This window comes from Tiliqua scincoides, chromosome 2 (genome assembly GCF_035046505.1).
Source record: "Tiliqua scincoides isolate rTilSci1 chromosome 2, rTilSci1.hap2, whole genome shotgun sequence".
NCBI classification, from domain to species: domain Eukaryota; kingdom Metazoa; phylum Chordata; class Lepidosauria; order Squamata; family Scincidae; genus Tiliqua; species Tiliqua scincoides.
Window position 1 is genome coordinate 81,872,827 of NC_089822.1, and position 144,179 is coordinate 82,017,005.

The 144,179-nt window shown below is 45.1% G+C and overlaps 2 protein-coding genes and 1 pseudogene across 2 annotated transcripts; 1 reads left to right on the top strand and 2 right to left on the bottom strand.

Moving 5' to 3' along the window:
• Positions 1-53,415: 53,415 nt before the first annotated feature.
• Positions 53,416-53,533, bottom strand: LOC136643176 (5S ribosomal RNA; annotated as a pseudogene).
• A 544-nt stretch (positions 53,534-54,077) lies between these two features.
• MTAP (methylthioadenosine phosphorylase) lies at positions 54,078-93,941 on the top strand. Its single transcript, XM_066614418.1, has 8 exons — positions 54,078-54,132; positions 65,491-65,577; positions 71,631-71,689; positions 72,755-72,922; positions 75,629-75,731; positions 82,306-82,545; positions 91,793-91,915; positions 93,722-93,941. The coding sequence occupies exons 1-8, from the start codon at positions 54,100-54,102 to the stop codon at positions 93,758-93,760; spliced, it is 852 nt and encodes a 283-aa protein (XP_066470515.1). The 5' UTR covers positions 54,078-54,099; the 3' UTR covers positions 93,761-93,941.
• Positions 93,942-111,219: 17,278 nt separating this feature from the next.
• Positions 111,220-117,486, bottom strand: LOC136638552 (cyclin-dependent kinase 4 inhibitor B-like). Its single transcript, XM_066612595.1, has 2 exons — positions 117,334-117,486; positions 111,220-111,534 (listed from the first exon to the last, which is right to left on the bottom strand). Exons 1-2 carry the CDS (start codon positions 117,484-117,486, stop codon positions 111,220-111,222), a joined length of 468 nt encoding a protein of 155 aa, XP_066468692.1.
• Positions 117,487-144,179: the final 26,693 nt, after the last annotated feature.

Here is a 144,179-nt window from a genome sequence, read left to right on the forward strand (position 1 = left end):
CTTCAAGGTATGATGCATTTTGCAATAGCCATAAAATGCACTGCATCGCCAGAATGCACATTCTGACAATACAGCAGCAGGATAGAATTGGGCTATGGGATATAGTGGTTTGTGTGCTGGAACTGGACTGGGGAGATTTGAGTTCAAGTTCCACTTAACATGAGTCTGCTCATGTTAAGTGGGGTTTGAACTCAAACTTTCTTTGGCTGCACTCAGAAACTAGGCTGAAAGAGCCACGGAGAAATAATTCCAATTGGGACTAAAGAGGGGAAATCCCAGCCATGCAATTAAAATGAATGAGTCAGAGATCATAAACTTAAAAGTAAATAGATGATTACAAAATGCAGATATGTTTTTTTATTAGACAGAAACACAGAAACACATTCAACAAGGCATATTACAGAGACATTTCACCCTTACCTGAGATATCAAAATGATACAAAATGGTTCAGTGGGGTAGCTGGGGAATTTGGTGTTAGTGTATACATTAGAATGAACTACATGAAAACAACCATAATTCACCCCCAACACTATCTAAATCAGAGGAGTCAATCACATTTCATAAAACCGGCCAAATAGCATTCATGGTGCCTGCTGAGGGCCGAAAGTAACATCATTAAGCAGGAAGTGACATCATTAAACAGAAATAAGCACTTTGTTCTCACTTAGGAACTCACTAGGTGAAAATGACAGAAAATATGCAAATCTTGATTATATTGTCAAGAGATGGGAGATCCCAAGTATCACACGGGCCGCCCTTTCAGCAGTGCTGCTTCTACCAAACCATCACTCCGCAACTCAGAGGTGCTCTGTATACTGATACCTTGGCAGAAGCAGAGATGCTGAAAGTCAGCTTGCATGTTACTTGGGATCTCCCAGTGCCTTGGCAGCTTCTCAGCAGAAGCAGCATTGCTGAAATTGTGGCCTGCATGACAATTGGGCTCTCCCAGTGACAATCTTTCAGTGGTGCCATTTCTGCCAATGTGTCACTTTGTAGCTCAGCAGCTGAGATGGTGGTTCTAGGAGATCTCAGTTATCACACGGGCTGGTTAAAGAGCTTCCACAGGCCTTATCCAGACTGGGTACCTTTTGTTTGACACCCCCAGTCTAAATCAATCTCCTAAAAAACTGAACTGTCAGTTTTTAACTTTCTATGGTGTCTTTTGCCTATAGGGAAGATTTACTCCCCCTCCCCCAGAAATGGGATTGATGTGGATATTGCAGAGCCCAGCTCACCTACTACTACAATTATAGGGCAGGATCCCCAACTGCCAGGTCTGCTCAGCAGGAGGGTCAAGGGCAGAAATGTGCTTTGCTTTTAGTTCTCAAAGGGGCCCCTCTGGGTCCTCATCCTGGCCCTTCAGAGGGTTGTAGGCTGGTTCCAGCAACTTCTCCCTTCTGCCTCTGCCTCTGGCACTGCCTCTGGAAGTGGAGGTTCTATAACCAGCGGTGGTCATTCATTCATTCATTCATTCATTCATTCATCAGATTTTCATCAGGCTTATTCAAGGCAGTTTATGCTGGCAGTTTATACTTACAATATTGTTCTACTCATTTAGAACCCTTCATTCTCCAGATGTTATTCTTCTCAGTGTGATCATCTCTCTGGTTGCACAGCTCATGCCTTCAGACCTTTCCACAGATAGCTACAAATCAAGCCAGCAGGATCAAGTTGTTGTCATTCTTGCCAACTGACTTCTTTTCCATTCCTTCTGCCCTCTCACTTCGGCTTGTCAGCATTGTCCTCCTCTCTCACAGAGGGTTATCACAACTCGCCAGCAACATCTAGTCTCCCATCCATGCATGATTGAGCTGATCCCTTTCAGCTTTCTTTGGGCAGAAAGCAATTCAATCATCTGGACTGCACCTCTTGCCCACATTCCTTTTTGCGCCAGTCAGCTTCCATTTTGTGCCTGTTAGATTAACAACGCTAAGTGCACTGCTCCCATTAGCTTGACTATTGGTCATTCACACTGGGACAAAGTGCACTGTAGTAAACCAGCACTAAGCTAAACTGCATTATACAAGGCATTATTATACGTATTATGAAAAGCAACAATACTGTCACCTATCTTCAGCCTTCCTGTACAATACCTATGAACATCCCCTAACATTTAGTTAGTGCTTTATAGTATATGTCTGTGAATGCCTACTTAGAAGCAAGCCCCACTGAGTTTAATTGGACTTTCTTAGAAAGGCACTTCTGGTTTTTGACCCCTGGAGGTTATTCTGAGGCCTGTAAAGGGGTCAGGAAGTCCAGGAATTGAATTGAAGGGGTCCAGGAATGGATTTACAGGGGATCCAGGAATGGAATCCCCACAGATAAAGAGGCTGTATAACTTTCCCACTGTGCGGAGCGTCAGCTGTGGCTGATTGATTTGTAACAGGTTGCTGTCTATTAGGGATGTAGGTTTACACCAAACCAGATGGCTTTGTTGGGGCTTTAGGATTCTAAAAGGGCTTTAGAATTTTACACTGGTGAATTGCTGGATATGTCAAGAAAGAAATACCTCAAGTATAAAGACATTGTGAGTATAAGCAATCAAAAAGGAACACCTCTGCTATATAGGATCAAGTAAATGTCACTTCAAAAATTCAAATGTCTGCCTGTTAGAACATACCTTTTCTTTCCATGAGTCACAAATCTCACGTCCTTTCTGTGGGCAGGTCCAGATGAAGTGGAACCAGAGATGCCAGTTAAGGAATTCAAGCAGTCCACTCCTCAGAAGTCTCCCATCAAGATCTGCAAATGTCTAAAGTTCACCAACTGCCAGGTGTGCCAGGTAGTAGGGAGAAACATGTCTATCAAAGAGCAGAAATCAAATATTTGGCAATTATCAATCACTTCATCACTATTTTACGTTTTACTAAGACAATAAACAAAGAACCTTGCAAAATTAACAGCCTAATCCACCATAACTCCCTGAGCAGCAATGCAGCAGTGCCAATGTGGCATCTGCTGTTTTGGTATATTGAGACCTAGAGAATAGTGGAGCATCTGCTGTACATGCAGATGTCCTCACATTTGATCCCTGGCGTTGCCATGTATGGCTTAGAAAGATCCCTGCCTGAAATCCTGAATGAAAATCCATTGCCAGTCAGTGGAGGCAATACAGACCTACGTAGATACACCAATGACCAGACTCAGTAGAAGAAAATTTTGTCAGAAAGGGGGCCCAGAATCCAAAGGGAGCCAAAAAAGGGGGGGCCTGAGAGCCAAATTCATATTTGAAGGAAGAAGGGGCCCCAGAGAAACTTTGTACCCCCAACAAAATTCCTCTCAGTGGCTCTGCCTGTTCCTCTCAGTGACAAAATGCCTGTTCGTCATAGTTCCCATCACCAAATTTCTCTTTGAGAAGCCAGAGAGGTATGGTCCTGTGCTACAGCTTATAATCTAGCCCAGTGGTTCCTAAACTGAGTGATGGCTCCCTGGAGAGCAACAGAAACCAGCCAGGGGAGCCGTGAAATCCTCACACACAGTCCCACCACCCTATACAATGTATAGGATTGTACCCCTAATAGAGATCTGTGGCCAATGGCCCAATAGGTCAAGGAAGCCACCAGTCAAAAATGTTTGGGAACCACTGATCTAGTCTATAGTCACTGTGGCAGAGGTTTATATACTGGAGTGCTGTGATTGGCTGCCAAATGTAGTCTGTATCCTATGCCCTGTTGCAGAAAAGTTGATGGTGCAAGAGATGAGATTTGCTGGTGTTTTCCCATTCCCCATTGTCTCCAGTGAGTTTATTCCTTCCTATGCCATCTTGGTTGTTGGCGCAGAGTTTTTCTAGTGTTGGTGATGTGTCTGTCCTCTAGGGAGGAGTTAGGATATGGCATATGCTGACTCCGACTCCTCCTTTCAGCGTCCCCCTATGTCATGCCCCAACCTCCTCCCAGTTTTGACCTCTTCTCCGGCAGAGTCAGTTTGGTGTATTTTTTGGAGTCCACTGGAGTCTATGGTGCATCTGTCGGCGAGCAGACTTCAGTGCCAGCAGGGCTGTTGTAGCCCCGCAACAAGTTGCAATCCTATACACAGATAGACAGCTCACAATCATATTAATGTCAAGTATTGTTTCTTTTCTTTTTTTACCAATTTTTGAAAAAAACAAATGTTACTGAGTTGCATTTATTTACACTGCTTCTTTTTTTTTTTTCTTTAATGAAATTCCACGGGGGGGGGCGGCAGGCAAGAATTTACACCTAGCTTTTCAGGCTCCTAATTATCTTTGCAAATGAGATGTGAGGTTGAATTATAGGCTCAGCTGTAGACTTCCTTATTCAGATAGGGATTTTTTTTTTTTCCAGAGTAAGAAGTAGTTCCTGGGATCTTCTAACACTGTCTTATGAGCTGGAGAGTTAAGCATTTCTTTTCGTTCTCACAATTAATCTGCTCTTTAGATGGCTCCAGGATTTATTTGTTGTTGTTGTTGTTTTAATTGACGGTAAGACAACTTTATTTGATTGTTAATCTCTTATGATATTTGGAATTTCATTTTCTCTGCTCTTTGAACCGAGAATCCAGTTATTCTTTGCATAGCAATTAATCCTCTGCCTTTCATAGCGAGTCACAGATATTTTGTTAAACTGGAAAGTGTAGGTTCTTGTGCAGCATGATCATAAAGGTCTCTTGCACTAGTTGTTTTTCTTTGTAGGAGGGAAGGAATCAATATACCTGTAACTTTTACCTATTGCTTAACAAAGTAAATTCACTTAAGTTTTTACTCACTTCTTTTACTTCACTTCTTTTCACTTCTTTTCGTTCACTTCTAAAATTCACTTCTTTTAGTTGACACTGTCCTACCATTATGAAGCATAAGTAAGGATAAAATACAGATAGATTTACCTAATCTGAATTTTTCACAAACTGTAGTTCCTCTAAAAGCATAAGTCCTATGCTTGTCTATTCAGAAGTAAGCTTTGTCTTCATTGGGGCTTTCTCACAGGAAAGTGTGCATAGGATTGCAGCCTATAGCTACAATTTAGCTACTTAATTGAGAGAGAGCACGTTGCATTGAAATCAATGAATTGGTAGTCATGATTAGCAACATATATTTTTTAGGGCATGTAGGTATCACTAATTTTAGTTGGATCAGGGCTAGGAAATATTTAACTAGGGATCTGAATGCTTTTGCATTTTGTTCCTGAATGTTTAAGGATCTAGATGTAACAGGGGTAGCCATGTTCCTTTAATCACATGCCTGACCCTATATAAAATGGCATAGGGTGGGTTGGGGGTCTGATTTAAACACTGAAAGGAGCACATGGTGAAAGGAGTGGAAAACTCCCTGTTTTCTGCCTTATGGTTTAGAGTCCAAACTTTTCTCCAAGTCCACCTCAGATAACAGAAGACAATAGGTTAGGAAAAACATGCTGGGGTAATGAACTGTGGGAATATTAACACAGAGAAAGGGAAAAGTTTAGTTCCATTCTCCTTTTGATGTTGACTCAGACACATCCATCCAACATGGCTCAGACGTGTGATTAAACAAGTCTGGCAGTCACTATTTAAAAGTAAATAGCTACAAAACCACTTCCTTTAGTTACTATAAAATGATGTAGTTAAAATATTTTATTTTTTTGTTTCAATAAAAAATTCAAAATGTAAGTGAACAGCATTGCTGAGAGCCAGGGTGTTGTAGCGGTTTGGGAGTGGGACTTAGACCTGAAAGATCCAGGTTCAAGTCCTGCTTGAAGCTTCCTGGGCAACCTTGGGCCAGTCACTATCTCTCAGCCACACCTACCTCACAGGACTGTTGTCAGAACAAAAGGACAGGAGAAACTACATACATCATCCTGACCAACTCGGCGGAAGAGTAGTATAAAAATGTGAAAATGAATAAATTTTAATTTGATCCTAAACTTATGTTAGACAAAGCACTGTAGCTGAAACCATATCCCTGTTAAGAGCAACAGTTTCAGTTTTTGGGAAAAAATTATGAACAAAACAGAGTCCCTGTTTTTGTCTAAGGGAGAGATATTGGAGGTACCTTTTTAAAAAATATTATTCTTCAATAAACAAGTATGTGCACTGGAGTTTTTCTCCCCTCTCCAAGTTCTCTGGAAATTAAAACATGAGGGCAGGGAAGGATACTTTTGGACCAAGTGATCATGTGTGTAAATCTGACCACAGCATGGGAGCCTTTCCCCCTAATTCGTATTGTCCCTGTTTTATGGTTGATGTCTCAGGTTCGCTGTTTCTGTTTTATCCCTTTTTTCACCTTTTGAGGATTGCCTTTTAAAAATGTTGTTACAGTAAATTGCCGTCCTTCATGCTGAACCCCATCATGGATTTCTAGAAGCTAAGGCTGCAATCCTATACACACATACCTGGGAGTCCGTCCCATTGAACTCAATGGAGTTTCTTCTGAGTAGACATGCATAGGATTGTGCTGGAAATCACATGGATCCAACCTAATGCATTTTTGCCCAGCCCACAGGTGTACACATTAGATCCCTGTTGCGTATATGCAGTGTTGGGCAGAAATGGCTTAGCAGCCTGTCACATGCCAGCCATGATGTTAGTGAGATACCTATTCAGAACTATTCAGAAAAAAATGCTTATGTTTTTCTATGACAGCTTGAACCAAAACAGACAAAACAAAGCCACCTTACAGCACAATCCTATTTAATAAAATGTTCCGAGTAGACATGTATAGGATTGCAATGTTGATTTCTAACCCAGTTCAGAACAGTAAATGATTAGAATTAAAGTATTGAAAAGTAAAGTGGTGTGGCATACAGCAGCAGGCAGAGAAGAACTTCCAGCAATGAATAATAGATGGAGAAAGGTGAGGGCTCAGGCAGTGACCTATGAGATATGAATAGAAGTCTTGCAGGCACACGTAGCCGTATTTGAATCTGTGAAATTGTGCTGCTCTGCTATCACTCAGGCATCTCAGTACAGACTAGTGATTAAAATATGTTTAATGGATACTTCAGGAAACAAAACTCTCCGCAACACACTGTTTTTAATCACTTTTCCATCTTTTGCCTTTTAAAATCTGGGAGGGGATGAAATGGAACTGAGCATCATATTGTTGGGGAAAAGGTGTTCTCTTTTAATGTATGAACATTTTGTTTTGTGGTGAGTTAACAGCAGGCTTTGGCTCTGGTTGATCAGCGATATTGTAACCTACCTGGAAAGGGACAGCCCTTTGCAGGCCATGTGACTGTTGTTGTTTGGGCAAGCTTTGATCATTGTCTGGCGTCCTCAAATTTAAATTACAGGTAGGATAGCTTGTGGTGGCAACAGCAGCTGTACTGTCACAGGGAAAAAAGGGGTATTCAAATGGAGGCAGGTTTCTAAAAAAATTAAAGTTTGTTAGGATGTGATGAATGAGTTCCTCTTGATTCTTAGTCCCTATCTATCTCTCCTAAGGAAAGCCTCAACGGAAGGTTCAGTAGGAAAAAAATTATTCCCTGGGACACTTTGAGATCACAATTGTTGCACAAAGACCACATGAACATTGGCTCATCCTCTAAAGTTGCCATCTGAGGCCCCTTTGTGTGTGTCTCCTGAGGTACATTTGGTCTGGACACATAAAAGGGATATATCTGTTGTGGCCCTCACCCTGCAGAATTCCCTGCCTGAGGATGTTGTGTGCACCCCACTTTGCAAGGTCCTGTCATGATTTGAAGATTTGTATTCTTGTGGTGTCTTTTTAATAGATCTTCTGCATAGGAGCAGATTTTTAGGGTTGTCTTAATATTATTTAATGCTACTGTTTGTGCTTGCAGAAGTTTGGTGTTTATGGACTGATTGCCATTCATTTGTGTTTCATGGTATTGCAATTTGCAAAGCCACCATAGGTGCCTCCAGTGTGGAGATATGGAAAGGTGAGATATATATTGCATTATTATTTTACTACTAATAATAATAAATAATTATGGGCAGGAGGTCTGGTCAGGAGGGTAGAGCCTCTGTTAACCTGAAGATAACATCCAAAGGTCGCCAGTTCGAGGCCACCAGCAGCTCTGTGAATGGCAAGACCTTGAAGCAGCTGACAAGCTGAGCTGAGTTATTCCACCTGCTCTTCGGTGTGAGCAAAGAAGCTTCTTGGCTGCCCTTCAAGTGGGAGATGAAGGAGCTACTTGTCAGCCAGCATGGGAGGCAACTGGGGGCCAGAAGTGAGACCAGAATGTGAAAGATTCATCTGAAATGTTGTGCAGTTATTGAAAGACAGAACCTTTCTGTTATTGTAAAAATCCCCTCGGGGGTTTAGAGACAGCCTAATCTCAGAAAGTCTGTATATAAATACCTGTATTATTATTATTATTATTATTATTATTATTATTATTATTATTATTATTATTATTAGGCTGCACAGCTGCAAGCCCCATTGAACTCAGTAGAACATATTTCCAAGTAAATATGCATGAGATTGGGCACACAGTGTACACCTGAAGATTGAGGCTTATGAAAATAAGATCAGGCACTAAGAAATAGAGGCTTTTGAAATTATGAGTAGGGGAGTAGCATTCATTTTGGAATGAATGAAAAAATGAACCAAACTGCACCCATTTTGTTAGCTGTTAATTCATAATAGAGCAACTGGGGGATAAAAGCCTCCAAATGGATTACACATGTATTTGTTTTTATCTCACAAAAGATTCATTTTTGAGTTCTAGGCTACAGTCACAAAGTCTAGATCCTATCCTGCTGTTTCGCCCTAACTCTGAAGAGCTTTCTCAAGGGAATAAAATAAAACTAAAAAGTAGATAGCTGACACCTAAACTCACTTGGAGCAGAATATCATGCTCTACTGCCTAAAAAATACAGTAAATATTCCTGCCTGAAACTCAAGAAAGTCTAAGCAAAGACAAATGCAATCTGCTACCAGCATAGCTTATCGCCATTCGTTTCCATAGTTCTAGATGTCAGCTAACTGCTTTTTACTTTTATTCCCTTGAAAAAGCACTACAGAGTTAAGGCGAAATGTCAGGATAGGATCTAGACTTCATGATTGTAACCTAGAATTTGAAAATGAATCTTTCTTTAGGTGGCAACTCTGACTACAGAAGCCTTAGTGATTACACATCTTTGTTTTTGTAACCAATTCATAATCCATTTGGGATTTTTTTTGGAGGGCTTACCTTTCTATGCAGCTTCTCCTATGTCCCTGTCTCTTAGCACTTTCATTTCTAGCAGTGCTCCAAAATATTGTCAAGGGCAGCAGAAACAAAAAATTAAAATGTAAAGGAGGAAAAAAGAACAAAAATAAATAAGGAAAACAAACTTGGAGAGAATGTGTTATGAAATAAACATGAGTACAACAACCAATAACTAAACAGTAAAGTTTTTAATAATGAAACCAAATGGGATGAGAAAATGGGGGGAAAAATTATTCACCCCTAATTTTTTTTTTTGTTTAAATAGGATGTTACTTTCTACTGACTCAGACTATTGATTCAGATGAGTCAATATTGTCTAATCCGCTGATTCCCAAACTGATGGGTCATGACCCACTGACCAGAGAAGCACTCAGGTCTGGTGTCTTAAGAGTTGGGGGCAGGGGGATTGCAACAGCATGATCCCCAGGATCGTGCTGCTGCTAAGAAAAGAGGGGGGGGGGGTTTCTGGCTTACCTGAAGCCAGCAATGGGCTCTGGGGTATAGGGAGCCCTGCGGACACTTCCATAGGGCTCCCCAAGCCTGGAAAAATCACAACTGGTAGTCGCTTATTGCTGCAATCCCCCCACCCCTGCAAAGACTTAGGTGGTTCCCTCCTCCTTTGGAAACCACTGATCTAACCTGTTTGGCAGTAGGCCTTCTGGGTTCCAGCCATGGGCCTTTCCCAAGGTCTTTCTCCTTGGAGATGCCCGGGCTTACTTGAATCTTTCTGCATACAAAGCATATACTATATGCTGAGTTACAGCTCCTTCCATCAGTGAAGATGAATGAAGTTGAGAGAAATTTCTCCTTTCATAATACTGGAGACTGAGAAGGTCAACAACTGACGCTGAATGAAAGCTCAATCCAATGCTGGGCCAGTGCCAGCAGCCCGCATGCTGCCCCAGCAATGGCTGTTGCAAACATGCTCTCACAAACATGCCGTAAGGCATGTTGGTTGCAGCAGCTGGGTGACAAGCAGTGCCAGTAGAGAAGCCCGCTCCAGTTGACGCTGGGCCTCTGTGCCGACAGCAAGGAGCGCTGGGCAATAAATATCCCGCTGAGTGGCAGGAAGGTGTTTTGGGGTGGGAGAAGGATGGGAGGGTACAAAACCGGATAGGGGGAGGGTGGGACAGAGGGTGGTTTAGGCCCGGGAGGGGGGCTGGGGGTAGAAGCCAAATCTATCACCGCTGCTAAACCTTGGAGCCCAACATGGGTCTCTTTGGGTCCGTGCCAGCTAAATAGTTGACCCTGCTCTGAGTAGAGCCATCAGGGCTTCCCTGGAAGCCCTGTGTAGAGCCCTGGCAGGGTAAGGGAACCAATGTTCCCTTACCCCAAGGAGACCTCTGGCTGCTTCTCTGGCCCCGCAGGATACAGCAGCAGCCATTTCGACATTACTGTACAACACTGTGTCAGCAGAGCATAGGATAGGGCCCTCGGTGTGCAAGAGAAACAGGAATTATTGTAACCTCCTGGCTGCCCACCTTGGGAGCTTTCATAAGTGGCCACTGTTAAAAATGAAATGCTGAACTAAATAGACTTTGATCTGACGCTTCCAGGTAATAAAGATCTCAGACTTTGATCTGAGAAAGTCCTGCAATTTGCTGTGGTTCCCTTTCTTTGTGGCTCTTTGTGGTAAGCAACAGAAAATATATAGAACATTCACCCTAAAGTTCCACCTTTTAATTCAAAAATAAACTTAATTCCAAGTAATTGCAAAGGTTTGTAAAACACACCTTAACTCATGTTGCCTAAAATGTCGAATCCCTTTCATACTATTGTGTTATCAATCAGGAAATGTCGGTTTTGTCAGTTCTGCAGGTGCTGGCTTCCCTGTGGTTTGGCACTCACTTGTCTAAGCTGCTTTATAGCCGTTATCCCCATGCATAACGCAAAAGGGACTGCTGAATCTAGGTAGAATTGATATTTATACCCCATGTCACATTTTCCTTAATATTTTGAAATCTAGTCCAGAATGTAACTAAAATGATGTTACTAAATTCCCTAAGCTCAGCGTGTCTGTGTGATGGTGGCTCAGACTGTGAAAAGAGAAGGGAAATCCTGACTTCAAATCTCACTTGAGCCCCCAGTTTGTTAGGTGGACCTTAGGTAAGGCACTGTCTCTCAGTGTCGGTTGCCCAATCCTCTCCCCCACCCCCAATCCATCCCCCATTGGTGCAGCCATGCCAAAAACAGGCACACTATATCCAGCAGGGGGAAGGGTGGATTGGGATTCTTCAGAGGCAAAAGGGGATTTGGGTGTAAGGGGATTTAAATACTGAGTACTATTAAAGCTGGAAGAGAAAGATGACAAATATAAGATATGGCTCTTGCACAGCTCCTGGGCTTTTCCTGACAGCCTACTCATTCAGATCATCTCACATTAAAAAGAAGCATATCTGATCCATTGCTTAACTTACATATGGCGCAATTCTAATGATGCCCCCCGCACCAGTTCAGGAGCGTCGCAAACATGCTGTAAAGCACATTTATGTCAACTTGTGAGCCAACTGTCCTGGCACAACAGTGTGTGCCAGCCTTCCGGCGCCAGGTTTCATCCCTGTGCCAGCTGAGGAAGGTGAGTTTGTGCCAGGTAATGCAGGGAGTGGGAGAGGGTGGCAGGAGGGCATTCGGGGGGGGGAGGATCGGGTCTGGGATTGGCTGTGGCATCCTAACGTGGGGCAGGCTGGGGCTTGACATAGCTTAAGGGGAAAAATATCCCCTTACCCCAAGGCGATCTCCAGCTACCTCTCAACCTGCATAGGCAAAGCAGCCTGGCTGTACTGGCACATGTTAGGATAGGGCTGTTAGAATTATCCAGAGTATTTATAATGAAAATGTGGTAGAATTCAGATCTCTGAGTTCCAAATCCAGCATTATGTTAGATTACACTGGTACCTCCACAGACCCTATCTCTTCCTTGGGCATGTTCACATCTTTTCAAGTTATTTCCTCGACAACCGTAGAATACAATATTGTGTTAGTGAAAACTGGTCAAAGTGATAGGTACACTGCAGTAGTCAAGACAAAATAGTAGTCTTGACAAAAGTCAAGACAAATAAATAAATAAATAAATATGCCCAGATTGTGATATATATATTAACACACACACACATGACACTTCAATCACTGCGCATAGTACTGTATTTATTCTTGACTTTGGAAATAGATCTGAGAAGGTCACTAGCATATGTTAGCAATAGGGATTTAGATGTGTGATCTGATGATAAACTGTATTGTTTTAGGCCACCATGCAAAAAAAAAAAACTGCTCTCTGGGCTGTATGGAAATTCATCTTTTTGTAACATTTCCAATAACCTTTGGTGAGGCATCACCACACCTCCATAGAAGAAGATTTATTTACTACCATACAATGAGCACTTTGTTCATCAAACAAGTACACCTAGTTGGCATCTGTGTCAAATGCTAGCAACTCTAACTGCAGCCCCGTTCAAATCAATGCGGGCGTTCTGAAATTGACCTCAATTGGTTGTAGACTGTGCATTTGTGCTAGCAAATGTCTGGCTTCCTACTGAAGTTCATTCATTCCTTTATTTTGTACATTGCCTTTCATCAAAGGCTTTCTAGAAAGAAAGCAATAAAAATGTCATAATTCAACAATTAGCAGCGAGTTAAAATAATGAAACATTTAAAATAATCACAATACAATGCAGCAGAACAAAAAAAAAGCAACAAAGTAGGGAGGCAGCAAGAGTAAAATGTATCATCCATTCAAATCTCACAAGAATAAAATTGTCTGCACCTGGTGTCATAGTGAGTAAAGCAGGAAACAGACATGAATCTCTGGGAAGAGTTTTCTGCAACTGGGGTGTTAACACCAAAAATCTCTGGTTGTCACTCAACAAACACCTGGAATGGTGGCACCTGGAGCAAGGGCTTCTGATGCAAATCTTCAAGACCAGAAAGAGAGGTGATTGCTTTCCATTTGCATCAGGCCTACCTACACAGTATGTCAAGCATTAGGCCTAAAGCAACCCACTGTACTTCAAGGCTTGCTAGATTCTTTTGATCCCTTTGTTTTTGCAGTCTCAGGCAGGTAGCAGCTGCAGGAGGTTTTAGGGTCAAATCCACTGGCACACATGAAGATTTTCTTCTGGGGGGAAGCTGTAGCTGAGGGTGCCCTGCTCAACTCTGAACCATGGGGAAAGGGGAGAGTTAAGCACCCCGCCCCCACTTTACACTCCCAATCTTGATGAAAGTGCCCCCCCCAGCTGCTATTAGAACTATAAAAAGTAATCATGGTAGTGTTAATTATGTGCTTCTTGTAATAACTTGTAGTGTGACCCTTACTGAGCCAGTGTGTGTAAGCAAAAAGCTGCATTTCCTTTGGCTAGTCACAAGTTATGCAGCCTGATCAACACAACAGTGTCACCATTTTACCTGCTTTGTTTCCTGCCCAGGTTGTTTCAAAGAAAGACGAGGGTGAATGGTCATTTCCTGATCCCTTTAAAAATCAAGAGTCATAATGCTTGTTTTTGAGATGGCCACAACTGGAAAGGAAAAGTGGAAAAGTCCTATGCAAAGGACTTTTTAAAATCCTTTTCATTTATTTTAAGATTTGATAGCCACACTTTTCCCTCCCAAGTGGGAGGTGCTCAAGAAAGCTAATGATAAAAAGCAGAAACAACGTGAAACTCACATAAGGTGAAAAACACACTTCAACAGATGTTGACTGTGAAACACCCATATGCTGAATACAATACTCACTGGCATTTTTGCAAGGCCTCACGAAACCAGTTATTTTGAAGATAGGTGGGTTAAAAATAATACTGTTCATCATTATCATCATCCTAGATTTACAATTTCAAACAAGCAATAGTCTTTCTCCTGAACAGTTATTCACCTCTTTTGCCTTCCAGGTGATGAATTCTCTGCATCCTGATGGAACTTTGGCTTTGGAAACTGCAAAAATACTAATTCTTTTAGAAAACAATTTCAGCGTCAGCTAATCTTTCCCAGTCAACACAATCTCCTGGGACATTCTCTTGCAGAAGCTCCTCTGCAATGAATGGAAGCTACACAAAAGCACAATTAATTGAACCCCATTCATTTCAAGAGGATAGTGTGCAGAAGCCCTTCCCAGAGTACTGTGCCCATTGAAAAATCTAGGCACGTAGACTTGGTGTGGAAGGGGATCAGTCAGCAGAGGCTACCCCAGTGCCAAATATGAAAAAAAAGCCAAATATAAAATGTTTGTGTTAACAGAGTTTATCATTTTATTACCCTGTAATTATGTTACATCTCTCGCTGTTTTTTTTCTTTTCATGCCAGTCTCTTCAATATTGCTGCCTGAACTTGTAAGAAACACAGAGTGGTTGAAGGGATCTCTTTTGTTGTACCAGCTGGTGGTTTAAAAAATTATGAACTTTCTGAATCCTACAGAAAGATTCAGAGCAAAAAAATTTGTTTCTTGTGATCAGTTGCCCAGTTGAACCCTTTACATATTTTTAAATCCCTTTGACTTCAGCTGGAGGTGTTGAATGCAATCTCTCATTTTTCCCATTCAAATCAAAGGGATTTTTAAAATGTCCTATAATGCAATCCTATGCATGTCTACTCAAAAGTAAGCTCCACTGAGTTTAAAGGGATGGGCAGCCCAATCCTGAGCTGCTCGGAGCTGCTCCCTGGTGGGCTCCCGCTGAATGCAGAGCCTCCCGCGCTACCGTGGGAGGCTCCTCGGGAGAAGGGGACATTCATCCCCTTCCCCCGGGTAAGGGAAGCAGCCCCGCAATGGGGCTACTCACTTTAGCAGTGACAGTTTGGTCGCCGCTAAAGTGAAGGCGCTCGTGTAGGGCGCGCAGGCCTCCATGAGCGCCTAGGATCCTGTGGAGCTTGGCTCCGCAGATCTGCCTCCCCCCCGCCCCCGGAATGCCCCCAACCACGCCTCCCCCTCCCCAGAATGCCTCCCCCACACCCCCGACCACATCCCCATTCCCCGTTCTGCAGCCTGGTGGTTGCAGGCACTGCCAAGCCGCAGAATGCGGGCACCCGCCGAGTGGTGGCTCACCGCCAGCCGGAGCTGAGCCAGCTCTGGCGGGAGCCCGGTGGTAAGCCCCGCAAACATGCCTTACGGCACATTTGCGACTGTGTCACACAGTGCGGACCACAGGATTGGGCTCTTATAGCACAAGCCTATGCGTTTTTACTCAGCAGAAATATTCAGTGAATCCAGTGGAATTTACTTCCAGGAAAGTGTATATAGGATTTCAGCCTTCATCTTTAGTTCCATTTGGGCTTCACTTCCTTGTAAGGTGGAGAACAACTAGGCAGGACCTTAGAATGGTATTACAAATGCCATTGTAATGTCCAAAGCATAATAACTATTATCAATTGTTCAATTTTGCTTTTCACATTTTATTGTTATGCTGGGTTTTTTGTTGTATTTTGTGAGCTGCTTTGGACATTTTTTTTAATACTGAAAAGGCAGATACAACTATCTATAATAAATAAAGAGGGGAGAGATTCTAGTTCAGTGGTTGAACACTCACTTTGCACATAGTGGGTCCCCTGTTTGAATGCTGGAATACAGGTAGGACTGAGAAAACCTCCCCATCTGAAACCCTGGAGAACTGCTGCCAATAAGGATAGAGAATACTAAACTAGAGGCACAGTCCTAACCCACTTTCCAGCACCGACATAAGGGTAATACAACTTCGAGGTAAGGGAACAAACATTGCCATACCTTGAGGAAGCCTCTAAGACTGCCCCCCAACTGCAGGGTGCAGCACATGTTCCATTAGCACAGCTATGACAATGCTGGAAAGTGGGTTAGGATTGCGCCTTAGGTGGACCAATGGGATGACTCAGTTTTAGGCAGATTCCTATGTTTCTAAATAAATAAAACACTAGACTTCTGGATTTAGGATCCCGTCTCTTGAGGTCTGAATTCAGTTAGTGCCAATTGCTCTTCAGGCAGGGGGTTCATAGTTCAATGGTAATGTCTATGCTTTGGAGCTCCAGCTAATGAAGCTGGTAGTACCAGTCAATGGTCTGGCTCAGACAGCTCCATATGAGATTGAACTTTACACAAATGCCCCATCTCTCTTATTTAATGCAGGTGTAACGGGATGGTATCTTGCAACTGGCTTTCTTTTTCCAATTCAGTTCCCATCCAAATGCAAAAGTCAACTCAGTAGGAAGGTCATTTTCAATGTCTATGCTTGGAGGAATGTCCCTAGTGCTGTTTTTGCCTTTCCCATATAAAAGCACAGGTGGTAGCACTTGTGAAAGAAACATTGGAAGGACGTGGGAATGTGAGCTGTTTCTGCTCTGAATTAATTTGCCACAATAGCCAGTTACACTTTGCACTCCAGAGTAGATTTCTTTCATTTCTTTGTTATGTTTGCAAATACATTCCAAAGGCTTTTTTCATGGAAGTTTTTGAGCAAAAATGGAAGTTTTGCTATGGATTGGGTCTCCAGTCTGTTTTATCGCCTGACACACATGCTTGAAGTGAGAGCAAAGTCCCTCAAGGACGATAACTGTATCATGCTGCCTAAGCTATTAGACAAGGGATCGCTGCCAGTTTCCTGTCTGGGCTTATTCAACGTGTGAGTCACTTGGAATGTTTTTTGCCTGTAGTCAAATGTATGACTTAGATCGCTGGAATTTTCAGCCCACCTCATTTTGTGCCCTGTCAATGATCAACCTGGCACTTCGTGGCTTCTTCATGTAGCATTAGGTCCCCGTGGGTGCCTTGCCCATATCGGGGCAAAAATTAATATTGTTTGTAAACTTCACAGAAGAATGCAGTAGCACCAGTTGTACTTTTTTACTACTCATCCTGTTTTAATTTTGGTTCTCTCTGGTTCTTGTTACCCTTTCTTCTTCTTTCTGCTGTTTTACCCAGTTTTGCAACTTAATTATAAACCCTTCCAAGGAGGGATCGGACTTTTCTGCTCGTGCTATTCATGTTGTACATTGATGATTACCATTGTCAGAGGTGCCATGCCATGTTGCGGGGGGGGGGGGTTGGAACAAAGGTCTCCACTACCCCCTCATGTTACTCCAGATGGGCATTATCACTGCCATCAGTTCTGAGGGTTCAGGGATCAACCTGACAGGTGGGCCCTCTGATGCATGTAGACGTTCTGGCAGTACCTGATCTGGTCAATCCCTGATATCACTCAGTCATCAGTATCCCCCTTTCTTCCACCACTTGGAAGTGTCTCCAACAGTCTCCCATTCAGTTACTGATCAGACTCAAGCTTGCTCAGCTTCAGCAAGCTTCTACTGTACCATGTACCTTCAGACCATGCTTTGAAATTATGACTCTGAGAAGCTTAGAAAGGGCGCAACCCAAACCCCTTATGTCAGTACTTTCCAGCACTGACATAAGGGCAATGCAGCTCTGAGGTAAGGGAACATACATTCCTTTACTTTGAGGAGGCCTCCGTGAGTGACACCCAACTGCAGGATGCAGCACACATCCCATTGGCACCGCTATGCCAGTGCTGGAAAGTACTGGCATAAGGGGTTAGGATTGCACCCAAAGACAGTGAAGCTGAGTTGGTGCATAGCCAGTCAGGGCCAAACTACATGTTACATTAATTGCATTCTTAAGAGGCATGTTTAAGACTGGCCGTTTTTCTTTTTTAAAACAAAGTAGAAGTATTATCTGATGCAGATAATAGATGCCTTGGGGAAAAATAGCTTTGGGTGATTTTTGGTCAGAAATACCACAGGGGAAAAGAGTTAAACCCCCCACCCTTCATGCTATGATCCCAACCTGGATCAGCCCCCCTCCTGATCCAGTAGCTGCTCTTTGCTAAAAAAAAAGAGATGCTGCCAATCTTTAAAAGCACCTCACACACAGGCACACACACACATATACACGCACACAAAAACATTATTGGCCCCTCTCCTTCAGCTTGAAATTCTCATTGTTTTCAGTCAAACGTCCCTCCTTCAGCCTACTTAGGATTTTGCAGTAGTCTGAATTCAGCTTAAACAGTACCTTAAATCTTGGTAATCAGTGCCTGAATTAATAATTGACCTCTTCAGAGTCAAGGTACAAGCCTGGATGCCACATCAAGACAGAAAAGCAAGGAAATGGAAGATAAGCCAGGAAACAGTTGTGATTATTATCACACAGGGAGCAGCACCAGTTTATACACAGCCAGGATCAGCCCTGCCACCAAGCAGGTTGCTTCAGGGGAGATACTGGGCTCCGCTTCTCAGGGACTGCAGCCACCGCCCACTCAATACCACCCCCATCATGGAAGGCAAAATGGCACCTCCATGAAGGGAGGATCAGAGAGATATTTGAAAGAAGGAAGGAATTTGGGGATGTGTTTTAACAGAAATATAGAGAGTTGGGAAGGGTGTCCCTTGAAGCTTTTCTTCAGGCAGCAAATTGTCATGGGCTGGTGCTGTACATGGTTCCACTGGCTGGAGAAGTAATGGCAATGGTTTATCATTTTAAGCTTTAAGCTTTATTTTCAGACTGTTCTACAATTGTCTATCTGACTATGTTGTTAGCTGCCTTCAAACCCACAGCGATAGGAGGGGCATAAATGCATTAAATAAGTAAGTCACCTTAAGTAAAGAAAGCTGTAGTGGCTGTTTTATTGTTTATTTCTTCGTGAGTTGCATTTATACTCCTGCGGGTGCTGGATGTTCGTCTGATAGCTTGTTTAATGTCCAGGATGATTGGCTGATGTTTCATCAGTGGGAAATAATGACGAGACAAGTTCTCCTAATATCTTGATGCGTTTGGTGTACAAACCCCTCGAAAAATAAGGGGAAGAGACAGGAAAACCATTTGGAACAGCTTGCAGGCTGACTTTGACCAGAGAAAAAGAGGCAGAGAGAACTATAAGTTGCTTGTAGCATCTTTGGGATGCATCAGCTCTGTTTGGGGCTTGATGCAAGATCACAGGATTTGCTGACTACTGCCAGGGGTGTCTGCTTGCTCCCAATATGCTCTGATGGTATATTTATAAATGAAGCAAATATTGCAAAATGCTATGATTCCCTAGTGGTCTCTCATCCAAGAGAAAATGAATCCTGTAACGCTGTCCTGAAGCCTGTCACCACTGGGGGTGGTCGGAAGTGCACAAAATATTTTTGCCCTTTCTCCAAGGAGCGTGCAGTGTCGCATTTGGGGTTCTGATAGGCACCAGCCAGCCAGGCCCAGGCTTACTTCACTTCAATGGCAGAGTTACATCAGTCTGGGTTAAAGCCCTGTTTAACATTTTAAATTGTTTTTCCTGAATGGTTGCTGGAGGCGATTCATAAACGAAAAAGTGTCAGACAGTTGCATGCAAAGGGAAAGTAATCATAATGACAAAACCGAGGCAAGTTGTATAATAGAAGCTCAGTCAACCTGTCAAAGGTCTGCTGTGGTTCTTTCGGAAAGTCTCCCTCAGCAGAATGTGGAGCCTGCTTAGATACTAAGAATTTACACTTCCAGTTTTACTTATTGCAACCAACTAAGGGTGCAGTCCTAACCCCTTATGTCTAAAGAGCTTTCCAGCACTGACATAAGGGCAATGCAGCTCCATGGTACGGGAACAAACATTCCCTTACTGTGAGGAGGCCTCCATGAGTGACACCCAACTGCAGGATGCAGCACACGTCCCATTGGCACCGCTATGCCAGTGCTGGAAAGCACTGACATGAGGGGTTAGGATTGCGCCCTTACTTGTTATTTGTCTCCCTGGCCTTTTCCTAAGCTCTTTAGACTCAGTTGTGGCTTCAAATTTCTCCCCATGCACTCTAAAAACAAATAACTCTTCAAATTACTATTATGTACCATACATATCTACACCACAGGCTTCACTTAGTTTATTATTCATTCCTCTATCTTGGGAATTCAGGGATTTGTGGTTATGTGGCAGGGGGGGGTGTGTGTCTAGGAATCTCAAATGGAAAATTTTCATCTAACTACAAGTTCCAGGATTCTTTAGGAGAAACAAAGACAACTAAACTAGTATAAAACCAATACAAGTCCATAGTATACATATCATCTAAGGAGCATTGGCTTTTCTAACTGAAATGTAATATTTGTCACTACTCTCTTGCTGTTTCTCTGTTGCTCGCTGTGATTCTACTTTCAAGTTCCTTTTTTTTTGATAAAGGTTTTCCTGCTTGATGATGTCACTTCTGGCTATGACTTCACTTCCGGTTGGGTCCTAAAAGATTATCATTCTTAAAAGTGTGGCTAAGAAGTTTGAGAACCACTGATTTAGGGATTAGCTCTCCTTATTTAATCAGTAGTCAAAATGACTCTGTCTTCAGAAATATGTTCTAAATAATACTTTACCATTAAGTAATACTTAGATAAAACCAACTTTTTCTGATGTTCAACTTGAAATCAATGGAACTAACTACTATCTTAATATGGAAGCAGCATTTGATGGAATTAATCATTTCTATTTGTAGGTAAATCTTTTCATTTTATTTGCTATGTAAACAACTGAGTGAAGTTGAGTTGAAAGCAATATGTAAGGAATCTGTTCCCAGACACACACACCCCTTTGTAGATACAGAATACTGCAGATAACAAAATTTGCGGTTTTTGGAACCCACCTGAGTTCCAAACGTGACTGGAGCCTTGCTCTGGTAGGCCATGAGTTATTCTGAGCCTTGGAGAGGTTGCACACCACCATGCACAGCCTCTCTAAGGTTCAGAATGAAACCCACAGTGTTTTTTCAATTGCTTCTGGTTTAACTGGAAGTTGTTCCAAAAAAAAACTCTTTGCGTGGCTTTCTAAGCCTTGGGGAGACCGCACCCCACTGCGTGCAGCCTCTCCAAGGCTCAGAAAGCCTCCCAGTTGCAACTGGAACAAGGTTCCAGTTGCAACTGGGAGGTCTGTAGGGGTTGATCCAGGGGTTCAGTGTCTGCAGTGAGGCAAATTCACAGATTCTGAATCCTCAGATAAAGAGGCTCCACCTGTATTAATAATAATAACAAATTTTTCTCATTTCATTTCTTTTCTGTCTGATTCCTGTTGCGGCATTACAACAGAAAATATTGTAACAATGGACATTGTTTTGCTTTAAAGTAGTGTGAAGAGAACTTTGACGTACTGGGAACTGAATTCAGGTTGGCTTGCTTTTTGATTCTGAGCTTTGGGTTTTTACCTGTAAACTGTTTTATAGTAATAAAAATACTGTGAAGTGCTCAGAGCCCTTCTTATTATCTTGGTGTTATCCTTACAATAACCCTGTAAGGTAGGCAAAGGCTATGATCATGTTGCAGCTATGGGAGGGGGCTACGTCTTGCCCTATGCCAAGTGACCTTATTGCAGAGATGTCATGCATCAGACTGCCATTAAAGTTCCCTGATAAGGTGCTGAATGCAGCCTGAAACATGTTGAACCTCTCCGTATCATTTCTACCAACAACACGGCTTATGCTGTTGGTTCCCAGTCTTCTGCTTAGCATTACTGGAGTATGACCTTGTTTCTCCGTGTTTATATCATGTGTACCGTCTAGTGTGGAGTTATGGAAGAATTCAGCTTCGGTGAAATATTTCTACTCTTAATAATTAACCAAAATGGTATAATTATTTGTGGGGGGAAAATCACCCAGGCACTGTTCAATTTTTTTTTTAAAAAAAATGTATATTGAAAATCAAGTTATAAATGGATCTTTAACATATTCGTATTTGACACTAGGTGAAAGAAAGTTGGATTTTAGTAATTTCAGTTTGGTGTACTTAAGAAATTTTTCCCCCTTTCAGTGGATGTTTTAGCTTGTCAAAATTTGCATACATGGGTGTTTCTTGTTATGTCTTTGGGGCCAAACCTAGGTGGGATGATGGAAGACAGACCCATATCATTAAATGCGGATCTGAATCATGTAAGGTGGGAGCACAGTACGTGATTCAGAATTCAAAAGAGGTATGCAAATAGGGAGTGTCCCTAATGCCGTTGTTTCCTCCATGGCGCCTTTCTTCCTGTCAGGCTCACTTCTGCTTTCAGGACCCAGTTGGGAATAAGATTAGAGGGGAGGGAGGGACAAAAATCATAGATGATGGGAGGGTCAAGTATACCCTCACCCAAATTGTATTTTAAATTGCACCCCTTCCCCATAACAGCAGTTCCACATTTCAAGACACAGCCTACCACCATTGCTTGTAGTTTAGCCATGCGTGTAAGTTGCACAAAGTTCAATCGTATTTGTTACCATTCACTCTATTTACTTAAAAGACCAGGGATTAGCACCTTGATCCTAACCACAGTTATCTGAAAGCAAGAGTAGTTGATTTTAATAAAACTAGAATCAAAGCTTAGGAATTGTGCATATGTGATCCTCTTTTAATTTCAGGAATAAATCTAGAATTACATTTGCCGCTTATCATCAGGAAAATACTTGGAAATAATAAATACCACGAGATACTAACTAAGAAATCACCTACCAAGTATGAAATATTGACATCAGATATCTTTAAATGTTAAATATGAACATGAATGATTTAGGGTGCAAGCCTAAACATACTTACCTGGGAGTAAGCCCCATTGAACTCAGTAGAACTTACTTCTAAGTAGACATGCATAGGCTTGTACTATTAGTAGATGTGTTTGAAAACTGTTATTTACTTTACTCCAGAGTAAGCCTATCTTACTCATCAGAAACAAACACCTCTAGCTATTAGTAAATGAGTGTCTTTTTAAAAAAATGTATATCCTGTTTTTCCCGTAAGACCATGCAAAGGAACTTACAACAAAAAAGTACTATAAAAAAGTGTTTGTTTTTTTAAAAAACCTAAACAAGAGTCGGAAAACAAAAACCAATAGGCCAGCAGAAGGACTTTGTTCCAAATAACACAGGCCAACACACATTTTGCTTCCTTAAACATTACACCAATTCCTGGGTATATCTGGGGTGCTGATGCCAAAAATCGGCATAGCCTCTTTAGTGAATGGTTCAAGCAGCTTCCTCATGAGGAAGCCTACACCATGGCTTACACCATGGCCTACACCGTGCCCTACACCAGTTATGCCGGATCCCAACCCCCGTTCCCGGGGAGAATGGAGCGGCTTCATGCCGCTCCACTCTCCTCAGACTTGTGCCTCCTCCAGAGGTGGTGTAAGTCTGAGGAGACCCATTGGGGCCAGCAGTCCTTACACAGGGGTAAGGGGAAAAGTTTCCCCTTGCCTCTGGCTAAGCCACTTATGGCATGTGGTGGATACAGTGCAAGCCTTCTGGCTTGCCTGTTCCAGCGCAGGATAGGATTGCACCCTAAATAACTGATTATTCTTTCTTAATCAAAGATGATGTCCATCTTCCTGTCTACAGTAATTGTTTATTTACTAGAACACGTACTTTCATGACAACAAATAAAAACTTAAAAGCTTAAAAATACCAAATGTTAGTCCTGGAGTCCTCAATTTTGAAAATAACTTTGGACAGAATGAGCCACTTTTTCTTGTTTGCTGAAGACTCAAAGTTCAAAGATGTGCTCTAGAACCTCCCATTTTCATTATGAATCACACTCTTTGTGATCAAGGCCATGTAAATTGGAGGACATCTTCAAGTTCCATCCTGCTTTCTGTAGCTCAGCTTTTATGTGTCTTGGCAGAAGCTGGTAGCCCACAAATCTGCTAAGGACACCCTAGGCCCGCAAGGCAGCCTACTCACCACCATTTGGCAGGGGGGCCGAGGCTAATGACTATCAACATGGGGACAGTGACTAATCCATGCAAGGAAACCAAAGGATCCACCCGAAAGAGATCATATCCATAATGGAAATTCAGCATCCAGTTTTGTAACTTATGGCCTTGAACTTGGAGATGGGTCATGGCAGAATATTATGAGTTCCCAGAGACTTTACCTGAGTGTATTTTCTAAATTTATCAATCATATATCATTCATGTCCTTGAGATAACATATATGCAGAAACATGAATGCAAATTCTTTTTTAAAAGATAGGTGTTTGTTTAAAATATTGTATGAATACTAGGAAGCCACAAGAACAAGAGCAACAAAAGAGCCTTTCTAGTGTGGTATTTAGCTTATTGATTTAGGACTCATGAGACTCAGGCTATTATTTAATATATTATGTATTTAATTTTACCTTGACTTTCCCCTGAACAAAGGGGTGCCCAAGGTAGCTTTCAATATGAAAACAATCAATACAATAAAACAGCCAACCACAAACATACAATAAAATATAGCCCATATCAGCCATGCAATAAAGCTGATTAAAAGATGAAGAGACGTAGTGTAAAAACCTAACCGCAGAAGCAAAATCAGATCAAACGACAGTCCAGGTCCAGACCATCAGGAAGTTCACTGGGTGACCTTGGGCAGAATCACTATTTCTGAGTTGAAATTATGTCACCAGCTTGTCATCATGGGGACAGGAGAGAACCGTGTTTGCTCCCCTGACTTTTTTGGAGGAAGGGTGGGTTAGAAATGTAAATACAAGTTGTCCCTCGTTATTCACTGGGGTTCCATTCCAGAACCCCTAATGGTTAAAAAAATCTGTGGATAAAAAAACAGTGGAAAAATAGATTTAAAGACCCACTTCAGGTTTCTTGCCCCTCCATTGCTCCTAATGGAATAAGGTCTTGCCTCAATAGCCACAGGGGTTTGATTCTGGGACTCCCTGCTGATACCATAAAATGTGTTAAATAAAAGCAGTTCAAAAAAATAAAGGAGTGTGTCCCTTTACAATTGTGGTTTAAAAACACTGCTACTATTATAGAGAGGCAGTCAGCAATTAGAAATGCAAAGGACCTCCTGCCTTTGCCTGGCTCAGCTGAAGAATGGAATGGTCACTTGCACGACTGTCTCTCTACAACAGTAAGAAAAGCAGTTTTTTTAAAACTGTGATTTTAAAGGGATAGATTTTTCCCCCCTTCTCCAGGGATCAGCACATTCCCTTTCATTTGCAGGGGCCATTCGTTTTGAGTCAAATTCGTGTATAAAAAATCTGTGTATAACAAGGTTCGACCTGTAAACACTTGGGTTTGGTTTTGGTCTGGTTATATTCACAGGCAGAACAATACCAGACAGACTAAACCAAGCCAGGGGTTGTTCACTTACAGAAGCCCACTGGCATGAATGGGAACAACATAAACACAGAGTAGTACCCAATACAATGGAATACACAAGAGAACTTCCTGGTGGAGTGAGTTCACAGCATTGATGACAACTCAGTCAAATGTATCTAGCACACTATATTCTACATCTGTATTAGCTTCAGTAATCCAGTCTCTGGATGAAACAATACCGACAAGAGAACATTTGCTTTGAACAAGATCTTACAAAATACAAAATAATTTCTGTGATCTTTTCTGCTATCCTCAACTTTAATTGCCATTGCAAAATGGATCGCTGCCTTGCAGGAATATTTCCTTATTAAGGCTGTAATCTTATACACACTCTCTTGGAAGTAATGGGATTTACTTTTGAGTAAACATACATAGGCTTGTGCTGTAAGAAATCTGTAGGGTGCTAACAAGCTAGTCAGTGTAGAGGTAAAATATAAATTAACACAGCACCCGTCTTTGCAAAGTTGTACCATCCACTCATGCAAAAATGGTCTATTAATATTATAAGAATTGATCAGTATGTTTCCCTTTCAGCTTAAGTTTTCAATTCTATTCAAGTATGACACTGTATAGAAAACAGAATAAATAAAACCACTGTATTATTTATTTGTCATATTTATGTACACATATGTATGTGTGCACATGTGCTGTGGGTCTCCCATTTTGGCCTGCACCTCAATTGGATGCATCTATAAATGTAACATTTAATGTAAGCTGGGCTCTGAATGGCTGGTTGCTGGGGGCTCTGGGGCAAAGTCTTGCAATGGTCCTCCCATATCATCCCCCACCTACCCTTTGATGGTGCATTAGGTGCTACCATGGCCTTCAGTACTGAAGATTTAGGGGTTGGCTGGTCAGGTAGGCACTCCATTAATCAAGGCCTAAAGACCAAACAAAATGTGGCACAGGAAATTCTCATTTAAAATTTTAAAAAATATAAATAATAACTTTTCAAGTATGGGGAATAATTTGCATCAACACTGTGGCCCATCAGGAGGGTTTTTAAAAAACCTGATTTGCATCCAAAGGTATTTGCTCCACTGAACATGTATCATATGGGTACATGTATGTTTTGCACTGTAGGGTAAGCAACACAATCAGAGTGAGGCACCTTTAATCAAGAAAATGGCATAGGGAAAAGGGTAAACCCCTCCTCCCCCAATTCTATGGTCTTCTCCAGATAGGTTTCTCCTTGGTTGTTTAAAAACCACAGCAGATTCTGTTCATGGACTTCGTGCATCATTCATGCCTAGTTTGGCCCTTAATCTTGAATATATCCTAAAGCAAATTTTAAATCTCTTGATGGATCTTGTCCCTCTTCCCAAGCTCATAACCTCCCTTTTTGAAACCCTGCAACCCACCAAATGTTTGATAAACATTGATTGGGCCTGGTCTATGGTAGTGGTCTTCAACAGGTGAATCAAATCCCCAGTGGGCTGCAACCCAACCTCCAGTGAATTGCATGGGTGCTGCCCCTGCCATGTTCCTTTGGGGTTCAGGCCTGGACAGTTTGAACAGCAGTTAAGTCTAGAGGTCCTTGATGTGGTCAATTCCACTGCAGACTTTGGCTTTGGAGGGGTTGCTTTGACCAAGCTTCTCAGTCTTCAGTGGGCCCCTTCTCTGCCCCTCAACTTGCCACCTCTCCTTTCATCTTTCAAAACTGAGTGTATGCTATTGTCACGCCACTCTCTGTCCCTGCTCTCCCTCCAATGGGCCTTGAAGGAAAGAATGATGTAGTAGCAATAGAACCACATTGGTCATTACCTGGTGGAACAAGAGGAGAAGAAGGAAGAGGAACGCTGTTCTGTTGAACTTTGCCAAGGTTTGCACAGGCTCTTGAACATGGATTTAATGTTGCAGGTTACCACCTTTTTTCCAGGTTCAGAAGTGGAATATTCAGCTGTCAGGTAATTCAGACTCCCCAATCATTCATTCCCTTTCCATTCTGCCAATCTGTGATTCTTTATTCTTTTGCCAAAAAAGCCTGAGTCATCAAGTTCTTCCCCTTACCTCAAAGTTTGCATATTTTCCCCCTCTCTGAACAAGTTGGAGAAATGAATGTTTATTGTGTACCTACAGACCTCTCAAGGTGTTGTATTCAGATGAGAGAGAGAGCGCGGAGGCAAGTCTGTACACCTTCCCTTCTCCCATGTGCAGATAATTGGGCAGGCTTCTTTCCCAAATATCTTGCACTCACTGAGGGTGGCGAAAAAAATCTTTGACATATCGTGAATAATCTGACACCAAACCCCATACTATCCCACTGCCACTCTCAGCATCCTTACCGATATTGCTTTTCACAAAGTTTACATCACTTTCCTAATACAGGAAAAGGAGAAAGGATTGCGGAATAAACACAATCGCATTAGCAAGTCCTTATGAAAGATTTCTCCTTGGGTCAAATGACTAATGTGCGATTAAATCTTTATTCCAGGACAAACAGCGGGAGCCAAAAACAGTGGGCTGCAGTCAGTTTAATTTTGATTAAAGGAGCAGAATACTCCAACTCAGCAAAACCCTCAACAGATTATTTATTTTGATAGCGGTCACTGGTGTGTTGGTTTTAAATCCAAGTCTGACATTGTGTGGAATGGGTAACATTGCCTAGTGGTATTTCTTTCTGGCCTGATGGGGTCACAAAATGAGGGAGGCTTTGGCAGCTTAGGGACTTGATCCTGCAATCTGTCCCCCCCCCCCAGCATGTTATTTTAAGGAGAAAAAAAGTTTATATGGAAAGGGTATGATTTGGCCCTTAGTGACCAGCTAAGGGCTCAATCCTATGCAGTGCAAGCCGGCTCACCACTGGTGCGCAGTGTTGCAAACATAAGGTATGTTTGTGGGGATTAGCACCTGCCCAGCACCAGAGTGCCCAACAGTATTGGGTGGAGGCCAGCAATCCACCACCAGGCACTCCGTGCAAAGCACCTGGTGGTAGAGAGGTAAGTTGGTGCATGGGAGAAGGTGGGGAGGAGGTGTTCTGGGGTGGGTGGAGGGCAGGAGAAGGCATGGTGGGGAGGGAGTAGGGTAGGGGGGTGGTAGGACCAGTGGAGCTGAGCTCCACCAGATCCGGAGCCCCGTATCAGGCCGTGTGGTTCAACATGAGGCTTCTTGATTCTGTGCCATCTAAAGAGCTGCCGCAGAGCCAAGTAGTCCCATTGTGGGGCTACTTCCCTTACTCAGGGAAAGGGGATGAATATCACCTTCTCCCGAGGAGCCACCAGCGACTGCCCAGTTGCGCTCGGGATGCCGTGACAGCTATTTTTGCACACTGGGCAGCTCAGAATTGAGCCCTTAGTCAGGATTTAAAGAAATATACTGTATATGTACAGCAAGGTTCTTTATTATTTTTCTTAATTCTACCATTCATGAAAAGGTGTTTTACAAAAAGTAAAATGATAGGCCCCTACCTATCATCATCTGAGTACTGTCACAAAGGAGACAACAAAGGAAGAAAAGTCAACTTGTTGCTTCTTTCTGTTTTATGGCTATGTTACCCATTTGTTTTTATGGTATGCCATATTTTATATAGTCACCCCTCGCTTTTGTGCAGTTGATTTGCACAACTATACAGGGGTCCCCGGTATCTACAGGGGTTCCATGCCGGAATTCCCATGGACACCTGAAACTGCAGATACATGGGGGACCCCCGCACCCTGGAACTGCAGATAATTGAAACCACCAATACAGATTCTGCAGATACGGAGAGCCCCCTATACATGCTAAACAAATGAACAAAATACCTAGAGCGAAACAATCATTTAAATAGTGCAGGTGATTCTGCCCACCATTCCACTTACTAAACACATGCATGAAATCACTGCTGTTCCCTCATTCATTCTCAGCTCCCATCTGGAGACAGTATTATTTTCCAGATGTAATGGATATTCAAGGCAATTTTGGGTTTACACAATTTTAGCCGTACTTGCTGACTCTGGAATGTAACCCTCATGTAAGACATGGGGTGACTGAACTATTTTTAATTATTACAGTTACCTGTTTTGGCATTCTTTCAAGAAGGGAGGTGGACTGGATGTTATTAAACACCTTAGGGCCCAATCCTATCCAACCTTCCAGCTCCGGTGTAGCTACAATGGAGCCCCATGGTAAGGGAACAAATGTTCCCATACCTTAAGAAGGCCCCAATGACTGCCCCTCCACCACAGGATGCAGCACACACCCCACTGGCACAGCTGCACCAGCACTGGAAAATTGGGTAGGATTGGGCCCTTAAACACCACCATCATCTTAAATACCATTAGCCCTCCTCCAGCTCCTGAACAGCACAGCACCAGCACAGCACTGCACTGATCTGCTCTGGTAGGTGTCCTCAGTTATACAGGCATGTGTGTATACAGTTATACAGGCTGGCTTTCTCACCAGCTCACCAAATTGTACACCGTTGCAAAGTTCTTTACAGCACTTTTGAGATGGTGAGCACCAGCGGAGCGCATGCTGCACCAGTGCAACCCTTAGATATGATTGTGCCATTAATGCTGCTTTCTATCTGAACAGCAAAATATAGTTACGTCCCTGTGCTCATCTCCTTGGACCGTGGGAATAAAGGGATCTTGAACAAGAAAATGATAAGTCATTTCTAACCTAATAATTTAATTAGCTAACAGATTAGAGACCAAAGGTAGCAACTGGGTATTTAATTATCCTAAATTACGGCTGCATCTGATTTTTAGTGTACTTTTCATCTTTAATTGCATTTAATAGAATTAGGACATCTGACTCATTAAACTGGAGAACATTTTTTAAATCAGAAAACCTAATCATTTGTCTCAGTGATTCATTGTTTATCTTGATTAACTTCATTTCTAGTTGCTGTTTTCCTTAAATATACGCTCAGATAGAATTACTTGGCTCCCTTTCTCACCCTCCCCAGGGTTTTATTGAAACATCTCAAAATATCTGGATCTGAATCTGTAATCAACACAATCGAGTTTGGAGAGAATTAACATACTCCTCCTTCCTGCCATAAGGGTGGGCAGAGGGCGAGATGGGTGAAGTACCTAGCGGTTAGTGGCTAGCACCCACCTCCCTGCTCCCCTTTCACCCTTTTCAATGCATAAATTGGGAATGAACTGTAAAAAGCTAGTTAGCCACCACTGTCCAAAGCTAGAGAACCCAGACAGGAGGAACCTTCTCCTCCTTGGCATAAAGTATTTGAGAAGGAGGGGAGGAAGTAGCACAGAGGAGAGAATTGTCTCCATAGACACTCTATCCCACCATTCTCTTCTTTACTTCCTCTCCCATTCCATTCCCCTTTTGCTTTTCCAATACAGCATGTCAGGGAGGAAAATGTAGCAACTCTTCATGTGCAGCCGTAAGCCTAGATGGACAGATACATTGACAGTAAGACAGGCACAGGCAGGTGACAGCATCTGCCCCCTCATCTGATAACCCACCACTTAAGTCAACTGCCTTGTTTGCCTCTTACTGAGACTAGCCCTGGATTTCAGGGAATGAATATTTTCCAGTCCAACCTAGAGATGCTAGGGATGGAACCTGGAACTGTCTGCATGCAGAGCAGATGCTATACCAGTGAATTTCAGTCCTTCCCCTTAAGAGGGTACTGTTATCGTCCATTTAGGCCAAGTGATCAGCTGCTCCAAGCTTGGTTCCTCAGTCTGAGTAACTTGTCCCCAAGTAGCCATACAGCCTCTATTCCTTCTGGGCTCAGCCTCTGAGAACCCGTTCATCTGCCTGAACTGCCTCTGCCCCTGCCCAGAGTTGTGTGTGCTGTGCTGAACCTCAGCTTTTGCCAGTCTGCCTACTCCAGAACCTGGCTATACCTTGCTGCTTGGCCTTGAATTGGGCCGAGGGCTGACAGGTTGTCAGATTCCTTCCTACTGAATCCATAACTTGCCACAACTCGGAAAAGTTTACTCTGCCTGTGCTTTATCTATGCCAGGGGTGTCCAAACTTTTTGGCAGGAGGGCCACATCACCTCTCTGACACTGTGTGGAGGGCAGGGAGAAAAAAAAAAAGGATTAATTTACATTTCAAATTTGAATAAATTTACATAAATGAATATATTAGAGATGGAACTTATATGACTGAATGAAGGTCTTGCAATAGCTCAAGGCTTATAAAAGGCCTTGCATAAAGCACGCTGCTGCATCACAGATGTGAAACAGCAAGCAGTGGAGGGGGCCCTCGTCCCACAGCTCATTCAAGAGGTCAGACTGCTGGCTGTCATGCTGAGAACAGTTGCATCAGACCAGTGCGGGCTCCAGCAAGGGCCAGAGGCTCATTGGAGACTGTGGGCTCCCTGAGGGATGTATTTGGAATCCTCGAGGGTCACAAGTGGCCCCAGGGTTTTGGGCACCCCTGATCTGTGCCATCATCCAAGATGGATTGATAGGTCAATAAATGGATCAGTGGAGAGTTAAGTGGAGGTGTGGGGGGAGGCGGGAGGAGGCATTCTGGGGAGGCAGGAAGAGGGCAGGGAGGAAGGGATGGGAGGGGAGGGAGGGAGTCAGGACCAGTGGAACAAAGCTCCACTGGATCCAAAGCCTTTGTGTCTGGCTCACTGCCTGCCACGGAGGCTCGTTTCACCACCAACCTTTTGGTTGGTGGTGAATCATGTAGCCCCATTGCAGTGCTACTTGCTTTACCTGGGGGAAGGGGACAAAAGTCCCCTTCTCTCGAGGAGCTGTCGGCAGCTGCCTGGAGTGTGCAGGATGCGGAGGCAGTCATTTTCAGCGCCGCTGCAGCCCCAAACCCCAGGCAGCTCAGGAATGGGCTTCCAGTCCTTTACAAGGTTTATAAGGTTACAGGCAGTATTTGCTGAGCTGTGTCAGACCATTTCACTTTGACTACGAGCGATGTGCACTTTTAAACAGTGTTGGTAGAGCTAAAATTATTTGATGTGATCAAACTTGTTCTTCATTTGTAGCTTATGATTAAAGCATTTTTTTTTAAAACCATAACATTTCTTTTTTAAACTAATCCTCTATCCGGCTGACTCATGCCAGCTGTTAAAAAACTAGATATTTCAGTAATGCTGAGCGCCACCTATAATCAAAACATGTAATATAAAATGGCCAACCTTTTCCTGCGTTGTCTGTCATTGCTTGATTTATACCGCCTATGTTCCTGTGCATTCCTAAATGAGTTTAGCATAGCCACAAACAATGATTTTAACAGTGCATTATAGAACAAATGCTATGTATGATCACAGGAGCACGCTAGGGAAAGCAGTTTTCCTGAATGTGGAGAGTTGCTGTTAATGTGAAATCAGCCTGTTGATGCATACCATTCAGAACGATGGGTTAACACCATAGTTAAGTGGTTCCTAAACTGTGGGTTGCGACCCAAAAGTGGATCATGACCTGATTTCTGATGGGTCGCAGGCTTGCCGATGATGCACCTAAAATGGCAAATGACCAGAAGCTGCATCTGAGTTGCGTATGTGACCCTATGTCATTTTTTGCATTGTGCTATGGTTCCAAAACTGTGTGTCATGCTAAACATGCAGTTTAGGGAATGGCGCAACATGGAAAATGATGCTGGGGCACGTGCATGACCCAGACATGACTTCTGGGTCACTTGCCAATGTAAGTTGCAGCTGGGCTTGATGGGCTCCAGATCCACCACAGACTACACAGTGGGTCACGAATGTAAGCAGTTCGGGAAGCCCCTGCCATAGTTCATTGTACTGAGGCGCTATTGGAGAAGTTCCCAATGTACCCCTTTACAGTTCTAAGGACCATATCAGAAAGTATGTCACATATGTTGGAGGCCTACAGCTCATTGACCTATTTTATTATTTATTATTTATTTATTATATTTATTATTTATTTGCATAGATGGCGCAAATATTCAGCAATGTTATTCAGTAAAGTCTGATAGGAAAAAACATATAGATACAATATGGTAGTGGTGTGTTTTCTCCCATGAATAATAGTAGGTAGAGGAAGGCATCAGATTAGGAAGGCAGAGAAAGGAAAAAGGTTTATCTTTTTGGCCCAAGATTCACATTGAAGTATGGAAATGGTACAGAGGCCCATCAAACATACTTGTTAAAATTATCATCATAACTTTTATTCCAGTCCTGTTTACGCGTAAAAATAAAAGTTTACACATGATTGTGTATTTAATGACTTTTTTGAACATGCAACATTCTGGATCCACTTCTCTTCTCTTGCAGCACTCATTTTTGAATTGGGGGAGGAAAAAAAGGAAGTCTATAGCCGGATGCATGCATGCTTGTGCTCAGTCATGGCATAGTTAGCATGTGCCTGGGTCCTTCTGTACACACGCACACTCATATCAGTGCTACATCTGGACCCAAAGCTGTTTGGATGGGCAGCACCAGCATTGGAGCATGTGTGGGCAAGGCTCTGAGGGTTGGATCTCTATGGCCTGTACCTTGTCCTATCCTTAATCCAGCCACTTTTTAAACCCCCAGCTTAATGCCCACTTTTAATTCATTATTTCGCCTTTTACTATAGCTATCTAGTATTCAGACATGCGTGTTTATCACTTGATGACTGTTATATCAAGTCATGACTTGCCCAAGTAAATAAGTGTGGCAAATCTAATACCACAGGTACAGCTTACATATCACTTCACATTAACCTAAAATGTTTTTCAACAGAACCAGTTGTCAGTTCACACATTCAGCTGGTAGTCAGCGCATGATATATAAACAAGCAATGAGGAATCCGGTGAAGTGCATACTGGGGGGGGGGGGGATACTTTTTTTTCTTGCTTTGTTTCTGTCCAGTACTTTTCAGATAACACCAAGGATGAATGAAGATGGGGAGGGGCCTTGGGGTTAGGATCATGCCCACCAACCTTGCCCTAGGTTTGTCAGGATACCGGATCACATGGACAGAGCCTGCGTGTGCACAGTTGATATGTACATTTTTTGCAGGTGCAGCATCTTTTTGTCTTTTTGTTTTGAAGTCCTTTCTTGAAAGTTTGTTTGTTTTTCTTTATAAACTGTTTCTGGAGCAAATGGTTTTGCATATTCTTGTTTGGTCACCTGAGGCCATTTTGGAGAAGCCAAGTTTATTTTTAAAGTGCAGATTCATTTTCTTCAAAGTACTGTAGAACGTCGCTCCAGGTGCTGAGACAGGAAAGCAAATTTTCCTTTACAAAATCCTCCAGGGGTGGGTGGAGGACACACCATCACAGATATTTCCACATCTGAGCTTAGAAGTCAGCTATTTCTCAATGATCAGAATGAAGTCAGTCCCAATGGCAGGAAGGTGCCCTCTTGCCATGTTGCCACTTCTGTCTTCCAAATACCACCACTGACAGACACAGAGCTGTGGTATGGCCCTTTTAAAAACAGACTGTCAAGTATTTCTCTTCAGATAAATACTCATAAAGTGTGTCATGCATCAAAGACAAGGCAGACGGCATCAAAGGTATGACAATCTGTAATCAGGTACTGCATGGTAGCTGCGGTTGGATATTATCAAAAACGGAATGTGACTACAACAGTTTGGATGAAAATGGGTGTTGCTGAATATAAAATCTCTGCCCAGCCATGGAATTGAAGGATTATTCATCACCAAAATTTGCAAAGATGAATTGCCAGGAGGGGGCATTTTCATTCCAGCTCTGTGAAAGCAAGCCAGTCTCTACAGCTCTTCCCTTTGCCTTCCCCAATCCCAACCAACCAATCCTGCAATTGTCTTTGGCTCCATGAAACATGGAGATAGAATAAGGCTGCAATCCTAACCACACTTTCCTGAGAGAAAGCCTCATTGAACAAAATGGGACTTACTTCTGAGTAGACCTGGTTAGGATTGTCCCCTAAATTCTCTATAACTTCCAAATGACTCCTACAAACCAATAGGAACTGATGCACCCTGAAAAAATTAATTACCAAAAAATTAATTCAGGGTGCAGGAAGTGTGGTTTGGAGGTTAAAGCTATGCCTTGCCTCAAGAAGCTAATTGGGAGTAACCCTGGCTGTGATTTGGAAGGGAGACCATCACAGCTAATAAGCTGCTGTGAGAGAACAGAGCCATAAAGGATCACTGCCACTGTTGATCCCTGGGCCATGAAAGGGCGAAAGAGTCAACTGCCATAAGCTAAACTGTGAGGTGGAGGAGCATGGAGGTCAGCCACCAAGAACAATAACACCTGGTTGATTTGTGGCTGCTCCTGCTGGAAACTTGTGTTGGCAAAAGAATGACAACACAGGAGGGAAAATGTCTGGAAGTGAAGAGTTCCATGATTTCTCCTAGAACATTAATTGTAAAAACTCCATTTGTAAAAATGGGTTTTGGTGACAGCCTCGTTATGTGAACCGCCTTGGGTCTGTAAGATTCTCACTTATTGTGAGAGTCAGTGAGAAAAGTGCTATAGAAATACTGTGCACAGTGATTTTCAAAGTGGTGGGTCGTGACCCACCATAGGAAACCAAAACCGGGCCATTTCTCCTTAAAGGGAGTGACCCAGTAATGGGTGCCCTGAAGCACTGCAGCAGGTATCAGATGTAAATGATGAGAGTGTTCCTGAACATTTGAACATTTGTGTGTAGAAGAAAGAATTCTGACTGTCATGCAGAAATACAAGAAGCAGGGTTCCTGTCATTTCCCCCTTGTAGCCAGCGGTTGAAGATAGAAAGGCCCTGTTACCTTTCACAGCTACTAGTAATCTTGGGGTTTTGAGCAAATGTTTGTTCTGCAACCTTCAGGTAGACCGCATCATCCCCTTACCTTGAGAAAAAAAAATGTTTTGTTGCTCTAAATGTGCTGCAACAATTGTATCATAATGTCCTATGAAAGAAAGTCTCCTGCACCTTTTGTCGGTTTCCACAACGATCTTTCATTGCCAGATTAGGGGTGTTTCTGTTCACGATTCTCTTCCCAATCTGGGTATCTTATCTACATTGGAACCTGGCACATCCCATTGGCTTTGATCTATTGTTGCTTCCATTTCATATCTGGAAGCAGGACCCCATTTTAAAACAGGCTATCCATTCCACACTGAAAGCCAAGAGAAGCAAAAAAAAAAGCCCCTCTCTGTGTGTGCAACAAAAGGTATGGATCAGGTCGGATTAGGTGAAGTGAATTGTCGAAAGGCTGCCAGGCAAAAGAACTGAACTGCCCAGTTTTACAAAGACAAAATGAATTACCAAAGAGAGATCCGGTTACATAATGCAAAGCTGGTGACACAGGAATAACAAAAGACAGGAAATGCAGCTCAAGAGTGTCGATCCAGTTCAGGAGCTTTTCATGTAATCTGTTAGTAATCTGCACACAAACTTGCTGCACTCCTCACTGTATTTTATGCTATATCATAGTTTCCACTAAGAACATAAGAACAGCCCCACTGGATCAGGCCATAGGCCCATCTAGTCCAGCTTCCTGTATCTCACAGTGGCCCACCAAATGCCCCAGGGAGCACACCAGATAACAAGAGACCTCATCCTGGTGCCCTCCCCTACATCTGGCATTCTGACTTAACCCATTTCTAAAATCAGGAGGTTGCGCATACACATCATGGCTTGTACCCCGTAATGGATTTTTCCTCCAGAAACTTGTCCAATCCCCTTTTAAAGGCGTCTAGGCTAGACGCCAGCACCACATCCTGTGGCAAGGAGTTCCACAGACCGACCACACGCTGAGTAAAGAAATATTTTCTTTTGTCTGTCCTAACCCGCCCAACACTCAATTTTAGTGGATGTCCCCTGGTTCTGGTATTATGTGAGAGTGTAAAGAGCATCTCCCTATCCACTCTGTCCATTCCCTGCATAATTTTGTATGTCTCAATCATGTCCCCCCTCAAGCGTCTCTTTTCTAGGCTGAAGAGGCCCAAGCGCCGTAGCCTTTCCTCATAAGGAAGGTGCCCCAGCCCCGTAATCATCTTAGTCACTCTCTTTTGCACCTTTTCCATTTCCACTATGTCTTTTTTGAGATGCGGCGACCAGAACTGGACACAATACTCCAGGTGTGGCCTTACCATCGATTTGTACAACGGCATTATAATACTAGCCGTTTTGTTCTCAATACCCTTCCTAATGATCCCAAGCATAGAATTGGCCTTCTTCACTGCCGCCGCACATTGGGGCGACACTTTCATCGACCTGTCCACCACCACCCCAAGATCTCTCTCCTGATCTGTCACAGACAGCTCAGAACCCATCAGCCTATATCTAAAGTTTTGATTTTTTGCCCCAATGTGCATGACTTTACACTTACTGACATTGAAGCGCATCTGCCATTTTGCTGCCCATTCTGCCAGTCTGGAGAGATCCTTCTGGAGCTCCTCACAATCACTTCTGGTCTTTACCACTCAGAAAAGTTTGGTGTCGTCTGCAAACTTAGCCACTTCACTGCTCAACCCTGTCTCCAGGTCATTTATGAAGAGGTTGAAAAGCACCGGTCCCAGGACAGATCCTTGGGGCACACCGCTTTTCACCTCTCTCCATTGTGAAAATTGCCCATTGACACCCACTCTCTGCTTCCTGGCCTCCAACCAGTTCTCAATCCACGAGAGGACCTGTCCTCTAATTTCCTGATTGTGGAGTTTTTTCAGTAGCCTTTGGTGAGGGACCGTGTCAAACGCCTTCTGAAAGTCCAGATATATAATGTCCACGGGTTCTCCCGCATCCACATGCCTGTTGACCTTTTCAAAGAATTCTATAAGGTTCGTGAGGCAAGACTTACCCTTACAGAAGCCATGCTGACTCTCCCTCAGCAAGGCCTGTTCGTTTATGTGTTTTGAGATCCTATCTTTGATGAGGCATTCCACCATCTTACCCAGTATGGATGTTAGGCTGACCGGCCTATAGTTTCCCGGGTCCCCCCTCTTTCCCTTTTTAAAAATAGGCGTGACATTTGCTATCCTCCAATCTTCTGGCACCGTGGCTGTTTTGAGGGACAAGTTGCATACCTTAGTCAAGAGATCTGCAACTTCATTCTTCAATTCCTTAATAACTCTTGGGTGGATGCCATCAGGGCCCGGTGACTTATTGATCTTTAATTTATCAATGAGGTCTGAAACATCTTCTCTTTTAACCTCTATCTGACTTAACTCCTCGGTTAGGAGGGGCCATTCGGGCAGCAGTATCTGCCCGAGGTCTTCTGCCGTGAAGACAGATGCAAAGAACACTCTATTTGCATTTTTTATACCAAAGCTTGTACCACATTCAAAAGACACAAACCTCTTTTCCCATGATGCTTTGGGCCACCCTAGTCTACCATCATAACTTTTTGCTTTTCTTTATTCTAGCTTTGCACCATTGAGCCTATGTGTTGGTTCATAATTTACATCTGTGCACAAAAGTTCTCTTAGAAGCTATGGGCTGGTTATCCCCTCTCTACCTGCCATTTGGGATACGGCATGAGATTTACTTTACAACCCAATCCTAACTAAATTCCCTAGGTGGCAATACGGTGCCACTGGAGAAGGCTACATTACATCCTCCCTGCTGGAAGTCTCCTTGAAGTAAAGGGACATTTGTCCACTTGCCCCTGGGTAAGTCCCAGCATCCTCAATGGGTCAACTTGGATCTGATCCTCCCACTCCGCCCCATCGCTGCCCTCCTTGCCACCTGTTCCATGCCGTCCCTTCCGTACCCTCCCCCTGCCCCTGCCCTGAACATACCTGGTCCGGCAGGTGTCTCTGTAGCCGCCAGTGCCAGCAGGAAGGTTCTGACCTTCCTGCCAGCTATTTGGCTTTCATGCTATCACAAAGTGCTTTACAGCGCAAATGTGCTAGCACACACTAGCAGAACACAAGTTCCATTTGCCTAGTTCAATGATTTTCAACCTTCTTCATCTCACGGCACACTGGCAAGGCACTAAAATAGTCAAGACACAACATCAGCTTTTTATCTTCCGCATAAGGAGGTGGCATAAGTCCAAAGACACAGAGCGGCTTGGAGCTTCTCTGCGCTGCTTGGGGAATGGGCTTTGGATGTGGCATAACAGCCAGGTCCCAGCCCTGCCTCCCGCTCCCTGCCCACCCACCCCCAGGACCGCCCTCCCCCCGTCCCTGAACGCCTCTCTCCTGCCTCCTCCCCAGACCCCTGCATTGGTCAAGTTCAGCCGACGTAACCCTCCCTCCCCAAGGCGGCGTGGAGGCTGGTTATAGCCTCCACGGGCCAGCGTGCATCCCTGTGCTGGCTCAGCTGACTCCCGAGGAGGCACAAACGTGCTTTATGGCATGTTTGCGACCTTCCCGCAAGGGACTTGTGCCAGCCCAACCCAAGATTTTGGATTGTACCCTTTGTTTGTTTTGTTAACTTTCTGATTAAGTATCTGTATATCAGGGCTGGACCATCCATGAGGCCAACTGAGGCAGTCATTTCAGGCAGCTGATTGATAGGTGAGCACGTCTGTGGCAACCAGAAATAAGCAGGTGAAGCTTTCTATGGCATGGGCACAAACATTACCACCAACTATTTCTGCTGATCAAGCTATTGCTAAAGTAACTGGAACAGAGGTTCATAAAAACAGTTGGTAGCCCAAAGGTATTCCTGGTTCTTCCACCACCCTGAGTCCATACCTGAAAATGCTGCCCCTTCCTGACCTGGAAGTACTTGTGATGATGTGATGTGATACTTCCTGGTTTATGGCTCACTCAGAGCGGTTGTGTGTGGACCATTTTTCGTTTTTTTTAAAAAGCAAAAAAAAAGTTGGCTGACAGTGGCTCGCAACAACTCCAAGTGGCCAATAGGGGGTGCTGGAGAAGGTACTGCGGCAGCAAGGAGTCCTCCTCACTGCTGCAGTACCTTCTCTGCCCCCTCATCTCATGAATGCTTGGCTGCAAGCCTCTGAGCAGCGAACAACGTTTTTACCATTTTTCTGCGAGGCCTCCTCACTGCCACAGTACCTTCTTTAGCCAGCACCCCTCCTCAAACGGGCACTTGGCTGCAGAATATGGTGGTGGTGTGGATCACCATGGGGACAGGGGATGGTGGTGGTGTCCTCCAAGCATGCCACCCAGGGAGACACGACCCCTTTGAACCCCCCTAGGTATGCTAGTGTGGTACCCCTAGACTGGGAAGCTTTAGCCTGTACAATCATTCAAAGAAGTGAAGGAGCTACAGCTGAAAGTTAGGATTAGATCTTTCTGTGACCTATATGTGGCTGCCCACAGCCTCATCTGTCATGCGTGTGTGTCTTTGCCAACTTTTCCTTTCAGGTACTTTTCTAACAATACTGGTGATGAGTCAGGGCCAAAACCTATCCAATTTTCCATTGCTGGTGCAGCCATGCCAATGGGGCATGCACTGCATCCTGTGGTGGGCAGGCAGTTACAGAGGCCTCCTCGAGGTATGGGAGCATTTGTTCCCTTGCCTCGGGGCTGCATTGCAGCTGCACCGGTGCTGGAAAGTTGGATAGGATTGGGCCCTGAGTGAGCAGTCATTCAATTCTGGCACTGAGCAGCTGACCTAAATACCTGCAGAACACTGGCCTGTAAGACAAACCCACCACAGGAGAGGAGATTAAGAACTTTGTGAATGAGAAGGAGAGAGTCGCATCTTTTTCTGCCTGCAATGTCTTTTCACCTTTGGCAAATAATAAATGCTTCTTTTCAGACACTCTTCCTGGTGATTGTGACTTTTGCTTCCTGGCTGCATCCTGTTATAGGAGAGCCAAGAAATTGCTGTTTTATCTGAGGTTGTTTTGCAAAGTATGCTTCCCATCAGAGAGTTGGTTTGCATTCATAGCAATGCAACCTTTGCTCACCTCTAGTCCTGCTATTTGTCTCTCTGTTGGGGAATCCAGTGATACCGAAACATCTTGTCTTCAGGTACTTCTCCTTTGGGCAGTGTGCTACAGCTTGCTGAATAGAGAGATTAATTTGATCAGTGCTTCACCAATGGGGCAGGATTAACCATGAATTTTCTAGCCTTGACTTCTGAACGTTCAGCTTTCGTTTTTAAGTAAGGGACAGCCCAAATTGACCATAATACCCACATGGTGATGCAGCAGCCAACGTGGCAGCGATGTATCTGCTGGAGAGTTTTGGCTTGCTGAGGCCTCTTTGGAGCAAAGGAACATTTGTTCCCTCCTGGGGTAAGCCCCTGCTGCTGCCATGGCACTATTCAGACCTGCACCCAAATGTATGCACCAGTGATATCACTGGCGCAGATCCCCTTTGATTCGTGAAGGTGGATCATGCCCAGGAAGGGGGTTCAGAACTCTGCAGGCCTGGTCTGCCCTCCCTTGCCCTATCCCTTCCCCATTCTGGGCTCCAGCAGCCACCAAATCCAACCCCCTTTCCAGACCTTATCCGCACACTGGGTCCACTCAGACCTACATCAGCAATTTCACTGAAGCAGATCTGAGCAGATCCTGCCGTGCCATGGAAGCATACCCCCAAATGTTCCTTTATTCAGAGGAGATCTCTGGGGCTGTCCCCAAAAGGATGCCATACAAGTCTTTTTGATGTGGCTTCATCGGTAGGTGGGTGGGAGAGCATAGGACGGAGCTGTAAATATAGGAGTGTACTACTTTATATTGACTCATGATGCCCCTGTCCCATCTGTTCCTGCAGGGCTGATGTCAAGAGACAGCAACAAAGGGGCCCAGGTCCTCAGAGGGCCCAATGCCAACCCCTCAAGTGCTCACAGTCCATCATCATGGGACAATGAAGCACCTGTCTTGGCTGAGACAGTCATCGCATCGAATACCACTGCCACTCCCTGACAAATGGAAACTTTTCCGCAGAGACTCCTGTATCATCACAGCACAAACATCATCGGATGTTGAGCTTAGATCAGATTGGAATAGTGGAGCAATAAGAGTTATATCCCCCCCCCCACACACACACACACACATACTCACTCACAGAAATCCGAAGTGAATTTATGACAGGTGTGCTGGGAAGATTGAACTAACCAGGTCTTGACTGGTGAGAGGGAGGAAGCCTACATCTGCCATAACATCTGCCATAGGTTCCTTCCTTCTTTGCACAACCCCTTCCCTGCCTCCCCACATCCCCCCAGGATGGCCTCCCCCACAGTTTGAGGACCTCAGGATCCAGTGCTCATGCTCCCTTGTGGTTCTCTTGCTTCATTTGTACTGTGCGGAATTATTGCCAATGTTTTGTAAGCTGTTTCTACAAAATGAAGCATTTATTGAGATCTGGACCTGCACTTGGTTTTCATTATTGCCCATGAAAGTTTGACACTCCTTTTCAATCCTACTTGGGCCTGTGTGAAATGATGATTTCCTGCCCAGAGCAGGTGACTGAGAGCCCAATCCTATCCAACCAATGCAGTCACAATGCAACCCCAAGATAAGGGAACAAACATTCCCTTACCTTGAGGAGGCCTCCGTGACTGCCCTACCACCACAGGATGCAATGCACACCCCATTAGCATGGCTGCATCAGCACCAGAAAGCTGGAAAGAATTGAGCCCTGAATAGGCAGGCAGGGGCAATGGAAGGGTGGGATTTTGGTTTCATGTCTAATTACTTGCTGGCCAACAGGGTTGAGGCAGTATGCAGTACAACCCTGCAGCAAGGAAGAAATTGCACAGGAATAATGACTCAGCACCGCCCAAGTCTGCTACCATGCCTTTCAGGGTTGCTTTGGGGGCAGCACTGTATAGTGCATGCATCATTTTTTGCTCAAGGCGATGGAGTGGAGTTGCCAACTGGGTTCTTAGCCAATTCAGTAAATAAAAAAGCCTCATGTCTAATGAGTTAATAGAGAAAACTCAAGAGCAATACTTATGTTATTAACATAGTGATATCTGCTGGAGCAAATCCCAGCAGATCTATAGTTCCACTGCCTGGCCTTGAGCAAATCGTTCTCATCTTATATTATAAGTACTTTTTCTGAACAAGTTCTGTCTTGAATCTGTGCACTGAAGTCACACGTATTAGTTTGGGGCTAGGTGAACAAGACGTGCCCATCAGTTGGAAAATCATGTCAAGGATGGCAGGAAGGGGCTTTGAAATCTATTCGTACCCTCCCATATACTGTCTCAGCAAACCTTACAAGATCCCTGTCAGGTAAGCCAGGGTTGTTGTCCCAGGTTGTAGATAGGAGAGTGAAACTGAATTGTTCCAGGAGGCTCCACAGGCACCAGTGAGTTGGCAATGGGCTTGGCTGTGGACAAGGAGGGATAATAATGGGGCATGTTGGGGGAGAAACCAGGAGTGTTTGGGGAAGGAAGGAGGTAAATATGGTAGCAGTGATGTGTGCCCAGATCCTGTCTCGGGAACACACCCTTGCCCCTCTTGGACTCACATCAGGAAAATGGCTGGCATAAATCTAAGGACACCCATAGGCAACTGAGCAACCTACCTGGAGGTAAATACATACCTTCAGAGGCTGTCCTATTGTCCCCACCACCATTACCACCATAGCATGGTGGCACAGGTACATGCTATAACATGGCAGGGAATAGGATTGGGAGGTGAGTGTGTTTGTTGTTTAGTTATTTAAGACTGCACTACTACAAGTCACTTAGCAGGGCTTTGTTGGCAATCTAAAATTGATAATGAGGAAGACAAGGGGGGAGAGAGAGGTAACATTTTGGGAGAAATGAATTGGAAGAGATGAGCCATGCTTCATTGAACTCAGTGGGACATGTTAGCAGCAACTCTAAGGCAGCGATTTTCAACCTTTTTCATCTCACAGTACACTGTCAAGGGACTAAAATTGTCAAGGCACACCATCAATTTTTTGAAATTCACAAGACATACCGCATGGCCAGCAACAGCAATACTAATAATAGCCCTACTAACAGCCCTACTAATAAATGACCTTTCCCCAAACTCCTGTGGCACACTTGTGGACCATTTGCAGCACACCAATGTGCCGTGGCACACTGGTTGAAAATTGCTGCTCTAAGGTCCCTCTCTTTTCAATGAGACTTAAGCACAGCTTTTTTGGGATCTGGACTCTTCTATTGCCAAACTTTGGGAGGGAGTGGCATGGGAGTCTTATGGAGTTTAAAAGGTGTCTTGTACTAATTTACTGGCACCTAGGACCATGGTAACCACTTTGTGAACTTTTTGTTGAAAAGTGGTATATAAATACTTTTATTATGGTTGGAGACCAGGCAATGATCTGGCTCATGGCTTCTCAACTTTTTTTTTTAACTGCCATCTTTTGTGGGTGCCACTTTTGTGCAAACCCGCACTAGAGTTGTTTGTGAAATTGGAAAGAGCGATCATTCATGTAAAGGGTAAGTCCATTTGACTTGAAGTTGGGTTTCTTTCCTCCCCACCACCCCTCCTAACACTAAAAAAAAAAATATTATATGCATTCTTGCTTTGAGCTAACCATCATGTTAGCAATTCACAGTTGTGCTTCATACAATTACGTCTTCCCTCTGTGTTTTTGTGATTATAATACAAATAAAAATAATATTTAGTTCCTTTCGTCTTCAAAGACTTTGGGGATCATTTGGCTAGCTAAACCACAACCTTTTGAAATGTAGGTGTATGGTGTTATTATCCTCACGGCTTTACAGATGAGAAGACTGAAGAGAGAGACGATTGCACGGAATTCGCCTCAAGACTCAGTGGCAATGGAAATCAACATCAGCTAGATGATCAGGACAGTTGGGGGTTTCATGAGGCTGCACCATCGCCAATGGATTTTGGCTGCTACAAGATAAAATTTCTGCTAAGGTCAGAATATTATAGTTCTCAGTGTCATATGGTTTTTGTACTCGTGAAGCATCTTGAGTGCTGTTCCTTCAGATAGGTCTTTCGTGGCATGGGCAAAATGGGCAAGTACAAGTTGAGATTCACCATGCCAGACAAAGCTCACCAATATTGTACTTGGATTTACAAGGTGCTCAACTTCTTCTCTGCTTTTGTAGTCCATGGCAGGCAGCATAAATAATTTTTAAAAAAATATATTAAAGTTTTAGGTGTATTTCACAGAAATCAATTACGATAAAGGGGGGAATGCAACAGTAGGCAGAGTTAGGAAAAAGCTCCAGTTTTCTCTCCCTCCATTACTCATTCTATATAAATGTATCCCATTTAACAGCACTCCCAAGAGAGAAAGATCTTCCTTGCTTTTTTCTGATAAATGAAGTTACACCCAGCCATTTGCAGTTTTGAAGTTCTAAGATCATTTCAGCCACTATATTATGTCTAGATTTATAATCAGTCTGTGCAATCTTGCAGGAACTATATAGTCAATTGTTTCTTCGTCTTCTGATTATTATTATTATTATATTATATTAATAATTATATTATTATAATAATATTAATAATAATCGCAATCTTAAAAGATGCAAAAAAACACCAGCAGACAGCCACTAGAAAAGACACTGCTGGGATGAGGAGGGCCAGTTACTTTCCCCCTGCTAAATAAGAGGAGCACCCTCTTGAAAAAGTGTCTCTTATTCTGCTTGCAGGGGTTCTATCCCCTAACAATACAGTATATTATCAATACAGTATACTCACTCACAAACAAAACAAAACAGTATACTGTTAGTATACAAAACAGTATACTAACAAAACAGTATACTCACTCACCTGCTAACTGGGCAAAAGACACTTTTTCAAGTGGTGCTCCTCATATTTAGCAGGGGGAGAGTAACTTCACCCCAGCACAAGGTCTTTTCTAGTGGCTGTGCTGGTGTCTTTTTTTACATCTTTTTAGATTGTGAGCCCTTTTGGGATGGAGAGCCATTTATTTATTTATTTGATTTTTTCCTGTATACGCTTTGTGAACTTCTTTATTGAAAGCAGTATACAGTATAAATACTGTTGTTGTTGTTGATGATGATGATGATGATGATGATACTAAAACCTTTTTGTTTCATTTGGCATTTGGGTTGTCTACCTCCTCTGCCTCTATAGCAGTTCCTTGAATGTTAATAGTTTTGCTCTCCTCCAACTGGTTTTTATTTATTTTTGAGTTCATTCATTGTTTTTATAAATTGTATTTATTTAATTTTTTTTTCTATAAATTGTAAGCCACCTTGGGCATCTGCTCCAGAGGAATGGCAGGCTAAAAAATCTTTTAATAAATAAATAAATAAATAAATAAATAAATAAATAAATAAATAAATAAAAGTTTGTTTATCAGCAGCTTATTTATTAGATTTACATTCCACCTTTCTCTCCAAAGGGCACACAAGGTGGCTAGCAATTAGTACATTAAAATACAATATTAGTAAATACAAATATAAAATACAGTATCAGTATTAGGAGAAGCACATACAATGAGATTTTGCTAATATGTAATTTATTTAGACTGAAATGCTATATGTACATTCCTGTGAGTAGGCCTCATTCAATCCACTGAGATTTACTTCTGAGTAGACATGCATAGGATTGTGCTGTTTATCGGTTAATTGGTTTTCTGTTGACTTTTCCCAGCATACCATGAAAATTAAACTCAAACTTGGCTAATATAATTGGAATAACTCGACCCTATGTAAACTATTGCTTTTCTTTACTTTTTCTCTCTGCCTTATAAAGGGGCCACATGCCATCCTCTCCTTTGGAATTATTCTTCTTTGATGTACGTTATCTGAGATTGCAGACTGTATAATAATAACTTTGCATTTATATACCGCCTTTCTGGTCATTGGATTACTCCTCTGACTTTATTCAAGGCGGTTTACATAGGCAGGCATATCCAAATCCCTCAAGGGGATTTTTACAATCATAGAGGTTCTCTCTTTCAAGAACCAACAACATTTCAGAATGGATCTTCCTGGTTTGGTCTCACTTCTGGCCTCCAGTTCTCCCACGTGGGCTGACAAGCAGCTCCATCTCTCACATGGAATATAGGGGAATAAGGGGAAGGGCCCTCCCCCAGGCAATGACTTCACCCTCACTTTGCCTCCATTTCCATATGTTAACAGAAGGGAAGTGCATTTTTCACATTTAGAGTACTTTGCTTTGTTCTCTTCAATCAATATATATGAAGCATCAGTACTGCATATATAATAAATAGTTTTGCATTGGTTCACTTCTGTTTATGTTTCAGATAGCAACATTAATATGAAACACAGTATTAGCTTTCCCCACAAAAATCTAACACAGTGATTTTCAACCTTTTTCATCTCAAGGCACACTGACAAGGCACTAAAATGGTCAAGGCACACCACCAGGTTGTTGACAATTGACAAGGCACACCATGCTGCCAGTGGAGCTCCCATTGGCCCTATTGATAAATGACCTTCCCCCAAATTCCTGTGGCACACTTGTGGACCACTCGCGGCACACCATTGTGCCATGGCACAGTGGTTGAAAATGGCTGATCTAACATCTGGAAAAAAGTTTGTCCCCTTAGAAATGTACCTTGTCACTTCTGTTGCTCCCTACATATTTTTTTCTAGCACCAACCACTGTTTGAGATTAAGTGAAGTGAACTAAGCAAAAACAATATTGTGATGTCCTTTTGCATGGTTAGGGGGCTTGCCAGAGTTTTTGCAAAACCAAGGAGCAGGCTGGGATGTAACAGGGGACTCTGGTAAGATACTGCCCTTTATCTTTTAACCAATTTGGTCAAAAATGAGAAAGAAAACCAGAGTTCAGTCTGGTTAAGTGCAGTTAATGTATATTTGCCGACACTGAAAGTGCGTACACCATAGCATACAGTGCTGTTCTTCATCTATGAAACTCATGAAAGTATTAAGGGTTCAGTGGTAGGAAGACTGCTGTGTGTGAGTGTGTGTGTGTGAGAGAGACAGGGGAGGGGGTTAATCTCACATTCTGTCAAATGTTTTGGACTGCCCTTTGAGCAACTTTTGTAATTACAGTGATAGCATATGAATGTGCTGCCACCTACAGGTCTGTTAAGTACATTGATTCACACCATAGTAAGTGTGTAGGTGTGGTTGAGGGCCCTGAACTCTTGAAAATGAAACTAGAAGCAGAATGGTCTTAATACAGATTTTATTTCTGAGGGGAGGGGCTAACTATCACCACGCTAAAACTAAGTTAAAAACTGAAAACTAAAAATAACAACTAAAACTCAACCTAAAAAGCTAAAACTAAAAACTAAAACCAAGCTAAAAAACTCTAAAAACATACTTGAAGTTAAAATAACTAAGGATTAAAACTGAAACTAAACATCAAATAAAACTAGAGACTAAAAAGACTGGAATAAGAAGCTAAAAACTGGAACCTGCTGTTTCACCCACAACCTTGGTGAGCTTCCTCAAAGACCACAGTTTTCCTCAGACACTGGAACTTGGTGCTGTCCTTATACAGGTTGTAACTGATTGCCCATTGAATTAGGGAACATTGTTGTCAGCTGTTAGCCCTACTTGGCTCCTTACTCACTGAGTAACATTTTTCAGGGCTGGTAGCCATGCATTATTAACTAAGGATGGGGAGGTTAGAGAACAACAAGACAAAGGCAGGGTAGGAGAAGAAATTGGGAAAGGTAGGGAGATGGGATGTGATAGACGGTTTGGCACAATGAGAGGATGCGGGGACAAAGGAGCGAATAAGCAGCCCATCCTGGGGCATTCCGTGTATAAATGCTTTTATGCGAATGCCCAAAGTCTACGAGCAAAGGTGGGAGAACTGGAATGTCTGGTGACAAGGGAAAATATTGACATAGTGGGCATAACGGAAACCTGGTGGAATGCGGAGAATCAGTGGGATACCGCAATCCCGGGCTATAAACTCTACAGGAGGGACAGGCAGGGGCGTGTTGGAGGTGGAGTGGCCCTTTATGTTAAGGAAGGGATAGAATCCAGCAAAGTAGAGATTGAAGGTGGGTCCGACTCCACCGTAGAATCTCTGTGGGTTAAATTACCAGGCTTGTGCAGCGATGTAATACTGGGGGCGTGCTATCGTCCTCCAGACCAGAAATCTGATGGGGACCTTGAAATGAGGAAACAGATCAGGGAGGTGACAAGGAGGGACAGGGTTGTAATCATGGGGGACTTCAATTATCCTCATATTGACTGGGTCAATTTGTGTTCTGGTCACGATAAGGAAACCGGATTTCTTGACGTGCTAAATGACTGTGGCTTAGATCAGCTAGTCACGGAGCCCACCAGAGGACAGGTGACTCTGGATTTAATTTTGTGCGGTACGCAGGACCTGGTTAGAGATGTCAATGTTACAGAGCCATTGGGGAACAGTGATCATGCTGCGATCCGTTTTGACGTGCACGTTGGGGGAAGAATACCAGGCAAATCTCTAACAAAAACCCTTGACTTCCGACGGGCGGACTTCCCTCAAATGAGGAGGCTGGTTAGAAGGAGGTTGAAAGGGAGGGTAAATAGAGTCCAGTCTCTCCAGAGTGCATGGAGGCTGCTTAAAACAACAGTAATAGAGGCCCAGCAGAGGTGTATACCGCAAAGAAAGAAGGGTTCCACTAAATCCAGGAGGGTGCCCGCATGGCTAACCAGCCAAGTTAGAGAGGCTGTGAAGGGCAAGGAAGCTTCCTTCCGTAAATGGAAGTCTTGCCCTAATGAAGAGAATAAAAAGGAACATAAACTGTGGCAAAAGAAATGTAAGAAGGTGATAGGGGAGGCCAAGCGAGACTATGAGGAACGCATGGCCAGCAACATTAAGGGGAATAATAAAAGCTTCTTCAAATATGTTAGAAGCAGGAAACCCGCCAGAGAAGCGGTTGGCCCTCTGGATGGTGAGGGAGGGAAAGGGGAGATAAAAGGAGACTTAGAGATGGCAGAGAAATTAAATGAGTTCTTTGCATCTGTCTTCACGGCAGAAGACCTCGGGCAGATACCGCTGCCCGAATGGCCCCTCCTAACCGAGGAGTTAAGTCAGATAGAGGTTAAAAGAGAAGATGTTTCAGACCTCATTGATAAATTAAAGATCAATAAGTCACCGGGCCCTGATGGCATACACCCAAGGGTTATTAAGGAATTGAAGAATGAAGTTGCAGATCTCTTGACTAAGGTATGCAACTTGTCCCTCAAAACGGCCACAGTGCCAGAAGATTGGAGGATAGCAAATGTCACGCCTATTTTTAAAAAGGGAAAGATGGGGGACCCGGGAAACTATAGGCCGGTCAGCCTAACATCCATACCAGGTAAGATGGTGGAATGCCTCATCAAAGATAGGATCACAAAACACATAGACGAACAGGCCTTGCTGAGGGAGAGTCAGCATGGCTTCTGTAAGGGTAAGTCTTGCCTCACAAACCTTATAGAATTCTTTGAAAAGGTCAACAGGCATGTGGATGCGGGAGAACCCGTGGACATTATATATCTGGACTTTCAGAAGGCGTTTGACACGGTCCCTCACCAAAGGCTACTGAAAAAACTCCACAGTCAGGGAATTAGAGGACAGGTCCTCTCGTGGATTGAGAACTGGTTGGAGGCCAGGAAGCAGAGAGTGGGTGTCAATGGGCAATTTTCACAATGGAGAGAGGTGAAAAGTGGTGTGCCCCAAGGATCTGTCCTGGGACCGGTGCTTTTCAACCTCTTCATAAATGACCTGGAGACAGGGTTGAGCAGTGAAGTGGCTAAGTTTGCAGACGACACCAAACTTTTCCGAGTGGTGAAGACCAGAAGTGATTGTGAGGAGCTCCAGAAGGATCTCTCCAGACTGGCAGAATGGGCAGCAAAATGGCAGATGCGCTTCAATGTCAGTAAGTGTAAAGTCATGCACATTGGGGCAAAAAATCAAAACTTTAGATATAGGCTGATGGGTTCTGAGCTGTCTGTGACAGATCAGGAGAGAGATCTTGGGGTGGTGGTGGACAGGTCGATGAAAGTGTCGACCCAATGTGCGGCGGCAGTGAAGAAGGCCAATTCTATGCTTGGGATCATTAGGAAGGGTATTGAGAACAAAACGGTTAGTATTATAATGCCGTTGTACAAATCGATGGTAAGGCCACACCTGGAGTATTGTGTCCAGTTCTGGTCGCCGCATCTCAAAAAAGACATAGTGGAAATGGAAAAGGTGCAAAAGAGAGCAACTAAGATGATTACGGGGCTGGGGCACCTTCCTTATGAGGAAAGGCTACGGCGTTTGGGCCTCTTCAGCCTAGAAAAGAGACGCTTGAGGGGGGACATGATTGAGACATACAAAATTATGCAGGGGATGGACAGAGTGGATAGGGAGATGCTCTTTACACTCTCACATAATACCAGAACCAGGGGACATCCACTAAAATTGAGTGTTGGGCGGGTTAGGACAGACAAAAGAAAATATTTCTTTACTCAGCGCGTGGTCGGTCTGTGGAACTCCTTGCCACAGGATGTGGTGCTGGCGTCTAGCCTAGACGCCTTTAAAAGGGGATTGGACAAGTTTCTGGAGGAAAAATCCATTATGGGGTACAAGCCATGATGTGTATGCGCAACCTCCTGATTTTAGGAATGGGTTAAGTCAGAATGCCAGATGTGGGGGAGGGCACCAGGATGAGGTCTCTTGTTATCTGGTGTGCTCCCTGGGGCATTTGGTGGGCCGCTGTGAGATACAGGAAGCTGGACTAGATGGGCCTATGGCCTGATCCAGTGGGGCTGTTCTTATGTTCTTATGTTCTTAACTCTCATTGTTTCTTCTTTCCTATTCAGATTGTTTTGATGCTTGTATATTTCAATTGCTTCTCCATACATACGTGCATGGTAATGTATAGTATTAGACAACAACTCAGTGTGTTCAAAATCCACTTTATGTCCTGTTGTCTTTTCTGTCACTTCAGCCAAATGTAAATTTTGGAATGGACAGCGAGTCTGCATCCAACCTAGGCATTTCAAAAACCAGGATGGACAGGGTAAGGGGAAATAAAGCCCCTTTCGCATTCACATACAGGGTAAGGGGAAATAAAGCCCCTAAATCCGAGTTGTGTGGCTGCCAACACCTAATCTGCACTGCATATGGCACAGGACAGCTGGCCTGCTTATTCCAGTGCAGCCTAGGATTGAGCTGCCTGAATGGTATAGAGCAGGAGTTACCAAACATTTTCAGGTCATCATCCTCTTGGTTCCATAAACTCATCCCCAATGCCGCCTAAAAAAGCATTATTCAAAATAGAAGTTTGCATGTCCCTTTAAGGATGATAAAAGGCCCTAAAGCTGCCTTGCCCTGTGTGCCATGTGGTTAAGATGGCGGCGCCAGCAGAGCCCCGCTGGGTGCCATCTCAACAGGTCAGTGGTCAGTGTGGAAGAGAGGCAAGAGAGCAAGAGAGGGCGTGCTCGGAGCATAAGGGTATAGGGTCTGGGCCACCCCCCCACATAGGTCACCAAAAGGGGACAGGTAAAGTATAGGGTCACTGGGCCATGGCTTAACCCTTTCAGGACAGTATCCTGCCACCTCTGGACAGCAGAGTTGCTCCAAACTCCAACAATTTCTTGCCAAGGTTCTTTCTCTATTGAAGGTGAAACAAAGACAGGCTCCTTTTTAGAATCCTCCCTGCCCCTTCAGCCTCATATAAGTCCTGGAAGGGATAGCTAGCCTGTGTCCAACCCAAGATACCCCATCTACCGCCCTGGACCAAGGAATGGCTCAATCACAAACACAACTAGTATCTGTATGCATACACAAGAGATGGCCCAAATGCTCCTGATGCCTGAGGTGGAGTGTCAAACACTGCCCCTGTTTATCTTGTTATGTCCAGCATTGGCCTATCCCATTTCTTGAATTGGGAAAGGAAGAGATGAACAGAGCAGGTAAGGATGTGGAGAGGAGAGCAGCGCTTCCCAAACTTACCAGGCCTGCGATGCCCTGCTCCTGCTGCCTCTGATCATGGAACTCAGAAGCAAGTGCTGATGACATGTTGATGTGATGACATATCTGCACTTGCTTCTGGGTCGCACTTGGAAAACCCACCTAAAAATCCATGTAAAACCGCTTAGGAAGGGCTGGTGGGACCAAACCACATTGTGTGTGGTCCTCACCTAGGCTCCACAATCTCTTGTATTCAGGAGCAGAAAGATGAAGTGTGAAGGACAGGAAAGAATGAGTGGAATGGAGGTGGGCACCCTCCTCAGCCAATCTGTGGCCTGCAGTGATTGCCTCAGTTGGCCCCATGAACAGGCCAGCCCTGGGGCCATGTCAACTTTCTGTGTGTGCTTGCACTTAACTGGTCAACCGCTTGCACAAACCAATTGCACAGGGGGATGCAGCATCCCACTGATTCCACCCACAAGCGTTCCTTTCCTGGGGTTTGCCCAGCTCTGAATTCTGCATGTGGCACAGGCAGAGGAGTTGCTGCGTGGTCCAAGAGCTGGGACGCGGCGGCAACATGCAGGAAAGCGACGTTGATGGCCGCTTTGCTCCTTGAACTGCTCCATTGGTGTGCCACAAAATCCAACGGTGGCTGGTGAAATGAGTCCAGCAGGGACTCCTACCCGGCAATGGCTGGCAACCTTCAGTCTTGGCAATGGTTGGCAATGGCTGGCAACCTCCAGTCTTGAAAGACTATGGTATAAGCCTACAGCAGCCAGTATTCCCAGGCGGTCTCCCATCCAAGTACTAACCAGGCCTGACCCTGCTTCGCTTCTGAGATCAGACGAGATCGGGCATGTGCAGGGTAACAGTTGCTGTAGGGACTCCTACCAAGCAAGGTTCAACTGATCACAGGAACACGATCAATGGATCAGGAATCACAGTATTTTTCCTTTCTCCCTTCCAATTTCCAACATCAAAGTGTTGCACACTGGTCCTGAACACTGGGCCTGGGGGGCAGGGGGTACATATTACCTGGGCCCAGAGTCAAAGGGGGGCCTGGGAGCCAAAGGGAGACCCCAAAAAGGGGGGGCCTGGGAGCCAAAGGGAGACCCCAAAAAGGAGGGGCCTGGGAGCCAATGGGAGACCCCAAAAAGTGTGCTTATGGGAGACCCCAAAAAGGGGAGCCTGGGAGCCAAAGGGAGACCCCAAAAAGGGGGGCCTGGGAGCCAAATGCACATTTGAAGGGTGAAGAAGAAACTTTGTGGCCCCTCTGGGTGGCTCTGCCTGAACAGGGATGGGAAGAAGATATCGTGTACTTTGTCAAGGACTTTGGCGGGAGGTGCGAATGGGCAGGCGTGGCGGGAACCCCCTTCCCTTGCGGAGCGCTGCAGGCTGGAAGCACCGCCTCCTCCTCCTCTTCCTCCTCCTTTCTTGCCACACAAAAGATGGCTGCGGCCGCTGCCTCGCCGGCCGTGAAGGTAAGGCGCTCGCCCTCCTTCCCCCGCCCCAGCGGGGAGTGCAGACCCCCTCCGTCCCCGCTTACTGCCCCCACTCCGGCGCGCGCTCGGCCCTGCTGCGCGCTGTTCCCGGGCCAGGCTTCCCGGCGCGCGACCTCCCGGGCAGGCAGAGAGAAGCGCGGGGCCTTGGCACGAGCACTCTGTGTGCGTGTGTGGGTCGCGTGGGCCCCCAAAGCCGACCTCCCGCCCCCCTCCTAAGCCCTGCCTAAGAGAAAAGTGGCACCTCCCTGGGAGCGCCCCCCGCCTGGCACAACTGGGGGCCCGATCCTGGCCAACTTTCCAGCGCTGGTTCAGCTGTAACACAGCCCCCTTGCCTTGGGGAGGCCTCCCTGGCTGGCCTCCCACCGCAGGATGCTGCACACACTCCATGGGCGCAGCCACACCAGTGCTGGAAAGTTGGACAGGGTTTGGCCCTGGGTCCACCTTGCTGCTGCATCTCTCGCCAGGCCACCAACACAACCAGGTGGCAGCAACGCTACAAAGTTTCCTTCCCAAAGGAGAGGGGACGGCAGGGGATGAAACAGAGTGGGGGAGGGTGGGGACAGGGGTGGGCAGAACAGGGGTGAAGAGGGGCCAAGCAGGGTGGGGGGGGGATGGCAACAGCCTGAAGAGTCTTTGGAGCCCAGGTCTACCAGGCATCCCCATACAGAGCCAAGGTTTACCTGCCTGCAGGGTATCAACAGCTAGATACAGTAATTTGTGTGTATGTGTTGGCAACCTTCAGTCTCAAAAGACTCTGGTATCACGCTCTGAATGGTGGTTCTGGAACAGCGTCTAGTGTGGCTGAAAAGGCCAATTCCGGAGTGACAATCCCTTCCACACTGGGAGCAAGTGCAGTCTGTCCCTGGTCTGTCTCCCTGGCTATGGGCCTTCCTTCTTTGCCTCTTTGCCTCAGTCTGTTGGCAAAGTGTCCTTTCAGCGGTAAAGCGAACACACTCTTAAAATCTTTTCACCATAGAAAATCATTGCAGAAAAGTGGCATCATCATATTTAGGCTCAGGCTAGAATGGAAAGTGCCCTGTGTGCACCAACACCTACTTCTGCAGCAGTTGTAGTCCAACAGCTGTATCCCTGAGCTACTATTCACTCCTTCATGGTAAGCAGATCCATTATTAAAGAGCTATTGTAGCAGGCCAGTTTCGTCCCAGATTTGACCCTGTGTTCATTAAGGAGTGTGATGTATGCATTCCTCAGCCCAGCAGATATGTCTTGCAGCAGCCACCGCCACTGCACACCCTTGGTAGTGCCCCATGTGTGGAGTGAGTCCAGGTGAGACTGGAAAATGTAAGATCCCAATAAATTTCTGGGCCCCCTCCTTTGGCTCCTAGGCCCCCTTTTATGACCCTGGGCAGGGCCTGGGGGGGGAAAGGGGGTAATTTGCACCCGGACCCAGAGTCAGAAAGGGGACCCAGGAGTCAAAGGACAGGGCCCAGAAAGTTCCTGGAATCTTCCATTTTCCAATCCCACTCAGACTCACTGCCCATGCGGGATGCTGGGGGCATTACAGTGGGCACATGGCAGCAATTGCTGCCACAAGCCATGCATACCAGACCTAGGAATGCATACATTCCTTAACAGTGTCACATCTGGGAGGAAACTGACCTGTTAGTTGCTCTTTGGCTTCTGAATTTGCTTCCTATGAAGGAGAAGCTCAGGGCTACAGCTGCAAGACTACAGCTGCAGCAGAAGTGAGTTTTGGTGTACACAGGACACTTTCCATTCTAGCATGAGCCTAAATACAATGATGCTAATCTCTTGCAATGATTTTCTATATTTGAAAGATTTTAGGGAGACTTAGAAGTGTGTTAGGTTTTCTGTATTACTGTATCTAGCTGCCAACGCTGGGCATGCAAGTAGACCTGAACTCTGCATTGGGAAGAGTGGTGAACCTGGGCTCCAAAGACTATTTTAGCTGTTGCCACTTTCCCCCGTCTGTTTTGCCCCCATTTCCACCCCCCCCACTATGTTTCACTCCCTTCCTCTTTGGGAAGGGACCCAAAAGAAACTTTGTACCCTCTGATAAAATCTCTCTCAGAGGCCCTGACCCTGGGCCTGGGTACAAATTACCCCCCTTTCATGGGCCCTGGGTCGCAGGGTGCAAGCCTGGAAGTGTATGGAGACATGTGAACAGTGAACTGCACTGTGAACTGACTAAGGTGCCCACTGTTTCTGGATGGGAACATTTTAAGTGGTTCAACAGTGATCTGGAGTGAGGGGTAAGCAACGACATGGCCAAGATTGCAGATGACATCAAACCTTTCAGAGTGATTAAAAATCAAAGCAGTGTTGGAAGAGCTTCACACAATTTTCATATAAGCCTGCAAGAAAGATCATGTTGCTGTTTGGAGTGTGTGTGTATGTGTGTGTTTTATTTGGGAAAAGATGACAATTGTGTTTCTTTGCAAAGACATTAACCTGAATGATTTACTCGGATGATGGTTTAGACTTTAGAATGTCATATACCTCCTCACTGTACAGGAGCAATCCAGCTCTTATTATACAATAATTATTATTTTATTAATTATTGTGCCATACAAGTGAAGCAAAAGTTGTCCATTTGACTAGGTTTAAAACCCTGCTTTTTTATTAGTTATGTTTGCATGGTGCAGTTTCTCCAAGGAGTGCAGGGTAGCATACATGAGTCTTCCCACTCCCATTTTATTCTAGCAACAATCCTGTGTGGTAGGTTAGGTTAGAACAATGTTTCTCAACCAGTGGTACGAGTACCACCAATAGCACTTGAGGTGGTGTTTGGTGGTACTCATTGGACCTTGGACCCCTGCCACTCAGCAGCGAGACCAGAAACTCGATGCAACAATCAGTGGTAGGAGGCTCAGGTCAGCGGGCAGAGCTCCAAAGCATGCTTTCCTGCACTCGAAAAAGCCCTCCCATCCACCCTGAATCTCTTACTGGTGTTTGTTGCATCGCATCTGGCCTTCCAACCCAGAAGTAACTGGCAATGATGTCATTGCTAGTTACTTGCGGTGGTACTTCGAATAAGTGGACCATGTGAAGTGGTACAGTGGAGGACAAACGTTGAGAAACACTGGGTTAGATTAAGACTGTGTTCTTCAGCCTTGGGGTTGGGACCCCAATGGGGTCGGAACACCTCCACTGTGGGGTCGCGGCAACTCACTGGAATGAAGAAGATTGAAGACCACAGGACTAGAGCACCACCAGATAAAGGGGGAGACATCTGGTGTAACTCTTCAAGTACCAGGGACTTTGTCCCAGTCTTGCTCAAGGGCTTAGCAATTGTGCTAAAATAGCTTTTACCAGTACAAGGCTTCATGATAAATTTTCCTACTCTCTCTGATAAGAATATTTGGTTACAGTGAACAGTACTGGGAGGGTGTAACAGGCCAGGGAGTGGGTGGATCGGGTCCTGGCAGGGGAGTGGGAGCAACAGTGGGTTCCCAGTCTAATACTTTTTATATATGTGTACATATGTATGAATTGGGTTTGTAGCATGAAAAAGGTTGAAGACCACTGGGCTAAGAGATATCAGCTGGCCCAAGGTCACCCAGTGAGATTCACAGCTAAGAGGGAAATTGAAGCCAGGTGTCCCTGTGCTGACTTTGACACTGTAGCCACTACACTGCATACAGCACCTGCTATTCAGACTCTAGTTCTGGGAGAAGCTTTGTGATGCAACCTGAAGACTGGAAAATTAAGGGTCAGGAAGCCATGACTAAAGGGTGAATGCAAATTACACAAGGAGAGAGAAGGCCTGGGGGAAGGACAAGTGGAAGGAAGCTTGCAGAAAATGGCAGAGGAGGCAAGGGATCTGGGGCATACTGAGATAGGAGTAATTCCCTTCCTATATGCTCAGTGTAGAGGGGAAATGCCCTACAGATAGCTCTGTGAGAGCCTGTGTGGTGGTGGACAAAATGTTGGATCTGGGCAGTAAAATCTGGGTCAGTCATGCTACTTGCCAGCTTGCCCACTCTGCCAAATGCAGACCACCAACCATGTATGGGGCCCCAGCAAGCCTTCAATAAAGCTCCTGTTTTCTTGTGTTGTTTGACCTGTTCAAACTGCAAAGGCCCTGGAGGTTAGCAAGCATCTGGAATACCACAGTGCATGGCTGGTGGGTGACTTTCCCTTTGCTGGATGATACATTGGACAGGCCTGCTGTAGTGGTTTTGATGTTTTGCATAAGCAGAGTAGGAGGACCAACTTCCTGGAATCTTTTTAATCAGTTTGAATGGCAGGGGTCTTCTGCATGGTTTTTTTTAACCCTCACCTTTCCGTGAGACTCAGGCCCAAATCCTAACCAACTTTCCCGCACTGACACAACTGTGCCAATGGGGCGTGTGCTGCATCCTGCACTTGGGTGGCAATCACAGAGGCCTCCTCAAAGTAAGGCAATGTTTGTTCCCTTACCTTGGAGCTGCATTACCCTTAACCCAGTGCTGGAAAGTTGGTTAGGATTGTGCCCTCATGCACTTATATAATACATTGGCCATGATCCAGCGCAGAGTCAGGCTCACTTGAACTCATTCATTTCAGTGGCCTTAACAGTGCCAAAGTCTAGGCTAGATGGTAGCTGTTGCCTACAGTTTTTAAATTGCAGTAAATTTGAGATCTGCAAGTTTTGTCTCCATCTGAATAAAAGTCTTTTGACTTATGGCATTCTTTACTGCACAGGAGTGTCATTCATTACTTAAGGATTGGTGCAAAGATGTATAGAACATGAATCAGCTGATGGAACATAATGCAACTGATTACCTGGTAGTAACCAGGCTGAGGTGTCTGAATTGATGGGTTTTCTAATACAAAAAGATGGCTTGGAGTTTCCCCAAACACTAAGAGTTTAACCAGAAATAGTTAAGAATAACTAGCAAGCTGTCCATGTGGTATTCCTGGCTGACAGTGGAAAATGCCCTGGAAATATCAGCTTCTGTCCTGAGCATAAGAAATAATGTAGCTCAGATTACATATGGATCAGATTTACATATGGATCTCTTGTATGCCTATCTTCCAGTCTCTTGTAGACCAATCTAACAGCGCAATCCTATGGGTGTTTACCCAGAAGTAAGTCCCAATGTATTCAATGGGGCTTACTCAAGGTTGGTGCAGATTTGGGAGACCCTTGGGTATAAACTCTGTGGGGGGCCCTTTTATATAAACATGTGTATCAGCTACCCCATCCTCTTTCATTTGTCCAGAAACTGGACAGGAGTCAAAGGCAAGTTCTCCTTTGTACTGCCATTGCAGCAATAGCTCCTAGGAGAACTCTATCCAATGTGGATGCTGTTTCTGAATAGACATACACGGGATTGAGCTGATTGTAGATGATGATGCAGCTTGGTTTGTAACTGATTGTAATATTCAGTGTGACTCACAGCATGATCCTATACATGTTTACTGAGAGGTATGTCCCAACGTGTTCAGTGGAGCTTACTCTCAGGAAAGTGGCTATAGGATTGCACCCTCAGTCTTTTCTAAGTGGGCATAGGATTGCAGCCACGGGGCCCAATCTTATCCAATTTTCCAGTGCCTGTGTAACCATGCCAGTGGGGTGTGCACTGCATCCTGTGGTGGGGAGGCAGTCACAGAGGCCTCCTCACGGTAAGGGAATGTTTGTTTCCTTACCTTGGGGCTGCACTGTGGCTGCGCCACTGCTGGAAACTTGGATAGGGTTGGGCCCACAGTCCGTTCACAGTATTTGACTTTTGATTCATTTGTGACTGAGCACAAGGCCAAACGAGACCTGAGGTTGATGTTGGCAGCTCCCCTCCTAAGACAAAGAACAGCTGGAGGGCTGGGAGATTTTTGTTGGGACCATGGTGCTGATGGAGAGGGTCTTGGGAAAACCCTTGCCTCAGCCTTGCTCTTTCCACTTGAAAAATTTGGCTGGCCACCCAGGCTGGCCCTGCATTCCATAATAATTACTGCAAATTCACCATTTGAACACTGGATTTGAACATATACTGTAATACCAAACTTGTCTTGCATAGAGCCTGAGCAGTTAATTTCAGACAAATATAGGCAAAAACAAAATTATTTCAGTCCCCGTTATTAGAATTGTATTTATTTAGGATACAGTACTTATATGCTGTATTTCAACAACAGTGACAAAAGTTCTCATCATGGTTTGCATAGCAAAAGAATGGACAAAAATGTCCATTCCCCCCTTCCACCCAAAGGGGGCTCACAGTCTCAAAAATACTCATGAAAGGTATCTGCAACAGTCCCCAGGAAAAGATGCTCTGCTAGATGAATAAGGGTGGATGCTGTCCCTTTGCTAAATATAAGAGAGCCACCACTTAAGCCATTTCTGCCCAACATTGTATATACACAACATGGATCAAATGTGTACACTGGTGGGCTGGGCAGAAATGGGTTTTTAAAGGGTCTCATGGGTTAGAGGGCTTAGCCTCCTCTGTTCATCTTGTGCCAAAAGAAAAAGTACCTTGCCTGCACTCCCACTCCCTTGCCACAAGATGGCAGCAAATCAAAAGTATCTGGTATAGTAACCTGCTAGTAATTTGGCATGTTGTGACAAGATTTCAAGCAGTGTTTGACAGATAGCAGGGACCACAATAAGTCTTAGCTTTTTTTAAAAAAGGAAGATTCTAAATATAATTTTTATCGTAAGATCTGTGTTGGCAAGAATGAAAGAGATTTTTTTCATAGTAATAATACTGAAGAACTTACTGTAGAAATTTGGAGTGGAATGCTCTTACAGATCTTTCCGTTTTCTCGTGTATTTGTTGAGGGTATTTTCCACCATAGTTATCAAAAAGTGCCTTATATCCACTTGTCTCATGCAATAGTCTTACCTACTGCAGTAGTTTTTAAGCTTGATCAGAGTTTTGCATGAAGTCGTGATGAAGCCAACTCTTTGGAGTGTTGGTTGGCCAGCTCCACAGATGAGCTGACTGTGCACCATAGAACAGTGTTTCTCAAACTGTGCGTCAGGACCCACTAGGTGGATTGTGAACCAACTTTAGGTGGGTCCCCATTCATTCCAATTTTTAATATATTAGGCTTGATGCTACCATGGTATGTGAGTGCATTTGGGGAAATGTTTCAGATCTGTACTTTGAACAGGCTACTATGTATATGCTGTTAGCAATGACAGTCAGTGAGGCTTACTCCTGGGGTAAATGTGGATAGGATTGCAGCTTTTGGGATGTTTGGAGAATTTTTTTTTTTTTTACACAGATCAGCAACTGCTTGGGTGGATTAGGAGGGTTATTCTTTATTTTAAATTTTTTAAAGGTATACTTTTTGTAAACTTTTAATTTACTTAATTGATTTGATTTGACTTTATCATATGGTGATGTCATTTCCTGCTGTGACATCACTTGTGGTGGGCCCCAACAGATTGTCATTCTGAAAAGTGCATCCCAGTGCTAAAAAGTTTGAGAACCACTGCATAGAATATTCCCCCCAGATCCTCTGCAGTATATAGGAGGTCTGTGGAGCACTGTGCAGAGAAGGTTTCCCCAGAAGGTAGAAAGTTCTGAAAGCCCACAACTTTAGTAGACTGGGGCAACCTTCATGTTTCATGATAGTGGAGACTTTCCAGTGGCAAATGAAAGAATTCTGACAGTGTAATCAGTTATATGATCTGGTTGGCAAATCTAGAGATCAGGGGCAAGGGGCCAAGGCTGCTTCCCCCTCTTCCATATTCACGTGCTGCTTTCCGCTGACTGAAGTGGAAAGCCCCAGACCCGTGCATTGCCTGCCCTGGGAGGAGGAAGGAGATTGCAGGAACTTATGTGGGTGGCACAGATGGTTTGCTTTTAGCATTTTGTTCTCCCTCTTCAAGCCAACTGTGAGGAGGGTGGGGAAGGCCTGTGAGTTAATTGCTGGCACAAGAACGTAGATCTTTATTTCTTGTAGCAGGGTTGTCCATAATTTGGACTTGTTTATTAAGGAGAAGGGACACCACATTTCCGAAAGAGTGGTTCAGGAGCTGGAAGTGACTTTTGCCACCCAAACGGATCCCTTTGCAAGGGGTCAGTTTCCATTATAAGTTGTCACCGAAGCCAAGCGAGGGATTTGTAATGATGAAATACTTGATGTTGCATGTGAGCATGAACAGTTACTTATATGGCCTGCCAGTTACATTGCACACAAAAGTGTTGTAGCATTTAAGTGTAGCTGTGTGCAGATGTTAATGTGAATGTGGAGAGTCTCCAGGTTTCCAAAACACTGTGAGTATACCTGGCGAGGTCCTTCCTCTCCCAGTAGAGGATGCTACTGGGAGAGTGTAGGGAAAGGCTAGAAGTGCATTAGCAGTAGGAGCAGGATTTACTTTGGGCATCTTTACTTTAATATCTGCACATGGCTTATCTTAGTAGTTAATGTTTCAACCTCCCTTCCCCTTTTTGAATAATGAATGAATGAAGCTGTGGGCAGGCTTTTTACCATGCCATCATCAAAATGTGGATGGACTGCTATGTGCAAGAAATTAGTTTGGGGGTTTAGCCATCTGCAGACCAGTTTGAATGACACATCTGAACTATCCTCTCCCATATGCAGTTAAAGACTTAAACATGCACACCCCTCTCCCCAACTTTGTGCACCATTTTGGTGTCCTTAATTGTATGTAGCATTTACATTGCCTGCAAGGGGATGCATTCACATAATTAATTGTGTGTGGGCAGGGCTTGCTCGGATGTGATGCTGGTGATACAGCTGATAGAGCTTCACTCGCACTATTACACAGGCAGTACCAATCTGGCCAATGTGACTGATTTTATTTTGCCTGTGGATTGCTAAACTCTAGGTGCTCCTGACCTCTGGAGTGACGACTTTTCAGCTGTGATGTCCCTTCTGTGGAATGCTATCCCAGGGAGGCTTGAAATGCCCTCCCCAGGGATGACAGTGGAGCCTACTCTAGTGTCATTCTGGTACCAGGCTGCCACAAGCAAGAATCCCTCTCCTGAGACAGCTCCTTCTTTTCCCCTAAATGACAGCTCTCTCTGAGCACTGAGGCTGACCTAGGAAGCACCCTGTCACATTTTCCACTCTGTCCAGAGGTCTGGATCATGTATCGTGCATAGCCTTACACATGTAAACTGGAGTCCTGTGACTGCCTGCTATCACAAGAGAACAATCCCCCTGACCAAAACCTAGTTCATACCTGGTCATTGGTCCAGTGTGCTCACCTGACTTGGAAGCAGGAAATTTGAATGCCTGATAATTTCAAACTAGCTTGTCAGAGCTGGGGGGGGGGGAGACTAGGCGCCCTAAAATAGGACAAAAGAGAGCTGCTCAGCTTGGTTGGAAGAACAAGATGTGCCGGAGATGCAAGATGTCAGTTGGGCTTTGCGAGATGCCAGCCAAGCCAAGATGAAAACCATTCTGCTGTCCAGCTAGAAAGGAGTTAACTCCTAGGAGGCGCTTTCCCTCTGGTGCAAGGAGGTTGCTGAACTGCTAAGGAAGTCTTAGTTGAAATCTGTGTTTAGTGTATTTGGAACTTTTGCTCTCAAGCAGAGAATTTGATTGTTTTCTGTTTGTTCCATTTTAATCCCCAATGTATCTTTTGATTTGATTAAAGCAAACCTGCCTACTGCTTGTACCCACCAAGCAATTGGCCTTCTGACACTTTGCATGCTACCCAGAGAAGGTCTGATTGTATGTGTGGTTGCATGTGGATGCCTGAATGAGAGAGTGAGAGAAATGAAGCAAGGAGGACGGTCAAGACTGCTCCTCCTCCTTTATGTGAATATTGGTGGTTGGCAGACACCCCCTCCCCATTGAGGGATGGGATGGCAACATGACCCTGATGCTGTTTTTTTGGTGGAACAGTCAAGGATATGACTGTATATGTGGTTTTGACACGATTGCAAATTGGAAAGTAGTGCTAGATTTCCAAGAAGGAGGTGTGGCCCTTCTTAGTGCTGTGCTGGAGGTCACCATGCAGGCAGAGGCCTTTTCTTTCCTCAGAATTTTGAAAGAAATTTTAAAAGAGATATTAATTGTTTAATCTGCTGTACTTCTCGCTGCTATCCTGTCCTCTCCTGATGTCTTTTATTGTCTAACAGCACAATCCTAACTTGTGCTGGAACAGGCAGATCGGTAGGCCTGCACTGTATCCAGCGCAAGTTTCGGGCTGTCTGAGGCTCAGCCCGAGGCAAGGGGGAACTTTTCCCCTTACCCTGGGAAGATCCGCAGAAGCCCTAATCAGTCTAATCGAATCTGTACCTCCTAAAGAGGTGGTGCAAATTTGAGCAACCTGGGACTGCCCTGGACCACCTGGGAATGGGGTCAGGATCCAGCATGACTGCTGGATCCTGGCTCCACCTCCTGCTCACCGCCTGCCCGCCCCCCAGGAACACCCGCCTCCTGCCCTCCCTCCACTTGAAAACACCTCCATCCTTCCTCCTCCCCATGCTCCCCCAGACCTCCACGCTTGCCGAGTTCAGCTGGCGCAAACTCACCTCTTCCCAGGACCCATGTCAGTGTGGAGAAGCTGGTGTGTATCCATGCGCCAGCCTATCTCCTCTCAGGGTGGCGCAAAAGTGCTTTACGGCACTTTCGTGACACGCTTTAGAATTAGGGACATCAGGATTGTGCCCTTAATGTTGTTTAGTGCTTCTGCATTTGTTGTTGTTCCATAGTTTTAAACTTGTGGTCTGCCCTGAGAACATGTGTGTGTTGAAGGATGGGGTATATAAACCTACACAATATTGATGTCAATTTAAAAATAATGTCTTCAATATTAATAGTAGTACTATATCTTTCTAAAATATAGTTAAAATAGTGTTTTCTCTGTGTTTTGACTCTCATTCCTCTGAAGACCAAATTGTTGATTTACCTGCATGATAAATATCCTTGCATGCAGTAAAGGAATCCCTATACAATAACTGTCATTACATTGCAATTACTCTATTTTGTAAGGCATTGGATTGTCTTTTCCCACAAAAATTCACCCACTGGTTGAACACTGAATGAAGAAATATTGCAGCTGTAAACAGCTTGAAAGAAGAGAGCAATTCGCTTTGATGCGCATCCAGTTATCCAGTCTTGTCTGCTCAGAATTTTTTTTAAGGATTAGTGAAGATAAGCGATCAATGGTTGGCTGTTTATAGTGCTTTATATTTTCCATACATGACTATCTAAGCTAGGATTTATTTTATATCAATAAAATGAACAAGAACAATTTACTGATGTAAGCAGTGATCCTCGCAAGAACTGTTCTGTTGGATTCTGGAGTCTTCATTCAATTTTGCCTGTGTTTTATATACGTTATCTGCAGACAAATAAAAGCAAGATATTGCACTGCATGGTTTAATTGTACATTTTATCAGTTTAAAATATCTCCCAGTCTAATATATGTTTTTCCTTGTCTACAAGATTGGCATTATTGGAGGAACTGGTCTGGATGACCCTGACATCTTGGAAGGCAGGACAGAAAAATATGTCGATACACCTTATGGGAAGGTTTGTATTTAATAACTTCTTGTTAGTTATTTGCTTGTGTGTCTTATGTGTATGGTTTCTTTTAAAATGTGTGCCTCACTTCCTCTTGCAAAAAATCTTAAAGTGGCTTGCAACAAATTCATTAAAAACAAAGAATTGTATCCCAAGGTGAGTTAGTATCCATGACTGAGGAACTAAGGAAAATCAATGGGATTTAGTTGTGATAAATTAAAATTAGGATGTAATTCATTAGCATCAAGCAATGAACAAGCAGCAAATAACAAAATCTATCAATAAGGGGATGTGACCCTATCAAAACAACAATGGCAGCAATTAATAAGTGAAAGGGGGAATTGCCCTATTTTGGCCACAGGACAGGTGATTGGCCAATTTCAAAGGCCTTTCTAAAAAGCCAGGTTTCTTTTCCAGGCATCTAAAGGCACTCATAGTTGGAGCCAGGCAAGTTCCTCTGGGGAAGTATTCCATAGAGTTGATGCCACTACTGAAAAGCCCTGCGGTGCATGGATCCAGGCTGCACCTCAGTTACTAAAAGAATATGGAGCAGAATTTCAGGTCTTGAGTGCATGGGGGGAAGTACATAAGGGAGAAGCTTGGTTTCTTTGGGAGGTACTTGTAAACAAGAGCCACTTTCTAAACTCCATCTTTGGCAGGTTTTCAGACTTACACTTCTCCATTAGCAGTCTACATTGTCTTGCAACAACTTTTGAAACCTGATGAACCACATTGCAGTGACAGAATTTGTAGGGTGGAGTGAGGAGTCTGTGTTAGGTACATTTCAAATAGAGCTCTGGATTGTAACTTGTGGCTTCTCTATTACATTGTGATGGCCTGGCATTAACCTGAATTTTACAGAGCAGTCGTTTATGGATATGATGTTAAGTCTCTCTGTACAGCTGCTGGTCTAGTTGTGCAGCTTGCACCTGGGAAGTAGAAGGCTTGGTGCTTATTTTGTGAACGTGGACACATTCATGAAGCTTGCTCAGACCTCATAAGCCAGGGCTTCAGACTGCCAGTCCCTTTCCTATTCATGTTGTTCGTGAAGACAGTTGGCAAGATAATTTCTGGCCCCTTTTCTACTGCAAGGCAAAAGGGTTTGATGCCCTGGATGGGACGTGCTGCCAGTGGCGTAGCTAACGGGGTGCAGGGGGTAGCAGTTGCAGCAGGCATCAAGCTTTAGGGGGGCAACAAACTGAGTTTGACAGTAGTGACCAAAATTGTGAAAGTCTTGGTATGTATGAATAATACCATCATGTTACATGAGATGTATTATGATACAGCATGGAACGAATAACTTTTTATTTACTTAATTAAATTTGATTTTTATCATGCAGGGGGCTATAAAATCTTCTTTGACCCTGGGTAGCAGATATATGCCTTAGCTATGCCACTGACTGGCGGGAGGCAGCAGAGCAAGTGTGGTGAGCTGCTGTGGGGAGAAGGCCAGTTCCTCCCAATTTTCACTTTTTAAAAAGCCTGGGTGTGATGTCACTTCCAGTTGTGACATCACTTCCGGGGCAACATTTTGAGCTTGGCACCAGGTGACACGATCATCAGCTACGCTACTGCGTGCTGCACATCTAGATGACAATTTTTGTTGTTATTGAGTCATTAAATTGTGCCTGACTCTTTGTGACCCCAAGGGCCACAGCATACCAGGCTCTCTGTCTACCACTAACTTCCAGAGTTTGTCCAAATTCATGTTCATTGCCTCCGTGACACTATCTGACCATCTCATCCTCTGCTGTTCCCTTCTCCTTTTGCCTTCAATTTTTCCCAGCATCAGGGTCTTTTCTAAGAGTCCTCATGAGATGACCAGAGTATTTAAGCTTCAGCTTCAGATGACAATTACTGTGCTAAATTTGATTACCATTCTGATATGGCTTTTAAGACCAGGATACTTGAGGATCCACTTCCTCCCATATAGGCTGGCTCACCCTCAAATTCTTCAGACAGAGCCCTTCTGTGTATGCTGGTGGAAGTCGTGAGGGCAGTGGCAAGACGTTAGGCCTTCTCTGCAGTGACACTATATTGTGGATCTCCCTCCATTGCGATTTAAGAACTGCTTCTCCATTAAGGTGTTACAGTGGAGTGTTTTTTGTTTCGGTTGGCATTTAGGTTGTAATTGGTTGGGTTTGTTATGACTGGGCGTCTTTTTGTTTTCATCACTACTTATTGTCACCTTTTATAAGTGCCATCTTTTATGAATGCCTTTTACTGCTGCTTTTATTGATTTACTGATTATTGCCACCTTTTGCTATTTTATTGCTGCTCTGCTGATTTTTCAGTCTAATCCTATGGTTTCCTCCCCTGCCGATGCAGCAACACCAAAATGACTACTGCTGCATCCTGCTGGGTGGGGGGGAGTCCCCCTGGGTAAGGGTGTATTGGAATTGCGGAAGAACTGGCGAGGAGGTAGATGTGGTGTCAGCAGTGGCCCCTTTAAGGATAAGACCTGGGCATCCAGCAGAGTGTGCTGCACAGCTGGAGCCACTGGAAGGTAATAAGGCCCTCAGGGATATAAGGAGCACCTGAGGCAGAAAGGGTTGGTGGGTGATAGGAATGCAGGTTGGAGGTAGGAGACTGACTGACTTGGTTTATGGAATTGGGAAAGACTGGATTGTGATTGGCTTTGGACTTTGATTTGGATACCCTGACGGATTGGACTGACCTACCTGGAACCTGACCATTGGACTGGAACTTGGCTTATTGGCAACTCTGATTGGACTGGCTTGCAAGGCCCAGTGGATTGGGATTTGGCAAAACAATTGGTACCAGGAGTGGGGTACAAGCCCAAGGCAAGTAGTATCCCCTTGTCTAACAAGAGAGCAAGCAAATGGATCTCTGGCAGATCTGGGAGGCCCTGGACCTTGCTATATGGAAAGCAAATGCTCCTGTCCTATTATGGAATGTCTGGGCTACTTTGAGCATTCTTTGGACCATTTTCCAGCTGGTGCAGTATATGGGTGGACTCATTAAATATGGCATCCTTTCCCTGAAAAGGCTCAGGGGGTCAGGTGGGGAGGATGTGGAAAAGAGAATTCTGAGGGAGGAAGTTGCCAAGTTAAAAGGGCTAATTTGCATTGAAAGAGAGAAGAATCTCACATATGTGAAGGCCTTTGCAAATGCCCAGAAAGATATAAAGGCTGCAGAGAGCCTGTATAAGGCACAGGCAGGACGCCTGGTTGAACTGAAGTGCCGGTCTGGACTAGAGATAAAGGGGTGGGGCTGCAGGAGCAGCAAAGAGGGCCTCTTTGACTCTTTTCAGACTGGTAGATTGGGAAGCACTGTGTTTGTGGCCAATTTGAAGTACAAAGTTGGCTGGAAGAAACTGAAGGATGTGTTCAGCATGGCCGGTGTGGTTGTCCATGCAGACATTTTTAAAGACAAAGATGGCAGAAGTCGAGGGATCGGCACTGTGACTTTTGAGCAAGTAATTGAAGCTGTCCAGGCCATCTCCATGTTCAATGGACAGTTGCTGTTTGGTAGACAGATGCAGGTGAAGATGGATGTACGAGCCTTACCAAACAGAAACTGCTCCCCTCCAAAGCAACCCCAGCAGCTTCCTCATGGACTTGGGGGCATTGGTATGGGGCTGGGACCAGGAGGGATACCTATTAATGCAAACCACTTGACCAAGGGCCTGGGGATAGGCAACTTGGGACCTGGAACAATGGGTATAGAAGGCTTGGATTTTAGGATGAATAAAATGGGAGGAATGGAAGGCCCTTTCCATGGCATGGAGAGTTTGGGCCATTATCCTCCTCGAATGGGGCTTGGCAGGATGAATAAAATGGGCTTTGCCACTGGAGGTGGGTTTGAAAGAGACTCCCCAAGAAATGGAATGGGAATGCTTCATAGTTTTGGGGATGCCCTAGAGAGAGAAACAGATGGAGGTGGAGGAGCCAGCATGCCTGCAATTAATAGGATGGCCTCTGGACTTAACTGCAGGACCACTGGAATTGATAAGCTCCCCTCTGGGATGGGGCATGATCTGGACAGATTGGGATCAGAGATGGATAGAATGGGACTTGACTATATGGGAGCTTCAGCAACCAGCATGGAAAAGATGAGGCAGACCAAGGGGTGGATGGCCCAAGAAAGAAATCAATGGACAATTGATAAAGGGGACCACTGTGACACCAAGGGGTGGAATGTATTGGAATTGCGGAAGAACTGGCGAGGAGGTAGATGTGGTGTCAGCAGTGGCCCCTTTAAGGATAAGACCTGGGCATCCAGCAGAGTGTGCTGCACAGCTGGAGCCACTGGAAGGTAATAAGGCCCTCAGGGATATAAGGAGCACCTGAGGCAGAAAGGGTTGGTGGGTGATAGGAATGCAGGTTGGAGGTAGGAGACTGACTGACTTGGTTTATGGAATTGGGAAAGACTGGATTGTGATTGGCTTTGGACTTTGATTTGGATACCCTGACGGATTGGACTGACCTACCTGGAACCTGACCATTGGACTGGAACTTGGCTTATTGGCAACTCTGATTGGACTGGCTTGCAAGGCCCAGTGGATTGGGATTTGGCAAAACAAAGGGAACATTTGTTTCCTTGCCTGGGGGTAAGCTTCCACAGCGCAAAGGGGCACGCTCAGACCTGCACTAGAAAAATCGCTGGAACAGGCCCACACAGACCCAGGCTGTGGGATTGGGTCCAGGAAGGAGGCTTGGATTCAGCAGTCATTGCTGCCACCAAACCCACCCCCTTCCCAGAGCCAATCCGCCCATTCCCCACCCCAGTTGCCTCCCCTTTGCATCTTTCCCCTCTCGCCGCCTCATTCCACCTGCCCCCGTTCTGTCTCCTCTGCCAACTTACCTGCCTCACTGGGCCCCGATGAGGCCAATGACATGCATGGCATGGCTGCAGCCTTTCAGCTAGCGCTCAGAAGCGCATGCCTCCACATGCTGTTGGATGTGTTTTGCAATTGCTGGTGGAACGCACCCAATAAGATTGGGCTGTTTTGCTGCTCACTGTTTATTGCTGCTTTTAATGGTTGTGTTGTTGTTGTGTGTGTTGGAAGCTGTTTTAATGTTTATTTTTACAATGTTTTATGATGGAGATTGTATTAGCCACTCCAGGTGCCCACAACTTGAGGGAAGGCAGGGTATAACCTCATTAAATATATAAATAGATAGATAATCAATCAATCAATCAATGAACACTGAAGGAAGAGGGTTGTAGTCATCTGTTAGTGGCTACTGCCTGTGGTTCATTAGGACAGGGGACTCCCAACCCCGGCCTGGGTGCCAGATGCAGTCCACGACAAGTCTCTATGCGGCCTGCGACAAGCCTCTGGCCCCCTGCAAGCTTCTGGCCCACTCAACTGAACATGACCAGATATGTGCACCAGACACATCTGGAGGGTGTTCTGAGGGCTGGGGGGGCCACACACCTCCCCTCAGAAAGCCTTTGAAAGGTCTAAAAACATCGCTTCCTGGTTTTCCTGAAAAACCAGAAGTGACATTTTTGGCTATCTGAAGGGCTTAGGTTTTCTGAGGCTTTCAGATGTATTTATTTAAATTTTATATTTAAAATTTATTTATTTTTCCAGCCCTCGACACCATGCCAGATATCTGATGTGGCCCTCTGCCCTAAAAGTTTAGAGACCCCTACATCAGGAGATTCAGTACTGGTAAGGGAGCAAATGAGGTTCAGAGACAGTACAATAATGTCCAGCAGAGCTCAGTCAGAAGTCTAGGCAGCTTGCACATATTCCTATGCATTACTGTGAGCAATCTCCATTGAAATGAATAGGAACTTTGGAAAAGAGCACAGCCCATGCTTTAGTAGTTTCCTTTTCAAAACCGTCTTTTAGTAGTTTCCTTTTCAAAACAGTTGACACACTGTTTCTGATGTTCTGAAAGAATCCACCAGTTGGCTTTGCAGTTCTTATAACACATGAAAATGTCTCTGAACATAGTGACGGTAAGCAGCACACACAAGTCATATATATAGTTTCTGTGGTCTTCTGGAGCATGCATAAATGGCAGGTAAGATTTTTGAATTTGTTGTTGTCGTTTGATCATCTTTCTTTCTTTCTTTCACTCTAGCCATCAGATGCTCTGATTTTGGGAAAGATAAAAAATGTTGACTGTGTGCTTCTAGCCAGGTATGTAAACTTCTCAGATAATATGGGCTCCTCCTATATTAGAAACTGTGTGTATGAGATGTTTTTCATAAAGGTATGAGACAAAGCCTTTAAACCTTCCAAAGGTGTGCAGAAGATTAAGTAAATCAGATATTTAAGCAGCTCCTTGATTAAAAGGGATGTATAATTGATAGGGTTGATTTTATCTCTTTATTTATACTTGTTTATTTTATTTTCATTTTTAAAATTTGTTTAATATATTTCCAAGGCCTTGAGTAAGGTAATGTTTGCAGTCTATTCATTACACTACAAAGAAATTAAGAATAAACTATTTCCTCCCTTAAGTATTTAAGACAGATAATTCAGAACTCTCTGAATGTATAAATAAAACAAGACTGCACATATAAAACAAGATAAGATTCCCCCAACCCAAAACACAGAAAACCTAATATTAAGGACTTTTGCACCTCGTGTCCTGAACCTAGAACCTAACCTAGAAAATTGCCTGGGGACTGGATGTAGTTAGACCTTATAGCTTGAGAAGCAGAACTGTAGCTTAGTGGCAGAGCACCCACTTTGTATGCAGAATGTCCTTGGTTCAATCCCTGGAATCTCCAGTCTGACTTGGAAAGACCTTTTCCAGAAACCCTGGAGAGCCATTGCCAGTAAGTGTAGATAATACTGAATGAGATGAACCAATGGTCTGACTCAGGATAAGGTGGCTTCCTGTGTTACCCTGTTCAGATGCTCAGGTAAATAGTATGGTCAACATTTGTTCCTAAGATCTGCAGGCAGTCAGAAGCCTCTGGATTGGGCAAGCCAGTTTTTGACATGCCTGACCTTGTTAAGCAATACTCTCTGCCTGCCATACATAGCTCCAGCAGCAGCTAGGGAACACACCATCTGGGCCTAGACTGTGGTATTGTTTTCTGATACTGAGCTCTCTGCTCAACACTTGCATGATCCAACTGCATAAAGAGGTTATAGAATATTGGAAAACATAATCTGGCATGTCCATTCTGAGCAACTTATCAGTGTGTCTGCATTCTGAGATCACTAGCTTTCCCTCCACCTTTGTCTCTGTAGGCATGGGAGACATCATTCTATTATGCCGACAAATATAAATTACCGGGCTAATATATGGGCACTGAAGGAAGAGGGGTGCAGTCATCTGTTGGCAACTACGGCCTGTGGTTCTTTAAGAGAAGAGATTCAACCTGGAGACATTGTTATGATTGACCAATTCATAGACCGGTAAGGAGAGAATCTGGTTCAAAGATAGCAGAGTTCAATCTCTCTAGATCTTAGACTAAGTTAGATCTTGTACTGATGAAAGTTCTCAAAGCGTTCTTACTTTGGATATCTGTAGGGTGACATTCCAGTTTCTTTCCCACCTTCAGCATCTAACTGAGTTGCACCATTAAATTGGGATTCACAAATGTGTTTGCCAGTGGCGACAAGCCCTGCCCTTTGCTTTAGACTAGAAAATGATGGGGGGTGTTCTAGACCTCACCCAAGCTCTGAAGAGGCTCAGAAAGCAGGAGATGTCTCACTATTTTCCTATCTTTTCCAAACTCCATGGGAGGTCAGTAAGATCCCCTGACTTTCTTCTGAACTGGAGAAGGATAGGGGATCTCTCTGACTTGGTGCTGAAACTCAGAGACCCTGTCGCTGCTGGTTGAGACAGGAAGGGCTGGTTGTGTGCCCAATGCTTTTTGCTTCCAGAAGTCCCTGCCTTTAGACCCTGATTTGTTTTTGTTTTTAATGTTGTTTTTTGTCTGTTTGTTTTTTTGCTTTGGCTTTCAAATTCCCTGTCTTTTTCCACTGTAATTATTATGGATGAAACAACTGAGTAGAAGTGTGCCTGGATTACAGTTGGGCAAATCAAAAATAAAAGACACAGTTCTTTTTTGCAATTTTCACACTTTTGCAATTTTCTAAAGCTATAAAGGAATATATCTCTTCCCCTCTTGCATGCAAACCACCCCCACTTTCTCTTGCCAAGCATATGTAGTGCACAGGAAGGGAAGGGTTTCTGTGACTTTTCTCAGAAAATTCCATTAATTGGTTTGACACAGCTGTAGCTGGAATGCCAACTCTGAGTCACAGTATGCAAACAGTATGTCTTCTTATTAATGATTGTGCATTGCCACCAGTTTCTAATATTGTGTGTTAATCTTGCTTTTTGCATGAAATTAGTTTCCAGCTAAGAGGGGTGCAATAGAAATAGAGATGGAAATAAAAAGCACACAGTATTGAGTGGTCAAAATTCATATTTGATCTTTAGAGATGAGGATGGTTTTTACGGTCAGAGAAACTGTAATTGAGGTTATGCACTTCTTATAAAATGAGCCACTCTGGTATGCAAGCTCAGTTCTGGGGGTCAGTCTATCACTCCCTAGCTAGATCCACTTTTTGTCCTTGCTCATGCTCAAGCCAACAGTGTGTCCTAGATGCTAGAGTGTGACCAAACTCCTAGAATCTTCTGTTCTACACTTTGTCCTGTCTCATCTGGAAGCCACACTACTAGTCTGCACTCTCAGCCTCTTCTACCAATTGTACTATTCCATGTAGTCTCATGTTTCCTGATTGCATTTCAAAAAATCTCACAACAGGGCAGAATCCATCCCTCTACAAAAAGCTTTGTCTATTAGAGAACTTGGAGGATTGGTTGGAGGATTAGAGAAATTGGAGGATTTAGCTTCTTCCAGTCACTTTCCTTAAACTCCATACATTTCTGGCTGCCTGGTTTGTATTTATAGCCAGATGTGGCAGTGTGGCATGTATCCATATTAATTAGACCCAAGTCACAAATGCCTTTTAGACACGGTTTCCTGTCCCTGAGATCTAGTGTCATTTTTAATATGTGCTGTGGAGACCAGAGGCCTAACTCCTGTACATATATGTTCTAGGGCGTATGAAACTTACCAGCGGCACAGGCATCCCCAATTATGATGGTATTTGTTCTTCCCTCCTGCTACTACTCCCCTCCCCTCCCGTGCCCCCATTGCTTGTCCTTCCTTTACTTAGGAAATGTCAGCAGAAACTAAGGAACTCTGAGACATACAGTTCTTTAAAGAGGGAACACACATAGGGACACACATGTCTCTGTTTCTTTCAGAACTACAAGTCCTAGGGTTTCTTGTATAAGCACACATATCCTCCCTGTTCTAGTGGAGAGCTTATATGGGGGGCTTCTGGATATCTAGATATGGGTGCCCTCTCTTCCCCCACATACTTTGGCCCTGACTGGAGTGGAATCATGTCCACTTAAACACATTCATACATTAGGAAAAACGTAAATAGACCAACATACTCTTACACTCTTTTTCTTCCAGTGCTGGTGCACAAATTGGAAACCAGCCCCTCCTCTATATAACTCTCTGCAGTTTTCCCTCCTGGTTTCATCATCTGTTCAGTGTTGCTATTATTGTCTCTGTGCTTTCCCTGTTTTAATTTGGTTTCTTGCTGGGTGCCTTATTTCCCTCCAGCAGAAGGGCTTCCACTGAACAGCATCATGTAAGAATTTGTGTATTACCTCGAAATAGATGTTAGTGCCACTTCAGAGCTCATCATAGCTCTGCTAATGTGAGTTGCTGTGTACATATCTACTTATGGTGTTTATTATATAGTTTCTAGGGACTAGTGGAGCAATTTTCTTTTTTTTCTTTTTCTTTTTTTTTTTAAATCTGGCAGTGTATGGATTACGTGCAGTGATTTTCCTGCAGTGCTTGCCTTGGAACTATCAAGCATGTTGTGCTTTCTGTTTCCCATTCAGTTGCCTCAGAAAGAGCTATTCTAGTTGTTTTCCCTGGGTGGCACTTAGAGAGACTCACGTGTTTGTCCCTTGGCTTGATAGTGGCCCCTGTGACAACCTGCAGATGATGGTGGTCTTTTTAAAATTTTCTCTCGAAAAGGTTGCATTCTCTAAAAGTGTGTTTCTTCCCTTCTTCTTCACAGGACATCCAAAAGGCATGTCACACTTTATGACGGGAACCATTCCTGCATGTCAGGAGTTTGCCACATTTGCATGGCAGAACCCTTCTGTGCCAAAACTAGAGAAGTGAGTAGATCTTTTTAATGAGGACAGTTTCAGCGGCCAGGATATAAATAGCCTGTCCATGAGCCGAAAGTACTTTCATGTTGGGGGTGGTGGAAATGGTTTATGCAGCACTGAATGAAACTATGGAGGGTCTTCTGATCTTTAGGACAGATGTATTGTGGAATGCACAAGGCTTGAGTGGAAAGGGGAAGCTGGAAAAGTGCCCATGCATATAAAGAACACCACATGTGGCCCTCTGCATGCCAGCCAATGGAGTTCGAAGCAACATTGCATTTATTTGAATTTTTGAAATTATATGTTGCTTATCCATAACAAAAGATGCTCAATACAGCGGACAATCAAAATGAAAACACTAAAAACTGTAAAGCAAAATTAACAAAAATTAAAACCTGATAAACAGATGCCACTGAATATCCAAAAGAGCCCATTGATCAGCTTATGGAAGAGAGTTGAATCAAGGAAGTTTTAACCACAAGGATGTTTAAAACAGGCAGTGTGAGAGCATGCAAAACATGCTAGGCCAAAACATCATATGCCTAGATTGTGAAACTCACTCCACCTGGATCACTCTACAATCTAGGCACCATTACTACATTGTCACCAACCAAGCCTCTGAAGGAGGTAGTATGTACCTTAGATACTTGCTTATAGTATGTAAAATTTTTGTCAAGTAATCAAGCTCCAATTATCACTTTGACTTATCTCTTATTGATCTTGGTCAATCAGAGGGCAGAGCCTTTCAACTCTGAAAAGTTTCTTGCTAAAGCAGGCTCATTTGTTTCTATAGTAACTTTGCTGGGAAATTCCAACCAAAGTTAACCTTTTATTCTCCTCCAGAGAATTTTGGAAACTTTGCTGCAGCCTTGTTCCCTTTTGCAAAGGCTTTGCATTTGGGAGGGGTCTGTTTTCTGAAAAACCAGGATGGGATCCTCCTTTCCATTTGAAACAAAGTCCCAGGCTACAATTCAGTGCACCATTACTTAAGAATAACACCCATGGAAAGCAGGTCTACTTCTGAGTAAGAAGGGTTGCAACTATATGCAGCTCATCTCTCTTCTGTGAACTGAATTGCACACTCTCAGTTATGTTATGGGTTGTATGTTGTATGTAGAGCTTTGGGCTTAAAGGTGGATTTGATTCATGGATCTCCTGCAGTGTTTCCCAACCTTTTTCACTTGTATATCCCTTGGCAGCCCATTTCCATTAATTGTACCCTTCTGTTATGCAGGATCAAAAGAGACCACTGACACCAAACTAAGTTTAAGGCTTTTATTAGGAGGAATGGAACCTGAACCAAACAAATGGAAAGACCTTATTTCAAATTCCCCCAATTGAGAGAGGACCTGAGGCAGGCAGGAGGCAGCAGGACTTGAGGCAGGCCAAGAGCTGGAGGCTTGATGGAAGTTCCCCTCTGGTTCTCAGCTCCAGCAAGAGGCTCTCTCTCCCAGGGCTCCTTCCAGCAGTTCTCTCAGCTTTCCCATGGAGTTCAGGGTTCAGCTCCTCTCTGCAGCTCTTCCCTGGTGGTCTCTCCAGCTTGCTCTTCCAGCTCCTTCTCTACAGAGCTTCCCTGGTGGTCTCCCCAGCTTGCTCTTCTAGCTCCTTCTCTGCAGAGCTTCCCTGGTGGTCTCTGAGCTCTCTTTGCTGGTGCAGCCCCTTTTATAGCCTCAGTTCCTCTGCCCACAGCAGCCTCTACCTTTCCTCCACTGGTACTGCAGCCTTCTCTCCTGCAGCAGTTTTCCATTTGGTCCTCCAACTCTCAAGGGCTTGTTACAAGGTACTCCGTTCACTTTCCTCAACAATGACCCCATTGGCTCAAACAAAACTTTATAATGATTGGCTCAGACAAACTCAGACTTTCTATTGGCTCATGAAAGGCACAGGCTACAATCCCCTCAGGCCAATTTACAGCAGTCAACTGAGCCCAAGTTTGGCACATATCACTTCCTATTAGCAAAATGTTGTAATTAATAATACAAGCCCTCATCTCCTCCATATGAAAGCCCAGACTTCATGTATTTATCACAGTGTTTTCTCTTTTTATCTGTTTGAAGAACAGAAGACTCTGCCTTTGCAATGTTTTGCACCAGAAGTGTGCTGAGAAATTCTGGGTGATTGATCACTTTCCATATTATGTTTCAGCTTTTTTACTGTGCTGGTTTTCAGTCACTGGTTCATACATGAATTGATGACCAAAAACTAGCTATTGGTGGGGCTTTCACAGCCAACTAGCTACCTCCCTTTCTGCCTTGCTGGCCCTGCAAGCCGTTCTGGAGCATGACCTGCATTATGCCATTCTTTTTCAAGTACCCCTAAAGGTCCTGTTGAGTGCCCCTGGAGGTACGTGAATCCCAGGTTGGGAACCACTGTTTTACTGGTATGCTGTTTACAGTGAACTTACTCTGATAGTGCTTACAAAAAGGTGGTGAAGACCAGAATTTAAAAAGAATAAAAATGTATCTTATGATACATTTGTAAATGTAAAAAGAATAAAAATGTATCTTATGATCTTCTACTATGTTTTTAATAAATTAGAGACTGTACAGTTCTTAGGTAACAATTACTGGCAGGTTATTTTTCAGGATCTGGCCTCGGGTAAAATCAGACAAAATCAGACACCCCCCTAAGTTTAAACCCCCGACATATCCAAGGGTCATAGAAAATTCCATATTTTTGGCTCGAACCTGCCCTCGACTTATCTGTGGGGTCGGCTTATGGGCGGTTGCCTGCAGTGCTTTTGCCCTGTGCTGGCTATGAGTACCCCCATTGCAGAGCTTCTTACCTTACCTTACTGGTGGAAGGGGACCCACAGCTGCCCGAACGGCCATAGGATGCAGTGGCAGCCATTTCGGCACTGCTACAGCCTTGGGCGCCAGGAAGCTCAGGACTGGACTACCCGTAAGTAAGTAAAGTATTTAGTGAGTCCTAAGTACTCAGGAACACATGTCTGTGACAAGTTGACTGCAGGAAATTTCATTGCTTCTTGACTGCCATGTAAAGTATGCAGCGAGCACTTGTAGTTGTAATGATGGTAGTTTTGCTTGCCAATTTATTGTTAGCTACAGGCATAATTAAAAAATTTTATGTAGTTTGGGATTGTGCTTTAGGGTTCAGCAGTGATGAACCTAATGCATTTGACACCTGGGCATTTGACACCGTTCTCACTGCTTCACCCTTGGCTACTTGAAGCCATGGATAAACCTGGCCTCTGCAATGAGGTTCGCCCCCCGCATGGAGGGTTGGGCTACCAGCCATTTAAACCAAAGGGTAGACCTTGCCTCTACATTGAAATACCAGATTGATGCCAGATTTACCCAGTTTTTGAAGCAATGGGCAGGCAACATGGCCACCCTCTTACTGCTGGCACCTAAGGCTGGCCCTTTCCTGCCCCACTTTGTCATGTCACTAATGTTCAGACACACCCATAGACACACCATCTCGGCTTTTTGCCTAGATTTATTTAATTTAATACAAATGTTGAGAGGTGACTTATTGTACATTGTAAATTCCTTCAACAGTAAAAGTCTTTGTTTCCTCTCTTACTAGGGGATGGTTTAAAAATGAGTGGAATGCATGTTTGAAGACTCTCCAAGGTGGTCAAAGCTGAAAGAGTGTTTCCAAAAAATTTCCCAACTATTTGTTTGACATTGCTTGTTTTTGAGTAATGTTTTTAATCTGTTGGTCAACCATTGGTTCCTGGCTGATTTTTGGTCTTTAAATTATGACTCACTTTCTGAGTGCATTACTTAATGCATTTCTAGAGTTTTTTTCCTCAGTCTTAAAATGCAAAATATGCCCTTATTGTAGATATCCACTGCAGTAACCAGGAAAAGAGGCACTTTTTAAAGTGATACTCCTCTTATATTTAGCAGGGGAAGAGTAACTATTCCTCTTTACCCCACCACAGTGTCTTTTCTAGTGGCTGTTTGCTGGGGTTCTTCTGTATCTTTTTATATTGTGAGCCCTTTTGGGAGACATTTAGTTACTTGATTTTCTCTGTAAACCACTTTGTGAGCTTTTTTGTTGAAAAGTGGTATATAAATACTGTTAATAATAATAGTATTGTGTAAATTGATGGCACCTGTATGATGAGAGAGGTATCGGTTGATTTATACAAGGGGAGGCCAAAAAGTTCTTACCCTCACCATGGTATAGGTGTGCTAGAGATCTGTAATTTTACACAATTATAGATGGGGATCTTTGTAATATACATGCCATTTTTTATAGTTACAAGTCCTGTTAAACCAGAGTTAGAACCGCAAGAATAGGAGAAGGTGTTATGCTGGACAAAATTGAGCATTGAGCCATGATACGGTTCCTCCATCTTCAAGGGACATCTGCGCAAACAATCCATGAATATATGTCAACTGTACATATATATGTCATATACATATATATGACAAGGAATGACCATCATATGAGACTGTCAAGTGATGGAAATGGGAATTCAAATATGATTGCACCAGTCTACAGGATGACCCAAGAGAGGGCTGTTGGCCTTGGCCACCACAGAACCAAGTGTGGTGACAACAATTGAGTAGCTAATGCTTGAAAACAGACTCGTGACTGTTAATTTCTTAGCGAAGGAGGTGAACATTAGTAGGGGATCAGTCTACAACATATCACATGACATCTTACACATGAGCAATGTGGTGGGTTCTCAGGTTGCTAACGCCTTTTCAAAAACAGCAACTCATGGAATGCACACATTTTGGACCTCTATCACAAGAAAGAGGAGGGCTTTTAAGACCAACTAGTGACCATGGATGAATGCTGGGTATACCTATATGACTCTGGACCCCCCAAAAATGAGCAAAACATGGAAACGTCCTGTCCACCTCCCCCCCTCAAAAAGGCTAAGCTGCAACGGTCAACCAGCAAGGTCATGTTGTCTGTGTTTTGGGACAACAAAGGTGTAATATTGACAGATAACTTACAAAAAGGGTCAATAATAACAGGGATGTACTACAGGAACTTGTTACAAAAGTTACAGGACGTTGTCAAAGGAAAAAGATGTGGTTTGCTGTCAAAAGGTGTGTTACTGCTAGCTGATAATGCACCTGCATGCCAAGCTGCAGAAACAGTCACTTTTGTGTGCATTTGGGCTATGAATCACTGCCCCATCTCATATATTCTCCTGACCTGGCACCTTCAGACTTCTTCCTGCTTCCAAATATGAAGAAACATTATGTTGGGTCTGTGACCGTAAATAAAGAATGATGATGATGAAGAAACATTTACAAGAAAGAAGTTTCCACAATGTTGAGAAGGTCATTACTGCTGTGAAGAGCTGATTGGCCTCAAAATCTGTGAACTTCTATGAAGATAGTATTACTGTTCCACAGCTGTGAGAAGTATGTGGCCCTAGGAGGTGGATATGTAGAGGAGACAGTAGACCAAATTTCAGATCTCTAGCACATCCAGATCATGGTGAGGGTAAGAACTTTTTGGCTTCCTTGATAGATGGGGCTTAAATGACTTCCTGTAATGATTAGTAAATTGGTCACTCCTGCTGTTTGCAGGCCCAGCCCAAGCCAAATCAGTGCCCCCCTTTTTGCGCCTGCATGTGCTCCAGCATCACCACCTTCCACTTCTAGGATCTTTCCCACCCAGCCAGGTCAGAAGAAGCAGTAGGCAGCTACAAAGGAGACAAGAGTGGAAGGTTGCAGTGCTAGAAGCAGAGTGATCAGGATCACAGCAATGACTGGCAGCCTAATCCTGAACTGCCTGGGGCGCCCAGGCTCGGCGGCACATTTGTCCCCTTCCCCCGAGTAAGGTAAGCAGCCCCGCAATGGGGCTACTCACTTTACCGTAGACCAAAAGGTCGGCAGTAAGGTAAAGGCACTTGTGTAGGGCGTGCAGCCCTGCACTAGCGCCTTGGATCCTGCAGAGTGCAGCTCTGTGGACCCTCCTGCCTCCCTCCCCCGACACACCTCCCGCCCGCCCCCTGGCATGCCTCCCTCCGCCCTCTCTCTGCCCCCATCAGTCTCCCCCCTCTCCGGAACACCTCCTCCCCGCCCCCGTCCACACCCTCGCCTCCTGTTCTGCAGCTCAGCGGTCCAGGAGACCGCGGAGCCGCGGAAGCTGGGTGACCGCCCTGCGCTAACCAGGTACTGGCCGGCGGTAGGCTAGCACTGGCAGGGAGCCCAGCGGTGAGCCCCTCAATCATGCCTTACAGCACGTTTGCAACTGTGATCAGCGGCATGGCTCCGTGCGCGCCAACCACAGGATTGGGCTCCAAGTTCTCAGCCAGCTCTGCCACTCTGAGGTGGTTGTGCTGAAGGAGGAGGTGGGCTACAATCCTAAACTCACTCACTGGGATGTAAATCCTATTGAAGACCTCCTGAGTAAATATGCTTAGGGTTGCTTAGGGTTGCACTGTTGATTGCTTTCCAAAGATTGCAAATGAGAAGTGAATGGAGCACCCACGCAGGCAGCAGCCTGGGGGAGATGGCAGGTGAGCACGGGGTACTTCCCAGCAGCTTAGCACTTTCCCTAGCTCACAGCTTGAAGCAGTTATGGCAGCTGGCTTCATGAATGGGCCAGCCCTATCTGTCATTTTTTTTTCCCCTTTCAGGTTCTCATGGATGTTGCACAGAAGCTGGGGATCAAGTGCCACTCAAAGGGAACCATGATCACAATCGAGGGACCACGTTTTAGTTCCCGTGCAGAAAGCCTGATGTTTCGTAGCTGGGGGGCAGATGTTATCAACATGACTACTGTCCCTGAAGTGATTCTTGCCAAGGAAGCTGGAATCTGCTATGCTAGTATAGCGATGGCCACAGACTATGACTGTTGGAAAGAACACGAAGAAACAGTGAGTGAAAATTCCCATTTTGGGGACGGGGTGACACTTTTAGACTGCATTTAGAGATTGTTTATACATATGCATACTCTTCAAGGGTCCTTGAACAGGTAGAGAAGCAAGTGTATTTTTGTCATACAGGCATCCCCCTGTATCCGAAGATCCAGTATCCATGGTTTCACTTATCTGTGGATCCACAAATAAGCAATGGAAACACAGGGGTTTCTGGCTTAACAAGGAACATTTTTGCTGAACTGAAGAACAGAGCATGCAGGCACCCAGCCTGCATGCTAGAGGGAGACTAACTGAATGTTAACAGGAAGCAAGAACTGTTCTGCTTCCTGTTAGCATTCTGTTAGTCTCCTCTCTGAAGCATTCAGACTGGGTACCTGCGCATCCTATTTTCAGTTCAGCAAGAATTTTTCTCCCACACTTCCATAACTGATAGACAAAAACAAAAAAAAGAACAAAAAAAGTAATGGGTACAGGGGCGCTATTTATATAGATTTCCCCTGTATCCGTGGGGAGGGGGCAGAATGGAATTCCTGTGGATACAGGGAGTGGAACCTGTATTTTCGCACACAGCAAGTGAGTGGTGATGCCTGAGCAATCCCATCTAAACCACATGTTGATAATTTTAGAAGGCCAAAGTCTGTTTTCCTTAGCTGTGATCTGTTAGGATGCTGTAGAGGACAAGGTTCTGTGGGCTAAGACTTACTAGAAAGGTCCCAGTTCAGATCTCACTTTTGCCTTGAACCAGCAGTGGCCTTAGGCTACTGCTCTCATTGCCAGACCCACATTGCAGATGATGCTATCTTAACCTTGCAGGGTTGTTGTAAGGATTATCGAGATAATGGGTTGGGACTGGTTTTGCATGGTAGCTCTCTTTGGCTTGGGGTTCCTTTGGTGAATGGAAAGAAAACACATTTCTCCTTTCATACCCAAAAGGAGTTCCAAGCCAAGTGTGAAAGGTTGAGATCCAAACCACTGAATATGAAACCCCAAATGTATCATACATAAATAGCAGTCCTTCTAGGAAATATGATCCACAGTTAAAAGAAGCTAGAATGTAATTTATAATGTATTGTCAGCTAAGCCGCACAGGGTAGCTGTGATGATCCAGAATCCAAATATAGCCTTTGTCCACGGGAGAAGCTTGTGCAGATGCTTTGGAGAGGTTCCTAGAAATTAAACCACAATGAGTCACATCCCAGGAATGATATTCATATGTGGAGCGCAGCTGTATAATAGAAATTATGATTTGTTCCTTGACCACTGTGGTTCAAGCGTGGAAAAAAAAAATAAAGCATTTTTACCAAAAGCTAACCAAACTCCTCTTTCTGGAGTCAAAAGATGATTGCTACATCTGACAAAGAGCCCAATCCTATTCTCAAACCCCTTGCCAATGCAATGGCGCCAAAATGGCTACTGCTGCATCCTGCAGTGGAGGGCGGCAATTGCAGAGGTTTCCTCTGGGTAAGGGAACAATCGGTCTTCTCTGGGCAAGGGAACAAGGAAAACAAGCCTCTGTTGCATGGGGGGGGGGGGTTCACAATAAATAAGCAATTGTTCTTATTACTTTTTGAGTTTCACCCCCCCCCCTTTTATTTGTGGAGAGGAGGAGATCCAGGTACCTTGTGCTTGACACACGCTTCGCCCAAAAGCCACCAACCCTGCTCAAAAGATATCACCATTTACCCTACTCCCTTTGGGCTACCCCTGCGGTCTTTACACAGGCACCTGGATCGGGTTCCTCCTCTCCTGCAAAATGCTGCTGTACCGAGGAAGCAGAAACTTTTTCCTTGTCTAAATGTTCTTAAAGGGACTTTTATTTTAGCAACTCTAGCAGCCAAAGAGAGTGACTGGTCTCAGCCAATCGCTTCTCAGCAGAGTTGCTGGGGATGGGTCTTTAAACTTTTGAGCTGGGCACGGCTTGTGACATTGGTGGCGGACCCCCATGAGGGGGTGAAGAGTGGCAGCAGCAGGGGGGGAAGGGAGCCACTGTGCTTGAGGAAAGCACAGCCTAGCTTTACGTGTGTCCGTCCAGCAGGAACCAAGGCGGATGTTCTGTGAGGTGCTGGGCTTTGGTGGGGATGCAGGATCAAGGGAGGGGGCTCAGTGTGATCTGGAAATAGCTTCCTGGGAGCACAGTAGACTGCCCTGCCACCCTCCAGCTTGCCTTGTGAGGTATGGGAAGTTTTTTCGTGTTTCCCCCTTGTTTGCCTGTTTTTAAAGGAACATTTATGTCACTTCTGGAAAAAAACGTCATTTTCAGTTCTGACTTGGTCAGCTGTGGATTTTTGCAACAAGGCACGACATTTAGTAATAATGCAACAAACCAGCATCCAAAGGAACATGACAGTAGGAAAAGAGAGAGGAAACAGTCGTACTGTAGCCATCCTACAAACCACCTGATAAACCCAGGGGTATTTCTGGAATCTGCTGCTTTGTCATCATATAAATTAATGAGAAATAAGAACAGCCCCCACTGGATCAGGCCATAGGCCCATCTAGTCCAGCTTCCTGCATCTCACAGCGGCCCACCAAATGCCCCAGGGAGCATATCAGATAACAAGAGACCTGCATCTTGGTGCCCTCCCTTGCATCTGACATAGCCCATTTCTAAAATCAGGAGGTTGCACATACACATCATGGCTTGTAACCCGTAATGGATTTTTCATCCAGAAACTTGTCCAATCCCCTTTTAAAGGTGTCCAGGCCAGATGCCGTCACCACATCCTGCGGCAAGGAGTTCCACAGACCTACCACACGCTGAGTAAAGAAATATTTTCTTTTGTCTGTCCTAACTCTCCCAACACTCAATTTTAGTGGATGTCCCCTGGTTCTGGTGTTATGTGAGAGTGTAAAGAGCATCTCTTTATCCACTTTATCCTTCCCATGCATAATTTTGTATGTCTCAATCATGTCCCCCCTCAGGCGTTTCTTTTCTAGTCTGAAGAGGCCCAAATGCCATAAGAACATAAGAACAGCCCCACTGGATCAGGCCATAGGCCCATCTAGTCCAGCTTCCTGTATCTCACAGCGGCCCACCAAATGCCCCAGGGAGCACACCAGATAACAAGAGACCTCATCCTGGTGCTCTCCCCTACATCTGGCATTCTGACTTAACCCATTCCTAAAATCAGGAGGTTGCGCATACACATCATGGCTTGTACCCCATAATGGATTTCTCCTCCAGAAACTCATCCAATCCCCTTTTAAAGGCGTCTAGGCTAGACGCCAGCACCACATCCTGTGGCAAGGAGTTCCACAGACCGACCACGCGCTGAGTAAAGAAATATTTTCTTTTGTCTGTCCTAACCCGCCCAACACTCAATTTGAGTGGATGTCCCCTGGTTCTGGTATTATGTGAGAGTGTAAAGAGCATCTCCCTATCCACTCTGTCCATCCCCTGCATAATTTTGTATGTCTCAATCATGTCCCCCCTCAAGCGTCTCTTTTCTAGGCTGAAGAGGCCCAAACGCCGTAGCCTTTCCTCATAAGGAAGGTGCCCCAGCCCCGTAATCATCTTAGTTGCTCTCTTTTGCACCTTTTCCATTTCCACTATGTCTTTTTTGAGATGCGGCGACCAGAACTGGACACAATACTCCAGGTGTGGCCTTACCATCGATTTGTACAACGGCATTATAATACTAACCGTTTTGTTCTCAATACCCTTCCTAATGATCCCAAGCATAGAATTGGCCTTCTTCACTGCCGCTGCACATTGGGTCGACAATTTCATCGACCTGTCCACCACCACCCCAAGATTTCTCTCCTGATCTGTCACAGACAGCTCAGAACCCATCAGCCTATATCTAAAGTTTTGATTTTTTGCCCCAATGTGCATGACTTTACACTTACTGACATTGAAGCGCATCTGCCATTTTGCTGCCCATTCTGCCAGTCTGGAGAGATCCTTCTGGAGCTCCTCACAATCACTTCTGGTCTTCACCACTCGGAAAAGTTTGGTGTCGTCTGCAAACTTAGCCACTTCACTGCTCAACCCTGTCTCCAGGTCATTTATGAAGAGGTTGAAAAGCACCGGTCCCAGGACAGATCCTTGGGGCACACCGCTTTTCACCTCTCTCCATTGTGAAAATTGCCCATTGACACCCACTCTCTGCTTCCTGGCCTCCAACCAGTTCTCAATCCACGAGAGGACCTGTCCTCTAATTCCCTGACTGTGGAGTTTTTTCAGTAGCCTTTGGTGAGGGACCGTGTCAAATGCCTTCTGAAAGTCCAGATATATAATGTCCACGGGTTCTCCCGCATCCACATGCCTGTTGACCTTTTCAAAGAATTCTATAAGGTTTGTGAGGCAAGACTTACCCTTACAGAAGCCATGCTGACTCTCCCTCAGCAAGGCCTGTTCGTCTATGTGTTTTGAGATCCTATCTTTGATGAGGCATTCCACCATCTTACCCGGTATGGATGTTAGGCTGACCGGCCTATAGTTTCCCGGGTCCCCCCTCTTTCCCTTTTTAAAAATAGGCGTGACATTTGCTATCCTCCAATCTTCTGGCACTGTGGCCGTTTTGAGGGACAAGTTGCATACCTTAGTCAAGAGATCTGCAACTTCATTCTTCAATTCCTTAATAACCCTTGGGTGTATGCCATCAGGGCCCAGTGACTTATTGATCTTTAATTTATCAATGAGGTCTGAAACATCTTCTCTTTTAACCTCTATCTGACTTAACTCCTCGGTTAGGAGGGGCCGTTCGGGCAGCGGTATCTGCCCGAGGTCTTCTGCCGTGAAGACAGATGCAAAGAACTCATTTAATTTCTCTGCCATCTCTAAGTCTCCTTTTATCTCCCCTTTCCCTCCCTCACCATCCAGAGGGCCAACCGCTTCTCTGGCGGGTTTCCTGCTTCTAACATATTTGAAGAAGCTTTTATTATTCCCCTTAATGTTGCTGGCCATGCGTTCCTCATAGTCTCGCTTGGCCTCCCCTATCACCTTCTTACATTTCTTTTGCCACAGTTTATGTTCCTTTTTATTCTCTTCATTAGGGCAAGACTTCCATTTACGGAAGGAAGCTTCCTTGCCCTTCACAGCCTCTCTAACTTGGCTGGTTAGCCATGCGGGCACTCTCCTGGATTTAGTGGAACCCTTCTTTCTTTGCGGTATACACCTCTGCTGGGCCTCTATTACTGTTGTTTTAAGCAGCCTCCATGCACTCTGGAGAGACTGGACTCTTTTTACCCTCCCTTTCAACCTCCTTCTAACCAGCCCCCTCATTTGAGGGAAGTCCGCCCGTCGGAAGTCAAGGGTTTTTGTTAGAGATTTGCCTGGTATTCTTCCCCCAACGTGCACGTCAAAACAGATCGCAGCATGATCACTGTTCCCCAATGGCTCAGTAACGTTTACATCTCTAACCAGGTCCTGCGTACCGCACAAAATTAAATCCAGAGTCACCTGTCCTCTGGTGGGCTCCGTGACTAGCTGATCTAAGCCACAGTCATTTAGCACGTCAAGAAATCCCGTCAAGAAAACGTCAAGAAAACGTCAAGAAAACGTCAAGAAAATCCCGTCAAGAAAACGTCAAGAAATGCCGTAGCCTTTCCTCATAAGGAAGGTGCCCTAGCCCAGTAATCATCTTAGTCGCTCTCTTTTGCACCTTTTCCATTTCCACTATTTCTTTTTTGAGATGTGGCGACCAGAACTGGACACAGTACTTCAGGTGTGGCTTTACCATCGATTTGTACAACAGCATTATAACATTAGCTGTTTTGTTCTCAATACCTTTTCTAATGATCCCAAGAATAGAATTGGCCTTCTTTACTGCCGCCACACATTGGGTCGACGCTTTCATCGACCTGTCCACCACCACCCCAAGATCTCTCTCCTGATCTGTCACAGACAGCTCAGAACCCATTAGCCTATACATGAAGTTTTGATTTTTTGCCCCACTGTGCATGACTTTACACTTACTTACATTGAAACGCATCTGCCATTTTGCTGCCCATTCTGCCAGTTTGGAGAGCTCCTTCTGGAGCTCTTCACAATCACTTCTGGTCTTCACCACGCGGAAAAGTTTGGTGTCGTCTGCAAACTTAGCCACCTCACTGCTCACCCCTGTCTCCAGGTCATTTATGAAGAGGTTGAAAAGCACCAGTCCCAGGACAGATCCTTGAGGCACACCAGTTTTCACCTTTCTCCATTATGAAAATTGCCCATTGACACCCACTCACTATTTCCTGATCTTCAACTAGTTCCCAATCCATGAGAGGGCCTACCCTCTAATTCCCTGACTGTAGAGTTTTTTCAGTAGCCTTTGGTGAGGGACCACGTTGAACGCCTTCTGAAAGTCCAGATATATAATGTCCACGGATTCTCCCGCATCCACATGCCTGTTGACCTTTTCAAAGAATTCTAAAAGGTTTGTGAAGCAAGACTTACCCTTACAGAAGCCATGCTGATTCTCCCTCAGCAAGGCTTGTTCATATATGTGTTTTGAGATTCTATCTTTGATGAGGCATTCCACCATCTTACCCGGTATTAGGCTGACCGGCCTATCGTTTCCCAGGTCTCCCCTCTTTCCCTTTTTAAAGATCGATGTGACATTTGCTATCCTCCAATCCTCTGGCACTGTGGCAGTTTTAAGGAACAAGTTGCATATTTTAGTCAAGAGATCAGCAACTTCATTCTTCAATTCCTTAATAACTCTTGGGTGGATTCCATCAGGGCCCGGTGACTTATTGATCTTTAATTTATCAATGAGGTCTGAAACTTTCAACCTCTATCTGACTTAATTTGGTCAGGAGGGGCCTTTCGGGCAGCAGTATCTGCCCAAGGTCTTCTGCCATGAAGACAGATGCAAAGAACTCATTTAATTTCTCTGCCATCTCTAAGTATCCTTTTATCTCCCCTTTCCCTCCCTCACCATCCAGAGGACCGCTTCTCTGGTGGATTTCCTGCTTCTAACATATTTGAAGAAGCTTTTATTATTCCCCTTAATGTTGCTGGCCGTGTGTTCCTAATAGTCTCGCTTGGCCTCCCATATCTCTTTCTTTCTTACACCTTCTTTCGTACAGGAGTTTTTAAATATCTGTAAATGTTGCTGAACATTTTCTGAATTAATTGTTGTATTTGACATATATTTTGCTGTTGTGGACAATACAGGATATCAGTAAGTCAGAGAGTTTTTTTATGCTAAGTGTCTTACATTGACTGTACAAGCCTTACGCCCAAATCCTAACCAACTTTCTAGCACTGACATAGCTGTGCCAATGGTGCAGGTGCTGCATCCTGCAGTTGAGTGGCAGTCATGGAGACCCCCTCAAGGAAAGGGAATATTTGCTCCCTTACCTCGGAGCTGCATTGCTCTTACTTTGGTGCTGGAAAGTTGGTTAGGATTGCTTAATTGTATTTTTAGGCTTTCCAGCGTTTGGCCCAAATGGTAATTTTGTGTGGTGGTTTCTGTACCATATATAGGCTTGACTGAAGGTTCCAGGGGGAGTGCATACAGTTCAACTTAGCTGTAGTGAATGCTCCAAAAATGGGAACCTATAACCGTGCAGAACATCACTTGGGAAATTGAAAATTATTCACATCCCCAAAACTCAACTACTAAAGTAAGACTTGTGTGTTTTAGGTGATGTTTATATATACATATAAAGTAAGGAATTTCTTTTTTCAAAATTCTAGCGTTTAAAAACCAAAGATCCGTCATTACAAGTGTTCTGTAATGACACTTGTCATTACAAATGTCATTCATTCATTCCTGTGAGGTCAGGCAATTCCAGATGAATCCTCTTCTAACTGAGATGACTTTAGCCTGATAGTTCTGTATTTCGTCATGAAGGAGTTTTATTATAATTGAAACTAGTGTGAATCTAGGGCTCTTTTTTTTCTTTTTAAGGCCGCTGTGATGCACTTCCTGTCATTTGATACTGTTGAGCATTTTGGAACTTTGCCCAGAATGGGTGGTCAGATTCCTCTTTTTTTCTGCAGGAAGTAGATGTAAGAATAACTGCATGCAGCACACTTGTCTAATGTTGCAGTTAAACTTAGCCGCCGCCACCACCCTAAATGGCTGTAGCTGTGGAAATGGAGATAACGTGAAATAGTTGACCTTCAAATGGTTTGCTTTGATGCAGGTTTAATGTCATCATCTACTTGGAGAAAACACTCCATATGGAAAGAGGGTCATTCTTGAATTCTGTCTAGGCACAAGCATTTTGCCTATTTGCATTTTTGAGACTATTCTAAATTTTAAGTTATTTGTCTCATAAAATGAAGTTGGTTTGCACAATAGATGTGAACCAAAGACAGACATTACAGTGTGTCAGTAACAGATGTTAACAGTTGAAGTGTTCGCAGTTTAAAACGAAAACTATTCTTCCAAGTGCCATTGAGTAATATCCTAAGTTTGCTTAGCCATCACTAAGGCTGCAATCCTATACACACTTTCCAGGGAGGAAGCCCCATTGGACACACTGGGACTTATTTCTGAGTAGACATGCATTGGATTGCCCTTTGTCCATAAGCCCCATTGAAATCAATCAGAAGCTGATAAGATATGTTTGATGAATACAGGCAGACCCTGTATCCACGGATCAGGTATCTGCAGTTTCACTTATCTTCGGCTATACTGATCCAGGGGGATTACCTTTGTTTTACTGTAGCAGCGCTTGCGGCGTGGGTGCTTCTTGCTTAACTGAAGAACCAAATGTGCAGGCAATCAGCCTGCATTCTAGAGGGCGACTAATAGGAAGCAGTTAGTCCTGTTAGTCTCTCTCAGTTTTTCAGTTAAAGAAGAATGTTAAGCAAAAAGCACCTGCAATGCAAGTTCTACTACAGTAAAATGTTAAGCAAAAAGCACCTGCAATGCAAGTTCTACTACAGTACTACTACTACTACTACTACTTGGAATGCAAGTTCTGCTACTTGCAATGCAAGTTCTACTACAGAATGTTAAGCAAAAAGCACCTGCAATGCAAGTTCTACTACAGTAAAAGTGTAATGGGTGCGGAGGGGAGCACTATGTAAATAGCGTTCTCCTATATCCATGGTTTCCTTATCCTTGTGGTCCTGGAACAGATACAGGGGCCTGCTTGTATTAAATTTTAAAATATACATATTTTATGTTAAATTTTAGAAGTTACATATTGGAATTATAAGGACTTGTATTAAATGTACATCCAAAGAGCCCCATCACTTTAAATTACACTTTGTCCAGGAAAAGCATTGGTTACAAAATCAGAACTGTTGTAATAAAATATAAGTTTATTGACTTGCTTATTGTCTTTGCAGGTTTCAGTGGATAAGGTGTTAAAGACATTGAAGGAAAATGTTAATAAAGCAACTAGCTTACTGCTCACCGCCATACCTCAGATTGGTTCCATGGATTGGACAGAAACTCAGCTCAGCTTGAAAGTAATATATTTTGATTTTTTGGTTTTTTTTATTTGATCTATGGTATCCTCCTTCTTCAAAAGGTATTTTTGAGGTACCTTAAAATATGAAAAGATGAAGGAAGGGCAGCACAGAAGTGGAGCGTCACCATAGAAAAAGCCTGTCTGCTTTTACAGGCATCCCCCTGTATTTGCAGTATGTGTGGTTTCACTTCTCCGCAGATCCATGCCCATTACAGTTTTTTTGTTTTCTGGTAGAAGCAATTGAAGCATGGGTGTTTCTTGCTAACAAAGGAACATTCTTATTTAACTGAAGGTTGCGACATACAGGCAACCATCCTGCACGCTAGAGGAAGATGAACCAAACATTAACACAAAGCAGGTCAGTTCCTGCTTTCTGTTAATGTTCTGTAAGTCTCCTCCCTATAGCATACAGGCTGGTTGCCTGCACGTTACATTCCTAAGTTAAGCAAGAGGAACACCCATGCTTCAATCGCTTCTAAAGAAACAAAGGTGGTGGACAGGGGGATGCTATTTATGTAGGGTTCTCCCATGTCTGCAGTTTCAGTATCCGTGGGGGGACCTAGAATGGAACCCCTGCAGATATAGGGGGACACCTGAACATAGATTTATACCCTTACAAGGTGCCTTACAGTAACAGTAGAACACACCCTAGAGTCCCTTCATCTTGTGACTGATGCCTACACTTGCTTCTCTAGTTCTCAGGCAACTGGCAGTTCCAAGTTCTTTTTTTAGGCAAGAAGGGGAAGGCAAGCTCCCCACAACTGCTTATTCAGCCTATGGTGGGGACCAAGCTAATCCTCCCCATGCTTTGGTGCTCATCCTAGGAGACAAGTGCAATTTTCCAAGGACCTTTTATTCCACAGACCAGTGGTAACCTGACTGTCTCCCATTTATCTTTAGCAGACACAGAAACTTTGATGAGGGCATCACCAGATAATCTCAAGTCATGGACAGATATACTAGAGAGGAGAGAATTTATAAAGTCATACATGGTTTGGGACTAGGGTAACACAAGTACCATAAATTGCACTTAGGAAGGCAGTGAAGCTGTTTCAGAACTGACAAGATGTAATCTGCACAGCCTCCGCCCATTAACGCCCACATGTCTCTTTCTAGGTAACGTCATTTTTGGTATTTTTGTCATATGCAAAGCATAGGCTAGCATCAAGCACACAAAAAAGAGAGAACCTAGGAGTGGCATGGTTTCTAAACATTTGTTTGTTTAAAAGATTTCTATCCCATCTAACCATGCCAAAGTAAATGCCCAAAGCGGCTTACAAATACATTAAATTGTACAATATGTAGAACAATGAATAAAATCATAAGAACAGTAAAACCATTGGAGGGGTAACTATTTAGACCACAGCATTATTACAGAGACACAAAGGTCAGACAACAAAGCATCATTCAAATGCCAGAAGAAACAAACAAGGGCCTTTGAGCCCTTGCTGAAAGGCCATGAGGGAGGGGGTAGTTCTTAATTCCCCCAAAATGGAATTCCATAATTGAAGTGCTACTATAGAGAAGACTCGCCCTTGCATCACCATCCCTTCAACTTGGGATAAAGGTGGCACTTGTAGGAGAGCAGATGACCTAAGAGGGTGGGCCTAAGATGACCTAAGATGTATTGGAGAAGGCGGTCCCTCAGATATCCTGGACCCAAACTGTGAAGGGCTTTAAAGGTCAATACCAGCACCCTGAATTGGGCCTGGAAACAAATGTATAATTTACAAATTATCAAGTTTAAGAATTACAAGCCTTGCGTGATTTCATGTCTGTACGGTTTGTTCTCTATGTGTTTCAGAATGCTGTGCAGTTATCTGTTATGCTACCAAAGCATTGAAAGCTTGGCAACAAGATACTCTGTAGCCGGACCCAGACAAGAAGATTTGAGAATTTGACAATACCCTGAAACAGCACGATTGAAATATATGCAACATTTCATTCTTGTCTGCTAATATACTTCTTGTTTTGGCACACCATCTTGTAGTGGTTGAGGAACTTGCTCAGTGAGAGCAAGTTGATTTTTGATTTTTGTAAGAAAGAACAGAACACAAATAGGAACCAAACAAGTATAGAATCATCATGCTTTACAAACATTAAGAGGGCAAATAAAACATTAAGGGCTACAATTCTGATTCAAGTATTATTGTATTGTAAAGATGTCGAGGCAAACACAAGATGGGTGTAACTACTTCACGTGGAGAAGAACTGTGGAAACTAAAACCCACATAGATCAGTTGCATTGATCACTCTTCTTTCAGTGGCATTTTTTTAATTAAAAGGAAAAATGATATTTGCCAGGAGGCGTGTTGAGAGTTGACCAGGTTGGCCATTGGTCAGTGGCTCATGCTCATCAGAGAGCTCACCTAGGTCAGCTAGACTTGAAGCCCTCAATATCAGAAGCAGTAGTAAGGTCCATTGTGCTATTCAGGGATGTTGAGGACATGACCAAGCCAAAACATTCATCTGTACAAATGTTTCTCCCCCTTCTCCGCCCATCTGGCACAAGTCCCTTCAGTCTGCCCCCTCCCCTGATGTTTTTACCTTTTCCTGGCTGTGCAGCACACACCACACTAGCTGCCACCCTCCGTGCCTTCCCCCCATTTTTTACTGTCTTCAGCAGTAGTCGCTGCATCTCTTCCTCCTCTGCCACCCCACTCCTACCATCTGAAAAAGAATAGCAGGCTAAAGAAAATGGGAAGAAGAGCAGTAGAAGGTGCTGTAGCTAGAGCGACAGCTACTGCACTTCTTCCCTTGTTTTCACTGGCTGCTGCCTCCCTTGCTGTTCTCTTCCAGTGGCAGGGGCTCAGGGGTGGAGGTGCCATGCCAGCACATGGGTCAGTGGCAGCACCAACAAATGAGACAGTAGCAAATGGGTGGGGTGAAGGTTTGCCTCTTGGGGTGTGTTCTGCTGCCTTCCACTTGGCCACTGGACCCTCCAGGTCCAATTGGAGGGCTGACCATGGCCAGGGGAGCCCAGTGCAGGATTTGGTCCCAGTCTCCAGCAACCTGTCTCTCTTCTTTGCATACAGATGTTGACAGTTTCTTTCATAAAATTTATGTATTTTTGTAACTTTTTATTTACATATGCAATGCACTTTGTACAAAAGTGGTTGCCTTCTAGGTAGACAGACTATTTCTTTTTTAAAAATCAGTATTTGGAGAACGTCAAGGACACACCTTGCTTTCCCAGGGTACAGATAACAAGGTGTGGAGCAGCTACATTACAACCTCTTAATACCATTGTCTGCCTTGGTGCCTGGCCACCCTCCACACAGGCTCCAGCTGGGCCCCAAGTGCTCACTTTGAGAAGAGGCCCTTTGGTCTGCCTTGCTGATTCAGCAACCACATTCTACCTAAGTCACCTAGGCAGCACTTGGGTTACTGTCTCAACAAAAACAGCAGAGCCTTGTGCAGGGGCCTGGAGAGGAGGTGCTTGCTGAATGTGTCACTGTGAGCTTGATGTGAATATTTGGGCCATGACTAAGCATGCACAGGGAGCTGTAGCGGCCAGCTGCCAATGCATCCTGGTGGGAGAGAGGAGAGCAATACTGGCCTCTACCAGAACCATTCTGTGTCCTGCTTTCTGCAGGAAAGGCACCCAGAACTGGATCCAGAGTCCGTACTTGGGCAGTGTTCTTCGCATATGTTCACCATACATGTGGACCACCAAGTGCAAGGTGCACTGAAATGTATAGTAGTTGCACAAGCACTGTGTCCTGGAATAATATTGCCCTGTGCAAATTCCGTACCTGATCATTTGAGCTTACTTCTCCCTTCCTAGATTGGGAAATGCCAGGAATGTGGAGACCGGTGTGGTTTGATTCTGACAAATGGTTCTGATGAATGTGTCCAATATGTGCACACATGTATTCATGCTATATATTTCTACACGATTGTATGTTTAATGCCCATACTTGCCTTCAAAAAACGCTGCTGCTTAAATAAAGCCAAACATAACCTCCTTTGGTATGTCGTGCTTGTTTTGAAGTACAGGGTGTGATGGAGCCTGCATAATTTTAACTCATTCTGGCTAAGCAGACAAGCTACTCAGGATGTTAATGAAATTTAGACTGAACTCTTTAGTTTCACCTCTGGTTGGTTGGTTTCCAATAAATAAATTATTAAATACTGTTGTTAATAATAATAATAATAAAGCAGAAAATGCTTGCTTTCCATTTCTGATGACATGTATGTTACTGAAAAGTCAAAGAAAATATCAGCAGTACAGTTGGATGGAATACACTGACAGCAGGGGTGGGGGGTGGATTTTTCCCCAGTACCTTAGACCTTGTAAATATTCCTCAGTTTACATGTATTAAGGAGCTGTGACCACTTTATGTGGCTCTGGTCTGTGTTTTTTTGTATTTGTTTACATTTACAGAATAGCCCTGCCGGATCAAGCCAAGGGCCTATCTAATCCAGCTTCCTCTATCTTACAGTGGCCCACCAGGTGCCTCAAGTATCTGTTTCCTAAGTGACCTTTCATAAGTTAGACCATAAGGAGTCTTACTTTTTGGCCAGAGGACCGCATCAAATATCTGGCGTGGTGTGGAGAGCCAGAAAAACAATTTAAATAAATAAATTAGAGATGGAAGTAGATAAGTGAATGAATGAATGAATGAATGGGTTCATTCATTCAACCTCTTTGGCCCTCAGAACACCCTCCAGGCACAATCAGAGCACAGTTCTGGTCATGTTCAGTTGAGTGGGCCAGAGGCTTTCAAGGGAGAAGAGGTTGGCTGTGCGCTGGAAAGAGGCTTGCTGTGGGTTGCATCTGGCCCCTGGGCCGGGGTTTGAAGACCCCTGAGTTAGAGGATTCCCCCACAGATAACACAGGGCAACACATATTTTGCTTCCTTAAATGTTACTCCAATTCTTGGGTACATTTGGGGTGCTGTTTCAAAAATGGCATCCGTTTGGCCCTATCACGTCTAGTTTTGGAGACACAGCATAGCCTCTAGTGAGTGGTTCAAGCAGCTTCGTCATGAGGAACCCTACACTATGGCTTTCTCACGAGTAAGCTGCTTGAACCATTCACTAATGACACTATACTATATCTCCAAAACTAGATGTGATAGGGCAAAACGGATGCCATTTTTGGAATCAGCACCCCAAATTCATATCAAACTACCATAAAGTTTGGGGAAAAACTTTTCTGACCCTCAATTTTGTAGGCCTGTAGAATTGGAACGCACACAACATATATGCCATAAAGTTTGGGGAAAAACTTTTCTGACCCTCAATTTTGTAGGCCTGTAGAATTGGACTGCACACAACATATATGCATGAAGTGTACAACCTAAGGAAAGGGAATACAAATGAGTCATTTAGACACAGTAGAATGGAAGCTACAACAGCAAGCTCTTGAGAGACGTCACCATGAACTGCCTGATAGCTTCAAGAGGAAGAGCAATGTAATAGGAAACAGGCTAGGTTGAGTCAGACTATAGGCAGATAGAAATAGGCATTTTCCCCCAGGCAGCTGGGCAGCCAGAACAAAATGTCAATTCTGGATGGCTCCTAAGGGGAAGGGCTATGGTTCAGTGGCAGAGCAACTATCTGGCCCGTAGAGGCTCACAGCTACAATCTCTGGTATTTCCAGGTAGGGCTGGGAAAGACCGTACTCTGAAGCCATAGGGAGATGTCACCAGTCAGCATAGATAATACTGAGTGAAACACGCCAGTGGTCTGACTGCACATAAGGCAGCTTCAGTGTTCACTCTACAGCAGGGGTGCTCAATAGGTGGATCACGATCTACCAGTAGATCGCGAGACAAAATGAGTAGATCGCGGAATGCCAACGCGATCGCGGAGTAGATCTTCAGATGCCTCTGGGAGGAAACGCCATTGTACTCAATGGGGCTTACTCCCAGGTAAGTGTGGCTAGGATTGCAGCATCACAGCCTAATCCTAGGCATGTCTACTCAGGAGTAAGTCCTGTTATACTCAGTGGGGCTCAAGGTACACCAACATACATTGTGCACATAAATGTTATATGTTATGATGGCGCGAACATTGTAAAAAAACTCTGGTAGATCTCCGGGCCTTGCTGGGTTTCAAAGTAGCTCTCGAGCCAAAAAAGTGTGAGCACCCCTGCTCTACAGCTTTTGCTTCACAGAGGAAAACTCTAACCATGCAGCCACAATCTGGAATCTTTGGAGTCTTCCAGAGGTCTAACTTATGCCACACCTCCCATACATGGGATGATTCTAGCAATTGGTGTACAACCCAACAGCAGAAGCTTACCAGACAAAACAATTGCCTAGGTGTACCTGGGAGAACAGGCTGGAAGAGACATGCACACACCATTGTGAATAGCGCAAGTACCAAAGGTATCATTCATGTAGTGATCCATCTCAACTGTTCCCCAGACTACTCTATCCATGTTACCCAGCCACATCTTCCCCACCTTCTTTTGGTTGCTTAAGTTGCCCTTCATTGCCCCAGCAACCTGCCTCTAAGGTAAGTAAACAGAACCATGTAGGCCTATACTGTGCACCTTGATCTGTGTATCCTGGCTGAGACTGGTGTGCTGCTGATGCTGTGGCATGGCTGGCTTCAAAATTAATCTGAATTCTGTCCTCCCCTGTGGCTGTGGGATTGGGAGGTAGGGGCAGCTGTCTTACTGAAACACTCAGTCAAGTGATGCAGTGACTCTAACAATGTACCAGTGGTGTAGCTAATGATCATGTAGCCAGGTGCCAAGTTCAAAATGTTGCCCTGGAAGTGATGTCACGGCTGGAAGTGACATCACGCCCAGGCTTTTTAAAAAGTGAGAAGTGGGAAGAACCCACGTCTTCCCCCCAGCAGCTCACCACCTACTTGCTCTGCTGCCTCCCCCCCCCAGTCAGTGACATAGCTAAGGCATGCCTGCTACCTGGGGTCAAAGAAGATTTTGTAGCCCCCTTGCATGACAAAATCAAATGTAATTAAGTAAATAAATAAAAAGTTATTGGTTCCATGCTGTATCATAATAACATCTCACTGGCACTCAGAACTCATAGGTCAATTTGGAATTAAGCAAATCCACTTTATGTTGTGGCGGTTGTGTTTTCACAACTCCACAAGGCAGTTGTGTTTTCATTTTCTGGTTAATTGGCCATAACTTTCGATGGAATACAAATATTCCAGTGCAGTTTGTTTCATTGCACTCTGCATTAAATTACTTTGTTATGTGAAAATCCCCTTTTTCCTTCTTCCTTTTGTAATTTTGGACTAAAATATTATGTAGGCCTCAACATACAAGGCCACAGCCAAGTCAAGTCACAAGCGCATGGCTACAGATCAACTAGTTCTATAGGGACAAGCAAATGTCTCCTATTCTCCTAAATGTCCCCTAAAAATGTATATTGTTTTAACCTAATCACTGTGCCTCCTGATCCAATCACTGCATATGCAAACACCTTAAGGGAGGAAGACTTTAGCAGCAAAGTCTAAATACCTAGCCTCCACCTAAATCATTGCTTAAGTATCTCCTATTGTTAACTAAAATCACAGCCATTAAGCTACATCCTGACTCCAAAGTGCAGTAGCAACAGGAAGCAAGCTACCCCCCGCCCCAGGGTCAGCCTTTGCTGATAGCTGATTTCTGGACTCTTCCACTGTTTTACATACTCCATGTGTCCCACTGTGTGTGGTGAGCATGCGCATCCAGGAGGCCACATCCGGGTCATTCCAGGTCAGCAAAAAACCCTTTTTAAGAGAGGGTCCGAGCACATGGCTCTCTCTCTCTGGGCTCCCCCCCTTCAGGGACACAGCACATCGGTATTGTGAGGGTCCTCCATAGGACTCTCCACCACCCCCCACCATCCTGCTCCCCGGGACAGGTAACTATCCTGCGTTTCTGAAACTCTTTCCCTTCTTCCCCATCTATTTCTCCCTTCTCTCTCCATTTTAGTTAGCAACTGGGTTATGCAGACCAGGGACCCCTAAAATCCTTCCCTACAACCTATCCTTTTCTGATTCCTTCTCGGATGCACCAAATACACGGCACATGCAACCACCATAAAGCTAGGTACACTAGACACAAGTACTAGAAACCTATACTTATCAATTCTCCATGAGCATTATGTTTACCTATATGTTTCTGTAATAAAAATATAATCGTTGATTGAAAGTTATTTTTTTCCCAGTCTCCTCTTTAAGCTACAAGGGATTATCTCTGCATTACGCTATCTTGTTATCTAGCTTGCAATCCTGAGGTTTCCAAAAGGGTAATATAATAATTCCCCTTAAAACATAACAGCCCTTTTTGGTAACAACCTTTCCAATGATATATAACATGATGGTATTATTCATACATACCAAGATTTTCACAATTTTGGTCATTAGTGTCAAGCTCAGCTTGTTGCCCTCCTAAAGCTTGATGCCGGGTGCACCTGCCACCCCCTGCACCCCCTTAGCTATGCCACTGCAATGTACCAATATATACCAAAATTAGCAAACACACTGCCTTTCTCTATTACATGCTTGCTGAATTAATAGTTTTGGAGACTGCAGGAACTTGATCCAATGCATATTAATGCAGTTGACTATCTGGATTTCCCCTAACTAGTGTTGCTAATGCCCTTTGATGAAAGGAATGTGGCTCAATACACTGTATGTTGGGGTAGTAAATCCATCTGCTTTGCTTGTGAATCCCCTTTGAAATCATTTCCATAACAAATCTCACTTGACCTGGAAAAGAGTTTACGTCAAGGCTAAAGTCTCAACTGGATTTGATTTCACACACACAATTTCCCCAAAGCCACAATTTTTTGAACCACATTATTGTCTATATTATGAGGAAGAAATCTCTTCTCAGCTGACTTCACTGATTGTGCCTTTTTAACTATGTGGATATTATCATCGCAGCGGGGAAATGGATGAAATTCCTCCCTTCTAAGGTAGGCTGTTCAAATTGTCCTAGGGTCCCTTGCATGCTTATCCGTGATCAGGCAGCCACTGGTAGAGCCATTGATGTGCACACCACCTTTTGTTGAAAAGCGATATATAAATACTAATAATAGTAATAATAAGCATTTGCAGCAGTGGACCAGAACCAAGCAACAGTGTCCCTGCTTTTACACCCCCACAAAAGACTTTGCACTGTTAGAATTCCATGATCCATTCTTTCCTATGTGTGCAGGTCTATAAATGCATAAATAGCTATGTGCCAGCGCAGTCTCCGTAGGCTATAATGGATTCTCTCCCTTGCCCCTCCCAGGCAGCCCTAGGTAAGGTGCAGTAGGGTTCTTTATGCCGTGTGTTCTTATTGGAAGTAGATTTGGATGCCTCCAAAAATTTAGAAATATAGAGAAGAAATAAATGATGTTCACTATGAACCCATCCATGGCATCCAATGGGAGGGTCATCCATGTGTAGTGACATCGTGGAAGATATTACCGAGGAGATAGGGTGTGGTGTCCACAGTGCCCCTTGCTCTAAGTAAATGCAGGATTAAAGCCCAGGTGGTAGCTGGAGGTGTGCTGCACAGCTGCAGCCACTAGAAGCTAAAGTGAACCTGGGAGCATATAAACAGCACCTGGAGGAACTAGTGGTGTGGGTTGTAGAAGGAGTGGAGGTTGGAGAGGAGACTGACTGACTTTAGTGACTTTGGAATAGGACTGTGACTTGGTGTATTGACTTTGACACCTTGACTGAACTGACTGACTTACTTACCTGGAACCTGACCTTGGACTGTGACTTGGCTTATTGGCTCTGGACTCTGATTTGGCAACTCTCATTGATTGGACTGGTTTACTTGGAATCTGTGGACTGGAACAGGACTCTGACTTTTGCTTGTTGCACTGGTGAGTTTCACAAGGGAAACTAATCAGCCTTAAGTGGGCATGAGGCCCAGTGGATTGGGATTTGGCAGAACATCATGATACTAGACATAGGTTCTTGGGCATCCCCAGGGCCCTGGATAGACAGGCTACTGTTACCAAAAAGGCTGTTTTGTTTAGGGGAATTATTTATATTAGCCTTCTGGAAACTTTTGGGACCATAGGCTGGATACAAGACAGCGTAGAGCAAAGAAATCCCTTGTTTAGCTTAATGAGGAGACTGGGAGAAAGGTAACTTTCAATCAAAGGATTATATTTTTATTGCAAAAACACACAAAGGTAACATAATACATGTGGAGAATCGATAAGTATAGATTTCTAGTACTTGTCTGGTGTACCTAACTCTTGGTGGATGCATGTGCTATGTATTTGTGTGCATCCGAAAAGGAAACAGAAATGGTTAGGGTGTAGGAAGGTATTTTAGGGGTTCCTTAATCTGCTAAACCCAGTTGCTGACTAAAGATGGGGGGAGAAGGGAGGAATAGGTAGGGAAGAAGGGGGGGAAGTTTAGATGCATGATATATTTACCTGTGGGGGGGGGGAGCAGTTGGATGAAGAGAGTCCTGTGTATGGCCCCTCTAGCAGGTGGGCAGTCAGAGAGAGAGAGACCTGAGCTCTGCGTTCTCTCTTATAAGAGTTGTTTGACCTGGAAGTCAAAACTGACCGGAAGTATCCCAGAGCTGTGGGCATGCTCAGTAACACTTGGAGTAAATAAAGAAAAGGTGGAAGGGTCCAGAACTCAGCTATCAGCAAGCTTTACTCTGGGGGAGGGGGAGTAGCTTACTTCCTGTTGCTACTGGATTTGAGTCTGGAGGTGTCTTAATGGCTGTGATTTAGTTAACAATAGACTTTGCTGCCAAAGTCCTCCTCCTTTAATGTGTTTGCATATTCAGTGATTGACTTGAACAATAAAGACATTTCCAGCGTCTCTTGAGAAGATGAGTCTTTCAGACTGTAGGTGGCCAACAACATGAGAAATAAGTGAGCTTACGATTTGACTCCTTTTGTGACCTGAAAGAGAAGTTTTAGCCCTGCATTTTAGTCCAAAATACATAAAAAATCACAACCTGGAAGGGAAAAAGGGATTTTCACGTAACACTACCAAGGCAGGTACCTCTGCATGTGTTGAGGTCCAGGACCAAGCTGTGAGCTCAGCAGTTCTCCTACAAGAAACAAAGAGCTGTACTTCTTTCACACATAAATGCCAATACAAGGAGGCATCAAGACCTGTTTCCTACCCACAGAGCAAATGATTATTTATTATTGTGTTTCTCAAATGTTTTACCACCTTGAAATTATACATAATACAGACTATTTGTGACTTGCTTCCTGCATTTGTATCCTACCCTTCTTTGGGGAGGTTAGGATGGCACACATGGTTCTCTTCCACCCCCTCCTTTATCCTCCCAAAACCCAGTGAGGTAGGTGAAGTAGACTAGTAGAGGAATTGCTACTGTCCCAAAATCATGCAGTGTGTAACAGGGCTGAGTTATTTAAACCAGGGTCTCCCTACTACTAGTCTGACATTTTACCCATGCTGGCTCTCTGGATATAAATGTATTAAATAAATGAAGCTGTATTTCACCCAGCAGCATAGCTGAGGGGGGGAAATCAAAGGGCCTTGGATGGCACTCTTTGGAGGATGGCAATGCTGCCCTATCATGGCCACCGGGGTCCTGCCACCTCACTCACCCCCACCCCCACCCCCTCCAGATGCAACCGGAGTGCAACTGAGGAAGCTGAGGCCTGGGGAAGCCCTCCTGGGACCTCAGAAGGTCTTCTAAGGTCTCCCAAAGGCCTTAGAAGGTCACTTCCGGTTTTTTGGGAAATCGGAAGTGACTTTTTAAGGCCTCAGAAGGCCAAGTGTGGCCTCCCCAGGCCTCAATCACCCTCTGTTTGCTTTCAGAGGGAGCAAGAGCAACTCTGGAAGGGGCCCCAGGGCTGCATACCTTCCAGCTATACCACTGGCTTCACCCCAAAGATTCTTTGCAGGGCAGGGGAGAACGCCTGAAGTCAGTCCAATGCCCCACCAGAGGTGGACCATTCACACCGTTACACCATGTGTGTAAACCCATCTTGGAGCCAAATAAGTCACTTGTAACTTTCCCATGATTCAGTTTGTTTCCATGCTCCCTGAGCATTTATTTGGGAAGTTGGTGTGCCACATCAGCTAAGAGTGGAAGGTGTGAGCTCAGAAGCTTTTGATTCAAATGTTACATAACACTAATTGTGACATACATACATACATACATACATACAATGCAACTAGCAAGCACACGATTGTGGCAGGGCACAATTTCCAACCAGGGAACCATGGAAATCACCCCTTTGTCTCAAAACACAGTGATTATACCTACAACAAACCCAATTCTAAGGCCAACTTTTCCACATAAACAGGAAGTTGAGGAGCATAGTATGATGCAATTGTTGTACACATCCTTCATTGTGAAAGAATCTTGAGAGTACCATTCTGATCATGTGTGGCTTCCTTAAAAATACTGCTGCCTGTGCACTCTGACAAGGCATTCTGCCAACTGTCTTCCTTGATAGCAGTGTTTGCCATCCTTCTCCCAGCTAGGACCCACATTTTCCCCCCTCCATTAAAACTTTTCTCAAATTCCCAAAGATTGTCATTTAGAAGGAAACAGGGCAATGACAATATGCCGGGTGGGGGCTCTCCTGAAGAAATGCATGACAATGAGTTTCTGCAGTGATTGAATGATCCAGCCATAGCCAAGGCTGGATTTAGACTATATAAAGCTGGTAGGCCCCATGTTTAAAAAAATTACTCCAAAATTTGCTACACACGCCATTTAAAAAAGATTTACACACCGACCCACCCACCCAGAGTTCTCATTATCTGTTAGGGCAGTGTTTCTCAATCTGTGGGTCAGGACCCTCTAGGTGGGGTCACACGCCAATTTCAGGTGGGCCCCCATCCATTTAAATATTCTATTTTTAATATATTAGACTTGATGCTACCATGGTATGTGACTGCATTGGGGGAAACGTTACATACCTGTACTTTTAACAGGCTACTCTGTATATGCTTTTAACAATGATAGTAAATGGGACTTATTCCTGGATAAGTGTGAGTAGGATAGCAGCCTAGGATTGTTAAAAATTTTCCTGCTTGATGATGTCACTTCCAGTCATGACATAACTTCTGGTGGGTGATTCTCATGCTAAAAAGTGGGTCCCAGCGCTAAAAGGTTGAGAACCACTGCGCTAGGGTTAGGTTCCTAGAAAACCTAGTGGATTCTTAAACACTAAGCCTATGGGGAAAATGGAGTTAGGTTCCAGGGGACCGTCTTCACCACACACTCCATGAACTTGATGAACCTCAGTCTTGAAGTCTGGGATTCAGTGATAGCAAGGGCTCATTAACATCTCCAACATCTGAGATCCAACAGCTTCCTCCTCCTCCTCCTGGCTATCCCTCCATGTGTTGAAGGTTGTGGTGACGACTATTTCTATGCGCTGGCTATCCCTCAACTCTTGAATGTTGCTGGCCTTGGAATTCAGCAGTGGGGAGGTGCTTCATCCGTCCTCCACTCCTGTCTCTTGGCTCCTTCCCTGGCTTGCCCCAGTCCTCAGAGCAGCCTTCCAGAGAACTCTCAGCATTGTTGTGGCTCTCCAGGATTCCAGATCAGAGTCCTTCTTTCCCAACCCCTGTATTGGAATTGCAGAAGATATTACCGAGGAGATAGAGTGTGATGTCCACAGTGCCCCTTGCTCTGAGTAAATGCAGGATTAAAGCCCAGGTGGTAGCTGGAGGTGTGCTGCACAGCTGCAGCCACTAGAACATAAGGAGATCCCTCAGGTATATAGGGAGCACCTGAGGCAGAAAGGGTTTGGTGGGTTTTGAAGGAGTGCAGGTTAGAGGTAGGAGAGGAGACTGGCTGACTGACTTTATGGAATTGGGAATCAGACTGGATTGTGACTGGACTTTGGCTTTGGACTTTGATTTGGATACCTTGACTGATTGGACTGACCTACCTGGAACCTGACTTTGGATAGTAACTTGGCTTATTGGCAACTCTGATTGATTGGACTGGTTTACAAGGCCCAGTGGCTTGGGATTTGACAAAACAATTGGTACCAGAGTGGGGTACAAGCCCAAGGCAAGTAGTATCCTCTTGTCTAACAAGAGAGCAAGCAAATGGATCTCTGGCAGATCTGGGAGGCCCTGGACCTTGCTGTATGGAAAGCAAATGCTCCTGCCCTAATATGGAATGTCTGGGCTACTTTGAGCATTCTTTGGACCATTTTGCAGATGGTGCAGTATATGGGAGGACTCATTAAATATGGCATCCTTTCCCTGAAAAGGCTCAGGGGTGGGGAGGATGTGGAGAAGAGAATTCTGAGAGAGGAAGTTGCCAAGTTAAAAGGGCTAATTTGCATTGAAAGAGAGAAAAATCTCACATATGTGAAGGCCTTTGCAAATGCCCACAAAGATATAAAGGCTGCAGAGAGCCTGTATAAGGCACAGGCAGGACGCCTGGTTGAATTAAAGTGCCGGTCTGGACTAGAGATAAAGGGGTGGGGCTGCAGGAGCAGCAAAGAGAGCCTCTTTGACTCTTTTCAGGCTGGCAGATTGGGAAGCACTGTGTTTGTTGCCAATTTGAAGTACAAAGTTGGCTGGAAGAAACTGAAGGATGTGTTCAGCATGGCCGGTGTGGTTGTCCGTGCAGACATTTTTAAAGACAAAGATGGCAGAAGTCGAGGGATTGGCACTGTGACTTTTGAGCAAGTAATTGAAGCTGTCCAGGCCATCTCCATGTTCAATGGACAGTTGCTGTTTGGTAGACAGATACACGTGAAGATGGATGTACGAGCCTTACCAGAGACTGCTCCCCTCCAGAGCAACCCCAGCAGCTTCCTCATGGACTTGGGGCATTGGTATGGGGCTGGGCCCAGGAGGGATACCTATTAATGCAAACCACTTGACCAAGGGCCTGGGGATAGGCAACTTGGCACCTGGAACAACGGGTATGGAAGGCTTGGATTTTAGGATGAACAAAATGGGAGGAATGGAAGGCCCTTTCCATGGCATGGAGAGTTTGGGCCATTATCCTCCTAGAATGGGGCTTGGCAGGATGAATAAAATGGGCTTTGCTACTGGAAGGGGGTTTAAAAGAGACACCCCAAGAAATGGAATGGGAATGCCTCATAGTTTTGGGGATGCCCTAGAGAGGGGAACAGATGGAAGTGGAGGAGCCAGCATGCCTGCAATTAATAGGATGGCCTCTGGACTTAATTGCAGGACCACTGGGATTGATAGGCTGCCCTCTGGGATGGGGCATGATATAGATAGACCAAATGGGCACCAGGATGGATTGAACTGTATGGGAGTTTCAGCAACCGGTATGGAAAAGATGAAACAGACCAAGGGGTGGATGGCCCAAGAAAAAGAGCAATTGATCAAGGGAACCACTGTGACACCAAGGGGTGGAGTGTATTGGAATTGCAGAAGATATTAGCAAGGAGATAGGGTGTGGTGTCCACAGTGCCCCTTGCTCTGAGTAAATGCAGGATTAAAGCCCAGGTGGTAGCTGGAGGTGTGCTGCACAGCTGCAGCCACTAGAGCATAAGGAGATCCCTCAGGTATATAGGGAGCACCTGAGGCAGAAAGGGTTTGGTGGGTTTTGAAGGAGTGCAGGTTAGAGGTAGGAGAGGAGACTGGCTGACTGACTTGGTTTATGGAATTGGGAATCAGACTGGATTCTGACTTGGCACCTTTGACTGATTGGACTGACTGACTGACAAACTGACCTTGGACTGACCTACCTGGAACCTGACTTTGGGGCTTGGGATTTGGCAAAACAACCCCACCCACGCGTCCCACCCACTCGTAACCCAAGTGCCAGGCGTGAGAAGGCAGCGTTCCTTGGGGCTTGGAGCTCCTACCAGCCTCTGCTTCTCCCGTCGCAGGACAGCACTCTGGCTGCACCGGGAGCTGGTCGGGGCGGTGGGTGGCCACTGCTGCACCCCCACGCCAACCTCCTGCCTCTCACGATCACGCCAAGGCGAAGTCCTGGACTCGCACGGGTTCTTCCGAAGCCCTTCCTCCTGCAAACCATTGGCCTGCCGCACTCAGCCTCCTCCCCCGGGCATCCTTCCTCCAATCTGTACTCTCCCCAGCAGGGCCCTCCTCTACGCCCCCCTTCTGGGGTGGGCACGCCGCACTCTCCGCCTCCCCTGGAGGGAGCGAGGCCAAATTCCGTGCCCGCCACACTGAAGAAAGCTCCCTGCTGCCGGGATCTCGGCGGCTTGCAGTGCAGTCAGTGGGGATGGAGGGCCCGATCCTGCCCAACTTTCCGGCACTGAGGCAGCCGCAATGCAACGCTGATGTAAGGGAAGACTCCTTCCCTTCCCTGGAGGAGACCTCCATGAGTGCCCCACCCCATTGCAGGACGCAGCCTTGTGCCCCGCTGGCAAGTTGGAGAGGACTGAGCTGGGACTCTGTTGGAGGGAGGACGGGGTGGGGGGCGCTTCCTCCCCTTCTTGTCCGAGGTATGGCTCACCATTTTACTCCGGGTTGGGTCAGGCGGAATAAACGCCATTCCGATCAGGACACGCCTTTCGGGCTTTGCGTTGGCAAACTGAGGCTGCCATCCTATACACATGTACCTGGGAGTAAGCCCCAGTGACTATAATAGGACTTACTTCTGAGTAGGCATGCAGAGGATCGGCCTCTGAGAATCCAAGTTGTTTCTGGGCTCTTCCCTCGCCTCTGGTGGAGTGTGGGCAAAGGGGGTTCAAAGGTATCTGCAGCATCCCCAACCCCAAGAGCGGTCAAGCCAGCCAGGCAACCCATCAACCAACCGGGTTTGCCGGTACATCGGACAGTGTGTTCTCAAAAGGGCCCCCATGATGAGAGAGCTGCGAGGTGGTTAAATTAGAAAGCGAATATGGTACTCTTTTGTTACACACACAGCTTATTTTATATGCTGTATATAATACATTTGATATTATATAAGTTATAATGTATAATATATTTAAAAGAAAAATCTGTCTGATTTATTCCAGGTTGGGTCATGCAGCCAGGGCCTAGGAGAGGGGAGAAAGGGAGTAATTTGTACCCGGGATCAAAAGGGGGTCCAGGAGCCAAAGGAGGGGCCCAGAAATTTCCTGGGATTTTACATTTTCCTATCTACCCAGACTTGTTGCCCACATGGGATGCTGGGGACACTGGGCTGCAGCTACTGGAAAGCCATATCTGCTGGGCTGAGGAATGCATACATGACACTGTGTCAGATCTGGGAGGAAACTGGCCTGCTACAGTAGCTCTTTGGCTTGTGGATCTGCTGACCATGAAGGAGTGTATAGGGACACAGTTGCAAGACTACAGCTGCTGCAGAAGCAAGTTTTGGCACACACAAGTCACTTTCCATTCTAGTGTGAGCCAAAATCCAATGATGCTAATTTTCAGCATGATTTTCTATATTTAAAAGATTTTAGAAAGACTTAGGAGTGTGTTTGGTTTTATGGTATCTAGCTGCCAGTACCACATTGGGGGGTAGACCTGGGCTCTAAAGACTTTTCCAGCTGTCTCCCCCCTCCCCCCTGTTTTGCCCCTCCCTGCCTCCATTCTGCTGGCCAGTCACCACCCTCCCCTGCTCTGTTTAACACCCCCCCCTTTGCAAAGGGGCCCAAAAGAAACTTTGTACCCCCTGATAAAATTCCTTAGAGGCCCTGCATGCGGAATAAACTAGATGGATAAATGGATGCGTGTGTTCACACGCAACACACAAACCCTAGCGCTTGATGACGACCAGGCTTGCTTCTCTGGGAAAAGCACCCAAGGCCTGTTGTTGGGAGTGTGGTTGACCTGGACGTGGCGGATTTGGCTAGGAGGCCAACTACTTGGGTGCTTTTCCCAGGGAAGCAAGCCTGACTTGGGCTACAACCCTATCCCCCCTTTCCTGGGAGTAAGCCCCATTGACGTGCTTCTGTGTAGACGCCTGTGTAGAGGGCAAAAAGAACAAAAAGTCCTATTTTGTTCAATGGGGCTTACTCTCGGGAAAGTGTGGTTAGGTGTGCAGCCTGAGTAGCATTACCTGACGGGTGACCGAAGTGACCGAAATGAGGTGGGGAATGACGCCACGCATTTCTACGTTGTTTTTGTTCTCAATCCTTGTAGCGATTGGTTGGGCTGCTCTAGTGGCCGCACAGCGTCCTTGCGATCGCTAAGGTGGTTCAGGATGCCGCGCAACCCGCATTGTGCGGGGCTGCCCCCCCCCCCTTCACCTTCAGGTGTCAAAGTCAGACCCATCATGGACTCGCTCCTTCCCGCTAGTGGCTTTCTCTGTCAGGAACAGGTGTGTATTGATGGCGCCCTGCCTGGAGAGCCGACCTCTGTTGGTTGATCTTTGTGATACCCATCAAGACAGTCAACCACGCGGCCCCAGCGCTTCTTGAGTACAGCCACCACCCAGGCGTGCAAGCTGGGAGCAGGTTGGTGGAAGGAGCCCTTGGCCAGAGTTCCTCTTACAGGAGGCTCAGCTACGACCAACAGCACAACAGTTGTGTGCCCAACAGCACAAGCCCCAGCCAGTTCTGGACTGATGATGTCGTGGGAATGCGGGGGGAGGGGAGGAGGCCACGTAACAGCTCAATCCTATTAACATTTACCTGGGAGTAAGCCCTATTGACTATAATGGGACTGAGTAGACAGGCATAGGATTGGGCTCTAAGGCATCTGCTGCCCTGGAGAGTTGAGCCCAGTTTCTTCGGGCTCCACTGTTCTTAGCAATGAGGCCCAAGGCGAGAAAAACAGGCTACAACACAGAACTTCTTTCCAGGCTTGGACCCAGAGAGAAGTGCGCTTTCCAGGCCACAGACCTATCCTGTGGGCACTGGCTGGGGCATCTTCCCAGCAACTGAACACAGAGGAACTTACTTCTGAGTAAAAAGGTCCAGAGGCTGGCACTGTGGGGCAACATGCTCAGGATTTACGTGTATTGTATAGACGTGACCTGAGTCTGGGTTTTGTCTTCAAGGTATTTGTACTCCACTTCAGCCCCGCAAGGTGGGTGAGATGACCAGAGGGAGCAAAACATGTTCAGGAGGGGAGCGCTAAATAGAGACATGTGTTTTTCTCTCTCGGAAATCTAACACGAGGGCCAAGCTGCCACCACCAGCAATGCAGAGAGCGCCGCCACTACCATCTGCCCCATGTTGCATATACACAACAGGGATCAAATGTGTACACCTGTGTGGGCTGGGCAGAAATTAATCTGGAAGGACCGGTGGAAGGACCGAAATGGAAGTGAATCAGCTTGGTGTGATCTCTTTAAATGAAAAACGGGGGTGGGGGGTGCCCCTTTCTTTCTTTCAGAACGGAAAGCCAAAGAACTTTTGCCTACACTCTGCACATGCACAGGGGACACAGAACTGAAGGGGAGAGTTGAATGCTCATATGTTTAACCGGAGTTTACTACTGACAGTGAGTGCCGAGGGGCTCCTAAGGAGGACACTCCTCCCCCTCCCCACTCCAAGGAGCAGCCCCGTTCCAGGCGTCGCTGGGGGCCAAGCCGCGAAGGTAGCGGACCACGTGGCTGCGACCGCTCTCTTCGGCCAGGTCGACGGGGAGGCGCCCTCGGCGATCGGGCAGGTCGAGGCGAGCGCCTCCTCGCAGCAGAACCCGCAGCGTGTCCAGGAAGCCCTCTCGAGCCGCGTCGTGGGCAGGGAGCGCGCCGGTGGAGGGGTCCGGCCGGTTGGGGTCCGCGCCTCTCTGCAGCAGCAGTCCAGCCAGGCTGGGGCTCCCCAGTTGCATCACCTGGCGGGGGAGGAAAGGAGAGGCGAAATCAGTCGGAGGCTCCACTCCTAACCACGCTTTCCTGGGAGTAAGCCCCACTGACTATGATGGGGCTTACTTCTGAGTAGACACGCCTAAGATTGAGCTCTCAGGCTACAATCCTATCCACACTTTTCTGGGAGTAAGTCCCACTGACTATGATGACTATGACTTACTTCTGAGTAGACATGCCTAGGCTTGGGCTCTCTCCTATCCACACTTTCCTGGGAGTAAGCCCCATTGACTATCATGGGACTTACTTCAGAGTAGACATGCCTAGGCTTGGGCTCCCAGGCAGCCCAATTACCTAAGAGTAAAGACTACAACCCCAAACAGTCAGTAGTGAAGCTCCGCTCCGCTCAGGAGGAACGTTTATGCTAAGCCAGCATAGGACAGGACTGCCCCGTCACGTTGGTTTCTTGGAGCTAAAATCAAAGTTAATCCGGAATTAATCAAGAATCACTCCCGATTCACATTAGCTCTTTAGGAATAAATGGAAGTCTTGCCCTAATGAGGAGAATAAAAAGGAACAAAAGCTGGGGCAAAAGAAATGTAAGAAGGTGATACGGGAGGCCAAGCGAGACTATGAGGAATGCATGGCCAGCAACATTAAGGGGAATAATAACAGCTTCTTCAAATATGTTAGAAGCAGGAAACCCGCCAGAGAAGCGGTTGGCCCTCTGGATGGTGAGGGAGGGAAAGGGGAGATAAAAGGAGACTTAGAGATGGCAGAAAAATTAAATGAGTTCTTTGCATCTGTCTTCACGGCAGAAGACCTCGGGCAGATACCGCTGCCCGAACGGCCCCTCCTGACCAAGGAATTAAGTCAGATAGAGGTTGAAAGTTTCAGATCTCATTGATAAGGTCAATAAGGTGGCGGACAGGTCGATGACAGTGTCGACCCAATGTGCAGCGGCAGTAAAGAAGGTCAATTCTATGCTTGAGACCATTAGAAAAGGTATTGAGAACAAAAAGGCTAATATTATAATGCTGTTGTACAAATCTATGGTAAGGCCACACCTGGAGTATTGTGTTCAGTTCTGGTCGACACATCTCGAAAAGGACATAGTGGAAATGGAAAAGGTGCAAAAGAGGCAACTAAGATTATTGCTGGGCTGGGGCACCTTCCTTATGAGGAAAGGCTACTGGCCTGGAAAAGAGACGCCTGAGGGGGGCATGATTGAGACATACAAAGTTATGCATGGGAAGGATAAAGTGGATAGAGAGATGCTCTTTACACTCTCACATAACACCAGAACCAGGGGGCATCCACTAAAATTGAGTGTTGGGAGAGTTAGGACAGACAAAAGAAAATATTTCTTTACTCAGCGTGTGGTTGGTCTGTGGAACTCCTTGCCACAGGATGTGGTGAGGGCATCTGACCTGAATGCCTTTAAAAGGGGATTGGACAAGTTTCTGGAGGAAAAATCCATTACAGGTTACAAGCCATGATGTGTATGTGCAACCTCCTGATTTTAGAAATGGGCTACCTCAGATGCAAGGGAGGGCACCAGGATGCAGGTCTCTTGTTATCTGGTGTGCTCCCTGGGGCATTTGGTGGGCCGCTGTGAGATACAGGAAGCTGGACTAGATGGGCCTACGACCTGATCCAGTGGGGCTGTTCTTATGTTCTTAATAAGTGCTGAATTGAATTTACGATTTCCCCCTACTGGAAGTAGAAAGGTCCTCCAACTCATTTGACAGCAAGCTGTTTGTCAAAGAAGTTTTCCAACAACAGGCGGAGACCAGAACTTCCTCATTTACTAGCATTGACCCAGTTTACAAGCTTGTAAATAACTCTATGTGAAGTATACAGTACGTTGAAACTTTGTAAGAAAGCACTTTTACTTTCTGATCCTCTCCCTCTTTACTGTAAACAAGTGGTCCAAGTTCAATCCGGTCCTGCAATCCAGAGTCCGTAGGATTGCAAACATAGCCTGAAATCTTACACACACTTATCTGGGAGTAAGAGACATTGAACATACCAAAACTTACTCCTGAGTAAGCATGCTTGCAGCCCCAGTCAGAAATCTAATTATACAGGCCTACAAAATTGAGGGTCAGAAAAGTTTTTCCCAAACTTTATGGTGGTTTGATATGAATTTGGGGTGCTGATTCCAAAAATGGCATCTGTTTTGCCCTATCACGTCTAGTTTTGGAGATATAGTATAGCCTCATCAGTGAATGGTTCAAGCAACTTCCTCATGAGGAAGCTGATTGAACCATTTACTAAAGAGCCTATGCCACATAGACGTGATAGGGCAAAATGGATGCCATTTTTTGAATCAGCACCCCAAATATACCCAGGAATTGGTGTAATGTTTAAGGAAGCAAAATGTGTGTTGGCCTGTGTTATTAGAGAGGGGAATTTCCAAGTAAGCAGGTGTAAGTTACTGGGTTTGTGTTCAGAAGACTGTAGCTGCCTAAGTGCTCAGGGGCTGCTACACCAAATCCCATCTTCTCCAAATGTTAGCTGGTACTAAAAGGTATGAAATAAAATATTTTGGTAGGAATTGAAAGGATAAGGATGGAGAGTCGAAAGAAAAACCTGAAGGTGTGGATAAACCAGCAACACACACACAATATATCAAAACTCTTACGGTCTTCTAGTTGTTACAGTTAGATAGCTGCAGTTCTATACATGATTACTTGGGAATAAGGTCCAGTGAATTCAATGGGATTCATTGCCCAAAAAATACATAAAGGGTGAGCGGGCATGTTTTGTGAAGGATGTTAGAATTTTGCTACCTAAACTGGTTTGTGAATTTTTCTTTTTTGTTGCTGAAAAGGCATACTTTACTATTACTATTACTATTACTATTACTATTATTAATAATAATAATAATAATACACATATTGCTTTAAACAAAAAAGTCCACAAAGCAATTTACAGGGGTTGTACTGGTCACTGATCGTAATAAATGAATGAATGAATTTACAGGGGGAAAATCCAATAACTAAATGGCTAAGTATTTCTATACTAATATACAGTATATATATTATTCTAAGAAGGCAATCCTAGAACTAGAGGATGGTTTTCCATCACCTGAAAATGAGGCTAAACTTTGCTTCTGTTGGTTAGTGAACTGCCTAAATTTTGCCAGTTTTGCCAATCTGAAGACAACCAGGTTTCTCCTTTCTTTTGCCCCCTGCCTTGCAAGGGACGGGCGTGTTGCTCTTTGCTCACTACTGGGAAACAAACGCAAGCAAGAGCAAAACTTCATATTTAGCTAAATTTTAATTTTCTACACACACACCCCCCCCCAAAAAAAAAATGCGAAGAAGAGAGCCATCCTTTGTCGCAGTATTCTTCTGTGTAACCAGAAATCTGTTTCCTACTGGGCAGATTCTAGGGCTAAAGCCCATTGAACTCAGTGGGGCTTATTTCTGGATAGTTGTGCTCTAAAAATCAATTCAATCTGTGAAGTCTCCTGAGAGCTCCATTTTAAGGCTATCAGAAACTGTTTAATTATTATTAACAGTATTTATATACCGCTTTTCAACTAAAAGTTCACAAAGCGGTTTACAGAGAAAAATCAAATAACTAAATGCTTAATATGGTTTCAAGGCTGCAAACCTATAGGCACACTTACCTGGGAGTATGTGCCATTGAAGTTTACTTCTAAGTAGACATGCACAGGGTTGAACTGCTGATGACGTTTTCAACAAGCTGCAAGCTATGGGACTTCAACGTTATGCTGATCTGCTCTCGCGCTCTCTCTCTCTCTCTGTGTGTGTGTGTGTGTGTGTGTGTTTTAATTTGACTAGAAGCCTGAAAGAGAGTTGGGCCAATTCAACTCGGGATATTTTAAATTGATCCTAGTCAAAGTATTGTCCTCATATAGATTTTGGACCTAATCCACAAATTAAGCAGTCGAATTTAAACTAGTTAGCGGAGATTGAGGGAGAGTTACAGTCCAATCCTAGGCAAGTCTACTCCGAAGTTAGTCCCATTATAGTCAATAGGGTTTACTCCCAGGTAAGCATGCATAAGATTGCAACTTTAGAGCACTACACATACTGGTCTACTCAGAACTAAGTTCCATTTTCTTCAATGGAGTTTCAGGAAAGTGTATATAGGACTGCAACCTTAGACGTTTATCATTTCTTGTCTTTCCATCCCCAAAGATGGAGGCAGCTTAACTGTGTTAGGGATCGGGCAGTCCACATTGTTAGGAATATTTTGCCACATAGGATTGGCACAATATAGCTTTTTTATTTTTGGGTTAATATAGTTTTTAAAACTATTCCTCTGTGGGCCATAGACATAAACCAGATCGTTTTTATTTGTGCAATATATATATATGGAACACTCTTCCCCATTTCAAAGCGTATTAAGATCATGTTAATATCATATTAAGAATATGAATACCCTTAAAATGCACTGTTTGGGATGGGTTCTCCCCCCCAATTAAAACGGTTCTCCCCCCAATTTGAAAAGGGGCCCTTAAAACTCGGCCACTGGGTGGTCCCACCCCGACGGAGATGAGGCTGCGGAACCCTCAAGTCTCTTCCCCCGCAGCAGCCCTTCTTCGATCCACTTTTGGGGGGAAAAGGAGTCTACGATCCCCAAAGACCTGAGCAGTGGTGCGCGCCTTCCTGGCACTTGAATTCGAATTCCGCAGCGGCAGTGTGAACGCCCGCGACACCTGCCTGGGACAAGGCGCGCGTCCTTCCTTCTCCGTTGCTTCGGAGGTTAGAAGCAAAGGACGCCTCGCTCTCATCTCCGACGCTGGAGGGCTTGGGGAGGGGGGGGAACGAGTCTTGAACCTTAAATATTTCTAGGGTTCTAATTACAACTGGGGGTGGGTTGGAGTGTTCTTTTGGTGGGGAAAACAAGGAAACTGTATCAGGGAGGAAAAATAGTCGGGTAGCTTTAACAGGACTTGCAGACCAAGCCTATACATGCCTACTCAGAAGTAAACCCCATTAAAATCAATGGGACTTACTTCCAGGAAAGGGTGGATAGAATTGGGCTGTTAGGACCCAATCCTAGCCAACTTTCCAGTGCTGGTACAGTCGTGCCAGTGGGGTGTGTGGTGTGCTGCATCCTGTGGTGTAGGGCAATCACTGGGGCCTTCTCAAGGTATGGGAACATGTGCTCCCTTTCCAGTGGACTGCATTGAAAGCTGAGCTGGAAAGTTGAATAGGATGGGGCCCTTATTCCCAGATGAGTGTGACGAGGATGGCAGCCTTAGGGTCCAATCTTAGCCAACTTTCCAGCACTGATGCACCCCTGGGGGAGGAAAGCAGTCAGGGAGGCTTCCTCAAGGTAAGGGAACGGTTGTACCTTGACCCGTGTCTGCTTTGAGTCTGTATCAGTGCTGTGCAGTTGGACCGGATCAGGTCCTCAGACTCATTCCTGGCTTCTTTTTAAAGTTCATTTTCCTCTCTCAGTAAAATATTAAGCAGTAGGTAGAAAATTCAGGTTATATAAGCGGTTCCCTCCCAGCACTCATGGATGGGTTTGGGGACCCCCTCCACACCCCTTGTCTACAAGCTGCTCAGAAGTTTCATTCTGCTCTTTCCAAACCCCTGAAACCCTTGGAGAGCCCAATCCTATGCATGTCTACTCAGAAGTAATTGTCGTCAATAGGGCTTACTCCCAGATAAGTGTGGGTAGGATCGGGCCCCTAAGCTCTGGCGCAGAAAGAGGCTGCAATCCTGTCCACATTGATCCGAGAGTAAGCCCCATTGACTATAATGGGGCTTGCTTCTGAGTAGACGTGCATGGGAGTGGGCTCAACATGACTTGCACACTTGCCAAGCCCGTGATTCTACCTGGATGGCGGTCCTGCCATAGGCGTTGACCGCGTTGGGGTCCGCGCCCTCATCCAGGAGCCTCCGCACCTCGGCCACTCTCCCCTGGGCAGCCGCGCTGGTGAGCAGGTTCGCCCGGCGGATTCCAGCGTCGCCAGCAGCAGTAGTCTCCATTTCAGCGCGTCCCTTAATGGCACTAGTGCGCGCGCAAGAACTTTCCCCACCTCGCGAGCTCGCCACAATCGCGCACACACCGAACGTTCGAGCCCCCCCTCATTTGCATGTCGTTGCTGATTGGCTCAGCTCTCATCTGTATCCAATCTCTTTGTTCCCCCGGCTGCTTTTCAAAGAGCCTCCAAGCAGCAGCAGTTCGAGACGCGAAGAAAGTGAAGGGAAGCGCATCATGATTCCCAACACCCCTTCAACTCTCAGTTCCGGGACTGCAGCAAGCAGGTCCTCCCCCACTGCATGCTCTCGACCCATCCGACAAAATGGAGATCTTCATCCACCCGCCCTAGAACGTCTCACTCTTTTTCCTGACCCTTTCAGCAAGAGCTCCTCAGCTGAGTTACAGCCCCATCCCAGGCATGTCTACTCAGACGTCAGTCCCACTGAGTTCAATGGGACTTGCTCCCCAGAAAGTGTGTACAGAATTGCAGCCCAATCCTATGCATGTCTACTCAGAAGTCAGTCCCATTAGAGTCAATGGGGCTTACTCCCAGGTTAATGTAGATAGGATTGCAGCCTCAGGGGTCGGGTGGGGGGCAGTGACTCGAGCCTGAACGGAGGTGATCCAATTCTCTGTCGTTTCAGAAGCCTTGAGGCTGGGGGGAGGGGCCATGATCCTCGTTCACGAGGGAGTAAGGGCCCAATTTTATCCAACTTTCCAACCCTGATGCAACTGCAGTGCAACGCCGAGGTAAGGGAATAAATATTTCCCTTTCCTTCAGGAGGCTTCTGTGGTTGCCACCCCACCAAAAGATGCAGTGCGGGTCCCAATGGCACAACTACATTGGCACTGGAAAATTGGATAGGATTGGGTCCCGAGTCCCACTGGGGAAACTGGGACTCACTTCTACGCACACAGGCTTGTAATGTGGTGGGTTTACTGGTGAAGAAAAGCCAGTCTCGACATGCTCGAGGTTTCGCTCGCGTCGAAACCTGGGAGGCTTCCACCAAGCTACAGCTGCATCCCAATTTTACGCAGATTGACTCCAAATAAGGCCCACTGCGTAAGGCTGGGACCACGTGTGCTCCTTAACGCTCTTGAATCACAGGGTGCCAGATATTCTGGAGGACTGAGTGCTTTTACCTTCAAGCGTAGTATAGAAGAGGGGGATTGCGGTAGATGCAACCTTCCAGGTTGAGCAAATCCCTCTTCTACAGAATGGTTAAAGGTAGAGGCACTGTACCCTGGAGAATATTTGGTCACCCTATTTAATGACAATGAGGGTCAAGGAAGAATGATCTCTGGCTCTTTCAGTGTCTGCTCATGGTTCTGTTATTATTATTATTATTATTATTATTATTATTATTATTATTATTATTATTATTATTAATAATAATAATAATAATAATAATAATAATAATAATAATAATTAGATGAGTTATTATTCTTAACCAACAAAAAACAAGATGCGATTTTATTTATGGGACAGTTCTGTTTTTCACACCCCTGCTCGAATGACAGGTGAAGTTACACGGTGAAGGCTGCAATCCTATGCACACTTTCCTGGGAGTAAGCCCCATGGAACACAATGGGGCTTACTTCTTGGTAATTGTATAGGATTGTGCTGTAAGGCTGCCAGTGCTTCCCGGGAAGCAAGTCCCATGGACCACGTTGGAACTTACTTCTGAGTAAAAACACTCTTCAGATTGCGCTGTGTTCCTCCGTACAAAAGTAAAATCAAACAATTCTTCTGAATCGAAAACTTCCCTTTGCCTTGACCCTGAAATGACTCAAGTGTTCTCAACGCAGGCGATTATTTTGCACGGGGAGCGCATTCAGTCCTGTTCACCAATGGCCTGAAATGGAACAGCCCTCGACCCAGCTTCATCACCTCGGTGGGAGCTGCCTTTGGGAGCTCCTACAGCCTTTGCCTCCCCTTGCCTTTAACAGCTGCGTGACAGTCCAAAATACAACAGGGAGACTTGTCACTCACCGCATGAGACTACTTCGAAATAGAGACGCTTCACTCTTCCCAATGAGGCAAGACACCCTGTAGGATTTTTCCGGGTCACACAGTGCGTAAGGATCGGCGATCCTCGGTCCAACCAGTCAGCCTGCGATGCTTTAACTGGGAGGACTAGAAGGAACTGAACGCAGGGCTCCCTCTGAGCACGCAAAACCTGCTCTCCGCTATGAAGCTTCCACGTTCTGTAATCTGCTGGAGCCACTCGAATTTGACCTAATAAATATACTCATGGATCTCAGGGGTCACCCAGTAAGTTTCAAGGCTAAGCAGGGGTTTTGTAAGTACTTTTTCCTGATCTGATGCGATCCACTCCATCCCACTGGTGGCTCCTTCTCACTAAGGTGGAAAACTTACCTGGGGTTGGGCTGTACCACTCAGGCTGGAGATGGGAGCTTCCTAAGTACAAATGCCTCTTTCAAAACAAAATAATTCCCTACACCTTTAAAAAAAATTAACCCTAAGATTTCAGAGAGCCCGAATTATCTTAACCTACAGTTCTAGTCTCTAATAATTGACTACTAATTTCTGGAAGGGGGGCATTGTAAAATTAAACCCTGTATTTCGAACAACCACGTAGGAGAAAAGAATATCATTTGCGAAGTATTTCTGAGTAGAGAGTTAAACTATACTTTCCTACATCAAAACCTGATGTATTGCCACATAACCTGAAATGCTGACCTCCCTCTCTCTCTCTCTCTCTCTCTCTCTCTCTCTCTGTGTGTGTGTGTGTGTGTGTTTTGAATGCTAAATTTCACTTTGAACTTGCTCTTGTTGTTTTCTTTTAAATGTAATAATTATGCATACATACAACACTATCAGTTTAGTCAATTACTGCGCAATCCTAGGCATGTCTACTTAGAAGTAAGCCCCACTGAGTTCAATGGGGTTTACTCCCAGGTAAGTGTGTATTGCATCGTAGCCTCACACTTCGACAAGCATAAAAACTCAGAACAGCATCAAAACAATACATCTGGTAATGAAGATTTGCTTTGGCTGGCAATGACTGATACCCTTGATTAAAAAAAAAATAAAACACTTGGAGGGAATTGATATGTGAAGGTGCATGCAATCACAGATGAAATGGTACGATCCCCCACTCAGGTGTACCACCGTCATGATGAGTACTAAACCTGATAATACAATATCATCCTACCATCATCCATCACTGACCAGTGAACCAGACATTTTCTGAATGATGAACCAGTATTTTAATGATCTTGTTGCTGTCCAGATTGCTGAGTGCTTTGAAATTGACCTCAGCATGCATAGAAGCAAATATTACCCCATCTATTCTCTTGTTCAGATTATCATTTGAAACCTGGGAAGTACTGAGTAACTGACAGCCCAAGCCTAGGCATGTCTACTCAGAAGTAAGTCCCATTAGAGTCAGTGGGGCTTACTCCCAGGAAAGTGTGGATAGGATTGGGCTGTGAGTTGATATTTGTTCAGTTGGAAATGTCTTTGGAGAGAAAAGTTATTCCCTTATCCATTGGTCGGTCAGTGCACAGAGCTCTTGGTTGACCAAAATTAGACCCCAAGATGCCTATAGCAGGGAATAGGTTGCAGAGACCAGAGACTGAAAAGACTTTTGAATCTGTAGGAGACACATGGAGGAGAAAGAGAATTCCACTAGGTGCTGCTTCTCTACAAATGGCACCCCACTAGAGGAAAAGTCTCACCTGGGGAAAAAAAATTCCAGTATCTTGACCAGTATCCAGTATCTCATCACTTTGGATGAGAAATCTGACATTTATGCTGACATAAATCTGAGTTCATTAGGTCTTATTCCCAAGTAAGTGCCCATAGATGGGAGTGCAGACCCAACTGGTCTTTCTAGAGCTTCATTAGTTTTACTCTTTCTTAGTCTGTTTCAAACACAATGCTGGGAAAGCGCAAGCTCTCTACCTCCAGTTCCAAGAATCAAAGTACACTTTAACAGATGAATGTTGTCAGTAATTTTTATGACACTTCTTGTTGGCAAAGTCTCTCTCTCATTCACCATCTAAACACAACCCTTCCATGTAAATCCCCATTTTATAGTTGGAGAACATGAGACAATTTAATGGAAATATATTCAGGGACTGTTCTAAACACTCCGGTCCTATTCACAATCAGAGTGCAACCCCTTTCAGGCATCGCTTAGGAGTGGATCTTCTAATCTAGTTTAAGGATACAATCCTTAAGCCCCTAAGGAGTAAATTCAACTGAGTAAATATGCAGGCACAGCTGCAGTCCTACACTTACAAGGGAGTAAGGCTGCAATCTTATGCACTTTCCTGGGAATAAGCCCAATTGAACACAATGTGACTTACTTTTAAGTAGACATGCATAGGCTTGTGTTCTAAATCCCATTCAAATGGGTGAACCAAGTGAACATGCATGAAATTGTTCTGTAAGTGATTATGAAAATGGAACCAGGTGGTGAAGACTATTTTAATGTAAGAGTCTGATTTTATACATGTTTGTTTGGAAGCAAGCCCCACTTAGTTGAATGGGGCTTTCTTCCTAGTAGGGCTGAAATAAAGATGCTTTACATGAGTATCTTCATAATTTGATCAACTGATGGCTGGTGTGTATGATGAGGCCATCAGCGATGATAGCAACACACTCTTAGCATCTTCTCACAGGCTCCCACCACCTGGAATGCAATGCAGAATCAATTAATGCCTTTACCTGCCAATTACCAGAATCTGAGCTATACACATGTCTGCTTATCACTGGTTGACCCAACATCAAATCATTCACACCTGTATGTATGATGGCACATCCCATCAAACTCAACACTTTTCCAAGGAATCAGTTCATATGTTTGCTTGCCTGCCATCCCATGGAGTAAAATCAGATCAAGATCAGATCAGATCAGATCAAGTAAAATCAGATCAAGTCTATGTGCATTCAGACTTTGCCTATAATTTCACACCACTTTAAGCACAGTGCTTTTCAATGAAGGCACTTCACACATTCCAGCACAAACGTTACAAGCTTATGCATGCTTATTTGAAAGTAAGCTCAGCTCAACACAGACACACTATCTTCTGTGGAAACATGCATAGGGTTTGGCTGTAAATTGCCTAGCAATAAACGTAATAATGTACAAGCAGATTAGTTCTGATTAGATCCACAATATATTATTTTGCTCCTAATATAGGAAAAGCAATTCTCTCTAGTAAGGTGAAGCCAGAGGTGGGATAATGATTGCCAATGTTTTCCTTGCAGCATTCCTTACCCAGTAGCATGCCAAATGTCTTATTAACATGCTGCTGGATAAGGAGCCCTGCAAGGAAAAAAGTTGGCAACCATTATCCCACCTCTGGCTTCATCTTGTTTAGAGATAATGGCATTTGCACTATGCACTCCATTCTTGGCACTATGTCTCCATCCTTTGAAAATTCAGTATCATCTACTGAATTTCAGCTTATCCTGTAGCTGTTAAAACCACAAGAACCCTACCAGGAAAAGGGGGCACACTCTTTAATTTTTGCAAAACTAAGAAGTTTGGTTGCCAACCGACCAGAACAGAAACTAGCCTGGCATTTTGTGGGGCATTAACAGGAACTTAATGTGTTGAAGGCAGCAAGTGAAACTGTTCACTGCATGGAGATAAACATCATTGGAAGCTTGTATTTGCAAAGGTGCAGCTACAGTGGCTGGTTGGAAAAAAAAAATGACAAACCCAGTTGTGGTTGTGGCAGTGATGCTTCTCTGAGTGATGCGTCATCTTCCCATGGGGAGATGAGACACAGCACATGTGCATCACTTCCAAACAACCTCAACTGGATGGGTGATGATGCGCAAAGAACAGTGAGCAATGGCAACCTGAAGACACCTGAGAAAGCTTCTTCTGGGCAGAGATGGTTATGCTTATTTGTAAAGTCTGTTACCAGAAATATTAGGTTTTCTCCATTGTTTGCTGTCTGAGAAGAGGGAGGAGAGCCCCAAGACAGCAGTTTCCCCAGGGACAATAGTGATCAAATACATTAATACTGAGGGCTCTCTGCTATCATACCTAGGAGACTATACTGAGAAGTTCTTAATATAGGAAGAGGTGGGATTGGTGAGGGCTTTTGAAAGTCAATAGCAGAGTGGTGGATTTTGGATTAGAGGGTTGGACTCAAACCAGAGACACACACAGCACAATCCTATGCATGTCTTCTCAGAGCTAAGCCCCATTAAATTCAGTGAGACTTACTCCTAGGGAAGTGTGTACAGGATTGCAGCCACAGGCTCAAAGCCATACAAAACTTACTGAGTGAGCCGATACCAGTTGCTGTCTCTCAGTCTTGTCAACCTTGCTGGGTTGCTGTGAGGCGAAGGAGGAGAAAAACAGACATGTAGCTTTTAAAATTGCAAATTTCTGTTCATACAGGTCTTTGCTAAATAATATAGATCAGTGTTTCTCAAACTGTGGATTGCAACCCACTAGGTGGGTTGTGAGCCAATTTCAGGTGGGTTCCCATTCCAATATTTTATTTTTAATATATTACCATGATATGTGTCTGCATTTGGGGAAATGTTACAGACCTATACTTTGAACAAATTACTATGCATATCCTTTTAACAATGACAGTAGATGGGAATTACTCCTGGATAAGTGTGGAAAGGATTGCAGCCTAGGATTGTTAAAAATTTTCCAGCTTGATGATGTCACTACTGGTCATGACAGTGGGTCCTGACAAATTCTCATTCTGAAAAAGTGGGTCCCGGTGCTAAATGTGTGAGAACCACTGATATAGATGGTTATATGTGGTTGACTCCTGTGAGTGCTGGACTAGATGATCCAGCAAGTTCTTAATAGGTGAAAGGGGAAGAAAGCTGAGAGAGGGCAGGTGTTGAGGCAAAGCCTCAATCAGAACCTATGGGAAAGGAGAAACTGTGCACTTTTGGGTGGAGAGATCGATGAAGGAACTGGAAGAGGATGGGAGAGAGGTCATGGAAATGATGATGTGCATAAAATGTTGCAAATTAATTTGTAAACATGACTTTCATCATGGCTGCAAGAAGTGGTGCTTTGAATAGGACCACACATGTATTTTATTTGACATACATCTAGTAGCTTTCAAATGTCTGGTTTGAAGAGATTCTCTAGCAGGTACAGTCTAGGTGGTTCAGATGCAACATAAGGCTGCAGTCCTATCCAGTGTTCAGGGCTCCCAAGCATACCGATTGTAGTGCCTATGCTTAGGATTCCCTTGAACCATAAATAAACCTTACTAATGGCGTAGTAATAATGTAGCTAGGTTCAGTGGTTCTGAAAACATAGGTCTGTCACTTGATAGCAGACTTTAGCATGGTTGACAGTTCAGGTGGCTCTGCACAGTGGAAAACTGGATCCTCGTTCAGGGTTCCAGTCAAGGTTAGGAGCAGAAATAAAAGGGGGGAAAAATAACTTGTGGATAGGAAGATCTGACTCTAGTTCCATTCAGATTACACAGAGCCCCTACAACACAGAGAACAGAAGAGACCAAAGATATTGTACACTCTTGGAGTCCAGAATGCATGAGAGAGAGAGAGAGAGAGAGAGATGGAAAGCTGTTTCCATTTGAGTTATGGTCAAGATGTGACTCATAATCTCAGAACAATAGAGGATCTCACCAGAGAAATTCAAATACTTGTAGATTTTTTTTTCTTCCATTTTGTACTGCAGAGTGAAACTGCTATGGCTTTTCTTCCGCCAGTGTTTTGCAAGTGTTTTATTTTGAGCAGACCAGAGCTTTGCTTGGGAATATAATGCACATTTCATAAGTAACATGAGCCAAAAGAACATGAATCAGTATTGCTCAGCTGCAGTCGATGTCCATACACCTTTAAAACTTGAATTGTCCACAATACTGATGATGGGATCCAAACTTTAAGAAAAAGAACTAAAACAAAATTACTTGGGTTCCAATCCATTAATGCATTCAGATTTTTAAAAATTCTGTCTCCCAAATCTGTCTTTAATATTTCTATTGATATTAGGAGGAATTTTCCTTCTGGGAATGTATGGGTGAGTTTATTCATTCAGTTGTGAGGTAACTTATTTTTTTAACATTTACCTACCTTTTTTATGTGTAATTTTTTTTTTTACTTTTGGGGAAGAAAACTAAGAGGTCCTTTTTAGGACAATGCTTTCTTTGCCCTTTTTAGAAAGTTGTGATTGACTACTTTTGATATCCTCAAAAGAAAAGGAATGGAAAGGAATTAACTATTTCCTTTCTATGTGCAGAAAAGTGTTTGGGATGCAACAATACCCCACTAATGAAATTGATTTTCCACAGTGGTAACTTTGTACTCTGATTAATAGTGTAATCCTTGGATTGTCCACTCAGAAACAATTCCCATTCAGTTCTATGGGACTTACTTCCAGGTAAGTGTGTAGAAGATTGCATTGTCAATCTGAAATCCAATGGATGTTTACCTGCAAGTAAATCTAATTGAATTCAATGGAGTAGACATCCATAGGCCTGTTCCGTATGTTAATCATTACCTTCCTAGTTTACCTCTAGGTTTACCCCTAGTTTACCTCTTCCTGTTAGCTCTAGTTTCTCTACCCTAGCCCCACCATTTCTTTATTCTAGGAAAGTACTTTGAATTACTTTTAACTGACTTTCTTTCAAACACAAGTACAAGGAGGCCCCCTGTCCATGGATCCCATATCTGTAGTTTCATGTATCCACGGATATGGGCAGAACCCCCCACCCTGTACACCCACTCTCCAGAGGGGCTCCTGAGCCCTGCAGAGGCCATGGACATCTGCCTGCAGGCCTGGTGGGTCTCAGAATGGCCTTTTTCGGCTGAATAATGGCACTTCCAATTTTCAGTCAAAAACTGGAAGTGATGTTTTACTGTCTATAGAAGGCATTAGAAGGGCTGGGGAAGCCTTCTGGGGCTTCCCCGGCCCTCCTAATGACTTTTATGGACATAAACATGTCACTTCCGGTTTTTAACCAAAAACCGGAAGTAACTTTTTCAGCCAAAAAGGGCCATTCCGAGGCCTGCCAAGTCTGTGGATGGACATCTGCAGCCTCTGTGAGGCTCAGAAGCCCCTCCAGAAGTGAGGGAAAACAGGCTCCCCTCACCCCCATAAGGTCTAGGCCACAGGTATAGGTGTTCACCCGTATCTGCAGTTTCAGCTATCCACAGGGGCAGGTGTTCTAGAACAGGGGGTTCCAGAATGGAAGGCTGTAATGGAAATGTGCCAGATCCTTGAGGAGATAGGGTATGGTATCAACAGTGACCCCTTGCTCTGGCAAGCAAGCATGGGGTTAAAACCTAGGCTTTGAGCAGTGGGTGGGCTGCACGCTGCAGCCACTACAGGCAGACCTGTCATTACAGGAATAAAAGTAGCACCTGGAACAGTGAGAATGTGTGGGTGGAGGAGCTTGGAGAGACTGAGGGCTCAATATGATCCAATTGTCCAGTGTTGGTGCAGCTGTGCCAATGGGGCATGCACTGCATCTTGTGGTGGGGCAGCAGTCACAGAGACCTCCTTAAGGTATGGGAACATTTGTTCCTTTACCTTGGGGCTGCATTGCAGCTGTACCAGTGCAGGAAAATTGGATAGGTTTGGGCCCTGAGAGAGCAAGAGGAAACTTGGAGGAAAGAGGACTGACTGACTGAGGGTGAAAACCTAACCCCTTGTGTCAGTGCTTTCCAGCACTGGCTTAGCGGTGCCAATGGGACATGTGCTGCATCCTGCAGTTGGGTGTCACTCATGGAGGCCTCCTCACAGTAAGGGAATGTTTGTTCCCTTACCTCGGAGCTGCATTGCCCTTACGTCAGTGCTGGAAAGCACTGACTGAAGGGGTTAGGTTTGCACCGACTGACTGAAAGGAGACTATGGAAGATTGCTGGAACACAGACTGCTGGAGACTACTGTGTGGTTGCCATGCCCAAGAGCTGCTGAGAACCAAGGTGTTGCTGTGGTGGCCAGAGAAGCTACTGGTGGGAGAGGGAAAGAAGGAGGACCTCTGCAGTTTGAACAAGCGAGCTACCTTGGTGGTGGGGCAGTTCCGAGCAGTGCTCTCTGCAGAATTTTGAGTGAAGAGGGGAAGTAATTAGTTTACAGCGGGCATAAGTCCTCTAAGCCAAGTTCGGAAAGGGAATTTGGCAAAACAAAAGGCTATGTCTGTAAGATGAATAGTGGTCGGAGCTGGCCAAAATGATCTATGCAAAGAGAGGGAGCAACTCTGAGTTTTAGATCTTATGAAATTCTATTCAGGCTTACTTGGGAATAAGCTCCACTGATACAGTTGTGCACATGTGTTTGTGTATGTTCTCCTTATTGCAGTGTCCTTCAACCTTGGGGTTGGGACCCCAGTGTGGTCGTGCAGTCTCAGTTGTGGGGTTGTAACAACTTACAGGAATTAAATACTGTAGATTGAAGACCACTGTCCAAGAACACCACCAGGTAAAGGGGGAGGCATCTGGTGTACTCCTTCAGGTACCAGGAGACTAAGGGCCCAATCCTATCCAATGTTCCAGTGCTGGTGCAGTCATGCCAACAGGGTGCGTGCTGCATCCTGTGATGGAGGAGCACTCACGGTAGCCCCTCATAGTTTGCAGGAACAATACCATCCTGTTATATACCATTTGATGTGTAATTTACAGCAGAATGCAATGAAAAAAACTGGAGTGAAATATCTCCATTCTATCAAAAGTTATGCCCTAAAAACCAGAAAACAAAAATGCAACTGTCTTATGTAACTAAAGGTACATTTCATTACACGTTACAAAAGGTAGCATATAAACAAAATGGCAGGAAGTCTGGGAGAGTTTGAGAGCTACTAAGTTCTTGTGTGGGCGGGAAGGGGGAGGCAGCAGGGGCGGGGGAAGGCAGCGATCCTGAGGATTGAGCTGCTCAGGGGGGCTGCAGGGGCTTGGGTACACATACCCAAGCCCCTGCAGCCTCCTGGGGGTGCGGGAAGCCCGGCGCGACCTGCAGCAGGGCTCCCCGCAGCAGTGAAAGTGAATGTGGAGCAATCACGCCGTGGAAGTGGAGAGCAATTGCTCCGCATCTACTTTCACTGCTGCGGGGAGCCCTGTTGCAGCCCTGCTGCAACTTGTCCCTCAAAATGGCCACGGTGCCAGAAGATTGGAGGATAGCAAATGTCACGCCTATTTTTAGAAAGGGAAAGAGGGGGGACCCGGGAAACTATAGGCCGGTCAGCCTAACATCCATACCGGGTAAGATGGTGGAATGCCTCATCAAAGATAGGATCTCAAAACACATAGACAAACAGGCCTTGCTGAGGGAGAGTCAGCATGGCTTCTGTAAGGGTAAGTCTTGCCTCACAAACCTTATAGAATTCTTTGAAAAGGTCAACAGGCATGTGGATGCGGGAGAACCCGTGGACATTATATATCTGGACTTTCAGAAGGCGTTTGACAAGGTCCCTCACCAAAGGCTACTGAAAAAACTCCACAGTCAGGGAATTAGAGGACAGGTCCTCTCGTGGATTGAGAACTGGTTGGAGGCCAGGAAGCAGAGAGTGGGTGTCAATGGGCAATTTTCTCAATGGAGAGAGGTGAAAAGCGGTGTGCCCCAAGGATCTGTCCTGGGACCGGTGCTTTTCAACCTCTTCATAAATGACCTGGAGACAGGGTTGGGCAGTGAAGTGGCTAAGTTTGCAGACGACACCAAACTTTTCCGAGTGGTGAAGACCAGAAGTGATTGTGAGGAGCTCCAGAAGGATCTCTCCAGACTGGCAGAATGGGCAGCAAAATGGCAGATGCGCTTCAATGTCAGTAAGTGTAAAGTCATGCACATTGGGGCAAAAAATCAAAACTTCACATATAGGCTGATGGGTTCTGAGCTGTCTGTGACAGATCAGGAGAGTGATCTTGGGGTGGTGGTGGACAGGTCGATGAAAGTGTCGACCCAATGTGCGGCGGCAGTGAAGAAGGCCAATTCTATGCTTGGGATCATTAGGAAGGGTATTGAGAACAAAACGGCTAGTATTATAATGCCGTTGTACAAATCTATGGTAAGGCCACACCTGGAGTATTGTGTCCAGTTCTGGTTGCCGCATCTCAAAAAAGACATAGTGGAAATGGAAAAGGTGCAAAAGAGAGCGACTAAGATGATTACGGGGCTGGGGCACCTTCCTTATGAGGAAAGGCTACGGCGTTTGGGCCTCTTCAGCCTAGAAAAGACGCTTGAGACATGATTGAGACACACAAAATTATGCAGGGAATGGACAGAGTGGATAGGGAGATGCTCTTTACACTCTCACATAATACCAGAACCAGGGGACATCCACTAAAATTGAGTGTTGGGCGGGTTAGGACAGACAAAAGAAAATATTTCTTTACTCAGCGTGTGGTCAGTCTGTGGAACTCCTTGCCACAGGATGTGGTGCTGGCGTCTAGCCTAGACGCCTTTAAAAGGGGATTGGACAAGTTTCTGGAGGAAAAATCCATTATGGAGTACAGGCCATGATGTGTATGCGCAACCTCCTGATTTTAGAAATGGGTTAAGTCAGAATGCCAGATGTAGGGGAGGGCACCAGGATGAGGTCTCTTGTTATCTGGTGTGCTCCCTGGGGCATTTGGTGGGCCGCTGTGAGATACAGGAAGCTGGACTAGATGGGCCTATGGCCTGATCCAGTGGGGCTGTTCTTATGTTCTTATGTATGTTCTTAAACCTTTATTGGCATAAAAACAAAAAATAGCAGTACAACAGCCAGCATAGTGGCTGCGTTGCTGAAAGGGAAAGTCGCAACAAGGAACTGGTAAGAAAAAAAGGAGGGGAAACAAGGGGGGGAATAGGATCAGGGTGGGGGTTTTAACTTGATAACTGCAGAAAGAAATTCTGCTACTGCGTTGGTAGTGACCACAGAGTTGTCGCTCAGGAGGACAAGTAAGGGGTCAGTAAAAGAGGACAGCAAGGGTTTCAAATGTGTATCTTGGAGAGATTGGTGGGCTGGGCAACAGAATAATATATGTTCCACTGTGTCCGGTTCTAAGGAACAAAAAGGACATACTCTGCGATCTCGTGGGATATTGGAGAATCTGCCAGAATGAACAGCTGAGGGAAGATATTAAATCTCATGGGCATAAACGCTCTCCTCTTAATAGGGTTAATCAGCTTACTGAAATAATTGAAGGGGCGACCAAGTGAGGGAAGGAGGCCAAAAAACTGGGGAGAACAGGTAGGGTTGAGATTTGAAGAGAGATGGTTGAATTCAGATTCCCAAAGTTTAGATTTAATAAGTGAGTGGGCCCTGTGAAGGTTAATGTCTGCAAGGGATTTGGGGGACAGGTCTAACGAAAGAAGCGATAAATTTGAACCACTTAGAAAGATAAGAGTTCCTTAATAGATCTTTTAAAAGAGACTCAGAATGAGTACTTAAGTGTAGGCGGAGCCAGAACTTGAAAGTGAGGGACCACGCAACTTGAAAGTGAGGGACCATGCAATAGTAGGGGAGGTGGATCCCTAGTTCGCACATAAGGGTAGATAGTCTAATTAAATTGGGAACCCCCAGAATCCGTCTGTGGAAGGAGGCTGCCACTTGGTCCAGATCTTGGTTCGCAGCCTCTACCCAAATGGGGGCACCGTACAACAGTTGGGAAAGAATTTTAGTTTTGAAAATGTGAAGGGCGGCGGAAACGTACTGGTTGCCACTAGAGTAATGAAAACGGGCAGTTGCATTTAAGTGAAGTGAAGATAACACTGGAAGCTTCTGGAAGCAGCGAGAAGCAGCTGATAAGCTAAGCTGAGTTTTTTCACCTGCTGTTCAGTGTGAGTGAAGAAGCTTCTCAGGCGCCCTTCAAGTGAGAGATGAAGGAGCTGCTTGTCAGCCAGCGTGGGAGGCAACTGGGGCCAGAAATGATACCAGACCATTTGAAACATCCTTCTGGAATCTTGTTTGGTTCTCGAAAGATAGAACCTCTTTGTCATTGTAAAAACCCTAGGGTTTTAGAAAAAGCCTGCCTTTCTGAACTGTAAACCTGTAAAAAGTCAAAGAAACTGTAAAGTCAAAGGAGTAATCCAATGACCAGAGAGGTGGCAAATAAATACTGGTTACTGATTGTTGTTGTTGTTGTTGTTGTTGTTGTTGTTGTTGTTGTTGTTGTTGTTAATAATAATAATAATAATAATAATAATAATAATAATAATAATAATAATAATAATTCAGGACTGACCAAACAGACTGATTGTTCAAAGAGCCAATGGGATATTATTATGACAAAGCAAAGCAAGAAGGTGTTAGTCAGGTGACACCCTTGGAGGGATGAAACCACTAGTGACCAAAATTGTGGAAATGGTTGTTTTCAGAAATAATACCATCATGTGATATATCATGTGGTCGGTCTGTGGAACTCCTTGCCACAGGATGTGGTGCTGGCGTCTAGCCTAGATGCCTTTAAAAGGGGATTGGACGAGTTTCTGGAGGAAAAATCCATTATGGGGTACAAGCCATGATGAGTATGCGCAACCTCCTGATTTTAGAAATGGGTTAAGTCAGAATGCCAGATGTAGGGGAGGGCACCAGGATGAGGTCTCTTGTTATCTGGTGTGCTCCCTGGGCATTTGGTGGGCCGCTGTGAGATACAGGAAGCTGGACTAGATGGGCCTATGGCCTGATCCAGTGGGGCTGTTCTTATGTTCTTATGTTTAATTTAATACAGAATGTAATGAAACAAGCTGCCTTAAAATGTCTGGGTTCTTTCAAAAGCTATTGCCAAATAACCAGAAAAGGAAATACAATTGCCTTATGTCACAAAACAAAAAGTGGATTTCCTTAAAACTGACCAATGAGTCTGAATGTTCTGAGAGATATTGGGGTGTTATTATGACACAGCAGGGAACCAATAAGATGTTATGAGTCAGCTCTCTTTGCCATGTGTCAGAGCTAATATTCAAACTCTTATTCAGTTGTGTGAGTGTCATCAAGTTCACCACTGTTTCTTTTTTGGTTACTGATTAGTTGGGTAACCTGTACTGCTCTATAGCAAAATAAAGTTATTGGGGGTGACATCATGAGTTACCTGAAGGGTGAAATCAACCCTAGTGATGCCACTGGGGGGGAAGGTTAGATGTTGTTGGTCCCTGGTCTAGATGAGTTTTAAAATGGATTCTATGCATTCATGGTGGATTTGGGTTGATCTCCCATAACATGCTACATGCAGTGAGCTATCTTCGCAGTCCCTCCTTACTCACAACCCAATGCAGTCTTCCCCCCCTCCCCAAGTGTTGGTTCAACATATTTCCTGAACATGGATGGGGAAGGCTGGCCTTTTCAGACAGTTGCTCTCCCCTTCCTCCCCCTGGGGTTCCTATGCTCAGGTTGAAATTGACAGGCGCATCCTTTTCAGCAGGGGGATGCAGCGGGGGAGGGGGAGTTCCCTGCTGTATTCCTAGGTTTATTCCTGGAGTAAAGAGGTCTGCCAGGAAAAAGAAGCACTCAGTCATCTAAATTTCTTACAAGCTGACTGCTGGAGTGTCACTCCCTGAATTCAGTGGAACCTGTTTGGGAGTGAACATCAGACAACGGTCTGAAGCAGGGATGTTAGGTATGGGGGGGGGGGTAATAGATGAGGCAGAACCACCCCATCACAGTCCATGGAAAAGCCCCCCAGCTGCCCCATCTGCTTACATCCAAGGAGGCTCTCCTTACACCAATGGCATAGCTAAGGGGGTGCAGGGGGTAGCAGTTGCACTGGCCATCAAGCTTTAGGCATCAAGCTGAGCCTGACGCTAGTGACCAAAATTGTGAAAATCTTAGTATATACAATTAATACCATCATGTTACATATCACTGGAAAAGTAATTTAATGTAGAATGCAGTGAAACAAACCCCATTGGAATATCTGTATTCTATCAAAAGTTATGGCCAATTAACCAGAAAATGAAAACATAATTGCCTTATAGAACAAAAAGTGGGTTTTCTTAACTCAGAACTGACCTATGAGACTGATTGTTGTTCAAGAAGTGCCCCTTTTATATTTAGCAAGAGAAGAATAGCCATCCTTCTTCACCCAACACAGTGTCTTGAACCTACCAGGGGCACACTTTTTATTTATTTACTTAATTTGATTTTGTCTGGGGAGGGGCTAAAAATCTTCTTTGACACCAGGTAGCAGATAGATGCCTTTTCACTTTTGAAAAATCCTGGGCGTGACGTCACTTCTGGTTGTGACACCACTTCTGGGGCAACATTTTGAGCTTGGCACCAGGCTACACGATCATTAGCTATGCCACTGCCATACACTAGCTTTCTCGGATATAAGGAGAGCCTCCTCGGGTGTAAGCAGGCAGGATAGCTGCAGTGCTTTTCCATGGACTTCGATGGGGTGGTTCCCCCTCGCTTGCCACACCTGCAGGGCATGTCCCTGATCTGAAGCCTTGGAACTCCCTGAGATTTCCGCAGGGCCATGGGGGGGGGTTGCCCCCCTAGAATTTTTTCCAGCCTTGTCCTCTTTTTGTCTAGCCTGGCGTCAGTTGGGGATGATTTAAAGCTCTTTTTGCAACTTTTTTTTCATGCACAGGAGGAAAGAGGGCTTGGTGCTTCTGGTAGAGATGGGAGAGAGCAAGTGAGAGCATGTATGTGTGTAGAGTGAATGAAACAGGGTCTTGGAGGGCTCCTTGGAAGTTATGACCTCTGGCCACCCTGCCTCCTTCCAGAGCACATGGAGAGCAGGGCTAGTCAAGAGAAGCTACAAGGAAGGCAGGGAGAGATTTCTACTTGTACTGACAGGGGAGTGGGTGGGGGTGCTATTGCTTCTACTGTGGAACATGCTAATTACTACAAGGTATTGCTGCAGCAGGGCAGGGAGAAACATTTCTGTCTGGAGAAATCATGGTGGGGTATTTGCCTTTCATATATATTTTTAAAATTAATGGCTGCTGCTTGGGAATGGGGAGACCCTTTTTCTGGTGCAGAAAGCATGGAAAGCATTTGAGCTAAAGAAAACCAGGAACTTAAGTGTGGAAAAGATTCTAAGCAGGGGTCGATCTGAGGGGACCATGGGTGCATACCCCACCATCTATCCTGCCAGCAGGGAAGGGTATCCATTGGGATGGAGAGCAAAAATGGGTGTCAGGGAAACACCCACTGGATGGGTGCCAAGGAGATTGGTTGGAACAGGAGCCCAAGTCTACCCACCCAGCAAATAGCCACAGAGGCTATAAGCACAGTCTGGAGGTCTATCCAAACAGGTAGACTGGGTTCCAAGTCCAGCAAATAGCCACAGAGGCCTGAAGGAGGACATGACTGAGACATAAAAAATTATGCAGGGGATGGATGGAGTGGATAAAGAGAGAGATACTCTTTCCCCTGTCATATAACACCAGAACCAGGGGACATCCACTAAAATTGAGTGTTGAGAGAGTTAGGACAGATAACAGAAAATATTTCTTTACTCAGTGTGTAATTAGTCTGTGGAACTCTGTGCCATAGGAAGTGGTGATGGCATCTTACCTAGATGTCTTTAAGAAGGGATTGGACAAATTTCTGGAGGAAAAGTCCATCATGGGTTATGAGTCATGACAGGTATGCGCAAGCTCCTGATTTTATAAGTAGGTTACCTCAGAATGCCAGATGCAGGGGAGGGCACCAGGACACAGATTTTGTCTTGCTGTCTTTTGTGCTCCCTGAAGCATTTGATGGGCCACTGGATACAGGATACAGGAAGCTGGACTGGATGGGCCTTTGGCCTGATCCAGCAGGGCTCTTTGTATGTTCTTATGTAGGCTACAAGCTCAATCGGGAGCCCAGGTCTACCCAAGCAGGTAGACCTGGACTCCAAGTCCAAGTGGGAGCCCAGCTCTACCTGCCCAGTAAATAGCCACAGAGGCTATAAGCTCAATTGGGAACCCAGGTATACCCAGCAGTAGACCTGGGTTCCAAGTCCAGACAGGAGCCCAGGTTTACCCATCCAGAAAATAGTCATAGAGGCTATAAACTCAATCAGGAGTCCAGGTTTACCCAGCTGGTAGACCTGGACTCCAAGTCCAGGTGGGAACCCAGATCTACTTGCTCTAGACCTCTAGACCTGGGCTCTGAAGTTAGTGCTCATGGTCTCCCCCCTATACAGATACTGGATCCACCCCTGATTTCTAAGGAGATTCAACACTCAGAAAGATAGGAGAATCCAGCTCTACTAAATACGAGATTCAATAATGCAAATCTTCTGTATTTTGCTTTTACAAAGTAATGAATATTGTAAAAAACTAATGTTCCAATGGTTTTACTGTATTTGACTTGCATATCTTTCCTCTTGCTTTTATATAAAGTAAATCAATTTTATTTTAGTATGTATCAATGCATCAGTAATGTGTCATCCTCAGTCTAATGAAAGGCTTTCAATACAAGCAAATACTACCTGCATCACAATGATATGCTTTACTTTTGCAGGGATGCAAACCTGTGTATTGCGCTGGTGTGAAAAATGAAAGGATATGTTGCATGTTATTTCTATGTAGACAAATGCATTTTACATTACATAGAGATGCATTTCTATGCAAATTATTGTTACATTGCTTTACAGATAATGAATGAGTGTTTCAATAACCCCCCAAAATCTTTTCTCTTCATGAAATTTGGGGGAGTTACGAGTCTTGATGTTTCTCTGTACTTATCCCTTCATTTTGCACACCAGTATACATGCCCAACATAATTCCCCCCCCTGAAAAATAGTTGCCCCCCCCCACCTCTAGAATTCTGGCTATGGGCCTGGATTTCTGTCCACCTTGAGTTCCCTGCTTGCTCCTTCCATGTTAAAAGCCTTTAGGGGGTAATAACAGTGAGTACAGGGTGTCCACATGGGAGGATGTAAACTCATTGTACTGCATGCCTTCCTTCTGCAATTACAGCTGCCATCCTCAATACATTTACTAAAAAGTAAGCCCCATTGAACTAAAAGGGTCTTTCTTCCCCTTTAGAGGAAGCATGTGTAGGATTGGGTAAAAAACAAAACAAAAACTTTCCTTTTTAAAAGTGCTCCCCCCAGTCTGCTGCTTTATTTTATTACATATACACACACAGGTCTGGGAGGTCTGATCCCAAACCTCCACTGCCTTGTGGCTACATCCAGTTATGGAAAAGGCTTCAGGAGTCAACCTCGAGGCAAGAGTCCCTGAGGCAGTTCATGGCTGAACACAGTCACGTTCTGGCAACTCCTGCGACCGCAGCTGGAACCAGCTGGAACCAACCATATTGGCCTCTGCCTTTCCATTGGACCATTTCAGGGACGTGGAGAGGGGGGATTTGCTGCATGGGTAACAGTCTATCCTCCATACCTACTTTACCTAGGCTTCGCACACTGGAGAGAACACTCTGTTCCAGAACCACCATTCAGAGCATGACACCAGAGACTGAAGGATGCCAACAAGAACACACACACACAAAGTCTACACACTTTGGGGAGAGAGAGAGAGAGAGAGAGAGAGAGAGTGTGTGTGTAGAGAGAGAGAGTGACCAGATGCAGTGGAGAACAGAGTGCTTATACCTTTAACCATGGTATAGAAGAGGGAATTTTGGCAGGTGCAGTTCAGCATGGAAGGGTCTAAGAAGCTGCACCTGCAATATTCCTTCTTCTATACAATGCTTAATGGTATAAGCACTCTGTCCATTGTATCTGGTCACCCTGGATGGATGGATAACACACAGACCCATTTCCAGAGAATTGATATGGATAGAATGTTAAAAACATAAGAACATCCCTGCTGGATCAGGCCATAGGCCTATCTAGTCCAGCTTCCTGTATCACACAGTAGCCCACCAAATGCCCAGAAAGCACCTAAGATAACAAGAGACCTGCATCCTGGTGCCCTCCCTGGCACCTGGCATTCTGACATAACCCATTTCTAAAATCAGAAGGTTGCACATACACATCATGGCTTGTAACCAGTGATGAATTTTTCCTTTGTTCAATCCCCTTTTAAAGGCTTCTAGGGTTGATGCCCAGCGGAATGTTGGACAACCCTAACTGTGTATATTTTGTTATCACTATCTTTCACCCTAACCTACCTTGCAGGGTTGTTGTGAGGATATAATGGGTGGTAAGAAAATGGGACGGTATGCCTGGCTAATCTCTCTCTCTCTCCCTCTCTCCCTCTCCCTCTCTCTCTCTCTCTCTCACACACACACACACACAAGAGTTGCATTTTTTTAAAAGGATTTGGCTGCTTGAAAGTGTTTAAAGGTTTATTTCTTGTTTTGTGAAATGCTTTGGAAATATTGGTATTGAAGAGTGGTCTATACAAACAGAGTGAAGAGAGTATTGATGGGTGGTCTATACAAATATGGAGTGAACAGGATTTAGCGCATCTCCTTTAAAGATACTGATGGTGGTGATGGAGGGGGAGGACTTGCTTCCTCTTCACTACTCCGCCGCCCGAGCACGCTTGCCTTGAGGAGCGTCTTCGTGACGGTTGTCGTCCTCGCAAGAGAGAAGAAGCATCTTCAGAGAGAAACTCACAGTGTGGAGCTGGAGAAAAGAGCTGATGGCAGAAAAGAAAGACAAAGGATGGATCTTGAGTCACAGAAGAGAACTTCAAAGGGCCGCCTGGCCCTTTCAGGCAGGTGTTCAACAGGGGAGATATATACACGGTTCGTTCACGCTGCTCAAATGGATTGCTCCCCAGCTGGGTCACCTTTATGATAGGGAAAGACCTCCACTCAATTCTGGTGGGCTGCAGCCCCACCAAGGCTGCGATCCTGTACTGCACAGACTTCCCTGGGAGTAAGTCCCATTGAATGGGATGAGGCTTACTTTGAAGTAGATGTGCCTAGGACCGCCAAGCGTGGCTACATAGAGAAGAAAAAAAACTTCTTCCTGGGAAGATGGGGGGACGCTTGGAGCCCTGCGCCGTGAAATCCTACTCAAGAGATCCACCAGCCGCCCTCTCCCCCAAAGTCCAAGCAAGTCTGCTCGCTCTTGCTGAAAGAAAACGCTTTCACTTCACCACCCCGGAATTGACCTAGCCAGCACTTAGCTTTGCTACTCTGCTAAGATATTGTTGGTTCCACCTTGGGGGGCGGGATCACGAAGCCAGAAATCCAGCACACTTTCCGGTAGACCCTCAGAACTGTCCAAGGGGAGCTTCAGCGATCCCCATCCTCAGAATCAGCACCACCGATTAGGGCTACTTTGTCAAGGCTCTGGTCTCAAGGGAGGACCCTGGTCTCTGGCTTCAGCAGAGAAACCCCTCGAAGAAACAGGCCCCCACTCTCCTTGAAGAAGCACCCAATTCACCGTATACCCCTCCCCCCCTCATACTGGCCCTTCAGCAGTGACTCCAGGCCAGTAGCGCAGTCAGAGAGGGTGCAAAGCAGTAAGTGGTGCAGGGAGCCTCCTCCCTTCCCTTTGGAGCCACTCCAGGCCTACGCCTCCGCCTGAAACGGCTCCGAAGGGGAGGGGGAGGCGCCCCTTGCACGCTGCGGTGAGGCTCCCTGCACAACTTAGTGCTTCGCACCCCTTCTAGCTACGCCACTGCTCCAGGCCAATAGGAGGGTGTAAGCACCACCGAAGGCAATGGTGCTTCCCTCCGAGTCTGGCTGAGATCCAAAGAGCCCTTCCTCGGAAGTAAACCCACTGATATGGTGGGACTCGCTTCCCACGGGAATGAGCAGAAGGACCCATTGGTTTAGGGAGGCGAAGCTCAGGTTTCCTTCTTGAAGTAGGTCTGCAACCCTACACACTCCCTTGGAGCTAGTCCCGCTTGTGAGCAGACGTGCACAGGCTTGCGCTGCAGATCCGTGAGGTCTGCTGTGCCTACGTCTAGCGAGAGACTTCAGGCGCAAACGACCAGGGCAGCTCCCTTTCCGTCCTAGGCAAGACTCCTGGGGCTGAGGAGAGCCTGCAGTGGTTTAGTGCTTGACCAGAAAACAAGGACGCTTTGGCTACAATCCTATCCACACTTGGGAGTAAGACCCATTGAACTCAGTGGGGCTTACTTCTGAGTTGACCTGCTTCGGCTTGTTCTGTGTCAACAGATCAGCAAGGTTGCTGACCCTCCTGACTCTCAGTTCTCCGACCCAGGATGGGAGTCCCTCGTTGGAGAACAGTCAGTGAAGGACCATCACCTGCGATGTCCTGGATTCTCCATTCAGCAGCGGAAAGAGGAGCGAAAGGGCGGTCCCCTGGGTTTAGGGGTTGTTTTTTGGAACTTCGGTGAGTGGTTCTGACTGAAAAAAGAGCCCTGACCTCCCCCAAGTCAGGCAGGGTGGCAGTTCTTGGGCATCCCATGCTTAGACTGGATTGGCAATGCCCGTCTGAAAATGAGTGCGTGTGAGCTGATGGGGGGGGGGCTCTTTTGCCCCCGGAGAAAGGACGGGGCGAAAAGATCAGAAGCCCAATGCCAGAGCACGTCCGAGGAAAGGACCAAAGGCTCATCCCCTCCAGGAACCTGCCCGCAACAGGGGCACCTCCACGCTCCCTCCTAGCACCTCAATGCTCGCTCCCAGCTACTCAGTAGCAGATCAAGAGCGCAAGCCTCTGCACGTCTACTCAGAAGTAAGTCCCATTTTAGTCAGTGGAGTTTACTCCCAGGTAAGAGTGGCTAGGATGGCAGCCCGCCTCTGCTCGTGGAGCTGCCATTTCGCCCTGCCGGTGGGGAGACCTGCCAGACCTCCGCAAATGCGACCAATTCTCTTCTGAATGGCCAGGTCAAACAGGAGACCGTCAGCGCACCTCCGGACACGGAGGGCCCGACCCGACCCAACGTTCTCGCCCTGATGTAACCGCAGTGCAACCCAGGGAAGGGAAAAACTTTCCCTTACCTTGGGTAGACCTTAATGATTGCCCCACCACCACCACTACAGCTTGCAGTGCTGACCCTGCTGGCCACCACCAACACAGGATGCAGGTCAATAGTGCACTGCAGGCACGGGTGGCTGCATTGGTGCTGGAAAGCTGGAGAGGATCGGGACCAAAGTCCCACAAATTAAGTCGGGGGCTGTGTGTGTGACTCTCACTCGCCCTTGGGTGAGCTTCCAGGCTTGGAGATGGCCTCTGGCTCTCCAGAGAGACAAAACCAGTTACTAGGCCTCTCTCAGCCCTGGTGAGAGTAGGAAGAGAAGGAAGGGCCCACTAGTATCCAACTTTCCAGCCGCCAGTGCAGCAGCAATGCAGCCTCGAGGAAAGGGAACAAATGTCTTCTTGCCTTGAAGAGTCCTCCATGATTGTCCCCCAACCTCGAGATGCTGCATAAATCCTATTGCCATGACTGCATCACCACTGGAAAGTTGGACAAGATTGGGCCCTAAGACAAGTGATGTAATTGCCTGGAGGGTTGTTGACTATGGTACAATCTTCAATGGCAGGTACTAGGACCATACAGATGATCTGGGGAAGAGGAAGGCAAGAATCTCTTCTCCACCAGCATCCACACAGGAGAAAATGGCTAGGAGCCAGAGAGAGACAAACACGAGAGAGCCACTTGGCCCTCCCACATTCATGGGGCAGCTAAAGCAACACACGTTTTTGAACATGGATGAAACATGATTTGGGGTCACAGCCTCAGCCACTCGGGGGTTCCCACTGAGTCTGTCCAGAAACTCCTTGGTCTGGGAAGGACACCTTAACCCTTGGAACCCCCCCCCCCCATTCACTGACAGTGAAAGCCGGACCAGGACATCGTGACAATACAATGCAATCCTTGGCTGGAAAGTAAGTCGGTCTGTTCAGTGAGGCTTAGTTCTAGGTCAGTGTTTCTCAACGTTTGTCCTCTGCTGTGCCACATCACATGGTCCACCTATTCGAAGTACCACCAGAAGTAACTAGCAATGACATCATTGCCAGTTACTTCTGGGTTGGAAAGCCAGATGCAACGCAACAAACAGAAGTAAAAGGCTCAGGGTGGACAGAAGGACTTTTCTCTAGCGCAAAAAAGCAGGCTTTGGAGCTCTGCCCTGCCCATCTCCTACTGCTGTTCGTTGTGTCACGGTCCTGGTCTAGCTATGGGGCAGTGGGTGTCCAGCGGTCCCAGGAGTTCCACCAAGCACCACCTCAAGTACCACTGCTTGAGAAACACTGTCCTAGGGAACTAAACATAGTCACTAAATAGAGGCCCAATCCTAATCACACTTCCCTGGGAGTAAGCCCCATTAACTACAATAGGGCTTACTTCTGCGTAGACAGGCATGGGATTGGGCTGTACGTCCCATCAGACTTTGAGGGACTTGTGTCTGAAAATCCACCCTTAGAATGGCTCTGCCAGGGGACCACTCCATACATTCTAGGAATCAAATCCACTCTCCTCCTGGGAGTGGCAGAAGATTCCCTTTTCCTGCTCAGTGCCTTACTGGAGACCTGCAGGGCCCCCTTTTCAACTGCAGAAATACAAGGACAGGATGGAGAACAAAGAACCTGTGCCCTCCCCCTCCCATTTCAGAGGAGGACATTTTCTTTCTCTTAGGGTTGCGTAACTTCCCATTTCATGTATGTGTGTGTAGGTGTTGGCTACACACAGAAGTAGCAAATTCTCTCTCTCTCTCTCTCTCTCTCTCTCATTTATGTATGCATTTGTTTAGACAGTCCTTCAAGCACACTCGCAGGAGCGCAGCCACAGGGCCTCGTCGGTTTCAGCCACTTTTCTACGGTGGAGCTTGTACAGGAATGAATATCCCAGTTCCTGTTTTCGAGCAGGGTGCAACATTACAGCAGCAGCCATGATTAATATCAGGCCGAGGGCACTCCCAGGCCACTGCCTCTTCTCTCCTTCTTCCAACGCTAATTTTGCCATTTCGTCTCCTTTTTAGACAGGCTGGGAGAATCTCCAGCAAAAAATAAAAATAAAAAAAAAGTTGGGGGAGGGTTTAAAAACAAACAAACACAAAACAAAACAAAAACCCTGCAGCATCTCTCTGAGCACAGAGCCTCACAGCCTTCGTCCCCCTGCTGGCTCCCCCCCCCCGAATTTGCCCTATGCAACGTTAAGCAAGAAAGGGGGGGTTACCCACGATTGTACAGACATACGTCTAACCTTACCCGGAAGTAAATGGCATTGTAATCAGTGAGGTTTTCTCTACAGCAGTGGGTCCCAGGACCCACCTAGGTTTACCAGACTTTTTAAAAAGGAGTTCTAAAATAAATAATATTCATTCATTCATTCATGACAACCAGAAAAAAACGCTCAAACTTTCTCTCTCTCGATTTACACCTGCTTGCAAACTGCAGGAGCGGAGCTCCCCGCAGGGTGATGAGCTGCGACAGTATCTGATTTTTGAACAGCCCCAGGGCTTGAGGCGATTAGTTATCTGATCTTTCCATCACCCTTTGGCGATCCACCAAAAACCAGGCCGCGACCCACCAGTGGGCCACGACCCGTTGTTTGGGAACCTCTGCTCTACAATAAGTGCAGCTTGCGGATGGATCTGCAGCTCTCCTGGGGTCCTTGCTCCCCCTTCCTCCGCCCCAAACGATCTGCACCAACCACCCTGACTGCATTCTGAGATGGGTGACCTCCCAAGGTGAGCCAGCCCTCCACCTGCCAGCAAAAGCATCCCCGCCCCAGTCACTTTTCTACAGAGACCCCACTCCCCACCAGTGATGCTCAGTCTCTGGAAGGAACTGAGCGCGGAAGGCCGAAGGGGCTTCAGTGGCTCCGTAGGAGAAGCCGGGCAGCATCTGAAGGTTTATAGAGGGACAAGGCTGCCAACCTGGGCATGAGCCAGAGGGGCTGGGAGGGGGCCTGCTCTTCTGAGCAAGGCAAAGGCAAAAACAGCCAGCAGCCCCCTATTCTTGCTCAGAGCTGGAGGCTCCCAAACTCCCTGATTTCGTGGATGGAGATGCTCTCAGCTCTGCCTAGAATCCTGCTAGGAAGTGCGCCCGACTACGCACTCTTGATTTCGATGGGACTCCAGGCTCCCTCTCCCGTCTGGTTTGCACCCCGAGTTACTACAGGCAAGAAAGTGGTCATAGGCAGGATTCTGAGGGGTCGAAGGGCTGGCACAGGAGCCCACACACTCCGAAGGGCAAGCTGTGGGAGCCTGCTGCAGCAAATGGCAACAGAACTGTAACTTAAAAAACTGATCCATTTACTGTGGCACACGCCACATGAAATATAAAGTCCATTCTAGGTTCAGAGGATATCAAAAAATTGCACCACACTTGAAAAAGGTCAATTTTGACCCAACCTCTCTGCATTCTCAAAGACTGTAGTGAAATGACTGTGATGCTGATGATCTCTAAACCTTGCCGTAGGAGACGCAGCCAACAACTTATTTTTTCCTTTCTGTTTGCCTTGAACTGTCCTAGTTTCAGTTCTTTCAGACAGTGATCCTTAAAATAATAATAATAATAATAATAATAATAATAATAATAATAATAATAATAATAGGGCAGGATCCAGCCTTCTAAAAAATTTTTACTCTGAAAGATAAGCATTTGCTTCAATTTTTCCCATTGAAGCAAATGGCATTTTAAAAATTCTACTTGCTGTGGACTGGATTTTTCCCATGGTCATTACCAAAAACAAAATATTTTGGCAGGCTTAGGCCCATCTTAATATTTTTATTTTATTACAGATATATGTGCTGAAATTCTTCCTCATTGAAATAAATGGCATTTTAAAAATACTAATTATTGTTGACTGGATCTTTACTATGGTCAAAAACACATTTCCTATGCTTATGGTGGAAAATTAAATATTTTGGCAGGCTTGGGCCCATCTTAATATTTTCATTTAATTACCAATGTATGTGCTTAAATTTTTCTCATTGAAATAAATGGCATTTTCAAAAT

Bases quoted from the DNA above. Each gene is read 5' to 3' on its own strand.
- MTAP (XM_066614418.1), top strand. From the start codon at position 54,100: ATGGCTGCGGCCGCTGCCTCGCCGGCCGTGAAG. The intron at 65,578-71,630 runs GTTTGTATTTAA...CTTTCACTCTAG, and splicing joins TCGATACACCTTATGGGAAG to CCATCAGATGCTCTGATTTT. The intron at 82,546-91,792 runs GTGAGTGAAAAT...TTGTCTTTGCAG, and splicing joins GGAAAGAACACGAAGAAACA to GTTTCAGTGGATAAGGTGTT.
- LOC136638552 (XM_066612595.1), bottom strand. From the start codon at position 117,486: ATGGAGACTACTGCTGCTGGCGACGCTGGAATCCGCCGGGCGAACCTG. The intron at 111,535-117,333 runs GTAGAATCACGG...CTCCCCCGCCAG, and splicing joins ATGGCAGGACCGCCATCCAG to GTGATGCAACTGGGGAGCCC.